Source organism: Cupressus sempervirens, chromosome 3 (assembly GCF_028749045.1).
Source record: "Cupressus sempervirens isolate cs-2001-9-10 chromosome 3, ASM2874904v1, whole genome shotgun sequence".
NCBI classification, from domain to species: domain Eukaryota; kingdom Viridiplantae; phylum Streptophyta; class Pinopsida; order Cupressales; family Cupressaceae; genus Cupressus; species Cupressus sempervirens.
In genome coordinates, this window is record NC_143120.1 from 608,737,750 (window position 1) to 608,881,928 (window position 144,179).

Below are 144,179 nucleotides of genomic sequence, written 5' to 3' on the forward strand. Positions count from 1 at the left end.
ACAAACTATTGAAGGATTAAAGGTGGGAGGGTTGAGGTAGGTTTAATTCCTTTGATTATTCTTTGGTCCACTAGGTTTTGCATTTTCCCACCCAACATTTCAAAAAAAGGATGAATAGCTAGGGGAAGAGAGGGTCTCCCTTCCTCAACCCTTTTCTTGGGGAAAAGAACTCACTCGGGGAGTCATTGATAAGAGTAGAGTAATTGAAAGTTTCAAGTAAAAAATGATCTAGTTGAATTTACCATAAGCCTTAAAATTGTCAAGTTTGAGGTCCATGCCTAGATTTTTTATTTTGTCCATGGAGTGGATGATTTCATGGGTGGAGATGGTCGCATCTAGAATTTTATTTCTCGAGATAACACCCTTTTAGTAATGGCTAATAATCCTGTCCAACAATAGTTTACTCTATTCACCAATACTTTGGATAGAATCTTATAAAACATGTTATAGAGGATGGTATTCCTAAAATCATTCGTAGATGTGGAATTATTATGTTCAGGGACAAGCACAACTAACGTTTTGTTATGTTTTTTAAGAATTGTACTCATCCTTCTTAAATCTCTTGCATCTTTGGTGACATGTTCAAATAATATCCCAAAAATCCTAGAAGAAGATAAAGGGAAATCATTTAGGCCTAGGGATTTGTAGGAACCCATAGAAAATACCACATTTTTTACTTCCTCATCAGAGAATCTAGATAGGAGGTTAAAATTATCAACATTAGTAACCACATTAGGAAGGTGGCTAGTTAGAGGATCCTAGAGATTCAAGTTGCCTTTTCCATTGGAAAAGAAGAGGTTCATGAAAAATTTGATGGCTATGAGGTTTAGGAGGTTTTTATTAGAGATTTTTTCCCCTGCCTCATTAAGTAAGGAGACAATGGTGTTTCTTCTTCAATGGTTTGTTGATGATCTATGAAGGAAGGGGGAATCACAGTTCCACTCCTTGAGCCATTACACCCAATTCTCTTCTTCCAATAGATTTCTTTGTCATCCAAAATTACTTTCCACTTCTTCCTTATTTTTAATGTTAGGGGAAGGATTTCCATTCCCCAATTGATTATGGAGGTTATCCAAAGTAGTAGACATATCTTTCTTCTAGGTGGAAATGTCCCCAAAAGTAGTTTTGCTTCAGCCCTTAACTCCCCCCTGATTGATCTCAAGTTTCATAGAAACTTTGTACATGGATGAGATAGTTATTGGTTTTGAACAACATATTTTAACCATACCATTTAACATGGGGTGGGAGGCTCACATGATCTCATATCTAAAAGGAGGAGAGCATCTCTAGGGAGAGTGTATCCATTTGAAAATCAATGGGTCATGGCCAAATGTCAATCTTAGAAGGCAAATCAGATAAGTGGAGTTTGTAGCATCCTAGGTTGGGGAGCCTAAGAACCTTTCCAACCAAAATTGGATTAGGTGAGTACCCTTCATGTTATTGGACTAAGTGAAGTGGTTTCCAATCAACTTAATATCAACTAGTCTAGAGCAATTAATTAAAGTTGCCAAGTCACCCATGTTGTCTTTATATTCATTTAATCTTCCATACTTATCAAAAGGATAAAGGGGGAGTTGAAGTCACTAGCCATAAGGATATCAACAATAGGATCTTGCATCATACAATTTGTAATTTCCTCCTAGAGGTTTTTCCTTCCAATCCTATTATTTGAGGCATAGATATTGAACATGTGCCTAATTTTTTTTAGAGAAAGATAGGTTGCCACAAACCACATAATGAGGGTTCCAAAGAGTAGTAATCCATTCAGAGACCCTTGAGGCTTTAGAGTAGAGGAAGTGAGCCCTTGACCACAAATTATTCACCATCAAAGAAAAAATTAGAGTATGGCATTTTAATTTCTTGAAGTAACAAGATATTAACTTTGTGTTAAAAAATATATTGTCTAATAACATATTGTTACTTTGGGATATTTAGGCCCCTAATTTTATAGGAGAGGAAGACGATTTCTTACCTTTTTGGTTGACATATAGGGTTAGTTTCCTACTAGTTGCAATCTCTCTTGCAATAACATTCTACGTTTGAATTCTTTCAAGTGGTCTTCATGTTGGTGTCTTCATGCCCACATTAAATTTTTTTTCTTCTGGGTTTTCCATTCCCCATATGTATCATCTAGGTCCTTAACATTAACAGAATGAGCTATCTGAATCTAATGTAGGATAATGGCATATAGTTCAAGGATCCTATTCTCTAGAGGGTTAAGGGTCATGTTGCTTCAAATGTCTTCAATTCTAAAGTAGTCTTTTGTAGAGCCTTCCTTGGGTGAGGGTGGGTTTTTAGTCTCTCTCCAATTGAGGTGGTTATCTTAGAATTATTAGAGTTCCCTATTTTGGGTAGAGAGGAAAACATTAAAGGTAATGTTGCCACCAAAGGCTAAGGAATCTCCCTCTCTTCCAACCTCAAGTTTTGAAGAAGGGGGTAGTATCACTCATGATTGGGGTGGCGTTGGTTTCCTCAATTGGGGTGGGAAAGTTGTCAGAGAATTCACTAGGGATGATATGAACAAGACCTAGGGAGGTGATTTTTTAGTTGTCCTTCAACTCCCTTAAGGGAGGGTTCTTGCAAGTTGTTGCGGTGCACCCTTTAATCTTGCACTTCTGGTAGTAAAAGGTGACATTATCATAAATGAGATCTTGGGTGTACTTGCAAAATTATAACTCTAGTACCACAAAATTAGGTAGAGTCTTCTTGATAGTCACATTGACACAACATCTGGTGAACACTAGTTGTAGTTTGGAGAGAGTTACCAAATCCACCGAGATGTAGTTGCCAAAGGAATCTCTAATCAAGAAAAACATGTGTTCATCACATAACTCAAGGGGAAGACCTAGAAACCTTACCCACATAGGGGCCATATGATTGAGCTTGGTTAATGGGTCAAAACCTAACTTCTATTTAGAAAGGATGAGGAAATGCTTATTGTAAACCCATGAGATAGAAAGGACAAGGGGGAGGTCAAAGAGGAAAAGACATCCTAGCATTGTCAATTTTACAATGTTTCCTTTGAGCTTCCAATGGGATGAAACCCTTTTCTATATCATGTCGATATAGGGCCTAAAATTAAAAAACCTTTCCACCAAAGAAAGCTTCAAATTTGTCATGATCTGATTGAAAAATGAGTCTAGTAGGGCTAGTTATGTTCCCTCCTATATAGATATAACATCTACAAGAAAATATTCAAGTATATTTTGAGGCATCTCCACAAGTGCATATTTCCAGGTAGCCTTAGGAGGAGTTGAAGTTAACAATTTAGAAATATTATCAAACCCTTCTATAGGGATGACCACGATTTGATGGGAAGAACCAAGAGGTTCTAACCTTGGGGGAGTAGGTGGGAGGATGAATCCTTGCCAGGAAGGACCATGAAAATTTTAAAAATTAGAAAGCAGAAAAACCAGGAGTGGGAGTTTTGTATATTTATTGTCAATTCAATAGGTTTGACTCATACTTTTGATTGTAAAAGAAATTTTATTGTTTCCCAATGCATTATTAATACTACTATATTTTAATCTTTGTAAAACAAATTTCATTTCTTTTTACAATTACTTGTATCATTAATTATTATTAAGTTCATCTGAGGTGTAAGGAAGGTAAATAGATTTGACTCATACTTTGAATTTTAGATTTTGTGAGATTTTTTTTATTGCTTTACTAACATTACATTGTTTTTCAAATTGTGTAAATTATGTTGGATAAATTTCTATTTAAAAAGTATTAATATTTTAAAAAGAAATATTATGATTCACATTTAGCTCATTCTAGCTATTACTAATTTTAATTCCAAGTTTTATGATTTCTTGATTTGCATGTGATTTATTCATTAATCTTTCTTTAATCTTGAATATAAATTGTGATTTTGTCTTTTGAAAACTATATTTGTTCTTTTCTAGCATAACAAGCTTGTTAGAACACCATTGTATTGTGTTTTGCAAATATCATGAAAATTTTCACAAGAAAGCAATATTCCATTATGACATCTAACCAATTATTTATTCTCAAGGTGATTGAAACCTTGTTTTTATATGTGTTTTTGTTTATACATGAATATTGAATGAAATGTGTGTTGATCTTTGAATGCCATAATAATTTTATTGTGAATTGTGGCTAAGAATCATGCCTTTGAGGTATTAGATTTATCATGTTTTATTTATTCAAATAAGACCATTATTGTATTATGTTGCTATACCTATTAAAAACATAGAATTTGAAGTTTAAACAATAAAACTTAATTCTATTGACTCATCATTGCAAGTACAAAAGTATACATTTTCTAATTATGTCGATGGTGTTTCCTATCTCAATTAAAGAAACTAAATAGTACTATCCAATGACCACCAATCTTGCTCAAACGAGGACAACTATTGAAAGGATACCAACTCTTCATTGTTTATTGACTTATCATTTCACATTTGCAGTACTTTTTATTTTCCTTTCTTATTTTGCAGCAAATTTATCTTTTCACATTGGCAATGACTTTTGGGTTTCTATCTTGTCACATAATCCCTTCATGTTTCTATCCCTTCTCCATGTAGAGGTTCAAATTATCCTACCTAGTAGTAATCATTTTATTTTTGTTATTTCTTTAAGTGTGAATTGATGTTTTTGGAGGTATTTTAGGATGGAGGATGATTTCACAAATTTCTTTCCATCAAACACACTTTGTCCAAAATTTGAAAAATGAATGCTTAATGTGGTTACCCTACAAGGATGCTAGAAAAGTTTTTCTAATTTATTTTTACACTGACCAATCTTATAATGCCTCTTCACCAAATCCATTCTCAGCATATCCTACATCCTTGTTGTCTCTTTGAGGAAACTTGTTAAATACCTAATGTGCCTTGTCTTTGCTCCACATTCCACTTAGACATTTGCAAGATAAATTACAACCACAACATCAAATATTCCATATTTTTAGTCATTTAATAGATCTAGAAGGTTTCAAAATACTATAAAAAATAAAATCCACAAATCCCTAGATGTCCTACATGCAAATAACCTATTACAAGGAAGTAAGAAAGGTAGAGAGGGAGAGAGAGAGATTTCTCAATAAACAAGAAGATTGTATTTACTCATACAAAATAGAATGAATGAATTTACAACTGATCAATCCTTACAAAAGAGATCAAAAAACTAAAAGGGAAACCATAAGAGGTAAATGACATTTAATAATTAGTAATTAATTATTAAATAGAAATGCAAGTGCATAAAGGGAAATCTTAATAAGGGAGTAAAGGTGATTTAATTTATGAAATTAAATTAAACTTTTACTCTAACACCCCCCCCAGCTACAAACAATATTGTAGAAAAAGCGAGGAAACTATAATGCAAAGCTGAAAGCAAACATGGGTCTTGACAACAGGGCCTGGTGAGGTACCCAATCACAACCAAATCTCTATGAAACAGATAAATAAAGAAAACCCAGTGGGAAAAACCCTACTTCAAAAAGAGATAGAAAAGGATGCACAAAAGAAATATCTCAAGAGACTCTCTCAAGACCATAAGTACAATGAAAGCCCCCATGATAGAATCTTGAGACTCCGTAGCCACCCCAGAATGACAACACACCTATGTTGATGAATATACCAATGTGGCTCCAATCTAAAAGAAACAAAGGTAGTGGACAAGGAGGGTGAAACCCTTGAATGTAAGGTAAAGCTAGAAGTTCTAGTTGATGCTCAAAGGAGAACACATGAGAATCTTGAAATAAAATCTTCAATAGAGGTGGGATAATATGTGTGCTTAATTTGTCATCGAAGAGGATATAGGTGTCCTCTGATACACCCTCAAAAATTGTAGTAGATGGCTCGATGACTAGAGTTGAAATGGTAGGCAGTGCTAAAGAGTAATCCTATGCAATTGATGGAATCTGAATAGGAGGCAAAGGTATAGAAATCACTATACTGATCTCAGGAACAACACACAAGTTCAAGTGACCTGACTTCACCTCAGTAGTCTCTCGTGAAAAAGGAGAGTGAGTCTCTATTAGTGGAGATGGTGGACCAAAATAAGAGGCGTATAGGAAGAAGGAAGATCAAGATTCCCTATACCAATAATATTGCATGTCTCACTATCTCTGATGTGCACTAAATCTTGTGCAAACTCAACTATCTTCCCTGTCCCACTATGTGTAATATGATAAATAAAGAGAAGGTTAGAGGAAAAAGATGGAACAAAAAGGACATCATGAAATGTACCATCATCAATGCCAATAGAACCTTTCCCATATACAGTCATAACAGTGTTGTTCCCCATCAAAATGTGTGGAGTAATAGAATCTTTGAAAGAAGAGAATAAATCCTAAGAAGATGTCATATGGTGTGAAGCATGTGAATCTAGTAGCCATCTAGAGTAGGGTGGAGTAGTAGTGGCACATAGTGCATGACTCTTTCCTATTTTTACCATCTGATTAAAAATGATGATGATAAAGAATATCTATGAGAAGTAGAAGGAATATCAATGTTGCTCTTTTGAAGGAGAGCTATCAAATTTGAAACCTATTTGGCATAGCCATCTAACTTCTTCTCATAGCAACATGACTCATCATGATTGGGCTTATTACAATAAGCACACTTCAGTCTTTCTGACTTTGGTTTATCTCCCTTAGGAGGAGGTGGACCTGATGTGATGTAAGGGATAGAATCAATCTAAGACTCTACAGGATGTGACTTATTTTTCTTCTCCTTCATCCTAGAAGATGGTTGAGATACCAATGCATAAGTTTGTGAGCCTATGAGAGAATCTAGTTGAGAGAGCTTAGCTTTCTCTCGAGTCAAAATATCACAAAAAACCTCAAAGGATGACATAGTAAATCTATTACCCAAAGCATCTTTGGTGGAGTAGAAGGTAGAAGAAAAAATCTAAAAGTTTCCACAATGCTTAGAAAGATTAAGGTAAATGCACTCAGTGTCAATCTTGGTTTTCCCACAACCCTGCAATAAAGATCTCTATTGCTTGAACTTTATCAAGAATTTATCAATGGATGGAAAAAAATCTAGTATAGGAGAGGTAAACTCTACCTCAATCTGAAGTGCCCTGAACTCATTCATTGTACCAAACAATCCATCAAGCTTGATCCACATAGCTAGAGGGGTATTGCATCCATCAAGATAAAACTATAGACTATTGGATACCTATAAAGCAATCAACCCCATTGCCTCATCCATCTTGTTCATGTGTTGCATGACCTCTAAAGGCCTCTGTAAAATTGGTTGCACTACATCTAAAAAAGACCACAACCCTTTTGATTGGAGAAGTTGTGTCATTAGGGACTTCCATGTGTTATAGTTATGAGAGGTTAGAAGTTCTAGATAAGAAGAGTCTTGGAAATATTTTTAGCTCTCCCCTTGGGATTCATGACAAGGAATAAACTATTTCCTATCTACTATAAGTTGAGTGGTTGTATCAAGCATTGATAGATCGATCTTTTGGTGCAACGGTAACCCCACTCTAACAAGTGGTATCAGAGCTTGGTCATAGGTTTGAATCCTCAAACCCTCGGATAATGTTGAGGGGGAGATTGTTGGAGTTTTTTTCAATGTTTCCCTTAGGATTTGTGACAAGGGCTTAATTTTAGGATTAACCTCAGATAGAAATAATAGTTACATTCAAATATAACCAATATCAAAAAATAATAGATCACATAAAAGAGAACACAAGACACCAAGATTTAACGTGGTTCACCCAATCCCTGGGCTACATCCACCAACATCAAGTCTAATATTATTATTACCTAGTGATTACAATTTGCAATCCCTTATAGCTCTATACCGCCACAAGAAGCTACAATATCACCATTACATCATGAAATCCCTAACCCCAAGCCTTTTTATAAAAGCTTTTGTTGCTTACAAAATTATGGCTAGAATAAAAGAAAAATAGTAATCAACGCCTTTTATAATATAAGGGCATTTTTGGCTTTGGGGGTGCTACCCCGCAAAAACCCCCATGGAGGCATTGCCCCTCGACCCCACCGTGTTGCCCCTTGACCCCGTCCCCTGTAGAAATAATGTGGGGAGAAAACTGTGTTGAATAAACCTTTGAATCTAATTAGGCTCCACATCACAACAATCTCCCACTTGGAGACTGATCAGAATTCACAATAATAACCTCCCACTTGGAGACTAATCATAGCACTACTAAACTTGTAGCTCCCACTAGAATATCAAACCACCCTAGACTCTATTGTTTTTTTATTTTGTTCAATCAAGAAGACCAATCGAAGCTGAAGAGGAGTTCAACTTCTCCCTTGTTACTACCTTGGTAAACATATTTGTTGGATCATCATCTGTATCTATCTTCTCTAGCTTTAACTTCCCATCATCCAAAACTAAATGAATGAAATGTTACCACAATTGTATATGTTTTGTCTTTGAATGTAGAGCATAATTCTTCACAAGATGAATGATACTTTGGCTATTTGTGAACAAATAATCATCCTTCTAAGGGTGTCCCAATTCTTCCAAGAAGAATTGAAGCCATATCATTTCCTTGGCTTCCTCTGTAGTAGCAACATACTCTACCTCTATAGTGGATAAAGCATTAACCTTCTGCAATTGAGAAATCCAGCTGACTGTTGCCCCATCAACAGTAAATACATAACCTGTAGTACTTTTCCTAGTATCAATATCTCCTACCAAATCTAAGTACACATAGCCCTGTAAATCAATAGTAGAGTACCCAAAGTATGGAAACTTACTACATGTTCCTCTCAAATATCTGAGAATCCATTTAACTACATTCCAATGCTCAATTCTTGGATGACTCATATACTTGCTAACAACTCCCATTGCATGTGCAATATCTAGCCTGGTACTTACCATAGCATACATCAAGCTTCCTACAACTAAAGCATAAGGTACCTTAGACATCTTATCCTCCTCTTCTTGTGTCTTGGGACACATCTCCTTAGTCAACTTCAAATGACTAGGTAAAGGTGTGCTAATAGCTTTAACATTCTCCATAGAGAAAAATTGCAATAGCTTCACAATATAATTAGCTTGAGATAATTTCAATTTTCTATTTTTCCTATCTCTGTAAATCTTCATACCAAGGATTTGTTTTTCTGCCCCTAAATCTTTCATAGAAAATGCATGTGCTAACTGACATTTCAACCCTTAATATGATCCACATTAGACCCAACTACGAGCATATCATCAACATATAAACATAAAATAATGTACCTATCATCATCCAACCTCTTAAAGTAAACATAATGATCTGAGTGACACCTACTATATCCATGCTCATGCATAAACTTTTCAAATTTCAAATACCATTGTCGAGGTGTTTTCTTTAAGCCATATAAACTTTTCTTCAATATGTACACTGATTTCTCCTTACCTTTGACCTCAAATCCCCGTGATTGTGCCATATATATCTCTTCATCCAAATTACCATGAAGGAAGGTTGTTTTAACATCAAGCTACTCCAAATGAAAATTTTTAGTAGCCACAATACTTAAAACAATGCGAATAGAAGTCATTTTAACAATAGGAGAGAATATCTAATCAAAATCAATGCCTTTTTCTGTGCAAATCATTTTACCATCCTCTTCTTTCAACCTATAAACCCACTTATTCTGTAAAGACTTTTTACCTATAGGCAACTTGCATAAATCTCATGTCTTATTTTCCATCAAAGAGTCCATTTCATCTTTCATTGTAGACTCCCATTGAATCTTAGTATCCACTTGCATAGCTTCATCATAACATTTAGGTTCACTAGCATTAGTAAGTAAAATAGAATAGAAGGAAGGAGAAAATCTTTCTAGAGGTACTTAGCCTTGTTGACCGTCTAACATTCACTAGGGTGTGTGGTATTTGTTATTGTGATTGTTGCAAATCATGAGAAATTTTTGAAACATCAGCTTTTGGAGTATCATCTAGCACTACATAATCATCTTCTTTCTTCTTATGTTGCTGCAATAGATCTTTGTACAACACTTTCTCATTGAATATGACATCCCTTCTTACAATTTTACAATTTTTAAAATCCCAAAAGCCTATAACCAAATTCATTAATGCCATATCCAACAAATACACATTTCTTTGACTTAGCTTCCAGCTTGTTTCTATGTTTAGAATCTATATGAGCAAATGCTTCACAACTGAAAGTTTTGAGAAAAGAATAACTCACCTTCTTACCAATCTATGCATCCTCTAAAATACCACAACCCAAAGGATTAGAGGGACCTCTGTTAATAAAATATACAGTAGTATTGATAGTCTCTACCCACATGTTTAAGGGAGAAAAATCATGCAACCTCATACTCCTTGCACAATCCATTATAGTCTTGTACATGCATTCAGCCACTCTATTTTCCTGTGGAGTCCTTGGAATAGTTTTCTATCAATGAATGATATTAGTGGAGCAATAATATTCAAATTCATGACTATAATACTCATCACCATTATCAAATCTGAGACATTTTAATTTCTTACCAGTCTCATTTTGAACCAAGCATTTCCATTTCTTAAAAGTTTGAAATACATCAAATTTTTGTCTAAGGAAATAAACCCATACTTATCTACTTGCATCATCAATAAATGTAACATAATAATTAGAGCCACCAAGGGAAGATACCTAATATGGTTCCCATACATTTGTATGCACAAGCTCTAATCTCTCACTTTTATTTTCCTTCCCAATCTTCACAAAAGTCACTCTCTTTTATTTTCCATACACACAAATTTCACAAAAATCCATATTAACACATTCCTGAAATAGTAAAACTTTCTTTAAATGAAGTACTTTCATACCTTTCTCACTCATGTGCCCAAGTCTATTGTGCCACAATGCTATATCATAATCTATAATAACTATTTGTTCTCCTTGCTCAATTGCAACAACTGTTCCTGAATATTTATCTTTCTCTGAAACAATCAAAGTAGAAGGAGCAATATGACTTGTACAAAGATATAAGGTGCCTACTTTCACACTTTTTGCTACAAGGGAACCTTTTGAAATCTTCCAATTTTTATCATTAAAAGTAACTACACAACCCTCATCACCGAGTTGCTCTGATGAAAATTAAATTCCTACTCAGTCTTGGAACATGTCTTACCTTATGTAGTAGCCAATAATTCTCATTCTACAACTTAATCTTAAATTTTCCCTTTCCAACAATCTGATAGAGTTCATTATCCCCCAAATAAACAAGTCCAAAATCCCCTTGGACATAATGAATGAAATAACTTCTATGAGGTGTAGCATGAAATGAAGCACCAAAATCTAAAACCCATGAATTATCAACACTTTCTAAAGACAAAAGAAAAGTATCCTCTTTGAATTTGTTACTTACCACATTTTACTCCTTGTTCCCTTCTAGTTTATCTTCTTCATTGTTCTTTTGAGTCTAGCAATCTTTCTTCTTATGCCCTATTTACCACAATACCAACAATCTCTTAGTCCTCTGGATTGAGACCTCTTCCCTTTGACTTTCATCTTGATTTCCCACGATTTCTAAAATTATTTCCTCTCTTAGTCATTCTACCTCTACTTTATGCATTTAAAGCACTTCCTAATGTAGATCAACCTGAGGATTTCCTACAAGTTTCCTCACTCAAAATAACACTGATCACATCATCATATTTTAAGGTAGTAGATCCAAAAAAAAATTAATCACAACCATTACCAAGCCATTCCAGCTTTCAGCAAAGAATACAAAATCAAGAGAGCCCTTATTTCTTCATCAAAATTAATACCCATAGAAGATAAATAACTATTAATAGTATTAAACTCATTTAAATTATTTGTAATAGATCCACCTTCTGCCATCTTTATATTAAATATATTCTTCATGAGAAATACCTTTTTTGAAGTGGAAGGCTTTTCATACAGTTTCGCTAGGGTTTCTATCAACTCTTCTATTTTCTTCGCTTTTATAATATTAAATGCCACTGATGGTGCCAAGCATAATTGAATGCTTCAAAGTTCCTCTATGTCTAGAAAATTCTAGTCATCATTTGTCATAGATCCCTGATTCTTGGTTTTTCCTGCCAAATGACTTCCATAAATGCTTCTGATAAAGATAGTCTTCCATTTGCATCTTCCAAAAATGAAAGTTCTGCCCATTAAAATTGTCAACCCTTAGCTTACCCTTGTCTACCATCACTCCCACTCAACCATGAGACCTTCCTACAGAGGATCACTAAAAAAAATGATGACAGCCTGGCTAAAAATATAAAATGATGACCATTTGGCTTTGATACCATTTGTTAGGATTAACCTCAGACAGATATAACAGTTACATGCAAATATAACCAATATTAAAAAATAATAGATCGCATAAAAGAGAGCATAAGACACCAAGATTTAATGTGGTTCACCTAATCCTCGGGCTACATCCACCAACAACAAGTCCAATATTATTCTTATCTAGTGATTACAATCCACAATCCTTTATAGCTCAATACTACTGCAAGAAGCTACAATATCACCATTATATTATGGAATCCCTAACCCTAAGCCTTTTTATACAAGCTTTTACCACTCACAAAATTAGGGCTAGAATAATAGAAAAATAGTAGTTGATGCCTTTTACAATATAAGGGCATTTTTGGCTTCGGGGCACTGCTCTCAAAAACCCCCATGGGGGCGTTGGCCCTCGACCCCACCTTGTACTACAATAGGGAGCACACCTAGGGTGTTACTCTAAGACCTCATCTTGGGGGCACTGCCCCCAACCCCCATAGAAATAATGTGGGGAGAAAACCATGTCAAATAAATCTCTGAGTATGATTAGGCTCCACATTACAACACTTAATCATCTCTTATGTACTATAAGTTGAGTGGTTGTATCGGACATTGACAGATCAACCTTTTGGTGCAACAAGAACCCCACTCTAACAAAGAGGTCTCGACCATTGTTTTAGAAAATTTTTCATTTTTTTAATTTTTCTTTGGTTTACTGATGTAAATAATAGAAACAATAATACAAAGCACCCCCCACAATACAAAAAACTAAACCCCTGCTGCTAGAAGGAATGTGTAAACAAGAAGAGAGAGAGAAAAAAGGATTCAGTTTGAGAATCACATGTGCCTTTGAGAAATACTGATAAAAATAATAGAGAATCCAGATAAGGCTCAAGAAGAGCTTTTCGACACTTTTTCGGATTGAAAAACGGAGCTATAAGGAGCAAGTTACACCTCCTGAAAGATAGAAGTTGTCATCTAACTTTGAGAAAAAAAAAGGTACCAAATTAGAAAAAATCTAAAAAATATTTGCACCACTGTCTCCATCTCTAAATCAATTTTCTAGCACTTCTTTCAGATTGAAAAAATACCCCCTCGTATGCTCAAGTTAGAGCAAAAAGATCGCTAGGGTCTCTGTATCAAAAAACTATTATTTTAAAAATAAATAAATAAATAACCACTATAGTGGTGGCACTCTGATGGTTCACTGGTGGGGCTCCAACAGTGGTGGTGACATGTTGGTGGCGGGGCTAGAGGTGGGTGGTGTTGTGGCAACATGACTAAGCAGAGGCCACTGCAGTCAGCAGGCTAATTGCTAGCAGTGTTGCTACAGTTTAAGATGACTAAGGTGATGGCTACGGTAGTTAGGTGAGTGCAATAGTGTTAAAACACCACTTTTAATTTTTTATTTTTTTTTTTTTTTTTTGTGACCTCAAATTGTGTGCAAAGGTCATACGACCCTATTATGTAAAAAAAATTTGCCTCCCCAGTCAACGTTGTCCAAAATCGACAATTTTATATGGAAATGGAGGTTTTGATGCCTTCTAAATCCAAATGTGAGGTCTATTTTGCCTCCAAGTGCTCCAAAAAATAGAGACCCCCTATTTTTACTGAAGTTACCCAAAAAACACCAGGTCTATTTTTTCAAACCCTCGTTCTTCTTTTGCTTCAAACAATAATAGGCAGCCATAGGCAAGGCTTTGATACCATGGAGGACTTGATGATGAACAAATCCATAGATCCTTGGATATTCTGCATGCCAATAACTTGTTACAAGGAAGTAAGAAAGGTAGAGAGAGAAGAGTTTGCTTAATAAACAAGAAGATTGTATTTACTTGTGCAAAACATAATGAATGAATTTACAACCGATCAATCCTTATGAAGGAGATCGAAAACCTAAAAGGGAAACCCTAAGAGATGAATAAGATTTAATAATTACTAATTAATTATTAAATGGAAATGCAAGTGCATAAAGGGAAGTCTTAAGAAGGGAGTAAAGATAATTTAATTTATGAAATTAAATTAACCCTTTTCTCTAACAAATACCCATTTAAATTTTGGCAACCTAGTGATCTTATAGCTTGTATAATCCAAAAGAATGTCTAAAAGTCTATACATTCCATGAATTTGAACTCTTTAATCTCTTATTTTATTATGGAACCCAATTACAATGCTATGAGATTATTATCTCCCAAGCTCAAAATGAAACAAAATTTCAAAGATAAATTAGTATCAACTACAAAAATTTGAAGTTTGGTACATATGTCACTCAAATTAGATATTTGTTGAATCTTGCATTTAGTAGACATAAAACAAATCCTTGAAATATCTTGTAGTCTCACTTTGAATGAGTAAAATGGAAGGAATATCCAAAAGGCATATGGTCATTGCCTTTGCCTGAAAAAATGAGTAAAGGCACAAGTGTCCTATCTTGTTAAATACATAGAAAGTGTAATGAAAAGGATTAGACATGCCAAATCTATCATGATTGAAAACATTAGGCACGTTATGATCACAATGCAACTTCCACTTCCCATTGCACTAATCATTTTTAAAGACACTAACATGTTGGTGGAATTCTTGAGTCACAATGTGGGGATTCATACAAAAATTAGTAAAGATGATGTTCATGTTGAAGCATGAGAAGTTAGGGTAGTGGTTAAATAGCCAACTAAAACATAAAAATATAAAAAGGATTGAAAAAAATTAAAGTGTGTATTTCTTTTCGTTGTTCAAACATTGCCAAAAATTAGGGCATATAGGAATTTGGAACTGAGGGATGATTTGGAGTTCATTTTAGTGTGCTAAGGAGAATTTTAATAGAGGGTGCTAAATAGTAGAAATACATAATTTTGTGGAGACAAATTCCACAAGTAATGATAAAGGTAAATTAGTATTTCTAGCTAAATTGCTTATTAAGCTTCCTATGTCTACTATTGTTTATAATAATATAATATAAATATACTAATATTTAATAGATATGCAATTATTTTTGTTCAATCTCTTTAGCATGTAAATAGGACACTTGTAAAAATTAACAAAAAAATGCATTAATGTACTATAAAAAACTATTGGTTGTGATCGCCATGTGCACTATTAAGTCTAGGAACATGATTGAATTCTCATACAAGTACTCTTTAAAAGTGTTTAAAATTGTACATATAGTAGTTATATGATCATGGAATTTAGCTTGCAATATTTTGCTAGCAAACTTCTTTACCCTTGGCTTATAATAAAAATAGTTGAGAAGTTTCCAACTCCTTGCTTTCTTTGTCGTAGCAATTAATTTTTTAATGTATTTATATAAGAAGAAAGTAATGGTGATGTATATGGAAAATGTGGTTTGATAGTTCTTACTTTTTTTAGGTTCAAATGAAATTTATTAAAGAAATAGAAATAGATAATATTGTATACTATTATATTTTCAAGATCCAAAGTTCTCCACTTTCTCATTCTTTCTAGTATTAACTTATTAATTTTTAAGATTAATTATAACATACCATTGTTTTTAATTTGTGTAAAATATTATTTTAGTAAATTAAAACTTTTTATTTATTTAACTTTTATTCATTTTTTTATTGCTAAAAGGCTAAATCCCTATATTGTGTATATACAATTAAATTACAAGAAATCTTATTTCAAACCGGTATTGGTAGGAAATAACGGAGAAGAAAACCTCCAATCTTGCTCCGGACCAAAGTCCTATATTATTACATAAGGAAAAGGGGCATACCCCAGTTTACAATATCTCAGGAAGGGAATTCATTTTTCATTAAATACAAATGAGTTTGAGTAGAACGTGATATTAATTGAAGGTTACACTTTACTTCACTTTGGTAAGAAATTGATCTATGTGAGAATCGTTGTCTCTAATGTGTTTCAATTAATGAAATGAAGGTGAAATCTGGAATGGTTTTTTTTGAACTTCAACTTCCTTTTCCATTCCACAATCTCATATACAAACACTACTTGAGAGCAAATTGTTAGCAAAATTTTAGAGAAAAAATGATCTATTATCAATCCTTTGGATATAGTGTATTCATTAACAATTAAGATAGGACTCTGCTTATGTTATAATAATCAACCATCTAGATTTGATGTAGATTTGGTATATCCTAAAAAACTACATAAAATACATAATCATAAAAAGGTAAAAAGGGATCAACCAAATCTAATAGCAAAATATAAACCATGATATAAAGAATACTGGCCACCTTGAATAAACTAAACATAATACTCCCATTACTCTTCTAATTGTCAGACACTAATAAATTGTCCATTGCTTATTATATTATTTGAGGTTAACCATCCAACATATCAACTTCTCTTTGTTCATGTTGGTGACCTGCTTTAATATTCGTTACTATTGTTGATTATTTTGAAAATAGAAAATTTATCAACATGAATACTATGATTTAGATAAGGGGTTTTGTACCTCAGATGGCTTTTGATGATTCCATCTCACTCCCTCATCATTCTACAATTCTCTTAAATACTCATTTCAATCATGAAGGTAGTATAATGGGTTAAGGGCAAGGATTTAATCCATAGTTTTGCGAGTTATATATGTCCTAGAGGTATGTCTCTGTGATAAACCGTTAATGGAAAAATTCAATCTAAGTGTACTCTACAAGTGACTATTAAGGACAAATCTAGGACTTATTGGAAAAGATTTTACCAACATTTGGAATATAAATATTATATGTATATGACCAAAATGTAGTTTGCATTTGTTATGATTTAAGAATCAGGTCTATATATTTGTTTAATAGCCACATATATATTTCATCCTGAATAATTGTAAAGAATACACAGATATCAAACATTACCAAATCAAAATGAAGGCATTAATCATCGTAATTCCAAATAAGTTGAGAAAACACAATGCTTATATTTTATGAACTGTTTTATACAAATTTACATAGAGCCAAAAGGGTACTGAAAGATTATTCGAACAAACCTAGAAAACTACTAAGAAGCCTACAATCTAAGATAGTCAGATACAAAAAATTCATCTAGAAAATTAAGACAGCTAGATACAAAAACCAACAGAGGAGTGAAAATGAAGCAAGCCCTAGCTAGGACAATCAAGTACAAAAAGAAATTTGTAATGAAATAGATAACCAGATGAAGGGCTGACAAATAGAGCATGAGAGACATGACCAATCCTAACTTAGTAAGCTTGATCAACAGTTTTCTAGAAAACAATGATAAGATCGTCAAGCTCATCGATATCAACTTGTTGTTCTCCAATTGTTAGGATGCCAAATTGTTCAAGTCCAAGAAATCAACCCCTAGTTCAATGTAGGAATCAAAGAGTCTAAGATACTTGAGAAGCCAATCTATGTTTTGATCCTCCATAATGCCTCTTTATCTGAGCAGAAATTCAGTGCTTGCTTTCATCTTTGGCCATACTTTGTGGAAAAGGTTATGGTCTCTAATGTGAAAAATAGGGTGCCTAGGCACAATAACATGGTTGAAACTACCAGGAGGGTGGGATATACAATCTTCAACATAAGGAATTTTAAGTTCCTACCAGTACTAATAACAACTTGCTCCAAACCTTCTAGCTATGTTGGGTCAAATAGGTTGTAGTAGAGTCAAATAATATCCCATTGGGGTATCTAGGCATTATCCAAATAGGAGATGAAGGTGCCTATAATTGATTTGTTAGTGTGCCAAGTAAAGTCATAGTTAAAAGACCTCTCCCCAAGAACCCTAATCATGGCTACCCTAGACATATCGTCGATAGGGTTAAGTAGCCTATTCCAATATTCAAGCTTCACAGAACCTCTAAAAGTCATTGTTCAAACTTCAAAAGAGTGAAACAATGTAATATTAGACTCCATCCTTAACTATTCAAAACCTTATGACACCTACCACTCTTGGAAAAGGGAATTCCAATTGAGAGAAAGGTGTGGCTTACTCATCTTATAATATCACCCTAGAAATTGTTGATATCATCAAGTGGAGATTAGGACTACATTATATATAGTATGATTCTTTAAATCCTCGAGCTCTGTATGTGCAAAGGGTATATTCTTAATGTTAGCTTTGTGTCAATTCTAAATCCTTTAAATCATAAAAGTAGTAATCATGTTTCACTTAGGCTGGAAATATGTATTAAGTGTTAGAAGAGCCTACTAATGTAATGAGAATGACAAGGCATGTCCTTGCCACGTTTGTGATTAGACATGGGTGTAAAATGTGTTATATCTTGAAGGGAATTCAATTAACAAGAAATAGGTAAGGAAATTAGTTATTTAAGAGATGGATTATAGAAAGAGGAATAAGTGTCTAAATTAATGTTAAGGATCAATAGGAGAAAGTAGAACTATCAAAGGCTTCATGTAACTAGAGTAGAATTTGCACCATTCAATCCATTGTTGGCTAATTGGTCAACTTCTCTTTTTCCCTCTTAATAAATATGTTGGAGTCTAATTTATTTGAATGAGTCTAACACAAGCAAGATAGTTTCAAGTTTAGAAATAATATACCGATTTGGGTGTAGATCTCTTTTGTAAAGCATTGATAACAATTTGTGAGTCCCCTTCAATTATGAGCTTCCTTGTATCACATTCTATACTTAGCTTCAACCCTTCTTTAAGAGCTTCTAGTTCTGCCATGTTATTAGAAGATCTACCAATAGGTTTTGATCTTTTTACTATCCATTTTTCATTATCTGAATGTATGATACACCCTATTCCTACTTTTCCCAGATTGCCTTTCGAAGCTCCACCAAAGTTGATTTTTGTCCAACCCATTAGAGGTGGTTCCCACTTATAATCCTTACGTGCTTGGAGGTTTTTCATAGTGTATAAAATAGGGGTGGATCAAATTGGACCAATTTTTCTTCATTTCTGTATCCCAATCCAAAAAAGATCCTTCTTCCTATGCTAATTTTCTTAGATAATTATTCATGACTTCTTGGATAATCACCTCCACTTTATTGAGAAGTGAAGGGATGTCCATATCTACATTATTGAATAGTCTTATGTTTCTCTTTTTCCATATTTCCCATAAAAGAATAGATGAATATATTCTACAATTTACTATACTTTTTAAAAAGGTTATTGGGCCAACTTTTAAGATGTATCTTTAAATTTTCATGAAGGAGAGAAGACCAGTTTAGTTTCTGTCTAAGCCTCTCCCAACGTTGCATAGAGTAAGAGAATTGATATAATATATGTTATAAGTCTTTTAACTAGGCTTTGTATAATAAGCATCTTGAAGGTCCTTGATAACCTAATTTGGTGAATCAATCTATAGTAAGTATCCTTTTCTAGATAGCAACCCACAAGAAAAAACCTACTTTAGGTAGGTAGGTTGAATCCCAACATAGGTTAAGGGGAATATAGGTTTCCTCCTCATAGGTGTTGTTTAGGATCTCATAGCCTTTCCTAACTCTATAGATCCCATCCTTAGAAGGTCCCCAAATTAATCTATCATGTCCACCCTTGTAAGAAGCTAATCTTTGGTTTAGAAAACTTGAGACTCTCTTCTTTTTCTTCCTAAGATAGACTAGTTTCTACTAAGGACATCCATTTACATAAAGTTTCTCCATTCAATACTGAAATACATCTATAGTTAGCTACCTAAGTCCCCTAGAATTGGGATAGAGTGTTTCTATATTGGCAGTTAGATGATAATAATCTGGGGGAGGAAGACCGTCCCAAGAGTCTTCCCAAAATAGGAACTCTTCTCCTCTCCCAATATCCCAAGTAATATTTTTATAGATGAAAGGGTGACATTTTAACATGAAATTCCATGTACTAGAACCACATGGAGAGTTTTTGACTCAGAAAAGAGAGATAGGATCATCGCCTCCTAAATATTTATGGTAAATGATCTTTGCCCACTTACTATCCTTCTCCAGATTCATATGCCAAATGAGATTTTCTCCAAAGGCCTCATTTTGCTCACTTAAATTTTTGAATCTTGAGCTGCCTTTTTCTTTGGGTCTACACATGTTATCCAAATTTATTAAGGCTAATTTCTTATTTTCATCGATACCGCTCTAGAAATAACTTTTTAGTTTACTCTTGAGTTTTTTTATTAATACCTTTAGGAAGAGGGAGGAAAAATATTTGATAAGAGGTATAGCCAAGAGAACTACTTTGATTTTAGTAGCTCTACCTGCTTTGGTTAGCCATTTCCCTTTCTAGTTGGCAATTTGGTGATCTATTTTTTCTAAAGTCTGATCCTTTGCTTTAGGATTCCTAGAATGCGTTTCTAGCTGAATACTAAAGTATTTGCATGGGAATTCACCTTTCTTATATCCCATAATATTGCAAATATCAGTTTCTAATTTAGACCTAGTATTGATGAACCTTTTGCCCTGATGCTTCTGTATAGTCTAAAATCATTTGTTTGAAATTTTGGGCTTCTATTAAGGAGATGTTACCTAGTAAACTAGTATCATTTGCAAATTGTTGATGGTAACTATTAGGGATATTTTTGGTTACCTTTGTACCTTTAGTTAATCCTTCTTCAAGTGATTATTTTATAGATCTTCCAAAAGTTTCTGTTGTGATGATAAATAAGAAGGATGAAATAGGATCCCCTTGTCTTATAACTCTTGAAATATTTATGAAACCTTCGAGAGTGCTATTAATAAGGATATATATCTTGGGGAGGGAGATACAGTTAAAGATGAGGTTTACTCATTGATGTGAAAATTTGAATGCTTCTAAGGATTTACATAAGAATATCCAATCTACCATATCGTATGCTTTTTGGATATCTAATTTCATGAGCATGCATGCTTCTTTATTGCATTATGTTGAATACATAGTTTCTTGAATGGTGATAATATCATCTAGGATTGATCTGCTAGGAACAAAACTTATTTGTTCTTTTGATATGAGTTTGGGAAGAGCTCTTTTAAGTATGAGGGCTAGGGCTTTTGAAAGGATTTTATAAATAGTGTTATATAGAGATATAGGTCTGAAATGGCCAAGCTCATCAAAATCCAATTTTTTGGGGATGAGGATCAAGAAAGTATGATTATTTTTGTTAGTAGCGAACCCATGTTTCTTGTTGCCTCTATTGCTATCCATAGATCTTCTCTAGTTATATCCCAAAATTTCTAGAAAAAGAAAGCCTAAAAGCCATCTAGGCCTAGCGATTTATCTGGACTCAGTTAAATGGGGTTGATTTAGCTTTGTCCATTGATAAAGGTTTTGTTAGCATTTTGTTATCTTCATCCTAGATAATTTTAGGGATAACACAAAACATTTTATTTTGCATTGTCCACTTAGAGTAGTCATGATTATTAAGGATGTTCTTGTAGTAGTCCACCAATATTTTTGCAATTCTTTTTGGTTCTTCTTCAGAGATTTCTTGAGTGTTTCTGATTCTAGTAATTCTATTGATGTTATGATTGTTTAAAGTGTTATTATGGAAGAATTTGGTATTTTGATATGCTAATGATAGCCATGTCTCTCTTGATTTTTGTTTCCAAGATATCTCTTATTTTGCTAGTATGTTCTCTTGTTTTGATTAAGTAAAAGCAAGTTTTAAAGGACCCAAAACCTTTACAACAACAGAGCTTTGGAAACAAACAAAAGAAAAGAACTACAAAGAAAAGAAACCAAGATCAAACATGAAACAAACCTTAGACAACAAAAAGAGGTCACATAGGATAGCGTTGGAAAAAATAGCAAAAGTCCATCAAAGGAAAAGCAACAGATCAGCTAAGGAGTATTGATCAAATTCATAGCCTGGTCCACCAGAGAATGCATGGTTTCAGTAGTAGCTTTGGCCTCGTCTTTCCTACTGGTTTCCTCAATTTTCTTTGAATGGGCCCTGGTAAGCCTACTTGGTCCTTGAGAATTAGCCCCCAAGGGAGAATCCTGGTCTTTACCTGCCTCATTCTTCTTCAAGAAAGTATAAGCATTTTCCACCATCTGCTTAAGTTGTTTGTCCATATTGCCCAGTTTGGATTCAAGTTTTGACACCTTTCCCTGGATACTATTAATATCTTTGTCCATAACCCTCTATTTAGCTTCTATCACAAGAAGCTTATGTATCAAATTTTTAACTTCTTTAGCATTTTCTATGACCTTTGAGAGCTTTTCAATATGTTGTCCTAAGGTTCTTTCCCCTCTGGCTGTTTTGGAAAATTGTTCCATTTCCTTATTTAGCAGAAACATTTTATGCTTTAAGATGCTAATGTCCTTCTTAATTGAGCCCAGGTTGCCAATCATACCTTTAGAAAACCCTAAACCACTATCATCCCCATCCGATTTAGATCCCTGCTCATCATAATCAGCATCAAAATCATGTTTAATTTTCTTAGTATTTTTATTGACCTAACCCCGCACAAGCTTCCTTTTCCTCTCCAGGCATTGAGCCAAAGGCTCATCATCAGAATGCATAAACTTTCTCTCATCTTGACAACCCTTGCCTTTACCTTTACTACCTCCCCTATTTTTGATGTGCTCGCAAACAATTTCTTCAACAAAATCACTTTCCCTCTCCTAGTTAGAAGCCTCCTTCTCAGTGTTCTTCTTCTTTTTCCTGTTGCTACCTCCAGAACAAAATTTAGGGCTAGCCAGACCTCCTTCAGCCTCATCTTGTGTGTCAGAGTCATAGCCTTTTTCTTGAACACTCCCTTCAGTGTCTTGATCTTCCACTTTAAAATTCCTTGGTTTCTGGATTTTTTTAGATTTGAGCACATTCATGATCGAAACCATATGCCTTTCATGGAATACATGTTCCCTAGTTGGGTCACGCTGAGTGGCTTGAGTAGAAATGACAAGAGATTGCAATAGGTAGGAAGGAAAATTCACCCTAATATTATGTCGAAAATGGTTTGCAAGCACAAAGTGATAACCATACAATTTGGTATATCTACCATCCAAAGTTAAATATTCCATGATGACAAAGAAAACAAATTGCCACGGATGAGACATAGAAGTCGGGTTAAAGTAAGAAGTACCTATCTTAACCAGTCAGTTTCTTTCTTGTTCGATCTCAACAAAGTCATCAATTGCCTTGTCCAATATCTTCCTTTCCCTGTAGAAATTCATCCCATCCAAATCCAACCCAGTAGGCTCCACAATGGTCTCAACCATGACCTCCATCCTCTAATTCCCGACCAAAATCGAGCCATCCTTCCAAGATTTTACAAATTGGTGCATGATAGCAGGATTGTTACCTTTAAGTCTCTCCATGTAGCCGGTAAAATTGCCACACCTGAGGCTATCCCAAACCTCTAGTTTATTCTTCCATTCAGCTAGGCCATTTGACTCGTTTTCACTTTCCCCCCATAATCTCTACAATAGACCCCCTAGTTTGTTCTAATTGAGAAGCCCCAAATTCTCTACAAGATGAAGCTCTGGTTTCTTCACACTGAAGAACCCCAATCACCCTACAATCCGTACAACCTAAGCACTGATAGAAGAAATTAACCCATAATTTGTGCAAACTGCCTGCATTTCCAAAAATAATTACCCACTTCACAACAGAGAAGTAAAAATCATAATTCCTTGACAACGTCATTATTAAAAGATGTTTGTTGGGATTTCCATTTGTCAATCTTGACAAAATCGCAACCATCAGCAAGTAAAGTGGCATATGAATCCCATATAATTTTTTGATCATTACAACATGCCACATTGGAGGCCCAATCAGCTAAGCCATTTGCTTCCCTATAATTATGGGAAATAATGCAATTTTGAAAAGAATTAATAATATGCCTAGCCTTAGATATAATGTTACTAATGGTCCATGAGGGTGGATATATCTTCTTTAAGCAATTTATAATATTAAGGGAATCACCTTCAATCCAAATGTTAACCAGACTCAAGTCTTTGGCATACATAGTATGTTCTCTTGTTTTCCTAGTAGTTCTTTTTCTTTTAGATATTTGTCATTATCCATACCAATCCTAATAATTTCTTCATTTAGTTTTTAAAGCTCTTCTTCATTATCTAATTTTCATTGAATATATTGTTAACATGAGTTTTATTCTATTTTAGGATATTCTCTTTAAGCCTTTTTAGTTTTGACACGAAACAAAACATTTTGGAACCTTTGAATGATGATTCATTCCACCATTTTTTATCATATTTTCCATAGATTATCATCTAAAAACCACATCTTTTCACATTTGAAAAGGTTTTTAGAAGGTTTATCTGAGATTAGAAATTCTAACCCTATAGGGTAATGATCTGATCTAGCAAAAGGAAGAACATGGGAATGAAAGGCTAGGTGTACTGTACTAAGATCACCTTTAACTAAAAATCTATTTAGTCTTTTAGCTATGTTACAAAAGCCTACTCTTCTATTGTTCAAAGAAAAAACTTCATTGTTGGTAGGGATATCCATTAGATTATTAGTTTCCAACCATTCCTAAAGTCGATAGTTGCTTGACTAACATTCTTAGATCCCCCAAATTTTTCTTCTAAGCTAATAATTGCATTAAAGTCTCCTAGTAAAAAATTCCCTTCCTGTATACCTTCCATAAATCTTCTAATTTCTTACCATACTTCTTTTTTGTACATGGTGTTTGTAGGACCATACACATTGATGAGTGTTAATTGGATATTGTGTCTAAAACTTTTGATTTTGCCTCCCATCTAGTTCTTGCTTAATGTTAGTTTACTGAATTCAATTTTCCTTGGATTCCAAAGAATCCCAAGTCCTCCTGATGTACCAACTGATTCAATAAAATCTGCTCTCCAATTTCTTAGTTTCTTTTCCAACTTTGTTCCTCCTTTATTTAGTTTGGTCTCTTGAATTAGTATTAATTCAGATTCAAATAAGGTTATATTACACTTTAATATGCGCTTCTTGCTAGGGGTGTTGAGACTCCTAGCATTCTATGAAGTAATTCTCATTTCTTTGTGGGAAGGAATTTCCCCTTCCCTGCATTTATGAGTTTGTTTATCTTTTTCTAATTTTTAGCTTGCCTTGTTGTATTTCTTAGTTCTTTTAAAGACTCTCTACCCCTCTTCATTTTATGTCTACCACAGATTAAGACTTTAAGACCATGTTGGTTCATTGAAATATCCAGTTTATTTATATTCTCGTTAGTATGTTCATTAATTGAAGGGGATATTTCTTCTCCCATCCTTTCTTCTTCATATGCCCATTCTTGATTGATTTGTTCTCCCTCCTTGGTTTCAAAGGCTTTTGATATAATGCCCGATGACTAGTGATCCACAATTTCATTGATATCATCATCTTTTGATTCTTGTCTTGAGGTTTTTAACACTCCAAATTCTTCTCAAATATGGCTATTTTCTAATTCATACTCTTCTTCTAATACTGATGCTTTTATGTTTTCTTGATTTTTTGTTTCCATTGAAATTATCTTGTTTAATGTGGATTCAACTTCTATAGGAATATTAAGATTATCATAATCCCCCTTATAGTCCTTTTCCTGGTTATTGCCCAATTCTAGATATTCAAAAGGGTTTTTGCCATTTTCTAATGTTTTCCAAAATTTGAGTGATCATTTCTTAGCTTTTTTCCAAATGGTGATATTGCTCCATTGCTCTATTGTAGCTGGGAGGATATTTAAAGATGGATGTTTACAATCTTTGCTGCAATTTGGAGATTGGTTTAGTGGCTGGGTCTTATCAAAAGTATCTAGATTCTCAGTTGTAAGATTTTGGCCTTCAACCCAATCCTTGTTAGTTTCTATATTTTCACTTATGTTGTCTTGTCTAAAGTCTACATTTAGTGTAGATTGCATAATATTGTTGTCTATGTTTCTGTTTGAGATAACACACACTTTAAGATATTTTGTGAGTCCATCAAATTGGTTTGAAATGCATAAATCACTTTCCTCCGACATTCTACTGAGTGATGAATTCTGAGTCTTCTTGTTGAAGATTTCTTCCATTGTTGAACCTTGAAGTTGGATGTGATGTGCCACATATTCCTCATTTCCAAGAGATATTTGGTCGTATATGTTATTTTGAATTAAAAGCATATGATAGCTTTTCAAATTGGAGTTGAAGTCGAGGATGAAATGCTTATTGATATGACATAGATAACATTGATTAAAGACATTTACAAAGTTGGTTAATTCCTCTTTATGCTTAATAAGGTCACTTCCTTTCCATATCTCCAAATTCTCAAGGAATGATATATTAATATGAGGAGAATTTTCTACTAGCAGTTTTTTGAGGATGTTTGATACCACTAACTTCCCTATCTCAATGTTTCTATCCTAGTGCTGCTGACTTGCACTATCTGTTCCTTCCCTCCTTGTTTCCTTTATCTTAGACATTTTATCTACTAAACTCAATCTGCATGTCTTCTTTAAGAAATTATTGAAATCAGATATCCTTTTTATGTGATCTGAAGCCCTAATAGGATGGAAGTTCTTAATCTTATTGATTTTATCCTTGTACCTATTGAAAATGAGCCTGTATATGGATCTATTAGTGATGATTTTTTTGATTTTAGGTTCCTTACATCCAAATTTTGTGTTAATGAGGAAACAAATGCAGTTGGATGGGTTGTGATCATTTCCTAAACCTATAAGTTCACCAAGTTCTGAACTAATTTTATACAAAATCTAACTATTGTTTAATTTAGGCGGTATGCTTTTGCATTCATACCAAGAAGGGACTATATTTTTTTTCTAAATTTTGTTTGTTAAAATTGGGTTCCCAAGCTAAAAATTTAACAAAATATCCTTTATAAAGTGAATATGGAACTGCAATTAAATCATTTCTAATTTCTAAATTTTAACAATGCAAATACAATACATTATTGGAATGGATAGAAATACTTACCCGCTCTTCATAGTGGTCCCTTAACTATCTAATAAGATTCTGATAAATGTCTTGAGGACCATTCCAAATTGCAAAGATGACTAAGTCTTGGTATTCCCTCCATCTATCCTTCATATCCTCATTGCTAATGATCAAGATATCTTTAAAGTTGATATGCTTTTGTTTAGAGGGATTATTATTTGAATTTCATTTAGAGTTTGTCAGGGATGAGATAATAACTTTGTGAGAAGTTTGTATATAAGTAGGTTTCCTAAGAGGAGGGATGTAAGCTTAGGTACATATGGATAGAGAGGTAGAGTTGGAGGGCTTGGAAGGTAACATGGAGGGCTTCCTAGGGCCAATAGGGATACTATTAGCTTCAGAAACCTTTGATGGCTTAAATGAGCTCAAATGATCTATTGAGGATAACATTGACTTGTTCAAAATCATGGAAGAGCTATGGTTTTTGGCATATTTGGTTAATGCAAAAATATTAGGTTGTTTTCTAAATCGATGATCATTAGACTTATGAGACAACTTCGTGCGGGTCTTAAGTTTTAGATTTCCTTGATCTTGGTATTTTTGTGACTTCATACTTGAATCCATCCTTCCTTTGATTGTTTAGATCCATAATGCATTATGGCTATCTTTTCAATAGCTTCTTTATCTTTGATGCTATGTGGTTTGACAAAGGAAGCATAGGAAAGATGGTGTTTGCTTTGATTGACGGTCTGACTCTACTTGTTCGACCTAATATCTAATTTTTGCGATGATTTCAGATTCCTTCTTTGTTCTTTGGATGGATTGGCATTCTTCCATTCTGAACTTCTATGTGCATGAGGTTCGAGTAGATTAATCCTAGAGGCCGAATTTGCTGGAGAAGGATTCTTGTCATTTTCTGAATTATGATTGTGAGTGCTATCACATTTTAGGGGATATCTACTGTAGAATATCAAACTTGTTTGTAATAGGCAGTAGGAAAGATCATGCATATCTCATTTTCAAAAAGTGTTGCTCTTGTTTTTTTGCTATTTTTCTCCTTTTCGTGGCAGAAACATTTTTTATTTTGAGGCTTAATACTAAATATATAACTTTTTATTAATTTTTATAAATTAATTGCTAATTTATTTAATTATCATATATTATACATAAAAAAACCATATTTTAGAGAAATGCCTTAGAATAATAATTAATAGTTTTGATTATAAATATCAAAAGATGTTATGCTTTTAAATATTTTATAACATTTATTTTACTAATCTTTAATACTTTTAAAAATGTAATGTCTATGCATTAGTATTTTTAACATTCATAAGGGATGTGTTTAAAAAAAATAAAAAATAGAAATTGAAATCAATGTAATATTTTTTAGCTCTTAGTATTGTGTAGAAGAAAACTAAAAAAATTGAATAAAACTAGTGAAACACATTGTGTTAATGTAAATTATAACTTTTTTAATTGTCATTCTATGTGAAGATTAGCTAGAGCTAAAAATGTACTCTCAACTAGCAACTGGTACTGGAAATTGCATCTTAGTGTATAAATATATTGAAGAGATGATAAGGTGAAACAAAACCTTCGAATCTATATGATAATCAAGCTCCATCACTAACAAGGGACGCAAGCATCACAATTCCTACCTATTGTATAATGCTTTTACTCGTAAGACATGGTGAGTTGAGAAGTTGCTTGGTAGAGAGTGGACAAATTGTGTCATAGTAGTCATTTACAAATAGGCCATTTGTCAAAATTCCTATATGAATTTCTAAGAGACTTTGCAAAAAAATTATTCCTTTTATGACGAAAGTAGAAAATTTTGGCTAATAAACCTAAAATATGAACATATCATATTTTTTTGAATGCATGTAAAGATATGAACAACTTGTGCAATAAAATATATGAATAATTTATTTTCCATCAAATAATAATGCTTTAGCAGTTAACTATGTTGACAACTCCATTACATCCAAATGCTCCTCTTTGCAACACAATACCTAGAATGTATTTAAAATGCTTCCTCTTGAATGGTTTTCATCGATTGGGATAGTAGTTAGAAATGGTGATAAATGTTTTGCAGTAATTTTGACTTCCATTCATTGGGATAGTAGATAGAAATGGTGGCAAATATTTCAAATTAATTTTGAATTTCATAATTCACACCATGAGTTGCCATTTATTTGTTAACTTGTAGTTATATTTTTTCAATTAAGTGTTACTCGTGAAAGAATTCTTTAAAAGAGATAATTTTACTAAATGAAAAAATGATTCATAATTTCACATTTTATGATGTATAATAATATTAAAATTAACTCTTTTACCACATTCATATTATGTTAAGAAAATGTGGGTGTGTATATATATAACAAATAACTATTAATGAAAAATATAATATTATAGTACTAAACTAAATTAAATTACAGAATATAGTTAGTATATTATCAAATTATATAAATGCAATGATATATCTTAATTAAAACTTTAAAGAATAGATAAATAAACATTATAGTATTATGCTAAATTAAAATTAGATGACATCTTAAAGAACATTTGTCATACTAAAGATATTTATCAACTAATTATATACAAGATAAAGATAAAATTATACAATTTTTTTTTCACAAGAGTTAAATTGATTAATTTTAATTAAAATATTTTTATTATTAAATTGTTTGATATATCTTGTTTAAGGGCTAAATTCATCCAACTAATTATATATAAGATATATATGAAATTATATATATATTTTTAACAACAGTTAAATTGATTAATTTTAATTAAAATATTTTTATTATTAAATTGTTTGATTATCTTGTTTTAGTGCTAAATTCATCCAATTTAAGAAGCTTTTCTCAATATTGGTCACATGGACAATATTCTTAATCTTAAATTGCTTATTAATATGTGACTTTGTGTTTTGCGTCCATTTGACATCATCAGGTATTAAGCTTAATATACACCCGTATAATGTTGATGAAGCTCAACGTTATAAAATATCATTATATATAGTTTCAACCATACACACTTCTAATTTACTTGGTATTTTTTGGACTCGATTATAAGCCACATTACCTTTCGGTGCAATTATTAGATGGGCACGTGGAGTACTGGAGGCAATTCCATGCTTTCTGCATAGAATTGTAATGGTCGATGGTTGGCAAAGTCAATTGAAAAATTAGATTTATGCCACTTGCCATGATGAAGCAAATGTTAAACATTGTGTTTTTACACAAAAATGGATAGAAGTAGTGAAAGAAAAGGAGCTTATGTTTCCTATAATGCTCAAGAACGAAATTTGTAGGGATGAAGTTGAAATACATTCTAGCATACTGTGTGCCAAAGATGAGCGACTTGAACATTGGCCCTCATAAATTTGACATAAAATCTGAAACCAGTATGATTATGTATTTACTGGAGTTTTGGATTTGTTTTAGTAGTTGTGTGTGATTTCATCCAATGTATAATTACATGGCATTGAAATTTTTAAAAAAGTTGAGTCTTCAATGTTCAAGAACATGACATTGAATTTTTTTAGTTGGGTTTAATAGAATCAATTCATGCACAAAGTGATAACTTTTAAGTATGAAAATGCACAAAAAGTGATAACTTAACTTCCTTGCCATAGTTGGTCTCTCGATATGTAAAAATCGTATGCGTACCCTTTGAAAGCACAACAAATCTATGCAAAAACACCATCAATTAGCTCCTATGAGGATTGTAACAATCTTTGGCACTAATATTTTTGGAAATTCTAGCATGAATGCAACCCCCTGCCATATCTACTTTAGTATTAAATCTTCTTGTTTTTTGGGCGCATGTTTTCCAAAGAGAAAGTATGTTTCGCCACACCACTAGTATTTTAGGGCCTTTAATTAACCATAGCACACCAATTCAAAGGCACACAGAAATCTTGAACACTTTTAGTGAGTTATGTATTACCATTGATATTTTAATTACCTACTTTTGCAAGGAGAGCAAGATGTTAACAACTGTAGAGATTTTTAGGGAAATATTGTATTGGGATATGATGTCCTTGATTCATCCTATACAAGACTGATAAATGGACTATGTAAGGCAGGAAATGTGGAAGACGCATTGGGTTTATTTAATATGATGATGTAGATTTAGCACAAAAAGCTGAAATACTCTGTTTTGGAACTTACTTATTCCATGAAGTTTGAATCCTTAATGGCTCTCATTCGGGAAGAAAGTTGTAGAGAAACCATAGAAAGAGAAACCTAACTGGAGTTTAAAATCATGGCATTAATTTTTTGAATACAGAAAAAAACTTATAGACTTTTTCTTTTATATAAAAGGATTTCCTAAAATAATATTGCCTATATTACTTTTGCCTAACATAAGTTGGAATATAAGGTCTCAAATCTTTCTGAAAATGTAAAATACAAAACGAAAATAGGTCCAATGTGATTAGAGACAAGAATGATAGAAAACTAGAAATACATTTTATTGGAGGAATTGAAATAACCACAGGCTCATGAAAAATAAAAAACCCACAAAGAAACACTGAGACAAAATATTTAGCGAAGGAAAATGAATTTTAGAAAAAAAATTTGATAGGAGGAATGCAAAATTGAAACCTTAAGACTTTACCCATCTACAATATTCGTACGACAATAGGCAATTGATGCAACAAAACTTGAATGGCTCTAAATTCCTACATCACTCACCTTGAGCTTCATTTCCATCACAATCCTGTGATTTAGTAAAGGAATTGCTAAGGATGCAAAGCATACAATGACATTCAAGCCCTTGCATCCAGGTCAATATATGTGTGTAGGTCATAATTTTTCCTTTCTTATACCCATGCTCCCATGCCTTCCATGATTTCTGATAAAAACATCTCTTCATATTTTAAAGTAAATTTTGTGAAGTTTCTAAAATAAAAGATAGATCTCCCTTCAGTTTAGCAGTTATATTGACTAATAATTGAGTGAGTTGGTTCGTGTTGATCTCTTGCATACAAAAGTATGTTGATATAAGTCATCCAGTGATGAATGTTGACTTCGGTTGGAAAAAGGGCAAAAAAATGTCTGACTTCAATAGGAAAAAGGGCAAAAAAGGGCATGCAAGAAATGAGTTTCAAGTTATACCAGAAATAAAATCAGCCACTACCAATTAAATAAATAGATGCAAACGAAAGAAATCCATGAAAATATTTTTCAATCTAGAAAATAAGAGGGGAAATCTGAAATAGTATTGATGCGTTGATAGCCCACAATCCAGAACAAAACAACAAAAATGTGGAGAATATGTCAAAAAATTTGGTGCCACAACACCTTAGGCAAGGTCCCATGGGGGGCTTGGGCTCCATATTTAAGGAGCTAAAGGTCCCATGATTTTTTTTTTTTTGGAGGGGAGGCGGGGAGATAAAGCTTAATTTTGAATCTTTTCCTATTAACTAGGAGCCCCTTTTTAAAAATTGGGCAGATGAAAATGGGGTGGGACTGGAAATAGCTCCACCAGCTTAGGGAAGAATTTTGCCACTTGGTAAGAACCTACCTTTCATTTTCCCTCTAAAGTGAAATCATCCCATCAAAGTGAAATCATCCCACTAAAAAATCTGAAAAGAACAATTTATATTATCATAAATTTAAAAGATTAAGCTGATTTCATTTTCAATTTCATGGATGCTTCCTTGATTTTAGGAGCTAATTTTTTAAATCAAATTTATATGTAAAATTTGGGACTGCTCCCCTTTAAATGTTCCTTAAAAAACTCAGCAACACCCGCTCTATTTTTAAGCAAGCTTAGAATCCAGATGCAAAATGGAGGAGGAATGAATTTATTTAATAATGACTAAATGGATGCAGTCGAGAAGTTAGTATTTATTTTCATTTAATGGACACATTGAGCACATTAAAGATGCACTATAAGTGTAAAGATACTCTAAATAACCCCTTCGACATATGTAGTTTTAATTTTTCTTTATTTAAACTTTTTAATTTTTGTTTATTTAAACTTTTTAAATGTTAATTTTTTCATTGCCTTTTTAGCTGGCAGCCAATTGGATTGCAGATAAATATTAATATTTGAATTATTAAAATAAGTTTTGATGATGAAATTTTAGCTAATTACCAACAAGCAGTAAAATTCTTAAATTTCATTAGCGGGTTGGAAAAAAGTTTAGAATGAAATAATAATAATAATATTATGTTGGAAGGTAAAGAGGGAAAGCTAGCAATAACCCCTCCGACATATGCAGTTTTAATTTTTCTTTATTTAAACTTTTTAAATGGTAAATTTTTCATTGCCTTTTAGCTGGCAGCCAATTGGATTGCAGATAAATATTAATATTTGAATTATTAAAATAAGTTTTGATGATGAAATTTTAGCTAATTACCAACAAGCAGTAAAATTCTAAAATTTCATTAGCGGGTTGAAAACACAGTTTAGAATGAAATAATAATAATAATATTATGTTGGAAGGGAAAGAGGGAAAGACAGCAGCAAATATATATGAATTTGAAAGAGGGGTCCCAAAAAGGACAAATATTTAGTTTACATTGCACACTAGAATGCAAGCCTTTTATTTTATAATCAATTGAAATAACCAGCCATCATATAAAATTTTGGGTAGCAGTGGCCGTCGCTCATTCCACTTCACAAAAATTTATACTTGGACAGGATTTCTTTTAAAATTTTCTGCAGACTCTGCCGATTTTTCCCGTCGAAAACATTGACAACACGGCATAATTTTACAGACTTCCGAGGTAACTCGCTCTGATTTCAGTGAGTGTTTTCTTTATTCAAATTCGTCGGCATCGGATCTGTGTTTGTTGCATATTAGATAAAGGATCACTGGTTTGCCTGCTACACTGGATTTAATTACTCCCAAGCCACTTGAACTGAATTTTGTGGTTTTAAGATTTAAAATGGGGGTGTTTTCGGCATGATTTATGAATTTTGATTTAATCGTTAACGTTTCATTTTTGTTTCCTTTATTGGCTGCATCCCCAGCAATTCTTTGCCTTTAGGATTAAATGTCGGAGATTGTACAAAATTTAATATCAGATGAAGAGTTCTAACAGAGAATCAAAGTTTTACCTTCACGAGGTTTCGGTGGACACTGCATGGTCCTCCGATGCTAAGTCTTACAAACTGCTTCACGAGATTCCCCAATGTAAAATTGTGTTCTTGATTTCGATGTTTTCATTGTTTAGGATCATGCAGATTCTAATTTTTGAAATACGTACCCTGATTATCTTACAATGTCTTTCAGAGTGTATATTTGTTTTCCCTTGTTTCAGAAGTGTTTGGTCAATGAATATTAAACCAGAGAATGCTGGCTCCCAAACCCTTGTATTGCAAACCAAGCCAAGGGCGTAGATGAATTCCTTTAGATGTAAGTGCGTCGGTGTAACTATTGTGATGTTTCTGTTCATATAGCTAGTACAATTCCTCCAGTAGTACCTTGGTTCTTCTCTTTGAGTAGTAAGCATTCAGTTCCAGAACAACTTTCTGCATGTAAGCTTCATATTTGGGTACTCAAATACGTGCGGGCAAGCAATTCGCCCACTCAATCACCATCTTCAATGTTTTTCTTATCAATACTTCAAACCGGTCCATCTGTAAGCGGCTTTACCCATCCGTTACCGTTGAAAATCCATAATGTGGATTAAAATATTGATCAGTGTGAATCATGAAGCTTATCTTCAGGTTCTGATGACTGCTTAATTAACATGATATAGTTACCTAGATGCATATAGCTGATTGGAATTATGAACACCTAAAAAGCACTTTCACAGGGATTCATCCTGTAAGACCAGCTATACTGACGTCAACTACAGTAATTTTTTTAGTTCAAACAATGCCGATCTTTAATTTGCTTATGTTATTTTATAAGAGACAGCAATATATTGTCTGTGAATTTAGTATTTTGGGTTTGGTCACCGTCTAAGGAAATGGCAATCAGTGGTTGCTTTGATGGAAAGGTTATAGTCTATAGATATGTTTCATAGACTCCTGAATGATTTCTTTTGGGGAATGATTAGTTAGAATGGCATCTTGATACACCTCAAGTTCTGCAACTGGTATCCCAGCAGCAGTAGCATCCTTTGTCCGTCCAGTGAGAAGTAGAACTTTATATTTCCTTACAGCATCAGCAACTTGCTAAGTAGTGATGATTCGAACCTTCTAATAGAATTTGCCACTTAGGGAATACCAAACTAAGCGTTGCCATTTATTGCTATTTTGCACACTCGGCTAATGCCGCAGTTTAAGATTTTCAGTATAAAGTATTATTTCTCGGGCACTGATATGTTTAAAATATTGCTGTCTACAGAAAAGCAGGGGAAGCCTTTCTGACATTTTTTTCTGAGATCAAAGAGGTCTTGATAACTCCATTCTTTCATCCCAGATTAAACTGAGGAGATTAAATGCGATAAGCTGAGAGTGAGCAGTGATCAAGGAACAATAAAGTCCTCCAAATTCTCCCATGAAACTCTCACATTGAAACAGGGAATTGGTCCCTTTGTACTAATAAAGTGCAACAATTTCGAACACTGGTTTTGTTAAGATTGCTTTTTTCTTCATTTCAAACACTATCAGTCAGCTATCGTTATGCACTTGCAGAAATTAAAAATTCTATCCTGTAAATTGTCTAAAATGAAAATTTCTGATACTGAAACAGAAAAAGCAATTATTGTTATTACTAGTATTAAAGCTGTCTGAGATGATCTGCAGTCTAAAATCCAGAGCTCGTGTATTCTTGCATGCATAGGCGGATGTGATAATTTTGTCTTTATTTCATTTCAAGACTGACAGCATTTTTTATTAGGAACTCTATAGGTTCTGTTGATGCGAGTTTTGTTCTACTACAACATACAGAACTGAAGACTTGATATTGCAAGATGAAATAACAAATTTCCAACTCTCTCTCAAATAAGGATGCTTATATCATTATATGTTAACAATGTAGACAAATTGTGTGATCAATTGAGACAACTCAAGGTTCCTTCTGTTGGAAATTGAGATCTTTGTTGGCACTTGGATCAGTAGTTTATGTGTTCTTTTAATGACAGGTTTTGTCATTGATGACTGTTAAAGTGCAGCTTCAGTAGATGTGAAGTACACATTATATTAAGTATATGTACTCATGATTCTACATATACATTTGTTTTATATGTCTTATATTCTTGATAAGAGTTTTATATGTATATATTTAAACATAAATAATATTCCTTAACTAATTGGGTTCTTACCATAAGATGAGTCGATCTGAATATGTTTATCATATAATAATGATTCACTGAATGCTTATCAGGTTTTATCAAAGGTTATGTCCATGTAGGGACATGACCCTACGTGGCCATTGGCCACATAGAGTCATGTCTCTACCGGGACATGCCTTGTTTATTTAATAAGGAGAACATTGATATAGACTGATATCAATCACACGGTAATACTCAGTCTCACTGTGATCTCTTCTACCAGCAATCAAAGACATCGATCAATCTCAAGTTGTCCATTCTCCATTCTACTGTTCTGTTACGAAGATCTGCAAAGTACATACAATCGGACTTATTACATCAGACATCAATTGGTAAGTAATTCTGAGTCAATATTATTCCAGTCTGTCATAGCATTTCTTATCTCTATCAGAGATCCTGTTCATTTACATGGTATCAGAGCCATCCTAATAGAGAATCCTATTCTCAGAGTTAAAAATTAAAATCTCAGAATTCTCAATATTAGATTTTTGTCCTAAATTCAAAATGGTTAATCATGTAAGATTAGAGAATTGACTCAAGGGAGCATCAAAATTTTCATCATGGAAAATTTTCATCATGATTGTACCAAGAGAGATGGAGTTAGAAGAGTACATAGAATCAAATAAATCAATACCTGAAAATGATCCAGATAAAACGGCATGGAAGAGGCACAACAACAAAGCCATGAAAATTATTATAGACTTGGTAAAGTATCATATTCTTCCTTCTATATCCAGTCTTAAAACTGCTTTTGAGATCTTCTCTACTATTAAGAACACTTTTGAAATCACAACACTTGTAGACTACTAACATTAAAGCAAGATCTCCTATATATAAAAATGAACAATGGGGAGTCAATTACATACTATTTCCCAAGAATCTCTAAGTTAAAAGATCAACTTGCAACAATTTGAAGTCAAGTTGATGACAAAGAACTTAGCATCATAGCATTAAAATGACTTCCACTATCTTGGGAAACCTTTATTCATGGTCTAAGCTCTCAACTTGACCTTCTTAAATTTGAATTACTCAAAAATAAATGCAGTCAAGAAGAATCAAGATTAGTTTCCAGAGGAATCAACATAAATCAAGAGGGAGACATTCAAGCTCTTCATGCTAATACAAACAATAAAGAAAACAAAGGCAAATTCAAACGTAATAGGAAAGAATTCAACAAATCATATAAGAAATGAGATTGGTCAAAAGTACAATGTTTCAAATGTGACAAATTTGGTCACACTCACAACTTTTGCCCTGAACGAAAGAAAATTCAAGCAGCTCTAGCAGAAATCAAAGAAGAGAGAGAGGAAAAAGAAGAAAACCTTGCATTTTATTTAGCACTCTCAAGTGAATTAAACTCAAACAAAAACACTTGGATTATAGACAGTGGAGCATCACGTCATATTATAGGTTTTAGAGACAAATTTGAAAGCTTCGAAGAATACTCCTTTGAAGAAGTAACCATTGGAGACAATTCTACACATCCGGTTAAAGGTATCGGATCATGTTCAATTCAACTAAATTCAGGTATTACTCTCCAATTAAAAAATGTTTTATTCGTACCTGGTATAAAAGGGAATTTGGTTTCTATCTCCGGTCTTGCTGATCAAGGATACAGAATCACCTTCCAAGAGGATAGAGTTCTATCTTGGCCAAAGAATTCTAACATCAAGAAAGCTATATCTATTGGATTTAGAGATGGAAGTTTATATAAACTTTGTAACTAGCAAAATTTAGCCCTAAATCATGAAACATCAAACTCAACTGAAATTTGGCGTAGAAGATTAGGTCACCTTCATTTCCGTGCATTGTCATCAATAGGAAAAATTGTAAAAGGATTACCTAGTCTCAAAACTGATCACTTAGGCATTTGCAAAGGATGTGCCCTAGGCAAGAACACAAAGAAATCCTTTCCTATAAGTATACACAAATCAAAATCTGTACTTGAACTTATTCACACTGATCTATGTGGTCCTATGACTATACCTTCCCTAAATGGATGCCTCTATTATGTGATTTTTATTGATGACTATTCTAAAAGAACTTGGATCTACTTCCTCAAACAAAATGGATCAATTGAAGTATTATCTAAATTTAAAGAACTCAAAGCACTAGTTGAAAACCAGTGTGGATAGAAAATCAAAACACTAAGATCAGATAGTGGAGGTGAATACGTCTTTGAAGTTTTCAAAGATTTTTACATTACTGTTGGGATTAAGAGGGAGTTTTCTGTATCATATAATCCTCAACAGAATGGAGTTCTAGAAGAAAAAATAGATAAATTATTGAATCAGCCAGAGCAATGATGCATGACCAAAATCTTCATACCTCCTTTTGGGCTGAAGCTTCTGCAGCTTATATTCAAAATAGATGTCCTCACTCAATATTAGAAAACACCACTCCTAAAGAAGTATTTTCAGGTATCAAGTCACCTAAGAATATTTGGGTGTCCTCTTTATATTCATATTCTTAAAGAGAAGAGAACAAAATTAGGACCATCTGGAAAGAAGGAAATACTCATTGGATACAGTGAAACAACCAAAGGTTACAAGATCTATGTTCCGGGTCAAAAAACAATTGAGATCAGTAGAGATGTAAAATTTGAAGAAGACATTGCCTTTAATCTTTCTAAGAACATTGATGAATCATATGCAAAACCTACTACTGAACTAGATGAAGATCATTCAGTAGAAAATGAGAGGGAGAATGATACTGAACGTTCTTCACCTACTATCTCAAATCTAGAGAATACTGAAAATTCCAATAACAAAAAGAGACCACTTTAGGCTAGGAAAATGATAGAAGAGAATCATGTTGAACCTGATGAAGTAATCAGAGAAATCAAGAGAACAAGAAATCATTCATGTTATGTGGCACTACTAACTGGACTTATCAAAACAAAACCTTCAAATGTTGAAGAAGCCTTATCAAGCAAACCTTGGAAAGATGCAATGATTGAAGAATATCAATCAATACTAAAAAATGATGCGTGGGATGTTGTACCCAGACCAAAGAACAAATTAGTTGTCTCTTCTAAGTGGCTATACAAAATCAAGCATGCACCTGATGGCAGCATTGAAAAATACAAAGCTAGATTTGTGTCACGCGGGTTCTCACAGAAGGAAGGAATCGATTATGAATAAACTTTTGCTCTTGTTGCTAGGTACACATCTATTAGGACTATCTTAGCAATTGCAGAATCCAAAGGATGGAAAATCCATCAAATGGATGTTAAAACAACATTCTTAAATGGTGAAATTGAAGAAGTTTATATTGAGCAACTAGAAGAGTTCATCACTCATGACCAAAATTCGCATATGTGTAAATTAAAGAAAGCACTATATGGCCTTAAACAAGCACCCAGGGCATGGTATGAAAGAATAGACAGCTACCTAACAAAATTAGGGTTTTCTAAGAATGAAGCTGATCCAAACATATACTTCAAAATAAATGGTGATGATATGATTATTCTTGTATTATATGTTGACGATTTGTTAATAATAGGTGAAGAACATCTTATAAACAAGTGCAAACAGGAACTAACAACAGAATTTGATATGAAAAACCTAGGCCTTCTTCACTACTTTCTAGGTCTAGAAGTTTGGCAAAAGGGGAACTACATTTTCTTAAATCAAGGAAAATACACTATTGATATTTTGACGAAATTTGGAATGATGGATTGTAAACTAGTTACTACTCCTATGGAAGTCAACTTACATAAATTGAAGGATGATACGATCGAATTTGAACCTACTGATCCTACTTATCATAGGCAGATCATTGGATCATTAATGTATTTGGTGAACACTCGTCTTGATATATGTTATGCTACTAATACTTTAAGTCAATTCATGTGTGAACTAAAGAAGATACATCTAATGACAGCCAAGCATATCTTAAGATATCTAATAGGTATAGTTGGTATGGGAATTAGATATGATCAAGTCGAAATCAATCTTCATGGATATTCAGATTTTGATTGGGCAGGCAGCTCTACTGAATGTAAAAGTACTACAGGATGTTGCTTCAGTCTCGGATTTGGGATGATTTCTTGATTCAACTGAAAACAATCTTCAGTTGCATTAAGCTCCATTGAAGCATAATATATTGCCTCCTCCATGGGAGCCAGAGAAGCAATATGGTTACAAAAATTGCTAGTTGGGTTGTTTAAGAAACCCTTGAAGCCAACTATCATTCACTGCGATAATCAGAGTTGTATCAAGTTTTCAACTACTCCAGTTTTTCACAATCGATCTAAGCATATTGAAATACCATATCATTACATTAGGGATATGGTAGATCGAGATGTTATCAAACTAGATTACATAAGTACAAATGAACAAACTGCAGATGTTTTTACCAAACCTCTTGCCAAAGTAAAATTGGAATACTTCAAAGGAAAACTTGGTATGATTAAATTGTGATTTTGAACATTGAACTTAAGTTTCAATTTTATGTGTTTATGCTTCTAAATTTGTCTAGTTGCATTAGATATGTAATGAAAGATGATGATCTTTCATGGACATATATATTCAGAAGGTAATCTTTGTAAGGTGACGATTTTACAAATGATAGGCCTGTTATTATGACAGTTTTTCGTTCCGGATATGTCGAAAGTTATTGGTAACGAAAGTATTATGATTACTCTAGATATTGTTTTGGACAATTAGAGATCATAATACATGTTATGATATTGTTCGTAACATTGTGATTATAGTTATTTGACAAGTCACTATTTCAGAGTATTAAAGTTAGATAAAGTGTTGTGCATAGATATCATGGATATTGATATCATGTAGGATTTTTATCACTTCTCCCTTGCTAAGAGGGAGTGTTAAAGTGTAGCTTCCGCAGAAGTGAAGTATACATTATATTAAGTATATGTACTCATGATTCTACATATACATTTGTTTTATATGTCTTATATTCTTGATAAGAGTTACATATATATACATATATATACATACATATATGTTTATATATATATTTATACATAAACAATATTCCTTAACTAATTGGGCTGTTACCATAACATGAGTTGATTTGAATATGTTTATCATATAATAATGATTCACCAAATGGTTATTAGGGTTGTATCAAAGGTTATGTCCATGTAGGGACATGACCCTACGTGGCCATTGGCCACGTAGAGTCATGTCTCTATGGGGACATGATGCCTTGTGTATTTAATAAGGAGAACGTCAATATATACTGATATCAATCACACGATAATACTTAGTCTTACTGCGATTTCTCCTACCAGCAATCAAAGACATCGATCAATCTAAAGTTGTCCATTCTCCATTCTATTTGTCTGTTACGAAGATCTGCAAAGCACATAAAATCAGACTATTTACATTAGACATCAATTGGTAAGTAATTCAGAAACAATTCTGAGTCAATATTATTCCAGTCTGTCATAACATTTCTTATCTCTATCAAAGATCCTGTTCATTTACAATGACAACATATGTTTGTTGTTCATGACAAACAGATTCTGTATATTGTAGGATGATTGTTAGCATGACGAAGTTGGTACATGACAGGTTAAGATACACAAGCTTAGATTTTTGTAGAAGAATGAGTATAGACATCATGTCTTTGTTTGTTGGGTTTTATGTTCAGTTTTGGATGAGTTATAATTCATTTGGCGAAGACTAGTAGCATACCAATGTATAGGGATTATTGGTAGAGACAGTTGATCGTATATTTGTTGTATCTTATTGGCGAGGTAGGATTAATCATGAATGTCAATGAGCTTGGTATGTGGTAGAAAATTTGTTCGTGCACAAATATTCATTATAGAAAGACATTTGGATTATTCTGGAAAGGTCGTTGTTGTCTAACGCCTAGTGTCTTTTTTTGACAACCGACTATGGTAAGGAAGCGTATTGTTTATCATTTTAAAATGTAATATGTGTATTGTAACATGTGGAAACTATATTGTAATATTTGTAATGATGCTTACGAAGGCATATATGCCTTAGCATGGACCTATGTTATTAATTGTACATTGGAGAGGCCTTAACAAGCCGACCTAATCAATTAATTGTGAGGGGCCTAAAGGAAGGATGTTTTCCTTAGTGGGAAATCATAAATTGTCATGTATGTGAGCAATGGATGTGAACTTTGATGTTGGATGTTCAGAGCAGAGAAGTGATTGAGTTGAACTTCAAAGGAACTGTTTTGGCAAGTAAGTTGCAAATTAGTTTATTATTTTGGATATGTTATTACTGAAGAATTGTTCTTGCTCTTGTTAAAGCATGTAGGCGGTGGGTCTATTTGTTTCATATCAGCCTTTAACAGGGTTGGAACCTTCTTACAAGAGTTTAAGGTCTCCTAATAGGGATTCGTCCTCTAATAGGGGCTGCTGTACTAAATGCATTGTAATTGACTTCTAATAGGGTGACATCCTTTCACAAGAAACTTATATATTAGTATACTATCTTTTGGGTACCATCCCCACCATGGGTTTCCCTCTAATCAAGAGTTTCCTTGGTCAACAAAATCATTTTGTTATGGTGTATGATTTCTTATTGTTGTGCATCATTGTTTTAATTGTTGGAATTTTATCTATAAATTTGGATTTAAAAGTATATTAGAACAACTGATTCACTCCTCCCTCTCAATTCTGTGTGGACTTTACTTCTTAACAATTGGTATTAGAGCATCAGGTTCTCTTTGAGAAGGGAGCTTAGCAGCTTTAGGAGATCTATGACTTATAGGAAGGAAAGTTCTAAATTCGATGATGATAACTATGACAATTGGAAGGATAAGATGCAAACACACTTGATCTACATGGGTATTGATTTTTGGTTAATTACAAAGACTAAAATACATGTTAAAACAAAGGATGAGCTATCTTCGAGCATATATTATGAGGAAAAGATATTCTAGTGTAATATGATTGCAAGGGAGGCATTGATAAATGCCCTATCAGAGTCGAAATGCATTGAGGTAAAAGGACTTGACCTAGCACATGATATTTGGGTTATATTAGAAAAGTTAAAGCTAAGTTGCAGAATTGGAAACTAAGCTTGAAAATGTTAGAATGCAAGAAGTTGAAACTGCTAGAGCATATGTGCAGAGGATCACTGAGATTACTACAAGTATAAAAAGTTTAGGAGGAACCATAACAAAAGATGAAGTTTGTTAGAAGATTCTTAGATCTTTGACACCAACTTATGAGAACAAGTAAATGCAATTGAAGAAGTTATCCTTCTTATTCAAGATTTTAATAGAGAAATGCTAATTGGAAAATTTCAAGCTTTTGAAATTGGTAGATTAAAAGATGCTTTTCCTAGAGTTGAGATTTCTTTTAGAGCTATTGCACACATGTTAGCCGACTGGATGGTTCTGGCGGCGTTTCTGTATTCTGTAGCCGACGGTCCGGCAGTGTTTCTGTATTCTGTAGCCGACGTCGTCTGTAAATAGTTTGTAGCAGATAGAATATTTGTGGCTGACGGACTCCTTCGGGAAGGTTCGGCGGTAGTATTTATATCCCGTCTGGGATCATTGTAAAGCATCATTCATCTACTATTGCGAATATAATTCTGCTGTTCGTGTTCATTGTCTATATGCGTTCATTTTCTTTACCTGTACGGAAAACATTTGGCGCTGTTGCCTTATGAATTTGGAAGGTGGGAGGAATGAAGATTAATGCCAAATCAGCTTAACAAGGATCGGAATAAGGCGAAGGGAAAAGATGGAATCCGTACTGTGCAAGAGAATTTAATTCTGGCACAGCAAGCCGAACGCCGACGAAGATTTCAGAAGATTGCTGACGAACACCAGAGCGCGGAAGAATTGTTGGAGGAGACTCGGCAGCGGGTGGAATTGGTGGAAGAAGCATGGGAGGAGTTCTTGAACTTGTGTTCGCCAAGGGAGGAAAACTCTGACGGAAGAGCATCAACTTGCACGGCTCGCAATGCCGACGGAGCACGAGCGTGAAGTGATCTCTTCGTCTAGGATAGACTTCCGTGGGAAACAATTTCAGAGGATCCTTCTTCTTCACCAGGGTTCGCAGTTGTCGACACCTCCGGTGCGGAAGTGCAGACCGCCGGTGCGGGAGTGCAGATCACCGGTGCGGGAGTTCAGATTGTCGGTGTGGGAGTGCCGATCGCCGGTGTGGGAGTGCCGACCACCGGTGTGGGAGTTCAGACTGCCGGTGTGGGAGTGCCGACCGCCAGTGTGGGAGTGCCGATTGCCGGTGTAGGAGTGCAGACCTTCGGTGTGACAGTGCAGACCTCTAGTGTTGTGATGGTGGGACCCAAAGAGAAGCTGCCGAAATTTGAAGGCGATGGTACGACCGATCCCATTAGACATTGCAAAACATGTGAAACGATCTGGAGGGCAAATGGCATAACTGATGAAGACGACTGGATGAGACAATTTTCGGCAACCCTACGGGGCGTGGCAATTGATTGGTTTTCGGATACAGATCCACAAAAGCTGGATACTTGGGATAACATTAAAAAGGAGTTCTTGGCGGAATTTAAACTCTTACGGGACGATAATGAAATCGTAGCAGAGATTTTCAATACGAAACAGGGGAGGCACGAAACTATCCGCGTCTACGCAAGGAGATTAAAAGACTTAATAAACAAAATGGAAAGCAAGCCGGCGGACGGATTGCAGAAAAGGTGGTTTGTGGACGGCCTACGCTCGCAGTTGCGGAAGAAAATGAAAATTGTGCCATCGTCGTCATATGTGGATGCTTATAACAGAGCACTGGACCTTGAAAGTGCGAACAAGACAAAGAAGAAGAAAACTAGCTCCTCTGACTCTGATGACAATGAATCTGCTGGAGATGATAGCAGCGACGACGAAGGTAGTAGCAAAAAGGTTCGTGCCTTACAGAAGGATATGGTTCGAATGATGAAGGAGTTTAAAAATATGCAGAACGAGCCAAAAGGTAGTGAACTGTGGTGCACGGAATGTAAGACCGACGGTCATACTAAGAGATCGTGTCTGAAGAACCAATTCTGTGACATCTGTCAGATCATGGGCCATTCGACAAAGGACTGTCCCTTTAACATGAAGACAAGAGGATCTCTGCAGGTGCTTCTTACGCAACAGGCTTCTCCGTCGAGCAGTAACGGAAATGCAAACATTGATGGTGCCACATCCGGAGGGTATAGGAATAATAGCAGAGGGCAAAATAACAACAATGCAAACAATAACAATAATAATGGAAGCTGAAGTCGAACCCAGTATGATGCAAACGAACGACCGATTGTTCAATGCCGAGCATGTGATTTGTGGGGTCATTTTGCTTGGGATTGTACAGCGGCAAACACACCGAAATTATTATGCAGATGGTGTGGACCTGGCGATCACGAAGATTCCAAGTGTCCAAAGGCTGGAGTAAACTTGATCACTGTTGGCATGGATGTAGAGGAGGTTTTGGCAATTGCACGGAGGCAAGCAGAGGAAAAGAGAAAAGTGGGGGAAGCGCAGGCGGACATTGCAAAGGCATCGTCGGCGGGGACATCTCAGTTGAAGGATATCACCGACACCTTGGCAAGGAACTTCGCAGAACAAAACATTGTACGACAGATCTTACAAACACAGATACCGGTCAAGATAAGTGACCTCCTTCTCACAATGCCCCAGTTACAGACGGCCATTCTAAATTATACACCGTTTTCGAAAGCACCGGAGGACACAGGAAGGGATAGTAGGGAAGTGATGACAACAGACTCAATGCTGCTGGCACTCACATTCGGACGGCATCCGGCGGTCGTCGAGATGGGGATTTTGGGAAATGTTTTGACAGATTCAATTGTCGACGGAGGGTCCGGCGTGAATTTGTTGTCGGAGGATACTTGGAAGAAGTTGGGAAAGCCGACATTGTGGCCACCTGCATTTCAGTTGCTCACTGTAGACCAGCACGGGATCAAACCGTTAAGAACCTTGAGGGCACAACCGGTAACCATTCGTATGCAACCATTTTTATTGGATTTCGTAGTCATTCCATTGAAAAGAAAAGGATATGATGCTATTCTGGGACGAGATTGGTTGGTGCAAGCAAAAGTAAAACATGATTGGAAATGCAATACCCTATCAATGGAGCGTGGAGGCAAAAGATTCATAATTGATCTGCACACGCATTTGGTTGGCGAGGAGGCAACATTGTCAGATTCTGACAGTGAAGGCGAGAGTGATGACGAAGGAAAGAGGTGAATGGAACCGGATGAAGGAGTATTGAGACTTGACGGAGGATCGAATGACAACGACCTGGACTCGTTGAATGGCCTTTACCACTGGCAGATAGAAGACTACGAACTCTTTCCGAGTTGCAATATGCTAAGGGTCGACGAAGATGAGAAAAAGGAGGAAAACGAATGTTCGGAGGAATGCAGGGAAGCGGAAGAAGGAAAACTTGCCATGGTTGAAACTGAGGGGAAGAACATACAGTTTGAACACAGAAAAACGAAAGATCCCACTGTCCGGTACATGGCGAATGGACCGCGTGGAAAGAAAAGGTTACACCGCAGCATAAAATTAGTGGAAGGGCACCGACAGCAAGGAAATAATCTAGTTGCACGACGACCGCAGGCACAGTGGGCGACGGAGGTGGCACAGAACAGACATAAGGCATACGACGGTCGGAATGAAATCAAAGTGGAAAAGTTTAAGGCCAGATGGGTTGGACCATATCAGATTCAGAACGTCGGCGACAATAGAGCAATCAGATTATCAACTTTGGATGGGCAGAAGGTACCTCCGACAGTCAATGGATTTAAATTGCAACTATACGGTGCTAGGAAGACTCCATCGCTGTCACAAAATGGCCAGCTGGCTCCGTCGTCGTTGCAGAATGGCGATGCCTGGAGGCAAAATGGAGGTACCTCTGTTATTTGATTTCTTTTTTAAAAAAAAAAATTTGAAAAAAAAAAAAAACAAAAAAAATTGAGAAAAAAAAAAAAAGAAGCGGGCCCCGCGGACAGAAAGGCCCGCGGACTAAAAAGTCCTGCAGGCAACTGCCTGTCCGCGGGCACAATTTTTTTTTTTTAAGTCCTTTGCCAAGCAAGCCCCGTGGGCTTAAAACATACTTTATAAAATGTTGGAAATCTCTTCCGCGGGCAGTCTTCGCCAGTAAATAGGAAGGCCGCGGACTTAAAAGAAAGCATTCTCGCCAGATGACTCCGCGGGTAAAAGGAAGAGGACCGTGGGCATAGAACTTAGAAAACTCCTCTGGCCAGCAGACTTCTCCGCGGGAATACAAGATTTCGATGCGCTTTCTTGGGTTTTCTCTGTGCTTCAGTTGAACAATGTAACTGGCGTTGGCATACGGGGGAAGGCTGTTCTCATTTTTCAGGCAGTTGGCCATCATTCTTTTGCCGTTGGCAGTTCTCAATTTGTGTGCTCGGCAGTTTCCATCTAGAGGATTAGGATTTCCGCCAAGAGTTTCGAGAGGCACACTAATTTCGTCAGGAAGGAGAAATTCCCAAAGGAAACAAAAAAAAAAAAACAACGACAGATTCAAGTTGTTCAGAATGAGTTACATCTAATGCCAAAGGAAAGGGGACGCATCTGTAGTTGCCAGAAAGAGTGCAAAATTGACAGAAAATGACAGAAATGGTGGGTTCCGTGCATTTCTGTGTGGGTTGCGAAGTGCTAATTTGGTCTTGGCGGCGAGGGGCGCTGCCCCACGACCCCACCGGACCCCCAATCGTGGCGGATATCAGTTGTGGGAGTCTGACCAGTGGAGAAGAGTTGAAGTTGCTGCAGGCATGGACTTTTTGTGTACCAGAGGCACTTGGAGTAGGTGTTGGTTGGGAGGCTGTCTTGGTGGATGCGTAGAGAGCTTGGGAGGAGCTAATCATCTAGTTGGAGGCAGTGCAACGACACTTGGCTCAGGGTACAGTGGAATTGAAAACAGAGAAAGCAACACAGGTGGCGATTAAGGTCAGCTTGAGGAGACAGTATTGTGTTAGCAGAGGCTACAGATGTAACGGGATGAATGTGGAAGTGATGTGACAGAAGCAGATTTTTCTTGTTGTAGTCACTTTGATGATATATTTTGTTTGTTAATTTGTCTCAGATATATTGTAATTGTCGTCCGGAGACGACTTTTCTTTTGGGGGGGATGGTGTCAGCCGATTGGATGGTTCCGACGGTGTTTCTGTAGCCGACGGAATGATGTCCGACAGTGTTTCTGTATTCTGTAGCCGATTGGATGGTTCCGGAGGTGTTTCTATAGCCGACGGAATGATGTCCGATGGTGTTTCTATATTCTGTAGCCGACGGGGTGATGTCCGGCGGTGTTTTTGTATTCTGTAGCCGATGTCGTCAGTAAATAGTTTGTAGCGGATAGAATATTTGTGGCCGACGGACTCCTTCGGGAAGGTTCGGCGGTAGTATTTATATCCCGTCTGGGATCATTGTAAATCATGAATCATCTACTATTGCGAATATTATGAAGCCTAATGTATGTTCTGGCATATGCGAATATAATTCTGCTGTTCATTTTCATTGTTCTGTATGCGTTCATTTTCTTTACCTGTATGGTAAACAACACAAAGATAAGAAAGTACTAACAAAAAATACAAGTACCAGTGGAATCCTTGGAGATTATGCTAGTGATTGAGCAAATGCTCAAGAAGAAGAAAGAAAGATAGATGAATTTGTATCCCTGATAGCAAGAAGCGAACCTAAAGGTAAGGGTATTTTAAAAAACAAAGCGCCTTTTGTTTGTTGGCATTGTATGAAGATTTGTCATTTTTCTGCTAGAAGTCCTACAAGAGAATCTAAGGTAAAACCTAGACCTTACAAATCAAAGATTCATAAAGATTGTATGTATGTTAGTGATGAAGAAATCAAAATTAAGGAAATCAATTTTCTAGATAGCGATGATGAAGATGAAATCGAATTTATTGCTATTAAAGAAGAGAGTCCTATTAAAGAAGAAAAAACACTTATTTCACATGTTGAGAAAAATAAATCTAATTGGATTATAGATAGTGGATGTTCACATCACATGATAGGTGACAAAGATAAGTTTGTTGAACTTAAGAGCTATGATGGAGGTGCTGTTAGAGTTGGTAACAATGCACCTTGTCTTATAAAGGGAAAATGATCTATTACTCTTGGTGGTAAGACTAACATTGAAGATGTATGCTTTGTTGATGGATTGAAACATAATTTCTCGAGTGTTGGACAACTTTGTTGACAAGGGATATGATTTACAATTCTCTGATAAGAAATGTTCAATCAAGGATAAGCATGGAAATGGGATTGCCATAGGAACAAGAACTAGACGTAATGTATTTTAGTTGAAATCTATTGAGATTAGTTGTCTTGTTGAAAAAGTTGATGATAGTTGGCTATGACATAGAAGATTTTATCATATAGACTTTGATAATATAGTAAAGGTGAGTAATTCTAATGTTGTCAGAGATCTACCTAAGATTGTGAAACTTACTAACATGATATGTGAGGAATGTGGGATGGCTAAACAAAACAAAAGTACATTTCCAAGAAAAACATTTAGTACTTAAGAAAAGTTGGAAATTGTTCATACACATTTGCGTGGACCTACAAAGTCGAGAACATTTTACGGTGAAAGGTATTTGATTCTTTCCATTGATGATCAAGTTGCCTTTTTGAGAGAAAAATCAGAAGCTTTTGATAAGTTCAAAATATTTAAAGCAAAATTTGAGAATGAATAAGGAGTGAGGATAAAATATTTGAGGTGATAGAGTTGAAGTGTTTACTTCTAATCACTTCAATGCATTTTGTGAGGATAATGGTATTTGCAGACAAGTTTTAGCACCTAAGACACCACAAAAGAATGGTATAGCACAGAGAAGAAACAAAATAGCGAGTGAAGCAGCTAGAGCAATGTTACTTGAAGGTAAGGTATCACATGTTCATTGGAGAGAATCAATTAATATTGAAGTATACACCATGAACAAAGTTTAGATCAAGCAAGGAACAGGTAAAACACCTTATGAACTTTGGTTTGGTCATACACAAGTATTGTTAAATATTTGAGAACTTTTGGAAGCAAATGTTACATCAAAAGACAAGATGGAATATGGAAGTTTAAACCTATAAATGATGAAGGCATATTTCTTGGATACTCAACTAAGAGTAAGGCTTAAAAATGTTATAATCTGAGACTAAAGAAGGTTGTTGAAAGTGCAAATGTCAAAATTTATGAAGGATTTCAAGTAGAAGAGAGAACCTTTGAGTATAATTCTAATGATGATTCAAATAAGCTATACAAGTCATATACCAATACAAAATCAAAATACAAAACAAGACTTAGTCTTTGAAATTGATGATGGAATTCAGGTACAAATTGAAGAACCTAGAGAAGAACAGAGAGCACTTGAGTATGTTGCAAGGAACCATCGTGATGATCAGATCATTGGTGATGCAAGTAGAGGAATATTGACAAGAAGAAAGGTAAGAAATGGAATTTGTTTGATTTCTTGTATTGAACCTAAGAGTATTGATGAAGCATGTAAGGATGAATATTAGATAGATGCTATACAAGCTTGAGCATATTGAAAAGAGCAATACATGGGAATTAGTCCTCAGACCTCAAGGCAAAAATGTTATCGGAACAAAATGGGGTTTCAGAAATAAAATGGACGAGCAAGAAGTAAGGAATTAAGCCAGATTGGTATGTAAGGGTTATTCACAATAGGAAGGTATAGACTTTGAAAAAACCTTTGCCCCTGTAGCAACATTAGAGGTTGGAAGATTGTTTTTGGCTTATGCATCTAACAAAATTTCAAAGTATATCAAATGGATTTTAAGTCACCTTTCTTGAATGTCAAACTTGAGAGAACTCTACATTGAACAACTTGATGGATTTCCACTAACAAAGCAAGAATATATTTAAAAGGAACATTGGAATTCAGCTTATGGTATGATTGAGATAATGATTAAATTGTATGCATATGTTGATGCTGATTGGGTGGGAAATGTAGATGATGGGAAAATCACAAGTGGAGGAGCATTTTTCCTTGGAGGAAGGTTAGTATCTTGGTTGAGCAAGAAGCAAAATTGTATTTCTCAGTGTACAACAGAAGCAGAGTATGTAGCAACTACTAACAATTGTAATAAGATAATGTGGATGAAACAAATGCTAAAGGACACTGGTATTACATTTTCAGAACCTACTATTATGCATTGTGACAATACAAGTAAAATTAATATGTCTAAGAATCCTATTTTACATTCTAAGACTAAGCATAATAAGTATCATTTCTTGAGAGAGAAAGTTAGTGAGAAGGAAACTAGATTGGAATATGCACGAGTACAAAAGAACAAATAGCAGATATTCGCTAAACCATTGGCAAAAGGCACCTTTGAGTATCTTAGAGGTATGCTTGGGGTGATGGCCCCACCTAGTGCAGAATAATTGATATAGATTTGCATTAGTCAAGTATATTTAGAGCATATTTCATTCATTTGGATGTGATGTTTGGTAATTCTCCTTAGGCGGAGTGGTCACAGTGAACAAATTTATTTCTAGAGCTCTTATGTAATGTTTTTGGCATAAAAGTGTTTGTTGGTAGTTGACATGTTTTTTTGTTGTAGATTGGCTAGATCCAATACAAATATTTTGATGGAGATGTTCATCAAAGGGGGAGCATTTCAGAAGAACAAATGTTTGGCATTTTGACGCCTTTACCATTGATGTCAAGGGGAAGAGAACAAGTAAAAAATCAGTTCAGTGAAAAGGGAGTAGTAGTAGTAAAGGAGAGCTGTATATGTTGACGATATTCAGAAAAATTTGTATTAAGTGTTCAACAAGTTGCAAATTATGTTTGGATTGATGGTTTTTCACCATATGTTGCCATCAATGGCAAAGGGGAATGTTGATGTTTAGTAGCTTCAGTTGGATAAACTATGAGACTAAAGTGCAAATATATAAATATATTTTTGATATACGTGTAAGATATAATTTATATATGCATATATTAATTAAATAATATATTATTATGTGAGATATTTTTTTTATTTTATATATTAATATCTAATTATCAAATAGACATATCCCATGAAGGGACATGTCTCTTCATAGTCTTTTCTCATTATAAATTAGAGGTTGCTGCCATTTGGAACACACATACCTATCTGATAGTGCTTAGTACATTTGCAGTGATCCTCCTCTAAAATCAACATGGTATGAGAAAAAGGTTCCCTTGAAGAGAGTGTTACTGCTTAAAAGGAAGATCCTAAAGACCTCAATGCTATAAGGACAAGATTGCAGACTGAATATTGGTGATTCCAGATTGGGTGCATAAGGAAATTTGTATTACATTTGTACAATGCTAAGAAAGGAAGACTTCAATTTTATCTTCTATTATTAGCAGCAATTGCACAGGAAAGGAAATATGAAGTCTCTAGAATTTGGAATTCGTAGGAGCAAAGGAATTAGTGAAGTAGCAAGCATAGACGAATTATTGTTATGCAAGAATCCGAGGGAAGATGTTGTAGAACAATTCTAGAGTCATGCGTGACAACTTAGCGGGTCCCATGGTAGAAGTTTGTTCTCTAGATATGTATTTTGAAAGGATCGTATCTGCTACTGCAAACCAACATTGACCATCAGAATTGAACACTCACTAGAACTTGATAGGAATAGAGGAAACGATGAAACACAAGGAGAAGCAATATGGTTGGAGTTTTGGCGGCAATCATATATGGCAACTTGTATTTTCAGTGAGATCAAATAATAGAGGATTATATAGATTCAAAACTAACAAATGATTCTCAGTTGGCATATAATCACAATAAATGATGAAGAAATGAAAATTGATCGTAGGTGATTTTAATGAAATTGGCTCGACCCGATAGTCTATGGCATGAAAACAAGGTGGAGTGCATACTTAAAATAAAATCTAAGGTGCAATCCATATTGGTCCCACCCTTTGGTACATGTAACCAAAGTAAGATGAATGCATATTCAACTTTATCCATTAGAGATTAATCAATCTACCTACCAATAGGGACATATAGATAAATGCCATCAAGCGGTAATACCATCTGATTCGGGGTATCTACGAACCCGTCACCCCAAATGACAAACATCATTTATATATTGATGTAATCACATACCTACCGAGCCTCGACAAAGTCAAAGGAATGGACATAATAAGAAATTGACATCCAATGTGGAAGGAAGTAGATTGGATTCTCTAAGCAAGTTGACATTACCATATAACCCATTGAATAAAGTCTATAAGGAGGAGCAAATAGTAAACCATTGGTAAAGAAGACCATATACTTATTCATTTGTGAAGTGGCCCACCATGTAGAGGGAAGGAGTTTTATGATCCTTACGTGCTGACCCACTATTAACACCAATAACACGTACTTCCATTCCATGAAAAAGGGAGGACTATGCAAGTCAAATTCACCATTGATTTTGTATCACCCATAAGGAGTTAAGACCTCAGACACGTACATATTAAACTTAACTACAAGAAGTATATTATTTAAAGGTTCTCTTTTCACATTTGAAATATATTACTTAATTTTTCTTATATAGATACATGGTAAGTATATATGTGAATTCATAAGGAATGCATGAAGATATAAAAAGAAATAAGAATTGTGAGGAGAATGTGTGTGCAAAATATAAGAGATATATAGAGTTTAGATTTAGAATTTTAGAGGGAGTATTGATCAAGAAATATAAAAGATTACATCAAATATGATATGTAGATAAGTATCTTCCTTGAGTATTACATTAATTGCAGTCTCTCTCTTATTTGTATTTTCAATATGTACTATAAGAGCTATTTTCTCTGAATGGGCCTACCTCCTATGTACATCATGAGGAAGTGACGACTTCCAAATGATTATCACTTGTGTTTGCAGAAGTTATTGAAGGTGACGATCTTACAATAACTTAAGTCGTGATATACATTTTATGTAATAGTTGAAACAAATCACGATGAATTGTATCTTGTAAATCAACAACTAAGTGTTAGATGTCATTCACTTGATAGTCTATGAGTTGTTTGTATAGATATATAACAGGTATTTGGTGAATATCATATGTTGATATTCTGCAAGCCATTACCTTATTGAGTGCTTGGTGATATCATGTGTTGATATTCTAGAGACTAATACTCGTGATATTAGATGTGATATAAAACCTTATTGAGTACTTGGTGAATATCACATGTTGAAATTCTGGAGACCAATACTCATGATATCAAACCTATTGAGTAATTGGTGAATATCATATGTTGATGTTTTGCTGGCCATTATTTAGAGTATTTGGTGAATATCATATGTTAATGTTCTGCAGGCCATTACTCAAAGTAGTTGGTGAATATCATACGTTGATATTCTGGAGGCCAATACTCATGATATCAAATGTGAAAATAGTGGATATCTTTTGATCAACGATATCCTTAAAATTTACCATTCCTAATATTGCCAATAGTATAATATCTGTCTCGTGTTTATCCTTCCTAGCTAAGAGGGAGTGTTGATGTTTGGTAGCTTCAGTTGGATAAACTATGAGATTAAAGTGCAAATATATAAATATATATTATATATATGTGTGAGATATAATATCTCTATATATTAATTAGATAATATATTATTATGTGAGATATTATTTATTATTATATTAATGTCTAACTATCGAATGTTCATGACCCATGAAGGGACATGTCTCTTTATAGCCTTTTCTCATTATGAACTAGAGGTTGTTGCCATTTGGAACACACATACCAATCTGGCATTGCTTAGTACATTTGCAATGATCCTCCTTTAAAATCAACATGGGATATTGCTGGAAATCGGGATCTTGTTGGCACTTGGATCAATAGTTTATGTGTTCTATTGATGACAAGTTTTGTCATTGATAACAACACATGTTTGTATGTTCATAACAAACAAAGATTCTATATATTGCAAGGTGGTTGTTAGCACAACGAAGTTGGTACATGACATGTTAAGATATGTGAGCTTAGATTTGTGTGGAAGAATGAGTATAGACATCATGTCTATGTTCGCTAGGTTTTATGTTTAGTTCTGGATGAGTTACAATTCATTTGGTGAAGACTAGTAATAGACCAGTATATAGGGAATATTGGCAAAGGCAATTGATCATATATTTACTGTATCTTATTGACGAGGTAGAACCAATGTCAGTGAGCTTGGATTGTGGTAGAAGACTTGTTCGTGCATCTATGCGCGTGATAGCAAGGCATTTGGATTACTCTCGAAAGGTCATTGTTGTGTAACATGCAATGGATTTTATTGACAACCAACTATATAAAGGAAATGTATTGTTTATCATAGTAAAATATAATGTCTGTATTGTAATGTGTGGGAGCTACATTGTAATATTTGTAATGATGCTCATGAAGGTGTGTATGCCTTAGCATGGGCCTATGTAATTGATTGTACATTGGGGAAGCCTTAAGAAGCTGACCTAATTAATTAATTGTGAGGGGTATAAAAGAAGGATGTTTTCCTCAATTGGAAATCATCAATCATCATGTATGTGAGCAGTGGATGCAAACTTTGATGTTGGATAATCAAAGAAGATAAGTGATTGAGTTGAGCTTCAAAGGAATTGTTTTGGCAAGCAAGTTGTAAATCAGTCAATTGAATGTTTTGGATATGTTTTCCTAAAGAATTGATCTTTACTCTTGCTGAAGCATTTAGGCAATGGATCTATATGTTTCCTATTGTCCTTTAATAGGGTTGGAATATTCTAACAAGGGTTTAAGGTCTCCTAACAAAGATCTACCCTCTAATAGAGATTGTTGGACAAAATGCATTTGTAATTGACCCTCAACAAGGTCACATCCTTTCACAAAATCTTTGGGTACCATTCTCACTGGGGTTTTCCCTTTGATCAAAGGTTTCCCTAGTCAACAAAATCATTATGTTATGCTGTATGGTTTCTTATTGTTGTGCATCATTGTTTTGATTGTTGGATTAAAAAGTATATTGGAGCAACTAATTAACCCCCCATCCCTCTCCTCTTAGTTGTGTGTGGACTTTACTTCTTAACACCTTCTTATTGTGGACTTTCACTCAGTTATTTTGATGTGATATGTTGGTTAAAACAAACAGACTTGCACTATTCATTCAATGGATATCAACTAAGTTAACATTTTCTAACCAAACAAATTACAAAGGGATAAGGGTTTAGAGAATCTAATCTAACTCTAAAAATACAAGACAACGTTAATGATGGGGTGAGCCTTTAACCAATCCTTGCTTCGTTGTGCCAAATAAGCATAGGAGGGTGGTATCTTCTAAGGATGTGAGAATAGTTTTCACACTGTCAATACTCATTCAAATACCTTATGAAGGCACAATCTAAATGAACATTTCCAATAGAAGTTAAACACTTGTAATCTAGGCCTAGAACCTTATACTGTTACTTACAATCAACAAGTACCAAAAGGCATGGACAATAGCTCCACCGCTAATCATCATTCAACAATATCTTCCATTGAACTACTTCTACTTCTTTTCAACATGAAATAAAATCCCTATCCCAATTGAGGAAATAAAGAAACCATGCAATACTCTAAAGCCACACAAGTAATCCACCATGAGAACTAACTATGAATTAGAAATTACTTTGATAGCCTTATAGAAACAATTTCAATAAGTCTCCCCCTTACAAATGATAGGAGCGAGGTTTATATAGAAGCTCCAAATACAATGAATGGGCATGATCGATTTGAAACCAATGACCCTTAATTTGTGACAAACCCTATTCAGGGTTGCTACAGTTGTTAAATACATGGCCAATGATAATGAGGCACCATCCTTTGGCCGAATGAGAAATTAAAATGTTATATCCCCTTGAATATGAACCAATGAGAAAATTATATGGTCCACATCCATTTGTGAATGATTTGATTGGATGGTCTTGGAGATGTTCACTTGGAGCTATCTGATTGGTTGAATGATGACTATATGCCACCTTATCTTTTGCTCATCTTTGATCCTTGTTTCAATTGTTCATTCTCTTTCTATAAGAAACTCTCTTAGTGAACTTGTACTTGAAATTGCCCTTAATATCTCACTTTATTGAAGTGATGGGTTTCCCTCTATTGATCATGGACTTGTAAGTCTTCATGCCCTTGAACCCTCGCTGATGGCTAATTTTCTCATTTGTAGACCTTTCTTCCTTGCTTGATTTGATCATCCTTGTGGGGTGAAGTCTTCTTCTTTCTTTGGGACATCCTTGATAACTTTATCCACTACTCCTTTGGTTTGGAATCCTCTATCTGTGATTGCTCATAGGAAAAAAATGGAGTCCATAATAACTTGTCCTTGAATTGAATCTTTATTGATACTTATGGAAAATTGATGTGAATAGGAATAAGCAGATTTTTCTATAAGATAGTCCATATTCTTTAAGCATTTAATCAAGTTTAAAGTTGCTTTGCATAGGGACACATGAATGTTCTTGAATTTGAATTTGAACTTGTCCATGAATACTTTGTTTTAAATCCAGACTCATGCTTGATGAAGACATGCTTTTGAATCCTTTAAGTCTCCTTCTTGAATGTTTAAGCTCCCTTTGCCTCATGGAATGATTTAAATTGTAATTGCATTGTTGAATCTTTCCTCTTTCCTCGTCCGCTTCCTTGCATGTAGTTACGTATGGTGGAAATTTGCTTGTTATAGGGATTAATTGATTTCACACTACTTGTTCAATCTTTGCTTTGATTTTTGCTCATCCCCTTGGTGGAAAAATGACTTGGTTTTGTCACTCTACTCTCTGAATGGAAGATCAACTTGAATATGGATTTTGTGATTTACTCAAGATTGTTCCATCTTTGTACTCCTTGCTTATCAATGTCTCACACAATCACTCGTGCAAAAGAGAAGAAGACATGATATTAATGAACCTGTAAGGAAATTAACTTCAGACCCTTACTTCCTTGATTTTACCACTAATTTGGAGCTTTATGACTTAGAAACAATCACCTCGAAAGCTACAAATGAAACTTGGAACCAAATATGGGAGATTACAAATTTTAAAGTCTGAAGACAAGTTTGAAAGTCTGAGGACTTGTCTGAAGACAAACCAATTTAGGAACAAAAAAGTAGATTTTTGCTGCTATGGATCTGGAAAAAATCAGACTTTTAGTAGTCATGTATTTTGGAACTTGTTGGAAGACACGTCTGAGGATATGGTCTGCAATAAGTCATAATCAGATGGATAAGGCATTATTAAATCAGGACTAAATTGACCCATTTAGACTTCCACATGTAAAGACCAGACCTTTCCATTAATGTATGATTTCTGATTTTTCTATGAAAATCAAACTTTCTGGAGGTTTTCAGATTTGAGTCTGTAGATTCATGCATTCTCAGCCTCTTGGCATCCCCAAATTGATCTTGTAATTCAGATTTCTGCCCTCCAATGAACCTGCAATGAGACTTGAGATGATTTGGTGGGTGAAAAAATTTCTAATAATTTCTTGCAGAATCGAACCTTATAGGAAAACTTCAAATTTAGATCTGAAAATATTCATGTCTTCCATTAACTTATTGCTTGGATGCTTACCATGATCTTGGAAAACTCTGATTTCCTCCCCTTTACACTTTTTTTTTTGCAATCTGATTTTTTATCCTCATCTGATTTTTGCTTTCTTGCTGGGTTCAAATTCCAGCTCTTTTCTACCTTGGATGACTTTCCAGTGGGCTCTTTGGCTCTAGCTTTGACCAGTTATTGAATATGAAGTCAATCAACCATTCACTTTTGTATTTTTTGGTTGCTGCTGGAGTTCTTATAAAGTTTTGGATTGAACTATCACACAGCTAATGTGGGATTAGAAAACACCACCTTGAAACATGTTTAGGAGGTAATCAATTTATTTAATTTCCATTAATAATTATATTTTATTTCACCAAAGGAAAATTAACCAGCTTAGGGACTCCACAATCCTTCAAATTTGCCTTGTTCTCCTTTAAATAATCTTCCTTGTCCATAGACGAGAGAATTGACCATTAGAGGAACTAATATAATACCAAATCTTGACATTTCCGCTTAGAAAAAAGTCCTCAAAGGGAAAAACGACCCTCATTTGAACTTGGGGAGATTTTATGTTCATCTAGATTTTCCTGACTTAGGAGCTTGAAGATTTTCAAAGTGTTGGAGGGGAAAAGTCATCTTCATTTGGACAAAGCGGAAAATCCATACCCATCTGGATAATGTAGTTGCCTAAAAAATTTACTAAGTCCAAGGGGAAAACCACTCTGCATTTGGACTCTTCACTTTTTTCCATGTCCTTAGGATTTTGATAGGGAAGTTCGACCTCCCTCTGGACAAACTAGTCCACCACTTAGTTTTTAATCACAAATGTCTCTTTAAAGTGGGGAAATTCACGCCTCATATAAATTTTCATCATTTTAAGTTCGAAAATTCATGCCTTACCCGATTTTTCATCATTCAATTTGAGAAATTCATGGCTCATTCAGATTTAATGCATTTTAAGCGGGGTAATTTTATTTCCATCTGGGTCTTCATAATTTTAAGTGGAGAAATTCTAGTTCCATTCAGATTTTATGCATTTTACTTAATAAGATTTGATTTTTATTAGTGTTTTCACATTTTAAGTATGAAAAATCAATTTTGATAAGGATTCTAAGACACTTATAGACTGTTTGACTAGCCAAAATTTTAACGTACTTAGAATTTTTAGCCCAACCCATTACAACTTGTTCGACATAACCCCAATTTGAACGTCTCAATCTGCATTCACAACTTGACAGCTTGATTTTCAACCACTCAATCTTTTAAAGCTCTAAATTGCCACTTTAATTACCAAAACCTAACAACTATGAGCGAAAAGAGGGGGTCCCCACTTGCAAGGGGGTGATGGTGTGAAAACCTTACATCATCTAACACCCACACAAAGAAATGATGTCAAACATTTTCGAGAATAAAACTTGTTTGGAACCAAGAATTTTTTAATTAATCCTTTATGCATTCAAAATGGAATAATCCATGAATCGAGCCAAGAACCTTAATTTTTAGTTACCCACGTGTGTGCAACTGCATTCATTTCCCCTTCAACAAGAACATGAAAAGCCTCTAAGATCCATTTTAATTAGCTATTTGACATCCATACTTCAATAGCATCTTGGATAGAGCTTGACTGCCATTTAGGCATCCATAGCCCTGATCAGGTTATCATTGTGATTTCACCACGAACATTTCTCTACTTTCAATAGATATGCATTTAATTGTACCACTAGGGACATTCACACACCCAAAGCCATAATGCCTTCAACTTTTATTTCTTTTCTCTCATTTTTAGATCTAGGTTGGAGAGCCGAAATTTGGGATCAATGGGGAGCATATCCACTGCCTAAACCAACTCACTTGCCTACCATTAACACCTATCTGATATTGCTTGATTATCAAACTTCATTTTGGTTTATAAGTAGTGAAGTTTATAATGGGTTTGGAGAAATCACTATGGTGCTGAAGTAGGTGTAGGATCTTTCACTAATTCCAACTTCTACTTGAAGACTCCCAATGATCTTGAGTAATCAAGTGTGAGTAAAATGTTGTAAGTAAAAGACTTAGGCACTCAAATAAAAACAAATGACTCCATTCCAAATTTAGTTTAAATCCTCTTAGCATGATGATGTTACTAGGAACAATCTCCAATTCAAGAGATCCTCATAGAGAGATATCTAGGAAATAATGTGAACAAAAGCTATAGGGAGAACACAAGAATGTGCTTTGTATAATACATCGCCTTTCTCACAAATTGGGATCCCTCTAAACTTAGCAAAGGAGGAACACCTAAACAAAGGAATGAAACAACTAAGCGACCAAACTACTTGGGTCAAATGACTCGAGTAAAACCTACAAATGGACTCTCTAAAGAAAATAAACTAAAGGCTTATACTACTAAAATAAGAGCCACTAAAGATCTTAAGTCAAATGTCTTAAGAAAAACTAATCCCTTAGCTCCTAAGACAGCTATACTAACTGACAAATATGAAACCTATTCTAACCCTCTTGAACCAAAAGGTCCAAGACAAACCTACTCTTATTATGTATAAGACTCTAAAGCAATAATACTCTAAAAAATGATATATACACATGATGTAACATGGTTTGTCAAAATGTTTAAGAGCAACAAGGGTTGGGTCATGATTCTTAGTCTTACAAACTCATCCTTGTGCTCGAAGAAAAAAATTACTAGTCCATTTTCAAACTCAGGAAAATTACAATATAAAATCAATAGTTGAGGCAATTCATATGGCCCATGATCAATCCATGAACAAGCTATCCTTCCTAAATTTCCATAATTAAATTAAAAATCATCATATCTTTCGATAGTAAAAGCAAGGAAAGATACATCTTGGTGTTTTCCAAATGGAAGTTCCTATTCAAGTCTTTGTTGATTGTTGCCAACTTTAGGAGGCTGAAGTTGGTGATGAATCCTTCCACTGACATCAATTTCATACTCATGAGAAATCAAGGTAGAATCTATTGCAAAGTCAGGTCCATGGAATATTGCTCCCAGTAGCTTGTCCTTTTGTAACACAAACTACACATACTTGTGAATCTCTTTGGGCATATCCTCAAAAATCAAGGATTCCTTGATGAAATAATCTTTAAATATCTCTCCAAGTTCAAATGCAATATCAAATTGTAGCACCCCCTCAAATTGTCCTTCATCATCTTGCTCCATGGTAGCACTTCATTCATCATTTGCATATTTTTCACATTCTCATCAAGGGTACATGAAACTCCATTATCTAACATGAGATTACCCATTGATTCTTCTTTAGGAACATCTTGCAATTCCTCTCTTGGATCTGCATCAAGTATGGTGTCCTTAAAAACTAAGGTTTCATAGATAGGTGGATCTTCAAATGTCTTCATGAGTTGATCATCGAATGGCATCTCAAGTTGCAATATATCTCAAGGTTGAAGTTGATGGCGGACCATTCCTCTTGCAGAATTTTTTTTCGTCTTGAAACATCAATTGCAATGACTCTTGCACTTATTCCATGCTATCTTGTAGCACCCCACCCCCCCTCCCCAAAAAAAATGTAGAAGAGATGATGTCTTGTAATGTCTTGTGAAATTGTTCTTAATATTTGGATCCAATTAGGATATCTTGAAGTTCATTATTCAACTTTTCCTCTTGATTATCTTCATCTCCAAGAATAATTCAAACCTTTTGCAGTTCACTCTTAAGAACTTTTTGTATCATGAATGAAAGTTCACCAAGGAGTTTCTCTTCAAATTGGTGATGATTTTTTTTAGTTTTTTACCCTCGAGAGTTTTTGAATGTTTATCTTCACTTGCTATCATTTCTCTTCCTTGAATGTATTCTATTGCTTCCCTGATTTCCTTGTCAACGCCTTCCTCTTATGGAGTAATGTGTTAAGGTTAATCTTTCACTTGATTGTCTTGGTCATTAAGTCCGACCATGCCATCTTCTTGCAAGTTATTTTCTTCTTCGTCAAATGAAGATGCCATATGCTCATCTTTTGGTTTCCAACTTGAGTGATGAATGTTATCCTCATTGTCTTTCTTTGATGCCAAACTCATTTGTTCAAGGTGCGACTCCAAGTCCTTTTTGTATTTGGTAGTTCAAGATTAAACCATCTCATTTCACGTTTGGCTTACTTTATGATATCATGGCATTGTTGACTAGTATATTCTGCATGTGCCACATTGTGCAGTCTGCGCCAAAAAGAGAGCAATATATCTTCCACATATAGTTCCTCCTCACTTAATTGTATCTTGATCATTTCCTTAGAATTATTTGCAAACATATTGACTCAATCATGAGATGCAACAAATGGGACTAGCTTGAAGATATCCCCAAAAAACATCTTCCTATGTAATACCAACTCCACTCTTGACAAAAATATCAAACAACTAAGCTCACTATGCATGGTCGTCCCTTGAATTTTGCACTCGCAAGGTGATGTTGATTCAGACAAATTATGTGGATATAATTGTCATCCAAAGCCCTCTCAAAATCAAGAAATATCAATTGGATGAATACCTTGACCATGGAATTGTTACTCATCCATTGAGAAGCCTTTTCCCCCTTTTTGTTTTGAATTTTCTGAATTTTCATTTTTTTTGGATTTTTTGAACTTTTGAAGAGATCTCTCATATCTCAAATATAACTTGAAAGCTCATTCTTGTTGATAGTTCTGTGAATAAACTTTGTTAATGCTCTCCTCCTAGCACCAATTTTGTTGATGTGAGTCTTGTTCCACTACAACATACAAATCTGAAGACATAATATTCCAAGATGAAATACCAAATTTCTAGCTCTCTTTTGAATAAGGGTGTTCGCATGTTAAACAATGTAGATGAATTGTTTGATCAAATGAGACAACCTCAAGGTTCCTTCTTATTGTGGACTTTTAGTTAGTTATTTTGATGTGATATGTTGATTATCACATAGGGACTTACATTATTCATTCAATGGATATAAACTACTTCAACTTCTTCTAACCAAACAAATTATAAAGGGATACGGGTTTAGAGAATCTAATCTAACTTTGAGAATGTAACTCAATGTTGATGATGGAGTAGCCTCTAACCATTCCTTGCTTGGCCATGCCAGTTAAAAATAGGGGGGTGCTATCTTCTAAGGATGCGAGAATAGTTTTCACAATGTCAATACTCATTCAAATACCCTATTAAGGCGCAATCTAAATAAATATTTCCAATAGAAGTTGAACACATGCAATTTAAGCCCATACTAACCTTATACTGTTACTTACCATCAACAAGTAGAAAATGGTATGGACACTAGCTCTATCATTTATCATCATTCAAGAATATCTTTCATTTAACTACTTCTACTTCTATTCAACATGAAATAAAATCCCTATCCTAAAGGAGGAAATGAAGAAATCATGCAATACTCCAAAGAAACACAAGTAATCCATCATGAAGACCAACGATGAATTACCAATTACCTTGATAGCATTATAGAAACAATTCCAAATGTCTCCTCTTACAAATGATAGGATTGAGGTTTATATAGGAACTCTATATACAATGAATGACCAAGATTGATTTGAAACAAATGGCCTAGATTGATCCTTGACAAACCCTAATTAGGGTTGCTATAATTACTAAATACATAGCCAATGATAATTGGGCATCATCATTTGGGCCAATGAGAAAATTACTTGCCATATCCCTTTGAGCACGAACCAATGAGAAAATAATATGTTCCACTTCCACATGTCCATTTGTGAATGATTTTGAATGGATGATCTTGGAGCTCTCTGATTGGTTGAATGATGACTGGAGGCCACCTCAACTTGCTCACCTTTGATCCTTGTTTCAATTCTTCTTCTTTCTTTAGGAAATTCTCTCATTAAACTTGTTCTTGAAATTGCTCTTGATATCTCAATTTTCTTGAAGTGATGGGTTTCTATATATTGATCATAGACTTGTAAGTTTTGATTTTCATGTCCTTGAACCCTTGATGATGGCTATCTTTGTCGATTGTAGATCTTTCTTCCTTGCATAATTTGATCATCCTTGTGTGGTGAAGTCTTATTCTTTCATTGAAAAGCCCCCATTAAAATCTTGTATAGTGTGCATGCTTGTAGATTTTTTTTAATAGTTTGTGCCCCTTTTTAATTTGAAGAATGGTTCTATGATACATTTTGTTTTGGTTTTGGTTGATAGCTATGCTCCATGTGGACGCATCCTTGGGGTTTTTTGACCCACTTCCATTCTTGGTGTTGGTTCCCAAAACAACACATTGGAAATCCTATGAGCTTGCCTAACTCAGTGTTTAGATTTTACAATTGATTTGGCCAATGAATGGAAATGATCGATTACGATCCTCTTCCCATGCTCTTTAGGCTCTTCAGGACTAAGGCCGGTGTACCTATACTTTAACACTATCTCCTTGTTAAAGCTTTTTATAGTAGATTTATGACTGTGTTTTAAACTTTTTAGTTGATCTCTCAAGATGGCAAGAGGGGTTTGAGGGAGATTGAATTGTTGGCTTTACAATTTATAAATTACGAAACTTGTGTTATGAGTATTCTGAATGCTTCTTTGATTTTGATTGCGTGTTTATAGTGAATGCTGGTTATTGCTTCCTGTTTGTAATTTTCTTAGACAAAGACTTCAATTTAAGATGATAGACCAATGCCTTTTTTTCTATTGGGCAATAGAGTCAGTTCCTTCCTTAATGCTATGTATGAGTAACTGAGACAAAGAACACATGAATGCTCCTATCAACTGCTCCTCTTTGTTGTCTTTGATTGTTTTATCACACCACAATCAGTCTTATTGAATTTAACCCAAGCTTAATGAGATCAATAAGATAGAATTACTAATGCCTTATTCTAATGATCAAATTGCAGAAAAAGGGGAATAATTTCCAAACACAGAGATTTAAAGCAGCTTTATCTTCTGGAGATAAAATCACAAAGGGCTGATCAATCTGGAAGGATGAAATCCACAACTCTAAATTAGAGAAATACTAATTTATATTAATGCTTCAAAAAGTCTTCTGTAGAATAAATCACTTGTAGAAAGTGCAGTAGAAGTTTTTGATATGATTTACATTGTGATATCATTGATTAAAATCTGATTTCGTCTCTCATTACATTTTACACCACAAATAAAAATGTGGTTGAATAGTTTTCACACCCTTTTAGGGTGAAAAGATACCACTCTATTAAAAACCTTTTTGAAAAACTAATCAACTAATTAAATAATAACTACACATCTTCTGGATTTGGGTTTGGTTGGCAACCCAAAACACCTCGCACAAGCCTAAGATTGGATTGTAAGCTTGAAAATTTGATTTTTTGAACTGGGCCTTTTTTAGATTTTCAATTTTCGATCATTATCATCCTCCGTTGATACCATTTTTGCGACAGGTCGAAATTCCAGCACCTCTGAAACCTTCACCCACAAAATTCTGATTGTTCATGTCACAAAGCTTCTTTCCTTAATCCTTCAGATTTGAATTGAAAATAATATAGTGTTGTATCCCATGTAATGTGATTTATCATCCCATCAATTATTGTGCATGGAGTTTAGGAGGCCATTTTTAGGGTTTAAACATTATATGGAACTCCAAATTTTGCCAGAAATATAGAGCTCCAATGCTTGGTACAGTACAGGGACGTGGGACGTCATTTTCCCATCCCCCCACCTTTATACCCTTTTCTGCAAAATTCAGAAATGTTCCCTGAAATGGCTTTGAGAGTGGTTAGGGATGTAGGGAACGATGAGAAGTTCCCTATGGCCTAGGCCATTTTTGGATAGCTGATTTTAAAAAATTAACACGTTTTTAAATTTGAAAAAAATGGTGTCAGGCCACGAGGACACCCAAACCACATTTAACAATACCAAAATCTAATCTAAGCATAAAAGAACCAAAAAGAAGAAAAATAAGTATATTTTCACATTCTCAAAGGAGACTAGCAGCAAGAGGAGCAGCTGGTCAAGGAGTGAACAACAGTTGAAAGAGGATGTTGGGGCATCAAATCTATTTGATTTAGACTCTTAGACCTACCATCTACTGATTATTGACAGTTATATATTATTATGGTCTTCTATGTTTACTATTTAGTAATTTAATTATAGTATCTACATTGTAATATTTTATGTCATTTCATGCTCGAAACTTGGAACCTTTGGGGATTCTTTGTTATATGTATCCCATATATTGATACTAAAAGCGTTTGGATTTTGTTAATTTGATAATCGATACATATGTGAAATCTCAATTCAAGTTTAATGCTATGTATTAAGCTTCTAATATGTCTATGATGAATGCTTTATCAATGTTATGATATGCATATTTGAAATTTCTCTCTTTATATAAAAATATCCTTATTTTTTCTAATAGCCATCCACTACCGTCCACTAAATATTGGCCGTAAAGAGTACCCGAACAGGAGACATGTCCCACCGTCCCCTGCCATCACTATCTGTGAAACTCCATGGAGCATATGTTGTCATGCAAAGGATGGATTTAAAAAATAACAGAGTTAAGAATCTCAAGTGTTGGGATTGAATAATTCATGTGGTTCTGCATAGTCAGAGGTCCTTAGCCATCGTAAACTCAAGAATATGACATTCTTTGGCGGAATGTTCCATACACTTGTGATGAGCACAATACTTTTTCCATTATCAAGTGAAGAAGCTGAACTCTTAGTTCAGCCATTCTATGAATGCCTTCTATTATTTGATTATGAGATGGCTGAGACAGAGGATGTAGCAGGGGTAGAAGATGCATTCCTTGTCTGGGATTCAAAAGAATGGTTTTTTACTTTTTAGGCTCCTTTTGTTGCATGGTCTCCATATAAGTGCAGTCTATGCACATTGAAAATTTGTCACTCTAGTCATTTGCTGATTCAGGCTTTTAATTACACTGGCATGAAATTTCTGACTCAGTGAGGAAGGACATTTTTAGCATAATACCCTGGTGTACATATGATGTTTTATAATTACAATGCTATTATATATATAATTTAAGGCTGTAATTTTTTTCGAAAAGGGCAATTATGGTGTTGTAGTAGCCAAATTTGGAGCTTAAAAGTTACATCAATCATCATCATCTATTAAAAAACTTGGACAAAGAAAATGGCCCATATATTTGATGTAATTTCAGAAAGACAGTTGCAAGTAGTATCCATATGTAAATCAGAGTTATTTTTTATTATAATCCTTTGGAGGCTGTCTCATTTATTATGAAGTGTCTCACCAGTTGTTTTACATCGTAATCTCTTATAACCCATAGTTAACAAACAAGTATTTATTATTAAAGCTTTCAGATTTGTCTATATAAATTGTCATGTTACCAGTAAGATAAGGATTTCTTTTTAGAGGTGGCATTTCATTTATTTGTGATACATAAACTTTTGCAGATTTCCATAAAGAGAATAGTTATAATACTATTAGTTTTTGATACACTTATCTTTGTTGTCTTACCAAGGAAACTAAGTTATGCATTTTAGTGCAGGTGCATGTAATGATATTTTGACACTCAGAAGCTTGCTTGCTGATTTTTTAAATATAGTTTAGCATATTGATTAATACATTTCCTATCAACTGAATCAAGGTATGCTTAGTTTCATATTTCTTGTAAATTTTATGCTTATTTTTTTGTATGTAAAGGCAAATCCAAACTAATATTAATGCATAGATCAATATATCATACTTAGTGCTTAAGGTACCTGTGGTTAAGGAACCCAGATCCAAGCAGCAGAAAATCCAAATTTTTTTTGAAATAACTAAGGTGCACAAAACATCACAGGAGGCTTAATTTGACTCTTTTAACAAGTGAATTCTTGCTTTCGCTTTCTTTATAATGATTTGCCAGTTTGGGTTGGGGTTCAAAGTCCAGGAAGTCAATACAACTGTTTTGTTTTTACTGGCATTGGTTATGGGTTTGTGTTTTTCTATATTTATGATTGCCCCTAACACCCCCCCCCAAAAAAAAAAAAAAACCAAACTTTGTTAAAATGTGAAAAAAGAAAATACTTAGAAAATTGTTAATTCATTGATCTGTCAAATGTCAATACAAAATGAAAATTGCAATAAAAAATCTTCATTTTTCTCTTCATTAAGAGCATGGAAGTCAATGTTGGGTGTCAAGATATCGATCAGCGTTGATGCACAAATTCAGTAATGAATATTTATAATATGGAGAATGCCAGTAAGGTCTTAAAAAGAGATTAAATGATGATAAACTAAAATTAACTTGAAGTTTAGTCGTAGTTAAAGTCATAGGGCATATGAAGGGTTACGATTATTGGAGAAAAAGGTATGTAATGAATCCAAAAAGTTGAAGGAAGGTTCATCATTAAATACATTTTATTACTACTTATTACTCCACATGGACTCTGAACTGTGATCCAGCAATCTGAGGATGAACCTCTCAAGGAAACTAGAGAACAAATAACCCCTAATTTCCATTGCTAAGTTAGTGGATAATTATTAATCTTCCATTTTGATGAAAGAGATGACAGCAATTATTTTATCAACACTTTTTATTGTTAATTATCCCCTAATTGGCAACGCTTTTTATTTGGCACAATTCTTTTGGATAGAGGTGTAAACGCAGAGAGGAAAGAACTAGATACCTAGATATAACTGTATACAAAATATATTTAATGGATTACTTTTACATTGCAGTGCAATGGCTTTTTACAGCCTTGTAGAAACTGCCTATGGGAATAACATCCCACATATTAACATTCAACTAACATATTATTTATTAATTAAAACTACTAACTTAAATGCAAATTAATGCAATAATCCAACATGAGGATGAATCATTCTTTTTCTCTCACTTAAAATGTCGAAAATACTCTTGTTTGTTGATATTGTTCCTTTGCCAACCCTTTTTTACTAGGTTGTCGATTTAGGCATGACTGCGAGTATGGGACATAGAATCAAGTACAACAGTAAGGTGATTTTTTCCATTGGATAATGACATGCACTCCATATTGGAAAACATAAGAACAATAACAAAGGTCAAGGAACTGAGGAGTGAAGATATGATTGTTAGAGTTAGTGAGCCACTCATGTCCAAAATCTTTCTGGTCCTAAGATGGAGGTTGTAGTGAACGAAGACAAGATTATTCAACCTTTCCAAAGACAATCTATTATGCCTCTCCAAGATGTGCTCGAATATGGACCAACTGTGCTCACATCTAGAAGCGCTGCATGGCTGACTCAAAATACAGATGGCAGGTTTTTGAAGGTTTGGGGCTGTAGGGCCAAACATTTCCCATCATCTATCTGAAATAAGGAAAAGAGAAAAAACCAATCTCATTGCCAACTTTAAAGATGGATTATAAAATGAAAATGCATAAACCATAGACTTAAAGAATCTTAACATATATTTGTACTTGGTTCCAATGTTGTTTGAGTGTCTCTGCACATCTTGCTTTCGAAAATCACCCCTTGTTCATCATTATATGCATCTATTTCTTGCATTGTAGATGTGCCTTCGCTAGACCTCTTTTGTAGCATTGTATATAGGCCACAAAGATCCTCCTCATCCGCCTAGAAGTAATCAAGGAAACAAAATGACAGATTGAGGAAATAAGTTGCTGCATGGATGGGCTTGTGAAGCTGGTTTTTCCATCTCCTATCGATGATCTCTCAAACGGGGCCATACTTATCCTCAACTTCTTCATACATGGATCTAATGGCCTCCTTGACCCTATCCATGCCCTCATATATATAGCCCATAAAGGTCTTCTCCCATTAACAATTCCTAGTAGAACTACAAAGGGCTTAGTGACCCACATAAAATGTTGACAAAAAACAGTCAAGTCACAAGTGTGCATTAAAAATTAAAAATAAGAAAAATCACAAAGTTGCAAACAAAATAAAAATATACTTGCATGGTCTTTGCACAAGGGGTCCAGAAACCCAACTCATAAAAAATACAATCTGTCACATCCATCCTTGTAGTGGTTGTAGCATAGGATGAGGCAATGCAGTCCTCACCAACAAATATGCATCTCAAAGCTGCCTTTGATTTCAACAAGGATTTTAGTTTGAGGAAACTCGAGGCCAATCTTGTGATACCATGATGAGTCAACTCCTTTTTCCCTGTGTATTGCCTCATCATGCTAAGGACCAACACATGTATGCAGATGAACTTGTAGATGTTTTTAGCCTTATCAACACATGATCCGACCCATTCAAGCTTGTTAGTATCCTCTAACATGAGGTCAAAGTAACAAGTCACACATGGAGGCCAATTTTTTTTCAGGTGTCCCTCCATCAAAAGTTTACGTACAACAATTTTTAATTCATTAGAAATATGTGTTAAGAAAATTCTAAATAGATTCATAGATGTCTCTCCATCAGAATTTAAAAAATAAAAAAATTACCTATGGCAACATAACTTGCTTTTGAGGTGGGTTCCCTTTCTATTGAGGTGGAAGGGAGTTAGGGTGGGAGATTGGATGTGGAGAAGTTCTCTTCCTTAAATATTCAGCTGGTGCTAAGAATATGTACTTTAAGATGGCCGAGTATGTTGTGCTTAAAGATTTCTGCTATTTTTTGGGGTTGGGAGGCTGCCCCTCCTTTTTCTCTATGATCTAGTGGATCTTGTTGGGTCTTGATTTGCCATTTTGGGCATATGTTTGCAGCCCATGCTTTATTCTTTCTATCTTCTTGCAGCTGTCCTTCTGGTGGCCCTTGGCTGGATTTTTACTGCTGATCTATTGTTGAATATGTATCTGCAGCATTTCAGTTATGTCGGGTTTCAAATCCCTTATAAAATCTAGTTGTATGGGTTTTAGTGCCCCATCAAAACCTATTTTACTTAATAAAAAAAAAACTTGTTGCATTATCCGTCACCACCTACACCACATTTTCTTCCCCCATCTGTTGTATGACTTCCTCAATAGCCTCACATAAGTATGTGACATTCTTCACATAACAGGAACTATCAATGGACTTCAAGAACATAGTGAATCTTGAAAATAAAGGAAAATAATTATCAATATCATGGATCAATCAACAAATCAAATATAAATTATTCAATGCATTTAGGGAACTAGAATGATCAATCACCTCCGCAGGAAAGAAGAAAATTTAGGAGTGTTCTATTCCTCCAATCCGTCCAACCATCTATCGTGATGGTGCAACCCTTTTGGCTCTAAGAGTGGCTGTGGTCCTCTGGCTCAACTTTCATATCATTAACTAATTCTAACAAGAGGGGACCACTTAACATTACTAGGGGCTTTGAAACTCACTCCACAAATGGTTATGGAATCTAGCTTGCCTTGCCAATAAGGAGACTTGTCACAAATAGATTATGATTAGTCATTAGACAAAGTAGAGTTCAATTTTAAACTATAAATTTTAAAATTAATTTTAAACTTAAAACTATCAAATAAAAAATAATTATTTGGCTGCAACAAATGGAATGTTGCAAATGTACCACTTGCAAATATGTTTCCATGCAACATCATGGACCTCCTTTTTCCAACCATAGTTACACCACCTTGGGGGATGACAAAATGGGGGGACAAAGGGGCCTTAATTTGGGGATAGTAGGGGGATAGGGTAGCGGGGGATGGGGGGGGGGTTGTATATACTATACATATGGTACTTAAAATGCTAGTTATAAAAAGATACATTGCAATATAAGATATAAAGATGTAAAAGAGTAAAAACTCGAATATTGCATTGAATTGGAACATTGAATATTGAACATAAATAGTCAAATCAGCAAATAGTCAACATCCAGATGTCCCCCACAACCTCGGTGGAGGTGGGAGGTGGCGGAATCTGGTGGTGTTGTTGGGGATAGGGGGATAGAGTCTCCAAGTCCGTGGTGCATCCTCGTCTTCGAGACGTGGGGCAAAATGGGGGGGGGGGAGGGGGGGGCATTTCCATGTTACTATGGTTCCAACCCATGATCTCAAGCAAAAGGTGTGCACAAAATTGAAAATAATTGTCCAACTTCAATTTGCGGACTTTAGGGCTCTAGATGGAACACCAGTAGAAGCACTAGCACTAGGAGGAATGGAAGGCATGGAAAACCTTATTCAACTAAGTCACAAGGTTTGTCAAATTTTTGGCTTCAGGTTTGAAATTCAGTGAACCCATAAAAAATGAAAAAAACTTGCTTGAATTTGGCCAAAATTCGTATACCAGTAGTGTAGTTGTCATTTTCTAGTTTTGGTCATGTTCGTTGGGGCCAAATCTATATGGCCTATGGATCATGCATTGTGGTGTAGCCAAATCTAAACAGTGTGTGCTGGTTTAGCCTGTCATCCACCTAGGCTGGACTCTACTCTCAGTACACCAATGTGGGTGATGGGAAGTTCTGTGTTGCCAAGGGTGCCACAGCAATGGTGAACATGCAGGTTGCAAGGTCCCGACAATCTCCCAGCAATAGCAACGATGATCAACAAACCTCGAGGGAGATTTTTCAGAATTTTCATTTTACTTTTAGTTTCAGTGGTTTATAACGTTATTATAATGTATGTAATTTTAATTACTTTATCACCGTTAAAACACTTTTTAATATTATCTAATTAGAAAATATTAATATTTTATGTATATTTTATTTATGCTTTTTATTAGTAAAACATTAATGTTTTGAATGTTTATCTATTATTATTAATTAATTTATTATTACTTTACTTGTTTATTAATTAATTTATTATTATATTACTTATATATATTTGAAAATCATATAAGGCGAATTTATTGTCGTTTTTAATTTTTTTTTGAGACCTTGCCAAACTTTTTCTGAACTTCATGGTTGTTGAATTTGAACTCGAACTCGAACCTTGTGACTTAGCTCTCTAACATAGCCTGCAAATGTGGATGTGGATGCAGATGTAGATGCAGTTGTGGTTGTAGATGAATGGTAGCCAATAGCATTTAACTCTTCCCATTGCCTCTTCTTAGTTTTCTTTTCTTTTGCATGTGTTTCTTGTTGGACATGATGAAACAATCTGCCTTGGTAGTTGCCAATAAACATGGGTCAACATTGTTGGCAGGTATGCCGACAATATGGTATTTAAACCTATTGATACCACCATGATAAATTTATTTACAAAACTTGCATTTTGGTTGATTTTTTGTCTACTCGAAAGGTCTTTAGTATATTTCCAAGATTCACACTTTTGAGGCATTGGGAAAAATTAATGTTTTTAAAGCTTGAAGGCTGTTGCAATAAGACAAAATTGCGAATAAAAATTACAAATTAACATTTTGTGCATAGTATTTTAGAAAAATTAGCAAATTGTACATTTTTTTGGAGAAAATTGTTTAGTTGCTAGATTCATTCTAGACATGCCGGATCCGGATTCGGATTCGTGCTTGGATCCTCTAGGATCTAGGCTACAGCCTGAGGATCCACAGGCAGAATCAAGGATCTTGCCTGGATCCTCAAGGATCCAAGCCACAACCGGATGATCCTTAAGGATTGTAATTACATTTTGTAATTCAGTAATTCAATGTGAATGTGTTGATTTTCTTTATAATCGTGAAAATCAATCAATTATCAAGTATACTAGATTCGTAGATCCATACTAGAATCATAGATTCATACTATGAAATGATTTAGTTTTAGAATTATGTAGATTTCTCTTATTTTTTAGTATAGATATATATATATATATATATATATATATATATATATATATATATATATATATATATATATATATATATATATATATATATATATACGCACGAATCCTCCACGAATCATAATTGGGAAAAAAAAAACCCGAATCCACGGATCCGATTCATGCGCCTGAATCAGATTCGCTTCACGAAAAGGAAATTTGTAAATGTATTTTTTATTTTTTTCTTAAAAAGGTCAGAAGTTTGCTATTTTTTATCGTTCTCTCATTGAAGCATGCAATTTTTATTTTAATAAAAAACATTCAAGATTTGCAAGGTTCAAAAATTTAAACAAAAAAATGGAAAATCTGTAAACATACAAAAATAGACCAACAAAATCTGCAAAATTTAACACTTACCTTTTTCAAATGAGTTGAGAAGTCTTGGAACATTTGCTATGTACTCCTTGATGCTCTTAGTACAAACCTATGCCTCCCCAATGTGGTTTTGTGGACTGCTTGATGCTCTTCTTCTGTGCTGGTTGCAAATCTATGACCTCTTGTTTTTCTTCCTCTCTCACTTTTCCTCTCTTTTCATAACAAACAAATAGAATGCCTTTTAGGGCAAAATAGAAAACATATGTTAAAAAAAGGCAAACATTTTTTGTTTTTGTTTTTCTATAGATTAAAAATGGACTTGTTGTAGCAAGGGTTTATGCTTGTCGGACATAATGGGTCATAGTGTGACCTGCTAGTTTTGCAAGCCATGGGGTCATGCTAACGTGTCATGAAAACCTGCTAACCACTCCACGGCCCATGAACTGCAATAATTTGCACTACTTGTGGCGAGTTCAGGATCACTACTTAATAGTATGAGCTTCTATGCTCTATGTTGCAATAGTTACACCACCAAAGGAAAATCCCAACACTAGACATTTGTATCATGCTAAAGTAGCAAAGCTGCATCACATTCTAAAATGACTCTTCATTTTGGTCATGGATAACAACTAAACTAACTTTGAGTTCCAAGTTCCAACTATTATGCATGAATAATGAACCTAAAATGGACAAAATTGTGGACTTTTTAAAAAAGAAATTGACATTATAACCTCTTATTATGCATTAAAAGTTTTAATAAATATTCAAATCTTAAAAAAAATAAAAATAAAAAGCTTGAAATACCAGCTTGGAGAAAAAAAATGATGACAATACAAGTTTTAGCTGAATAAATGAGGTAGGCAAATCTTTGCTTTTTTTATCATTTTTATTTGAGGGGCCCTTTTTTGGATGCCCACAGCACCAATTATGCCCCAAGTTCCTGTTGGGCAACCGAGGTGGAACCCGGGGCTAAACTGGTACCAAACTCAGACCAAGTTCGTACTTGAACTCTAATTCTAACCTCCCATGGATGAAGCCGGCAATGTAACATTTTTATTTGGCCTTAGAAAAACTCTTATTGCTAAGTGCATCATAGCTCATAGACCAGTTTATATACTAATTCTTCTAAAGGAATTTAAGATCTCTGATAGAGTAACAGAATGAGGCTCTAATGAAGGTTAACTGAAAGTCTGATATGAATGACTGTAAGTTTGAATATGATATAGACTGTGATAGTTTTGGAACTAATTCAAAATAAACAAAACTGATATATATAACACTTCTGATATAATATTAGTGCAAGGTAATAATTCTGATTGATGACTGCAGATGATATTAGAAGACTGCTGCTGAAGGTAATTCACAGTGCTGTTGATTGTTGTGTTTCCCAACAGCAGCAACAATATATAAATAAGGAGTCAAAAGTCATGCTGACGTAGAGACATGACTCTACGTGGCTATTGTCCCTACATGGGCATGACTGTCCATACACTTCTAAATTAAGTGCCGATTAAAACACCCGATGTTTCTTAATGGTGCCCGATTACTTTGGATATATTATTGGGTGAAATCTGAATTATATAGAAGAGAAGAGACCGGTCTGCTTAGTAATAGTAAATCAAATCATATTATATATTAGTATATGTATACCATTTGATTTACTATATGCTTCAATTCGACTGAAGCTACAGCTTTAACACTCCCTCTTGGTGAGGGAGAAATGAATCATTGACATTCTCTCATTGTAGTACTATTCTCTTGATATGTGCATTGACATCAACCTCGTTGATGCTTATCAATAGAATAGGTTATTTGCTTTCCAGAACTCCAAGACAACAACTTAATGTAGTCTATTAGATAACAAGTAATCAAAATGTCATGATCTCTATCATGACAAGTATCACGATCTCTGACACCCCGGGACAACAATTTAATGTAGTCTACCATGATACATTTGTTATCATGACTTTTGGCACTCGGGGACAACAACTTAATGAGTCTGTCTTGATAACAGGTCAAGCTATTATTAAGATCATCACCTTTCAATAGCAACCTTATAAATATATCAATGAAATATCGTCACCTTTCATGACATAATCCACATATGAATATATATACACATATATATATATATATATATACATATATATATATATATACATATATATATATATATATATATATATATATAAGATTCATTCTCAGGATTTACAATCACATTTTAATCATACCAAGTTTACCTCTAAAATGCTCCACTTTTGGTTGAGAGAGAGGATTAGTGAATATATCGACAGTTTGCTCATTAGTGCCCATGAATACCAATTTGATGATGTTTTTGTCCACCATGTCTTTGATGTAGTGATAGGGTATCTCGATGTGCTTTGATTGGTTGTGGAAAATTGGATTTAATGACAACTTTATACAACTTTGATTGTCACAATACATAATTGTAGGGTTCAGAGACGTTCCAAATAATCCAACTAGTAACTTCCTTAACCATATGGCTTCTCTGGCTCCCATAAAGGCTGCTATATATTTGGCTTCAGTGGAACTTTGAGAAATTGTTGACTGCTTTCTAAAACCAAGATATCATAGCAGATCCAAGGCTAAAACAACACCCTATAGTACTTTTACGGTCGATGGAACCATCGACATAGTCAAAATTTGAATACCTTTGTAGTTCAATCTCAACATGGTCATATTTTAGACCAAGTCCAATGGTACCGCACAAGTATCTCAAGATGTGCTTGGCTGTCATGAGATGACTCTTCTTAGGTTCACACATAAATTGACTTAAAGTATTCATTGCATTCAGGACGAGTATTCACCAAGTACATTAGAGATTTGATTATTTGTTTGTAACTTTGTAGTATGTTAGATCTATAGGTTCAGATTCAATTGCATCACTTTTAAGCTTATGAAGATTTGTTTCCATCGGTGTGGGTAAAGGCTTACATTCCATCATTCCAAATTTGGTCAATATATCAATAGTGTACTTTCCTTGATTTAGGAAAATGTAGTTGTCCTTTTGCCATACTTCTAGACCTAGAAAATAGTGTAGAAGTCCAAGATCTGTCATGTCCCCACTCTAGCTCAGTCTAACAGAGACATGTGAGTCAGCTTATTATGGGGTCTTGTAGGCTGACAGGGTTGGATAGAGACCCAGTATGGTTATTCAGTGTTGGGGACTTGGTTTTTTGGTGGGTATTGATTAGTTGGGTGACGTTCCTTGTTTTTAGGAGGCAGTTCCTACATTTATGGGGTTCATTCCTACTTTTTAGGAGGTATGATCATGCCCAGGGCTGGGTTTCCATGAGATGACCCTTTGGGTTCAGTTTCAGAGAGATAGGGCTTGTTTCCTAAATTTTAGGAGCATCCCTAGATTTTAGGGATGAGACTGCCAGTGGATCCTTGATTTCCGACTTTAGTCACAGACAGGTGACAGGATGATTTTATGGTTTGTGATGTCAGTTGGGCAGTTTGTGGCTATTTGGGTTATATTTTTAATATTTCCTAAGTAAGCGTTTAATATTTAAATAAGGCTAAGTTAATAGCCATTTTGGAGTAAAAAGGGAATTTTGGCCTCATCTGGATGTGTATCCCATGTTATGATAGCTCGTTGGAAAGGTCTTGAAATTCTCTAAATCTTCCTCTTTGGTCTCAGGGCAATTCGGTGAATGGATTTATTACTATGGTGGAAAAGGTCATTTTCTAGTGACATGGTCACTTCAAAATAAGATTTAATTCATTTTTTTATAGCCAACGCCAATTGGGGGTCACTTTAGGGTTCGAATTGCTTTGCAAGGGGTTATAAGGAAATGGGCGCCATTTCTCATGATTATGCATATTTTTCAAACACTTCTTTTCAAATTTGCTCTGCTTGAGCGATTTGCATTCTGGGACGCAAACCCCAGGGTAATTGCTGGCTGGGACGTAACCCTCAGCAGCATTGGGTATTGGTTTGTCAGTAGTTTCAACAGTATTCAGGAGGAAGGTAGACGCCACTTCAGCTTGGGCCTACAGTTTGTTTTGTTGGGCATGTTCTTTGGCGTATGGGAGGTGAATTCTAGCAGCCGTACACTGCCATTTCTTGCAGCCGTACTCTGTCATTTGCAGCACTTGGATACATAGAAAAATCGGTTACTCAACAACAGATTCTTGCATCTTATCAGTCCGTTTTCATCAGCCAGTTGTGGCGTCATTGTTAGAGGAAATGTACTGGATCTTTTATTTGGCTCTATAATTCAGAGATCTGCCTGGTACGATTTGTATCAACTCTGACTTTACTGCATATTGTTATTTATTTTCAGACTCTTTTCTTGCCATTTGCTACTTCTCATTTCTATGTGGAATAATCATCAAAAACACAAAAACAAACAAACTCTTTTGCATTTCCGTCTAGTTCTACAAGAAAACATTAATAAACAGGAAAAAAACAAAAAAACAAAATAAATCTACAGCAGATTTGCAGCAGAGATCCATCAGGGATCTTTCAGTGGTATCAGAGCTTACATCCTGCCAGCCTGTAGGGTTTGTGAGAAATTGTCACAACAAAATTTGGCATCTGGGTATTGGATAAAAGTTTTTGATAAATCATTTCAGCATCTGGGTAGTCACTAGTTCGTGGATTGAATACAAATCTATGCATCTTGGTGGAGAAATACATAGATTCTACGAGCGCAGGAGAAACTAGTGGCAAGCAGAGGCCGCCAGAGACGCACAGATACCAGCTATGGGTGAGGCACAGGGTGCTGCTGGCGACGGCATGCCTACAGAGGCAGAAGAAAGAGAGATGGTGCGGACCCTATTCACTACTCAGCCCAGGATCGCTCAGGCTCTAGACAGGTTACAGGATACCTTGGAGCGTTTGGAGATGGGTGGACACAGAGGCAGGCAAAGTAGATCAGTTTTAGTGGCTGGTAGTCAGCGCAGCCATCAGTCCCATTCTTCAGTTGGGAGCTCCCTTCATTCCAGTAGGAGGCATCACCATTGTACACCTACTATGAATAGGCCATTGCTTCCCCAATTCATACTAGGTGAACGGCCAGCGCAGGTGGAACCACCAGAAGTGGGGTTTCAGGAGTCAGTTTTGGCGGCCACAGCTGAGTGGAGAGCCCTACCTCCTAAGGTTAGGGACGTCTTCCCTCTTCCCCAGTATTGTGCACAACGTAGAGATACAACCAGGTTCAGGGGAGATCGTGGTAATAGACTACCACAACAGCAGCAGAATTATGACCTCAATAGAGCTACTGGGAAGATTACATTGGCCCCATATAATGGCTCAGGAGACACTAGTGCACGAGCTTGGGTCCACAAGCTGGACATATACCTTTCATTGAGGCCCATGCCTGAGCGTGAGGCTATTCAGTTTGCTGTGTTGCATTTAGAGGGGATTGCCTATGATTGGTGGCACCATGGATTGGTCACCCAGGATCACGCCTTAGTTCACTCCTATGCTGAGTTCACCGAGCGACTTATTGCACGATTTGACCGTAAGGATACAAAACTTTATTACAGGGAGTTGGCTCACCTTAAACAAACTGGTCATGTAGAAGCCTATATTAATGAGTTCCAGCATATTGCAGTTATGGTACCGGATATGCCCCAGAAACGTAGTGTGATGTTGTTCATTGAGGGTTTGTAGGATAGACTAAAAGGATTGGTACGTGCTTTCCAACCAGCTACTCTTAAGGAGGCTATTGATGTGACATTGAGATTGGATACTGTTCCCACTTCTTATCAGGCAGATAAGAAACCATTTAGAGATTCACGGCCTGCACAGAAGGCCAATACGACACAAAACAAAGGAGGGACCTCATCTAAAACTCCTTGGATGAATCAGGAGGCGAGGAATGAATTGAGGAGGAAAAAGTTGTGTTTTTCCTGCAAAGAACCATGGGAACCAGGACACCGTTGCATGGGTAAAGGAAAGGTTCATTTGATTGAGGTGACTTCTGAGTTAGGGGATGAGGAGGTCCCTGATACTGATATTGAGGATAATACAGAGGATGTTGAGCAGTTTCCGACACAGTTGGAGTTAGACACCGCTGAGCCTGTAGCATCAGCTAAAGTAGCTATGGCTACCCTCTCCAGTTATCCTAAGTTTCATCCTTTCGGTTGAAAGGTAAACTTAAGGGTAAGCGGATCACCAGTTTGGTAGACACAGGTGCTACGCATAACTTTATTGATCAAAAATTAGTTGAGAGGCGTGGCTTACAGTACGAGGAGTTTGGTGGTTTTGGAGTGAAGGTGGCTGATGGTGCCATTTTGGGTTGTACCAAGCGGATTCCACAGCTTAGTATTCAGATGGGAGATTATACTTTGACTGATGACTTCTATGTGCTTCCCATAGAAGATTATGATGTGGTTTTGGGCATGCAGTGGTTACAGGGTATTGGGCGTTACATTATTGATCACCACCGTATGCAGTTAGAGTTTCTTTCTGGTGGGCAGAAGGTGATTTTGAGGGCAGCGTCAGATGGTGGACCCAGGGAGGTGACTTCTCGCAAGATGGAGACCATCCTTAGGCATAGTGATGTGCTTTGGGCTACACACTGTTTGGTTAAATCCAAAACACCCATATCTCAGGATGGCCGTGTATTTCATGTGGACATTCAGTCAGTGATGGATCGTCACAGTAGAGTGTTTGGTGATATACCTCCTGGAGTGCAACTAGATAGAGGGTTTGAGCATGGTATAGAGTTGGAGGATGGAGCGAAGCCAGTGATTACTACCCCATACCGTCATCCTAGAGCCTATAAGGATGAAATTGAGAAGACTATTCATGAGCTATTGGACATGGGTTTCATTCGACCTAGTTCCAGCCCCTTTGCTTCTTCTATAGTGCTTGTGAAGAAGAAGGATGGGACTCTATGAATGTGTGTAGACTACAGAGCTTTGAACAAGAAGACAATAAAAAACAGATATCCCATTCCACGCATTGATGAGTTGTTAAATGAGTTACATGGGGCTGTCTACTTCTCTAAGATTGATCTTCGTTCAGGTTATCATCAAATAAGTGTACGAGCAGAGGATGTACACATGACCGCCTTCCGTTGTCACTATGGGCACTATGAGTTTCTGGTAATGCCTTTTGGCCTTACCAATGCACCAGCTACTTTCCAGTCTTGTATGAATCATATATTCAACAAGTAGTTGAGGAAATCGGTTCTAGTGTTTTTTGATGACATATTGATTTACAACAGTACTTGGGAGGACCATCTCAGACATCTCGAGGAGGTACTTAGCATAATGGAGAGTCAGTCTCTATTTGCTATGCTTTCCAAATGTGAGTTTGGATTGGGGGATGTGATCAGTGCTAAGGGGGTGAAGGTGCATGAAGAGAAGATTCAGACAATTCAGAATTGGCCTGTTCCTCGGAACATTACTGAGTTACGAGGGTTCCTTGGATTGTGTGCTTATTATAGAAGATTTGTGAAGGGTTTCTCACAGCTGGCAGCACCTTTGACAGATCTCACAAAGAAAGGATCGTTCAGATGGACAGAACAAGCACAGGGGGTCTTTGATAGACTCAAGGAGGTTATGAGTACTTGCCCCGTTTTGGCACTACCTGATTTCTCGCAGCCATTTGTCCTGGAGTGTGATGTGTCGGGCTTGGGTATAGGAGCGGTGTTGATGCAGAATAGACACCCCATTGCCTATGAGAGCAGGAAGTTGCAAAACAATGAAAAGTTGTACTCTACCTATGATAAGGAAATGTTGGCTATTATGCATGCGTTAGCCAAGTTCAGACAGTATCTTGTTGGCAGTAAATTTGTGGTGAGAACAGACCATAACAATCTGAAGTATTTCCCAAATCAAATAGAGCTTAATGATCGACAACAAAAATGGGTTAGCAAAATTCAGGCTTATGACTTTGATATCGAATTCATAAAGGGGAAGAATAATATTGTGGCTGATGCACTCTCTAGGAAACCTTCATTGGCTGCCCTATGTTCATTGAGCGAGATTTCAGCAGATTGGAAGGCTCAACTTTTAGTTGAATACTCCAAAGATCAGCATGCTTGTGAGATTATGGAGGGATTGATAGTGGATGACAGATATAGTGTGGTAGATGATATTATCTACTATAAAGACAAGGTTTACCTTGTTCCGGGTTCTTAATTGAAGGAACAAATTTTGCATGCTCTCCATGATATTCCTACAGCCGGACACCCAGGATATGGTAAGACTTACAGGGCGGTACGTGAGAGATTCTCTTGGAAGGGTCTCAAAGACGATGTTTTACGCCATGTCCGTGAGTGTATGACTTGTTAGCAGAACAAGTCGGAGCATACCTACCCAGCGGGATTATTGCAACCCTTGCCTATACCGGAACAGAAGTGGACAGGGATCTCCATGGATTTCATTACAGGTCTTCCTCGGGTTCAGGGGGAAGATTGCATCTATGTTGTTGTGGATAGGCTAACGAAGTATGCCCACTTCTTTCCCATTGCATTAGATTTTACAGCATCGCAGGTGGTTGAGTTGTTCTTCAGGGAGGTGTTTAGATTTCATGGTTTTCCCAAGACCATTGTGAGTGATAGGGACAATAGATTCATGAGTTCCTTCTGGCAGGAACTTTTTACACTAGCTGGTACTTTGTTAACACCTAGTACTAGTTACCACCCTCAAACGGATGGGCAGACAGAAATAGTTAACAAATGGGTTGAGGGATATTTGCGTAACTATGTGTCAGGGCAGCAAAAAGCATGGGTGCGTTGGCTGCATTTGGGCGAGTATTGTTATAATACTACGCATCATATGTCCATTGGCATGACGCCTTTCAGAGCTCTCTATGGATATGAGGCATTATTTTTCACTGATTTGGCATTTGGTGACAGTAGAGTTCCCTTGGCTCAGGATTGGTTACAAGAGAACTAGGATGTCATGAGATCTCTTAGGGAGAATTTGCAGTAGGCCCAAAATCAGCAAAAGATGTACGTTGATAGGCATAGGATTGAGAGGGCATTTGAGGTGGATGATATGGTTTTTCTGCGTTTACAACCATATCGGCAGAGCACCCTAAAAAGGGGGGGGAGCTGAGAAGCTCAAACCACGTTTTTATGGTCCATACAGGATACTCAGGCGAGTGGGAGAGGTTGCATATGAGGTTGAGTTACCACATGGCAGCAAAGTTCATAATGTATTTCATGTATCTTGCCTGAAAAAGGCCCTTGGACAACATATTATAGTTTCACCCGAATTACCTCCTATGGATGAGGAAGGTAAATTGATTTTGGTCCCTGATGAGATTCTTGAGGTGAGGAAACGACGGCTGAGAAGCCGAGTGATTCGAGAGTATTTGGTTCGATGGACAGATCTTCCCATAGAGGATGCCACTTGGGAGGGTGAGAGCATTTTACAGCATCCTGCATTACAGTTGCTTGTGGGCAAGCATCTCCAAGAGGGGAGGACTGTCATGTCCCCACTCTAGCTTAGTCTAACAGAGACATGTGAGTCAGCTTATTATGGGGTCTTGTAGGCTGACAGGGTTGGATAGAGACCCAGTATGGTTATTCAGTGTTGGGGACTTGGTTTTCTGGTGGGTATTGATCAGTTGGGTGACATTCCTTGTTTTTAGGAGGCAATTCCTACATTTATGGGGTTCATTCCTACTTTTTAGGAGGTATGATCATGCCCAAGGCTGGGTTTCCATGAGATGACCCTTTGGGTTCAGTTCCAGAGGGATAGGGCTTGTTTCCTAAATTTTAGGAGCATCCCTAGATTTTAGGGATGAGACTGCCAGTGGATCCTTGATTTTCGACTTCAGTCACAGACAGGTGACAGGATGATTTTATGGTTTGTGATGTCAGTTGGGCAGTTTGTGGCTATTTGGGTTATATTTTTAATATTTCCTAAGTTAGCGTTTAATATTTAAATAAGGCTAAGTTAATAGCCATTTTGGAGTAATAAGGGAATTTTGACCTCATCTGGAGGCGTATCCCATGTTATGACAGCTCGTTGGAAAGGTCTTGAAATTCTCTAAATCTTCCTCTTTGGTCTCAGGGCAATTCGGTGAATGGATTTATTACTATGGTGGAAAAGGTCATTTTCTAGTGACATGGTCACTTTAAAATAAGATTTAATTCATTTTTTTATAGCCAACGCCAATTGGGGGTCACTTTAGGGTTCGAATTGCTTTCAAGGGGTTATAAGGAGATGGGCCCCATTTCTCATGATTATGCATATTTTTCAAACACTTCTTTTCAGATTTGCTTTGCTTGAGCGATTTGCATTTTGGGACGCAAACCCCACGGTAATTGCTGGCTGGGACGTAACCCTCAGCAGCACTAGGTATTGGTTTGTCAGTAGTTTCAACAGTATTTAGGAGGAAGGTAGACGCCACTTCAGCTTGGGCCTACAGTTTGTTTTGTTGGGCATGTTCTTTGGCGTATGGGAGGTGAATTCTAGCAGCCGTACACTGCCATTTCTTGCAGCCGTACACTGTCATTTGCAGCACTTGGATACATAGAAAAATCGGTTACTCAACAGCAGATTCTTGCATCTTATCCGCCCGTTTTCATCAGCCAGTTGTGGCGTCATTGTTAGAGGAAATGTACTGGATCTTTTATTTGGCTCTATAATTCAGAGATCTGCCTGGTACGATTTGTATCAACTCTGACTTTACTGCATATTGTTATTTATTTTCAGACTCTTTTCTTGCCATTTGCTACTTCTCATTTCTATGTGGAATAATCATCAAAAACACAAAAACAAACAAACTCTTCTGCATTTCCGTCTAGTTCTACAAGAAAACATTAATAAACAGGAAAAAAACAAAAAAATAAAATAAATCTACAGCAGATTTGCAGCAGAGATCCATCAAGGATCTTTCAAGATCTTTCATATCAAACTCAAACGGAAGATCCTGTTTGTATTTTACAATAAGATGATCTTCCCTTGTTATTAGTAAGCCATCAACATATAGAATAAGAATTATCACATCACCATCTGATATTTTGAAATATATATTAGGATCAGTTTCATTTTTGAAGTATCCTAGTTTGGTAAGATAATTGTCTATCCTTTCATACCATGCCCTCGTGGCTTGTTTAAGGCCGTAGAGGGCCTTCTTTAATTTACACACATAGGAGTTCTTATCATGAGTGACAAAGCCTTCTGGTTGTTCTAGATGTACTTCTTCATCAATAACACCATTCAAAAAGGCAGTCTTGACATCCATTTGATGAATTTTCCATCCTTTCGATGTTGCAACAGCAATAATAGTTCTAACCAAGGTGTATCGAGCAACCGGAGAAAATGTCTCTTCATAATCAAATCCAACCTTTTGAGAAAATCCCTTGGCAAAGAATTTGGCTTTGTGTTTTTCAATATTACCATTTGGTGCATGTTTGATTTTGAATAACCATTTAGAGGAGACAATTGATTTGTCCTTAGGTCTACATACGATATCCTAGACATCATTTTTTAATAGAGATTGATATTCTCCAATCATTGCATCTTTCCAAGCTTGACATGATAAGGTCTCTTCAACACTTGATAGTTCAAATTTGAAGAGTTCAAATATGAGGGTAACATAGCATGAATGGCTTCTAGTTTTCTTAATTTCTCTAAAGATTTCATTAGGTTCTATATTGTTTTCTTTAATCATCTTTCTTGCCCATAGTGGCCTCTTTTTGCTGTTAGGGATTTCAACATTTCTAGTATTCGAGGATAAAGGTTTATGATCTTCTAAACAATTCTCCCTCTGATTTTCAACTACAGGGTTTTCATCTAATTTTGTAGTTGATTCTTCGTTTGATTCTTCAATGTTTTTAGAGATGTTATATGCGGTGTCTTCATCAAATTTAACATCTTTGCTGATTTCAATAGTTCTTTGACTTGGTATATAAACTTTGTAACCTTTGGAGGATTCACTATATCCAACAAATATTCCTTTCTTCACGAAGGGTTCTAGTTTAGATCTCTTTTCTTTAGGGACATGAATATATATAGGACAATCAAAGGTTCCCAAGTGACTTAAATCTGGTTTGTTCCCTGTAAAGGCTTCTTTAGGAGTTATATTTTCTAAGATTGAATAAGGACATCTATTTTGGATGTATACTATTGTATTTGAGGCTTCAGGCTAGATGAGATGTGAAAATTTTGATCATGCATCATGGCTTTAGTAGATTCAATGATAGTTCTGTTTTTCCTTTCTTCTACTCCATTCTGTTATAGATTATAAGGTATTGTATACTCCCTCTTAATCCCAACAGAAGTGCAAAATTCTTTAAAGTTCTCTGAAATGTGTTCACCTCCATTATCAGATCTTAGAGTCTTGATTTTCTTCCCAATTTGATTTTTGACGAAAGTTTTAAACTCTTTGAATTTTGATAATACTTCATTTGATTCCTTAAGTTTTAGGAAATAAATCCAAGTTTTCGTGGTGAAGTCATTGATAAAAATTACATAATACAAGAAGCCTCCTAGAGAAGGTATTGATATAGGACCACACAAATCAGTGCGAATAAGTTCAAGCACAATTTTTGATTTATGTTTGCTATGAGGGAAAGATCCTTTGGTATTTTTTCCTAGAGCACATCCTTTGCAAGTTCCAACATGATTAGATTTTAGACTAGGTAGACCGGTTACAATTTTTCCTACAAAGGGTAGAGCACGAAAATGAAGGTGAAGTAGTCTTCTATGCCAAATTTCATTTGAGTTTGAAGCTTTATGGTTTAAGGCTAGGTTTTGAGAGTTACAGAGTTTATGTTTTGAAGCCTATGGTGATTGTGTTCTTAATATTGGAATTCTTAGGCCAAGTTCGAACTTTATCTTCTTGAAAGGTGACACAATACCCTTGATCCGCTAGGCCTGATATGGAGACCAAATTCCTCTTGATGCCAGGTAAAAATAGTACATCTTTTAGTAGCAGGATGACTTTGGTTTTCAATTGTATTGAATAGGTCCCGATTCCTTTCACTGGATAGGTGGAGTTATCTCCTATCGTAACTTCTTCTATAGAGTGACCTTCAAAGGTTTCAAATTGATCTTTGAATCCAATTATGTATTGAGATGCTCCATTATATATTATCCAAGTGTCCTTGTTAGTGTTTAGCTTACTTGATTATGCTAAAAAGAATAGTGAGTTTTTTTCCTTGACTTCAGCTAGGGAAGCTTGAATTTTCTTTCTTTCCGGCAGTATTTGCGAGTATGACCAAATTTATCACATTTGTAGCATTGAACTTTAGACATGTCTCTTTTCTTGTATGTTTGATTACTCTTTCCTCTTTTTTGTTTGAAATGTATTTTCTTTCCTTTATTATTTGTGTTAGTTTGAAGGGCTTGAATTTCTCCCTCTTGATTTAGATTGATTCCTCTTGTAATCAGCAAGGTTGCATGGCTACTCGTACCCACACCTCTGGTACTTGTACCCAAGTAGCCAAGTACTGGGTACATGTATCCCAAGTACCGGGTACTTAGTGGAGAGCATCATAGCTAAGGACCTTGATTAAGATTTCTGATTTTTTTTTTTCGGTTTTTTGTATGTGTGTCAGCTTGTTGTTTACCAAACTTAATTCAATACCTGATCAGTTTGAAACTTTGATACAATATTGATTAACAATAAGCTTTATCACTGTTCAAGTTGGAAGTTTATCATTTGCAATATGTCATTGTCATATGATTTATGATCTTCTTGTTCATGTTTAAAGTCTGCCTTCTTTGTTATGCATCTGAACATTTATCATATATTATTATTACAAAAATATAGCAAATCTGAAGCTGAAAACAATACATTACATCTGCAAACTTTATCACTGTTCTTGTTTTGAAAAACCATTGTCATGATTCATAATTTAAGATTTTATATAAATATAAAAGTATTATTAAAAATAAAGTTTGACATACCCAAGTAATCTCATCCCCTATTATGTAAAATAGCTGTACCCATTCTTGTACTAGTACCCTAAGTACCCCAAGTACCCCCATCCCCGTGCAACCTTGGTAATCAGTCTTGATTCCTCTTGTGTAAAATCATTCTTAAGTTGGTCAAAATTTGGCAATTTAGGTTGAGCACTAATTCCTCGGATAAATGATTCCCTAGACATAGGTAACCCTTTAAGAGCTACTAGCGATAATTCTTTGTCATCTACCTTATTTCCAATGGTTGAAAGTTGATCTTTTAACTGTGCAATTCTCATGAAATAAGATGTAATAGTCTCTCCTTTATTCATCTTGATGTATAGTAGTTGTTGCTTCAAGGCGAGCAGTTTGCTGGTATTATTGATTTCAAATGTGTTTTGAATGGTCATGAACATCTCATAGGGGGTTTTTAGATTTGATATGGATGGAAGTATGTGATCTCTAACAGAATCTATGATAATTTTCATTGCTTTATTATTATTATGTGTTTTCCAAATTGTTTTATCTAGTTCATTTTCAGGCATTGTTTTGTTTTCTTCCACATATCCTTCTAATTCAAGTTCTCGAAGGATGATCCTTATTTGAACTTTCCATGACACGAAGTTTGTAGCACCTTCTAATCTATCCTCAAGCCTTACATGGTTCACCATGATTGTAGCTTAAAATTTATTTAAATAGGTTTGAGATTTGAGTGGAAGACAAATATTTTAACTCTATCAGTTAGGCTCTGATTCTATGTAAAGGAATTTAAGATCTCTGATGAAGTAACAGAATGAGGCTCTAATAAAGGTTAACTGAAAGTCTGATATGAATGACTGTAAGTTTGAATCTCATATAGCCTGTGATAGTTTTGGAACTAATTCAAAATAAACAAAACTGATATATATATATATATATATATAACTTCTGATATAATATTAGTGCAAGGTAATAATATCTGATCGATGACTGCAGATGATATTAGAAGACTACTGCTGAAGGTACTACACAGTGCTGTTGATTGTTGTGTTTCCCAACAGCTGTGACGGTATATAAATAGGGAGTCAAAAGACATGCTCACGTAGAGACATGATTCTATGTATCTGATCGATGACTGCAGATGATATTAGAAGACTGCTGCTGAAGGTACTTCACAGTGCCGTTGATTGTTGTGTTTCCCAACAGCAGCGACGATAGATAAATAGAGAGTCAGAAGTCATGCTCACGTAGAGACATGACTCTACGTGGCTATTGCCACGTAGGTCGTGTTCCTACGTGGGCATGACTGTCATACACTTCTAATTAAGTGCCGATTAAAACACCTGATGTCTCTTAATGGTGCTCGATTAATTTGGATATATTATCAGGTGAAATCTGAATTATCAAGAAGAGAAGCGACCGGTCTGTTTAGTATTAGTAAATCAAATCATATATATATATATATATAGATAGGTATATGCAGTTATATATATACACACACACACACACACAATGCAAACATACATATATTAGTATATATATACCATTAGATTTACTATATGCTTCAATTCAACTGAAGCTACAACTTTAACAATTCTTACATTGGTTATTGTAATATCCCCTAAGGATTTCTTTCCAGAATTTTCCAAATGTTCCATGAGAATTTAAATGACTTACATGCAAATTGCCTCTATTTTTCTAACAGATTATACTGAAAACAGAAAATCATATGATATCAAATTGAAATAGAGATCTGAAATTAAAATACGAAGATAAATCATTACAACCTTATTTTCCAAACAAATATGAAATATCTCTATTACTGGAAGTTTGTCTTTAGATGAAGACTTCTTAAATTTTCTCAGCTGTGAACTTTGCCGCGAATTAGCCAAAGAAATGAATTAGGTTTCTGTTTAATCCACCAAGAAACCCTGCACCCTTTTGTCCTTAGATTTCAGAACTAAAAGCTAGAAGCTTCCAAACTCTTCAAGAGAAAATAATAAACCAAGCATGTTTTGAAGAATCATCTCCTATTACATTTATATCATTCTCCAAAAATCTTTTGGCACTCCATCAGCTTGTCTCTTGGCATTCCATTTCTTTTTCCCTTTATTATTCCACCCTTCAAATTTGATATTAGGGAAATAATAATAAAATGGTTAAATTAATTTGTCATCAAATTTTTATTTTTTGACAACTTAACATTTAATTATTTAAGTAATTATCAATATTGGTAAAAGGGATATTATAGTCCTCCCTCCCTAGAGATTGCTTATCCTCAAGCAATTTGCACCTATATGCTGAAATCAAATTCCTGGATCCCATATCAACCTTAGGAATGTTGCTCCACCAACCTGCTGTGTTACTCTGATATAAACATCACCATGTCTAGTGTTTTGAAGCAACTCATCAAATCCTCACTAAATTAATGCATCAAACATGCCAATGTCAGGATCCCAAATGAGCATACAGTTACATTTGTAAAATATGAGCTAGAAGTTTCTCAAGGAGCTATCAAACATTGAACAACCCTTCAACTCCAAATGATCCTCAATGGAAGTGCAAAACACCCATCATTGGCACTCAAAAAAATGACCATCCTAAGCTACTGGTGTAGGCTAGAACAACTCTCACAGGTTTGGAGGGCCGAAATCAATGCAATATAATATATCTCTCTAGGGTAATCAAGAAAGACCATACTAGGAAACTCTCTGCCAATCTCAATCCAAGTATGAGCTCTATGGTCACGATTGAAAACATGACATTGATATATAGCCTCCAATTTCTAGTGTAGGAGAATCGAGTATTCCAACTAACCCAACTCATTGCAAACAAGCCATCATCATTTGAAAGCACGCATACTAATGTTCACAGTAACCCAAATTCTCCCGAGTGGAAGTGAAGAATAATTGAGTTTTTCCCAAAGAATGTCCCACAACTAGCTGCACTGAGGTCTGTAAGTGCACAAAATCAAGCTGCCCCATGACTGAGGTCAACACCAATAGTGTGGGGGAACTAGTACAATAGTAAGCAATCTGAAATACCATTGAATACATAAGAATCATGACTAAATAAATTTGAAAATCCATAACCACATCTACCATCAATCGTCAACCAAGAACTACTTAATTGCTGAACCAAAGAATCCATCCAACTCGTTTGCAGATTAGAATCTAAGATCATGTATAAGATGATCAGAAAGTGGGCAGCAATAATAATTCTAGAATTTGATCCACCACTCCAATCTTGTGACCAAACCTCATCACTAGAAACTGCACCTCTGATCCAAATGCTGCAATCAATATCATTTTCACCACTGGAGTCAAAAAGAACTTACTCATCCAAATCAAAGACTGGATTATCAAATGTCTTATCAGCATCTACCTCAAATAAGGAATCGTTAACCAATTGAATATTATTTTTTACTTCCAACTTCTCAAGTTCTTTAATCAGTTCCTCGATAAACTCAGTTATTCCCTTTTTCTCTTACTCATTGAAATGATTAGTGGCAACAATCTGTTTTTTTGCTTCTTGAAGAGCCATCTGTTTATTCTCCAACATCTCCTCAGTATTGGTAAGCTCCACAATGACCTTATGGACCTCATCCTCCTTTTCCTTTAATTTATCACCATATACTTCAGCAGTCTTTAAGATACGATCCTTGTCTGAAAATAAATACAAATATAAGATTTCATTGATTTAAGAGCTACCCTGTGTTAAATTTTTAACCAAAATAGCATAAAATATATAATAGATATCTTAAAATACAAAGAACAGATTGACACGAGGATTTATCCTGGAAAACCCTCCACTTGAGGGTGAAAAAACCAGCCACACCAAAAGAATACTTTATTGAATAATAATAACATATTCTACACCAGAGATCACAACCTCTTAACTTTGCACACTTCATCAAAACTCTCTTTACAATTAAATGAATCTACAACAGATAGAACTATGCACATGAAAAATCCTACATACAATGTCAATGAAAAATGACACTCCCTCTATCTCTTGGATACAAAAGCTAATCACACGACAAAAGAATTATCTCAGAGAATGACGCTTCAACAGAAAATTGATAATCTCTCTACTTTCAGCTACATCAAAGAACCACACGCCCTTTTTCTTTGTCTGTCATTCTCCAAGAATACAAGACACGGAGGACCAAAAGTCCAACACTACAAAGAGATACGACAGTTAAGCTGATAATGCTACATGGAGTCATGTCAGATACTGAGTGTTGACTCTACATAGTCTTCAGTCTCAACAGTCTTGTGGAACAACTTCAGTTACATGATGGTAGCTTACCGATGACCAGAGACACTTAGAATTCCAACGACAAAGCAGCAATGAATCTCTTCAATATTGAAGCTAATATGAATTAAAGGAAAACACTAGGAAGCATGATCACTGTGTCACACAATTTGACAATTACAAATACTGCAACCTTTCAGATTCTGAAAGACGTGGCAATGCAAGAACAAAAGTGACTCTACAAATGATGCCGATGAAGATTCTTCGAATTCTTTGATGATTGTCACCAAGGGCATGATACTTCATAAGAATAGCCGATCAATAAGGGAAACTCTTTGCAGTCCCAAGTCACATCATAACACATTTACACAACCTGTATGAGATGTTGTCATTGCAGGTATAAAAAGTATCTCCAGTAGCTACATTAACACTTTGACCACTTGCAAGTCAGCAAAAATAAGAATCACCTTTCATGCTATTTTGTCTCCTTTCCATTTGAGCTTTCTAGTAGAGGTCTTCAATGATCTTGTGAGTGTTCTCATAATGTATCATGGCTGCAACAATTATATCATCAGTAACCTTCAGCTGATTCTTCAAATTATGTTTCTCATCACCATCATTTTGAAATGCATTTCCTGATTGGTCCTCCAAATCAGCTCTTTGAGTGTCATCTTCTTGGTAATCTTTAAGGGCCCATTTGGTTGCTGGAATATGATTTAGGAATGGGAATCTGAAACCCTTGATTTGGGATTCTCGAACTTGAAATCTAGATTACAGTTTCCAGATTTATGTTGGGACTGTTTGGTTCAAGTTAAGAATTTTGAGTTAGTGTGCTTTCCTTACTGTATGTTTTGTGACTGGAGAGTGAACTGGTATGGAAAAATTATATGATGAATGCCTTAATTTGGAGTGTCCTTAACTTTTCCCGTTTGGCATTACTGTTCTGCAACATTGGGAGACTGTATTTAGCATCTGGCATTACTAATTTGGGATCAGGGGTTACAGTTATATGTGTGGGAACTCATCTCAGCTAATCATGATCAGAGAGAAGCAGCGAATGAAAGAGTCAGGGTGGTATCTGTGGTACGCTTGGTGTAGGAAATGGAAAGCATTCCCAAACTTGAGAAGATGGACTCTCTTTCGTCTGGCGTGCTAGATGAATTGTGGTCCAACCACGTGTCTTACATTGCAAATGATCAACTTTTCAATTACCGTGGTTACATCAGCTTGTTTCTGCTAGAGAAGAATCTACAATGCGGAACCAAAGTCTCTGTGAACTTTGCCAACAAGCAGAAGATGTGTTTTCTTCCCCGCGGTGTGGTAGACGGGATTCCCTTCTCCTCCGACAAACTCTCCCTGGCATTGAAGGAGCTCAACATAGCTCCTGATTCACTCACTGTTCTGGCCATGAAGAGGACGTTACACAAGCCTGCAAAAGACCTATTGTGACGGGAGAAACGAAGTACTGCGCAACATCATTGGATTCCATGGTTGATTTCACCACATCGAAGCTGGGGAGCAACCGTTTAACTGTTCTAGCGACAAATGTTCCGAAAAAAAAGGGATTTAAAATGGGAATCCCAAATAACAAGTATTTTGGAGGAATACAAAATTCTTGTTTTGGGGGTCGAATGGGGATACCAAATCCACATTTTCCCAAATTTCAATTCTCGTTTTGCGACTCAAACAATGGATTAATTTTTTGTAAGTATTTAGAATTCTAATTCCTGCTCAAATCCACGATCCAAATGGGCCCTAAACTCACAAGTTAAGGCTGCCCTTTGTTCAATAGACAATTCGCTTCCTGCTGCAACAAATTCAAATTCACAGGGTAGACCTAACAACATGTTGATCTTTTTCATTTCAAAATTTTCCAAATGGCCATCCTCAATGTTGATTTTTTTGGATCTTCTGCAAATGTAATAGTATTGCCATTGTATTTGGTATGTAGTTTCCAAATGGCAGCCATCTCTCTAATATAGGGTGAGGTATGGATAGACATGTCTCTTCATGAGATTATGTCTATTCAATTAGAATGTAATTAATATAAATATATATCTCATATATTTAATATTTTAATATATATGTTATATCTTACCCTTATATATATAATATATATTTGCACTATAGTTTATCCAACTAAAGCTACCAATTATTAACAATCCCTTTTAGCTTAGAGAGGATAAACAAGATTCATACACAATATGAATAACATATTACCTCAATGTAAATGATGGTTTCTAGAATGTCAACTCATATGACATTTGATCAATGCTACAAACATCAACTCTCCCTCTTAGCTAGGGAAGATAAATGGTATAATCGTATTACATATCTTGTGATCACGTAACACTGATATGAAGTATCATCTAACATATAATACCTAGTTTTACATATCACCTAACATGTGATATGAGGAATCACTTAACACGTGATACCTAGTTTTACATATCACCTAACATGTGATATGAGGAATTACCTAACATGTGATACCTAGTTTTACATATCACCTAATATGTGATATGAGGAATCACCTAACACATGATACCTAGTTTTACATATCACTTAACTTGTGATATGAAGGAATCACCTAACACATGATACATAGTTTTACATATCACCTAACACATGATATGAGGAATCACCTAACATGTGATACCTAGTTTTACATATCACCTAACATGTGATATGAGGAATCACCTGACACGTGATACCTAGTTTTACATATTACTTAACTCGTGATATGAAGGAATCACCTAAGACATGATACCTAGTTTTAGATATCATCTCAATATGATATTAGAGATATGGTTTGATCAAGAATACCAAGTCTCATGATATTCATCATAACTCAAAATTGTTCAAAGGTAATGTGTACTTGCCATAGGAACATTCATAATTTAATGCGATTGGTTTCAACCATCACACGATATCTATCACAATCTAGAAGGTCATGGTCTGTTTAAGGATCTAAATCCACCATGCTAGAAATCATCTATCCTGATTTGTTCTAGCCATCACATGATGTCTCATAAGTGTTTCACCTTCAATAGTGAAACTCCCTCTCAATCACTATGATCAAGATTGACACAAGTTGACTAAATCCATCTGCTCCCTCTGAAGCTCGAGTTCATTGACATTTTGACCTCTTTGAAGATGCTAGACTCTCTTTGAATCTGAATTCCATATGCTTTTGTCCTTGAGTTTCAAATATTTCCTTTCATAAGGTGACCCCGTATAGGAAATATAACTAATGGATCAATTTTCACCCTTCATGAATATTTAATCACCCCTCTTTGTACCTTGAACCTAAGTCACAAGGTTTGTCAAACTTCAAAGATGAAGTTTGAAATTCGTCGAATATTCAAGGGTTCAAAAAAGTTCAATAAAATTCGTGTTAAAACAACTGTGTTTGGTTTGCTTAAAATTTTCTCATAGTTGGCTGCTTTGTCTAGCATGTGAACAGGAAAGATCGAGGGTTTTAGCCGACGCACAGACAAGAAAGAGGGTGGTTTCACAGTTTTCCTCCCCAACCTGCTGTTGACTGTGATTACTCTTCCATCTTATTTTGAATTCAACGAATATTTTTTTGCAGGTTCTCGATGATCTTTAGCGGCGATGAATAAGCCCCGACCGTCATTTCCAAAAAATTCATTTCATTTGATGTTTTGGTTGTCTATAAATTATAATAATGTCGTTTATATTGCTATTATAATGTGGTTTATATGGTTATTATAATGTATATATTTTTTATTTCTTTATCAACTGTAATTTTTTTTATATTAGAAAAACAATAATATTTAATATATATATTTTTAATGTATTTTTTTAGTAAAATATTATAATTTTTTATGTTTAGCTATTATTATTCATTAATTTACTATAATTACTTATTATATATATTTGAAAATTATATAAGGCGAATTTTATGTCGAATTTTTTTGATTTTTTTGACCTTGCGAACTTCATCCAAACTTCATGGTTGTCGCATTCGAACTCGAACTCAAACCTTGTGAATTAGCCTCGAACATATACGAAAGAGGAAAATATTGAAAGGTGACTTTGTACAGCCACAACTTCAGAGTATCACAAATGAAATATCGTTATGAGTCTCAACTTGCCACATTACTTTTGTTCATCACTTCCAACGTTCTCAGGTGCCTTTTCCCAATTGTTTAAATGACTAATTGTATTTCCCAATCCTTCACTATCTATAGTCTTGTCATTAAATGATGACATGGAACATAGTCTCAATTCTATATGCTGTGTACAATCATAGACTTTATTTTGGAAATGAATTATTTTGTCTTTTTAGTGGATTATCATACCATGTACATGGACTCATTCCCTTTGTGTTTCATATCTTGTCACTATGATCCACAATATCATCAATTCATCTTTGTCTATAATTTCGTTCTGATTTTCTGAATTTTGACGTTTAATTTCTTTTCAAATTGCAAAAGCTTGCACACAGACCCTACCTTCAATCTCCATGCAAGGATGCTCATTGTAGTGGACTTCAAACCCCCTCACAAAGGCTTAATAGATCATCACATGGTGAAAGAAAATCAACAATCTTAAGAACCTGACCAAATCATCTCTATTTTCTCTGATTATTATTGTTGAGATATTCGACAAAGTCGACTTTTGGACCCTGACGCCAATTATCTCCCCCTCAACAATGTGGGTTGGATAGGTCATTGTTCTCGTGAAACGTAGATTTCTTGGCAGTCTTTACAGACTGGGTGCACAAAGTTTGTGAATGAAGATGATTTTCTTTTAGATTACATCTCACTATGGAATCAACAAGACACATCTTGATATAGAAATGCCCACACTAAATTTTGGAACTCCAAAATGATCAAGTGCAACACAACAACTTCTAAAGTCGTTTTTTTTTAATCGCAAGAAAAATGAGACCAAAGACAACAATCTGTATTGTAAATATGACAACTAGGGGCTTCAGTTGTTTACTTCATCTCTGTATCTAGCCGGTCTTGTAGCGACATTCTTTGCGTCATATTCAACCAGAGTATGGGGGTGGAGGCTTACCATGTTTATTGCCGGAATGCTTTTCCTGCTTGGAGTTGTGCTGAATGCTGCTGCTCAAGATCTCCCCATTCTTATCATTGGCAAAATTTTGCTTGGTTGTGGAGTTGGATTTGCTAACCAGGCCGTTCCTCTTTTCCTCTCAAAGATTGCTCCCACCAAAATAGGTCTTAACATTCTTTTCCAATTGAATATTACCTTAGGAATTTTGTTTGCGAACTTGGTCAATTATGGAACAACTAGAATCAAGCCTTGGGGATGGAGGCTTTCACTTGGTTTAGCAAGAATTCAAAAACCGACTCTAGTCGAGAAATACTATTGCCCTCTATTTTTATCTCCACAACCTCTAACTCGAGGAATGGTTCTTTCAATGAGCTATCACAACTCCTCTAGGTCCTTTCCTTATTTTGCTATGTTTTGCCTCCATGTATTATCTGCAAGTGACAATTATGGTTTCTTCTATGCAATTTTGCAACCTAGATGTCTTCCTTCTGACACAATGTCTCCTCTCTCAAATCCATGTTTCACTTATTCAAATAAACATCTATCCCGATGAATTTAATCATAGGAAATGATGTAGCATGAAGATTGTTTTGGAAACAATGTATTTGCAGACTTCGAATACAAGTTCCTCAGATGCTAGTGGAGTGGGATTCTATTCTTAGCAATATGAATCACTTTCTTACATTTACAACCTGGCACTGATACCATGTTGAGTTTTCCAGATCTGCTGCAAATGTAATAGTACTTCATTGTATTTGATATGTACTTTCCAAATGGCAGCCATCTCTCTAATATAGGATGAGGTATGGATAGACATGTCTATTCAATTAGACTGTAATTAATATAAATAAATATCTCATATATATATATATATATCTTACACACACACACACACACACACACATATTTGCACTATAGTTTATCCAACCAAAGCTACCAATTATTAACACTTAATGACAAATATACCCTCTTACCAAATTTGGGACCTTTATTATTTGTTTTGTCATCCAAAATACTATCATGCATAAGTGAACAGCTGCTACAAAGAAACACACGATTCATCATACCTTTCAAGGGTGTCATCAATGTCCTCACAGGCCTCCAAATCTACATGCAAAGTCAAGGCTGCTGCTATGTCATCCTTTCAAGCAATTTATTACCATATAAAGATTCATGCACTTGATTGAAAACATCTGACATGCTCTCTCGAGTAAGACTATCCTCATCAAAATGTTTGTCAATCACAACCTCCAAGTCACCAATGTAGAGATTCGTGTATCCCTTACCTATAACAACTGAATCCATCTTCTCGCAAACATTTGTGTTACTATGTTGGAACAAGACTGTGGAACTCCCATCTTTTTCATCATTGGTCCAAATTTCTTTGGCTGACTTATCTTCCATATTAACCCCACTATTGAGATTAGGTGTCCAAGTCTCCTAACATGTGCAACAAATCTGCTCCCTTCTCATTTGCATCTTACCTTTTTTGGGAGACCCTGCAACCTCCATCTGTTTCTTGAATCTTTCAATCTTCTGCTCAATCAACCCTTATGAAATCTCATAAGCCAGAGTTGAGATATTATGCTTCTTTCTCCAAAAGGCCAACAGGTTTGATTGCAACTGCTTGCAGATGTAATTGTCCTCATCTAAGATTAAGGACATAAGAATTTCTATACAAGCCCCCACATTGTCTGGATGATACTTCTTGATTTTAGTTAAGAAGCATTGAAATGATCAATTTATCACAATTGAGATCCACCATAATGACAAATGATCTGTTTCTTGCCATTTCTAGAATCTTAGCACTCTTACCAAAAGTAGGGATTTTGACATCATGCAACCCATGTAGGCTTTCCACAATCAACTGTAGAACCTTCTTCAGTATGTCATCATTATAGGGTGCTGCAAGAGTTGTTATTCTTATGATCTCACTATAACAAGAAGCAACTGCGAGTCTCACCTCTTCATAAGGATGTCCTATAAATTTGAGCTGGACCATAGTGAGCATTAAGGGCTGCAAAGCCCAATTTAGAAGCTTTCAATCTGATTTGTCTACTTTGGATTAATATGAATTACACTCTTTCAACTTAAAGAATACAACATGAAGAAATTTCATGGACTCCAATTATAATCCAATTACATACAGCCAATTTCCTACTTTTTCTTTCTGCGAGTCCCATAGCTGATCACCATTAAATGTATTATTGAATTCTTTTGAGGAAAAAAACACTTTTCTAGTCTTCTCTTGGCTTCATTTTGTTTTTTCCATACTGAATTCCACCAACTCTGATGCACACTTCCACAGGTTGCAAGATGCTACCTTTGTTTGATACCACTGAAATGGGCAACCGTGTCTGGTATAGTAGTTTCTAAACAAAACTTCATCTCTGAGATATTATTCCGCTAAAATGCGCACAGTGAATAATTATAACCATTTGAAAAGAAGTTGCTGAGAAATCTGAACACCAGTGTAGGAACACCCCCTTCTTTTCTAAATTTTTTCTTCTAGATTTAAGGTATCCAAATCATGACTGTAGTTCACTGATTTTGTTTGCAAGAATACTACTATCTAGAAATAAATTGTATTTCTCAATCGATTGTTTTTAATAACTCACGAGCATACAAGGAAAACATTACAGGAAAGAAAGGACCAAATAGTATTTCCTTCTATTTAACTTTTATGCAAATTTACAAAGATATAGAATTCAATGCCTGTGCAGTAGGTTAAGTATAATGAAAGCTTCACAATCACAATTCACATCAATCACCTGGTGTTGGTTTGACTGGGAATGGGTATGTTTACCATGCAGTCCTCAATCGCTGTAAGGTAATTTTGTCCAGCTATGCCCAGTGCTCCTTAGGATGGACTGCTACCTTTTCAAAATCCCAAGATGATATTCTCAAATCTCTTTGAAATATAGATTTGATGATTCAGAAATGCCTCTGCGTTGCCACATATGCACAGCTTACCTGACTCACAGCAGGACCATAATCTCCACTGAGACTGCAATGAAGTCTTATAGTTATAACAGGCAGAGGTATTATGAGCATATGTTAGCTCTCAAAACTCTAAACTCCCACGACCTTGGCTTTGCTTCCCATGATTGTTTCCTAGTTTAAATCTTTCCATCAGTCACCACAAGGTATTGATACACCAATAAGATTTCCCATACATGTAGAGTTGCTAGGCATTAATCTGACCTTGTAGGCACAACGCCAATAAAGATGTGGCAAAGATCGAACACATACATATAAGCTTATCCCCTTTCTTTGCAGATACCTTGTCGCAGCTGGAAATATACTGCTCCTCTGCTCTGGTGTCTTCTCTGATGTATAAACAGCCCAATCAACCACCATGTAAAAAAAGGAAGCTAGCAGCTAGCATGTTCACTAGACAACGTCATTTGAGTCAACTTCTTTATCAGTTTCTTTGCACCAGTGTCCAAGCAATCTGTGACTTACTTCCTCAGCAGTTGGCTCTTGTAAATTTTTAATATCCTAAACGCATACAAGAGTTTAGGTTTCACACATGACAAACCATGTTCCTGAGAAATAAAGCAACTGGAGTTGAATATTAATGGCACCAAAAATCAGGAAACAGACTCATTCCATCATTCACAACAATGTCTGAATAATTGTTTTTTGCTAAATCCTGAATTATTTCCAAAATATAATCCCGAAATCAAATCAAATAATTGATTGAATAAAATATTTTAGCCCACTAAATAATTTGCCGCTGAGTAGTAATATTTCATATGTCATCTCAGATAGATGTTTTTGATATAAAGCAGCCAAAACTAGGGGGCTGGCCCTTCTACAAAACAGTGACAGTCCAAACAGCAGACTACCAGCAATTTAAGCACATTACCACACCACCCTTAAACCTTAATAACAAAAAAAATTAACCCCCGAAAATCCCCCAGCATAGGTATGTTCATAACAATAATTCTACCGGCATCCATAATACAGTAATTAAAAAAACCACAGTTGTGGTAGTAACTATACCAAATTAGCTTACTCAACCTATAAAGTCTTAAAGAGGTTTTGTTAGGATCTTTTTTAGGAGATTCTGCTGTCATGTCAACATTAGCCCAAGGGACAGGATACTTGTGTCTAGGTGATGTAGGGCTATGCCTGTTCATTTTATATTTTTATTAAAAACAAAAAATATCCCCATCTTTAAAAAATACGCCTTGCCATCTAGAGATTTCCTATTTAGAGCACCACTTTTTCATTTCCATACATGCTACTTAAATTTTAAAAAATTGCGGCTTACGATTGAATTGATGAAGATATGCACTGAAATGTATCTAAGAGATAACTTATATGCCAGCTATGATATTCAGTTGCTTTCGTTTCTTACATATTGTGGCTGAAAAATATTGTTCATGGGTTTTCTTTTCTAGTTCGCTCAACTTCTTTGCTCTGATTTTGATGTAGAAGATGGGTCTTTGGACATTAGTTGAAGGATGTTTACTGATAGCGAATGCTCTAGCCATACTAAATGAAGATCGATTTTTGGCTCCTCGTGGGTGGAGCTTTTCTGAATTTTCAGGAGACCGAGGAAGATCTTTTAAAGAACGAGCAGTCGGGCTAATTTATGCTACACAATATTTAAGGATGCTTTTGATAGCTTTAAATGCCAGCACAATACTGATCATGCTTGTTTCGGGCTAGATATGTTGTCAATTCCACACCCAAAAGATGATTTGTCTTGTATTTTAGTGTAGATAAACTTCAATTTGTTTAGTGCAATGTGATCATAGGCAAATCTTGAATAGCCTGTTGGTTAGAGGGCTCCAATTTCTGGGTCCATGATGCTTTGATTGGATTTAATGTTTTGCTTACTAAACATATTTGGCAAATTGCCAGTCGTCTACCAGGTTTTTGGTTGATGGTGTTCAGATTTTATGTATGTAATTCAATAACTCTTCATTGTTTGCTATGCTATTTTTGACACTTTAATTAAGGGCAATCCCGTGTCACAACCCATTTTTTATGAGCGAATAAATCGATCATTTTGTTAGTTCCTGCCATGGGCAGGAATACTTATGCATTCATGTTAGTGCTAATATGACATCTGGATTTTAGTCGAATCCATTTTCTTTTAATAAAAATTGACAAGTAAAAAACAAAATAAAATAAAATTTGGCATATATAATCGATGAAATAAATAACCGTTACAAATCTAATATACTATAGATTGAGTGTAAAAATGGAAGCCTAACTTTAGAATTGCTATTTGACAAAAACTTAATCTGCATGCATGTTGGGATTTTTTTTATTGAGTCTGAATGAACGGAGAGGGAACACAGGAAAAATTGGGCGGAGGATTTTGGGAAAAAAATTTGGGCGAGGGACTTTTAAGTTGAGAACTTGGAAAGCACAGAGAGGGAGATCTGGAATCACTCTAAGCAGAGAGAGGAGGAACGAGAGGGATTTTGGGGAGGAGAAGATCAACCCTCAAGATAAAATTCAATAGAGTTTGCTGGAAAAACCAGGTTCTTCTATATTATTCATTTATTTCCTGAGAAGTTTCTTGCATGCATTCTCACTTCCTCTGCTGTCATGAATGAATAATGAGATTTCCATTTGTATTAGCATTTGCTTTTTTTATTTGCCGTTCATACTTTAATCTGTATTTAGCCATGCTCTCTTAACCGTTAACATTTCTGTATGAGCAAACCCATTTTATTTCTTCTTCATTATTCCATATCAATCTATCTTCTCTGAGCATTTTTGTTTGGATTGTTTTTTAGTGTGCAATCTCCATGTTCTTTGCTGATATTAAATTCATCATATAATGGGTGTGTGCGTAGGCTTTAATGCTAGAAGAACTAGTTAGAATCTACCCCTTTCTTTCTCAAATTTACTTCCATAAACATGACTGAGATTTCTGAATGCTAGTGCGGGTATATGTTGTGCCAAGTGGCCATATTGAACTGTCACAGAACGCTGGAGTCCGGTAGGCCTAATATTTGGTTGTGTAGAAAACATTTAAGAGAATATTTATTGAAAGCAATTTAGGTCTTTAGATGCTATTTAAATTCTTTAATAGTTGGCATATAAGATTGTAGACAAGGATGCATTCATAACATTAGCACTTGAATATATTCAATGTTACTCCAGTATTGGGGTACATTGGGACGGTGGAACGAGCTCCTAGGACGATGGAGGGACGGTTAGGGGATGGTGGCAAGGGGAGGATAGGGCAGGGAGGAGTGTTGTATAGTATACATATAGAACTTGAAATGCTTGTTATGAAATGATGTTTCGATATAACATATCAAATTAAAATACCTGAACATAGCCAAACTGTAACATGAACTAGAACCATTGAACATTCAACATAGTAACATATTACATACCCAATAGTAACATTCAAAAAATGAAAGTCAAATAGAAATCGAAGTTCCCATACTAGTGGTAGCATGGTTGCTAAATGGCAAAGGTAGGGGTACTTGGGTACGTGAGCACCTAGTGCAGAGACGTCTTGGGGATGGGTACTCCGAGGTTTGGGAGGGGGGTGCGAGTCCCCGTGTAACACTGAATATATTTCAAACGTGAAAGGTTATTTTGGCTCAGATGTTTCTTGTTCTTATTCTCTCCTCTTCTGCTCTAGCCTTGGGCATCTTATTTTCGTATCTTTGATGCCATGCCACTTGTGGCATCACATCAAAGACGGGAAAAATGTAGACACCTAAAATCCTTTAGAAAATAAAATATTTTTATTTTCTGAAAAGAATTTCTGATGACATCATCATTTATTTATTAATTAATTATTTAATTAATTAATTTATTTTTATGCCATTAAATCCCTTTATCTTAATTAAAAATATTTAATTAAGGAATCCCTCCCAAAAATGTTTAAATCTTATTGAAACATTATTTTCTTATTTATTAATTATTTAATTAATAAATCGACCAAAAAACCCAAAATAAATAAAAAATTTATTTTTTGCCCAAAACTTGGCCAATTTCCTTAAGACCACTAACCTCTTCCAAAATCTCCTAATCCTTCTTTAATGTTGATTAAAGATTAATCTCATCATTTCCTCCCCCTAATCCCAACTCAAAATATTTAATTAAGATTAAATATTAATCCTCATGTTTATTAAAAAAGTTTTAATAAATATCTCCTCAAACCAAACCCTTGAAATAAATAAAACATTATTTATTTTCTAAAAATCTAATTTATCCACATCTTAAGAAGTTGTAGACTCTTCTAGAAAGTCTTCATCCTCATCTTAAGAAGTTCTAGACTATTCTAGAAAGTCTTTATCCTCATCCAAAGTCTAGACTCTTCTAGAAGATGTCTTTAAACCTAATCCTAATCCCCTCCTAACCTTGTCACATTCCCTAAACATGGGTTAAGACTTACTAACTCAAGCCAAATTTAACAAATATCTCCTCCTTCACCCACCCTCATTAAATGCCATCCATTTGCCTATCCCTAAGCTAATCTTAAACCATCCTAATCCATCCTCTAATCATTTGCAGAATCCTAAGCAAACTTAAAACCTTCATAATCAAGCCCAAGTCGAAATTCCTCTCATATCCCTCAAAATATCCCAACTATAAAACTTTATGAAGCCCACTAGGCCATAAATGACTCTTCCAAAGCCCTTTCATTGCTCTTACAAGCCATTATGAGGGTCTTTATGAAGATTTTATCCCTTGAGCCTCCTTTGTTGCCTCATCCTTTCCCTTTCCTCCATCTTCTCACCCTGTGACATGTGTCACTCCTTGATTGGCTATAAGGAAGCACAACCCATGTGCTCTCCTCTCATGCAATCTGAGCCCTCCATCAGCTTTTCTCCATCCTTGCATCTTAGCCCTCAATCCCTCAAGCCTCTTGCCTATAAATTGGATTCTTCCCCTTTGCAAAATAACACAATCCATGAAGTAAAGTCATAATGCCATTTTAAGAAGCCATTTTACATCAAAACCATACACTCACACCCAAATTCCAACTCCATTTGAAGCCCTTTTTTGAAGCATAAGCTTGAGCATACATCCTATCTATTTAGACAAAGCCACTCAACAAGAGAGCTTCTCATTGAGAGAGCCCATTAATGACTCATATTCTCAATTGAGAGTTCATCTTAGTCTATCTTGAAGTTTATGAATTTTGTTTAGTTTGTAGAAGCTTTATTTAAATTTGGTTTCTATTAGCATACTAACATTGCTCATATACACATGTAATGGTGACTTATATCGCACAACTCTTAGATTTGTATTGTACAATACAAGATGTCATCATGCATAGTTCAAAGTTTTACCTTATGGGTATTGCATAGCTTCTTTCTATATTATCACATGAGTTCTGGAGTTCTATCGTGCCATGTTGATAAACAAAAATTGTACCTCAAAGAGTGGGTATTTGTTGACTTTTTATGAAGATACAACCTAGTGTTTTGAGTACCCTTTAGGGAGTTCTTTCTTCCCACTTTGGTATAGATTGTCTTCATGGTGTTTCTAAATTAGTTTAGGATGTTTTCTTGTTCCTTTGTATTTTAATCTAAAAAATGAACTTGTATGGATTAATCACTTAGGAACTTGTGTTTGGACTTTAAAATGAATATCGTATCACATGTAAGTATGATTAATGGAGTGAACTTTGTATAATGTTAGTACATTTTCACTAATTTTTCAACCTAGATTTTCAACCAAAGGCCAAATTAGCCTATGAAATCTTTTTTTTTAATGCTACCCAATTTGGTCAAAATTTCAACCAAATCAAGTTTAATAGAAAAAAGAAAGAAAAAGGCATAACATTTTCTTTTTCATAGGAGGAGTTGGTTTGATGAGCTCTATGTGCATAGGAGCCATTTGAGGTAAGAAGCAACCATTTTCCATCAATAAATCCCCTTAAAGTTGTTTATTGCATTTTGATTTGCCATTGGAGATTTTATTGTTTATAGTTGCATTTCTCGTATGTTTTGCAGGTTGATCGAGTTGCCATTGCATACGTTTGACAGGTTTGAGTTGCCATTGTAGACATTTGACAAGTTTCGAATTGCCATTGCAGATGTTTGACAGGTTTCAAGTTGCCATCACTAAGTGGAAGAAATTTGCAATTTTTCTTATCGCATTATGTATTTGGTAAGGGTTTCATCAAATTGACAAGTAATTTGTTTTTTAAAATGTGTATTTGGAAAGGGTTTCATCAAAATGACATTATGCCATTTATAATTGGTTGGCTTGTTAATAATTGCACAATAATCTTCTCTAGTTTATTGCCCTCCCATTTTTAGAAATATGCCTACAAAATCCAACTAAGTGTAACGTATGAAGCCCCTACCATATCACTATCCACTCACTTCAAAGATATTCAAGTTACGCATTGTTGGATGCTCTTTCATCGATAGTAATATAGTTAGATAAAATAATTTAGACGATAAGTGAACCTTAATATGAATAGTTAATAGGTTATTTAATTTGTTACATTGACATCCTAATAATAATAAACATAATCAATAATCTTCTCTTCAAGCTAAAACAACCTAAATTCCAAGCTATTTTACTAAAGCCACCCTTGTGATAATGCAGGTTTCCTTGTTGAATATGGTGGCTACCTCCCAACCTTCAATATCTCAGCCATTCCACTCTTTGGAAATTTTTGTTAACACCCCAAGGATGTATGCCAACTTCCAAACATCTATACAAACAATAACCACCTCTGTCACGGGTTTCTAGACTATTTTCTCACGGTTATTACATGTAACAGTAGATTATTTTGTTGATTCGTGGTCAACTTTGTGGTAAGGAGTAGGATCTACTGGAGACCAATATAATGGCACTTTAAAATGTCATGGGAAGCCCTTTCATCCTTCCTAATTTCATACAATGGAATATGCAACCAAAAAGATAATAATGCACTTTGACACAGTTCAGAATTTACTATCTAAATAATGAATTAAGAAGATCTTGGTGATAACCCCATGATACTAGACAAAACATTCAATATCAACCTTCATTTCCATGTATATAGGAAGTACAATGAATACCACAACCACAAGATATGAAGAAGAAATAATGACTGTCATTCAAATATTATTGCCTAATCGTGAGCAATGAGCTCTTCTTTTCAATCACCAAATGATGCTATATCCATTTATAATATTAACCATAGTTCTAGATCTTCTTTTCTCTATATAAGAAACTTAATAACCACCATAACCACAAATTAAAGGAGAAGATAGAAGGACTATATTATAAATACCAGTATATCAATAATATTACACAAAAAATTGATTTTTATTTCAAAAACCATACACAAAACCTTTCATTTACCTTCTCCATATCTCCCCTCCATATCAATAACATGAGATTACATTGCTTTATAGCATAACATGTCTTTTCACCTCCCTAATGGCTCAAACAAGATGATTGATTGTTCACCTTCTAAACTTTGTCAATTTTTGCAAAGAATTGATGACAACATTTCTTGGCCATTTTTACACTTTTTTTCCACATTTTGCATTTTAAGTTCTAATATACTTTCCTAGGCACCCTAAATAGGTTCAACATCACATTATGACATCTCAACTCTATAATATATTTCATTTATGCCCTTGCATGGCATTTTCCCACTCTTGACTCACTTTGACCCATAATACTTAAAATAAGAAAGTGGTCAACGTGACCTTAATTTGAACACCTAATAACCTGATATGAAACAACTAATATCCTAATCTAACATGACTCAAAACATGCTAATTATAACTCAAATTTCATGGGAGATGGTCAGGGTGCCCTGCACCACTACCTCAAATGGTGTGATATTACAATGGAGTTCAACACCCCTACACCAAATCTAACCATCATCCTGCTTGCATTGCTAAGATTCCTTGTTAGAGAATATTGTAAGGCAACCTAAAATATAGCAATAGTTTGCATCTTGATCATGTACTTAAGGGTCAAATGTGTGGCAAAATGTGTGAGGCCCTTCTACAAGGAGCTAATTCCCTCCATTTTAGTAATGGTTGTGCTACAGTGAGAAACCAATTTGTATTATTCTACCCTGTTATGTTGAGCCCTTTCTTGTTGTAATAATAAATCAATGTTTTAATGAACAAAGTCCTTAACTAGTTTGAAACACAATTGAATTATTTTGTTAACACTCACATTGGTAGTAGCAACTAGAGAAGAGGATCCACAAAGCATAGAAACAACTCTAAGAAAAAATATTAATAGAAACAATACCAAGACTTATGATATATTATGATAATTATGTTGCTTGTGTAGCTTATGAACAAGGGCTAGCTCTAGAACCTTACCCTAGAAATATTTATTTATTTCAAGTGTTCCAATTCTACCTTATGCTCCCTCTGCACCTATACCTACTTTGACAAGAACAAGATTCACTTGTTCTTCCCCATCACCTTCGATAAGATCTTCACTTGCAAGTGAGTTTTCCTTAGCACCTGAACCTTCTTCTGAGAAAGTACTTTCAACTACAAAGCTTCCTAAAGAATCTAGGTCAAACAATATTAAATCATGTTGTGTGAGGATGAATTTATAAATTTCAATACCATACAAGTCTTTTTACACCGTTGGATGTCTATAGATGGAACTCATAAGTCATGCATATAGACTAATTTTCATTATGATTTTTAGATCACATATGCTGAGCACATGGTTGATTTAATCTATGGCATCATTTTTCCCCAACTGTATTATGTATTATGCAGGAATATTCATACTCTTTTTTCTTTATCCAAGTATTTATCATTTGGGATGTAGTCCATTTTCAATATCCTTGTCGTTTATGCCCTATAAACAACTGTAAAAAAAATCTCATCCATTTTGTTTGTAATAACCGCCACCAAATTCTATTAAACATTTTTCGTATGCAGATGGATAAAAGACTTGATCTATCTATTTTGGTTAATTTTAAAGAGATTGGTAATGACATCTGAGGTTACTAGTTAGTGAGGTTACTATTCAAGGGGGCATTACCAATAGATATGGTAGTAGGATTGAAATTTTATAATACTAACTTGATAAATTTTATCGCTGACAACTTGATTTAGTTTATATCTTTTTCTAGTAGAGTAGAAATTACAATTCATATCAAGAGAAGTCACGTTATCAATTGGAAGGAGAGCATCTCACGAGAAGTAGTCCTTCCTTAGACATTTCTGCAGGTTTTCAGGATTATAGCAAAGTTTGGGCAAAAAAGTTTGACTACACTATTTTTTGAAACTCATCATACACGCCCATGACAGTCGATCTTTTCTCTTTTTAAGGAAGTGTGACCTCTTTCTTTTGCATTGGTTGGATGGTATTCTTGGGGATTAATTGTAAATATTTGTAGGAAGAGGGCTTGGTAGAGACACTAGAGGATCAAATTAGTAGGCTCTTTAAGCATGTTATTGATCAAGAGAGGTTAACCATTATAGAGCTATTGGGTGTGAATTATTGGATGGGAGGTCATGTGCATGATGAGAAGTTGATTTTTGATCTCTTTCATCCTATTATCCAAGTGTTTGGACATCTAGTGCTTGCAAATGGCATGATTCATAGAATGATGGCAGAAGAAATTTATATGGAGGTACCTATTGTCATGGATCTCATGAAACATGAGTCATCGAGTTTGACTCAAAATCACACAGTTAAATCCTGATATTCACATCACAATTTGACTTGCTATGGAAATTATCTCCTACTTATCAGGTGGAGGTATTCTAAGTTTATTCCATATGGAAGCACTAGGTAAGAAAATGTTGATGAAAAAGGCTTGGAAGCTATTCCAGACTTGAGTGGTGCAGGAGTTTGATATGAGCAAGCTTGAAGCCTTTTGTCTTTCGAATGATAACCTTTTCCCAGCATAAGTGTTAGTCTCAGAATGGTTTTGACATTTGAGTGCCAACACACTTAACCACTTTCTACATTGAAGCTGAGTACAGTATGTATGCCGAGTCATAATTCCAATAGGTGTCGAGTGATCTTCAAGTGCCGAGCAATCTTTAGGTGTCGAGTCATAGATGATGCCGAGCAGGATAGAATCACTACAAGAGCTGAGTGAGCTAGTTTCTTATATGTGTCGAGCATCAGGAATTGGAAAGTGTTGAGTAATACAAAATGTGCATATGAGTTTGAAAAGGTACAAACTCAAATGTAAACTATTTTTATGGCCGACATATGATGAATCTCGAAGGATCTAAGTGATAAGATCGAATCTTTTGTATTTCCTATGCAATCTACATGTAGCCAATAAGAAAAATGGATAAGGCATGCAACCAATAATAAAAGTACAAGGAATGAGTGGGAAATAAAGATTCAATATGGATCGTAGATCCATACCTAACATTAAGTCTTCGAAAGTCTTTATAAGGAAGACGAAATCTCATTTTGAAGGAAGAAGATGAAAAAGAAATATATGGGGAAGCTATAGTGAAATTCAGAGTGAAGAGTGAAAAGACTTAGAGGAAAAGAACAACAATTAGGTATTCTGTTGATCTGAACAAAGCAAGAGATATGAACATATATCAAATCTTAGAGAATCAAGATCAGAGAGAGCAGATCAAGTGCTTGAATTCAACAATCAAGGATTGTAAACTATGAGGTTTATTATACCTAATACTATCTAGCAATTGTATTAGAAAGGAAATCCTATGTTGATAGGTTAGCTTAACAGCTAGGTTGTAGATCCTTTGAAGAGGTGATTAAATCCTTTAACAGGGTGACACTTAATGAAAAGTGTTTGTAAATCCTTTAACCAGGTCACTATTAATACAATGTAAAGCCTTTAACAGGGCAAGCCTTTCACAGGGCTTGCCATCAGAAGTGGTCAAAACAATTATTGTTGCAGTGATTTTGTGGGTATCATCCCCAACCCAGTTTTACCTTCTTATTCCTAAAGGGTTTCTAGGTTACCAAAATCTAGTGTTATGTGTTGTTGATGCATGTGTTTACTTCATGTTTATTTCATATGTTTATATGCATGCAATCTACTTTCAGTTAAAAGTTTTAATGGATAAAGGATAAAGTGTAATACTTCCGATTCACCGCCCCCCCCCCCCCCCCCCCCCCCCCCATTAGAAACATTCTTCCCATTTGAATATTCCAACAATTGGTATAAGAGCCTAGGTTCTCACAAGGAGAACCCTAATAGCTTGGAGAAAAAGGATAGAAGATGGAGGTCTTCAAACTTGGAAAGATAATAGAAAATCAAGTGATTGATGTTCAACTCGCTCTACACAAATTGGAGGAAGCCAAAGAAGAATTACAAAAATCTTTGAAAAGAAGGAATGATATAGCCATAGCTGAAAATGATATAAACTACAAGGAGATTGATACCAAAAAAGTGTTTTCCAATGGTGATACTAAAGAGTTTGATGCAGCAATAGAAAAATTGATGGAAAAGAATAGATCTCAAGCATAAGAAATCATAACATTGAAGATTGAACAAGAATCACAAGCCATAATGCTTTGTGAAGTGACTAAATAAAAGAAAGGGGCTATTGAAGAAAAAGCCATGATAGAAGATGACAAGAGAAATCTTACAAATAGATTGGAGGAAAAGACAATTGAGTTTGAAAGAATCTCAAACATGCAGCTAGAAACCTTAAGCCAGATGATGAATGCACATCATGAGCTGAATATGAAGGATATTGAGATCTCTACACTGAAGATGCAAAATGAACAATTGTAGAATGACTTGAGAAGAGAAAAGGAAATTTCAGAGAGTTTCAACAAACCCAATGAAGCCATCAAGTACTTTGAGCAGTTACTAAAATTCCCAAGGTCCAACAATGACACTCAAGGATTAGGATATACTAGCACTGAAGAAGGAGAGTCATCCAAGATTGCAGAAGAAAGGAACAACAAAGGTAAGAACACCAAACCTACCTATCATTTCTGTGGTAAGAAAGGACACACTTCTAATGTGTGTAGGAGCAATAATTCCCATCAGCATGATAACTCTAAGAGTGCAAACTATTGTCATAAGTGCAAGAAGCAAGGACATCAAGCACATGAATGCAGAACTAGGATTATCAAGACACCAAGATTTGAAGGTCACTGCTACAATTGCAAGAAGTATGGACATAGAGCCTTTGAATGCAGATCAAAGCCCATGTGGACATCAAATCAACCAACAAATACTAAAGGCAATGGAAATCACTACTATTGGGATTACAACACTAGGTATAGCTATCATTACTGTCAGGAATATGGACATGTTCCTGAAAATTGCATAAGGACACATTTTAGAGGAAACTACAGCAGATGGTTCAATCAAACCACATGTTTCAGTTGCTTGAAGACTGGTCATTCAGTAGGAATTGCACAACAAGGTCTAAGGCACCAAGTTCTGAGTTCAACAAAGGGAAGGCAAAGGTAGGTGTTGAACACATCAGAGGAGAGATGAATAAGACATGGAAGAAGAAAAATGAGTGCAACACATCAAGTGAAGGGATCACTTCACCCAATGGGTCAAGTGATCACACTTCATCAAACTAAGCATGAATAAGATGTATGAGACTGATATACAAATTTATATCATACATCAGTCCCAAGACAAAGAAGTATTGCAAAGAAGAAATCAACATAAGCAAAGATGCCAAGTCAAAATTTGAAGTTCTTGCAAATATTGTTGAGTCGTCCTCAGATGCTGAGTAAAGCCCCAATGCATGCTGAGTTTCTAATAGCGATCGAGTTGATGGTTGATGCCGAGTTGAGAAATGTCAATTGAAGCCAAGTCATGTTAATGCTATGTTTTGAAGGGTATAAGGTCAATTTTTGATCATTTATCGCCATTCAAACAAAGAGCAAAGATGAGAAGAGCGCATGAGAGATCAAAGAATTGCATCGAAGCCATGTGCACAAATTTCAATAGCAATTCAGCATAAATTTCGTTGATCAAAGGTATTTATCAAGTGTCGAGCTATGTAGTGTTTAAGTTTTAATCTTTTAAAACCCTAGATCAGTATAATGGCTTCTAGTTCTAAGAACCCCAAGGGAAAAGAAGGTCATGAGGTTCAGCTGGTCAGTAATGAGGTTAAACAACCCGAATTTAGGCCAATTCCAAAAGTCGCCTATAGAAATGACCCTGCTAGCACATTATCCATTATTCCATCCAAAGTAGTCATTGTGCAGGATGTACGGAAGTGTTATAAATGCAAAAATTGGCGCCATAGGTGATCTTGAAATATTCCAAACCTATGACAAACTATGCGAGAACAAGATTGTGAAGGATGAATTCTAGATAGTCGAGAGAAAGGGTTTGACCAATGCCCTAGTTTACCCTATAGGATTCAAAATTGAATGGATACGAATTGTTTTAAGTAGAATTCACGATGGATGTTTTTGGCTGGAAAAAGGTCCAACAAAGATTACAAAAAGGATAGTGCATAAGGTTACGAGTTTCCCAACCCTAGATCGGACTAAGACCCTGTGCAGTGATTCCAAAGAGATCATTGAAAAGAATATAGGTGCAAAATGGAATACGAGAGGTATGACTATTGATACTATCACTGGTCCTCTTCTAGATTTTTCTGTGAGAATAATATCCCACAAATTCTACCAATCAAGTAGATTGAACAACGTACCATGCATAGCTGTTGATGTAACCTACAAACTAGTAAAGAGAGATCACACATATGATATGTCAGAACTTTTGTTGCAACAGATAAATGAAAACCTAGGAGCAATAAGGAGAACAAAAGGTGCTCAATGCAAATTCGATTAAGTTCTTATGTGTATATTCTTTTATATTATGGAAGAGTTTCCTTCTATAGGAAAGGTAAATTGGAATCCTAACAAAACTATAATTACACAAATTAATGAGTTTATTGATCAGATGGGTGACAACTTTGAAGCCCATATGACAAGCTATTTTGAGGATTTCAAGAAATCCATGAAGCAAAGGGTAAGAATACCAGTTTCCTTAGTGGAAAGACATATCAATGACATGTGCTTTTTGGCACATATGATGTTGTTAAATCCAAAGTTGTAATAGGGTTAAAGGCTGCCTTCATAATGAAGAAGAAAGATAAATTGGTGAAGAAAATAAAGAAGAAATTTGGTGAAGGAATTGAGGTTGAAGAAGAAGAAGAAGAAGAAGATGATGATGATGATGTTGAGGATGAACAAGGGCAAGGCCCAATGGAATTGACTCTAGGCCTAGGAGAAGATAAGGAGGAAGGTGTCAAGGAAGAAGAATTCGAGGAAGCACCAACCCAAGTTGAGCCAAAGAAAAGAAAGGCAACAATACAACCTCCAACCCAACCCAAAGAAAAGAAGGGTGCTAAGCCAACTCAAGCCAAGCCACAGATACAAGTCACAAGGCCTACCACAAGGGCATCTTCACAAAAGGCCAAGGAACAAATCAAAGAGAAGAAGAAGGCCACTGAACAAACTGGTGAAGAGTAGAGGAAAAGAAGAAAATATGTAGCACAACTAGATTCTGATGAGGAGGAGAGAACAAAGTCAGAAGATATCAGCCAATTTAAAGTGGTAAGTCATCCTCCCAAATCAGCCATAGATAGATTTTGTGAAAATATTAAGAATGTAGATTTTACTGATTTGAAAAGCATTGATTTCAACGAGCTAAGTAAAGAAGAGCAAAACAAAATAGAGGAATTAGTATATGCCATAATGGTTGAATTCAAGTATATGCCTCTAAAGCTAGACAATACCATGCCTAGAGAATTATATGAGATAATTGAAAACAAATGGCATTATTGTTTGAAAATTGAAAAGTAGATAAGAGAATCTACCTTAGCACAGGTGATGCCTGACCTAACAAGAGGTCAAATAACAAAGGCTAATAAGAAATATAGTGGCAATTTCACACCAAAGTATAGAGCCTTTAGTATCTTACAAAACAAGATTGAAGATGTTGTCAGTACGTCAACAAAAATATGGAAGTTGATATATGGTTTGACTACTGTCAAGGATGGAGAAGAAGATCCCCTTGAGGGACATAACACTGATCAAGAAGATAAGGTAGAGCCTAGTGAAAAAGAGAAGATAGAAGAAAAGGTTACAAAAAAGGGAGAAGAAGAGAAGAAGGAAGAAGAAAAGAAAGATGAAGAGGAGAAAAAAAAAGGTGAGGAGGAGGAGACACAAAAACAAGATGAAACGACAATAGTTGAGTAGGAACAGTAACAAGACCAGAGTGTGCAAGACACACAATTGCCACCTTCTAGCCCTCCTCATGTAACCATCACACCTGCAAACACTATAACTGTAAAGGATATTCCTGATACTTCTGCTTAGAACATCAATCCTTTAACTTCAGAGGATCTCAAAAGAATCCTTGACCAATCCACATTACAAGGAAAATAATGTAAAGATCCAATATTGGTCAATGTGAATGAATTACAAAAGGTAGTAGCAGACATAGTTAGAGATAAGGTGAATCCACAAGAACCACCTTCCATCATCTCTACAGCTACTACTGGTCAACTTCAAATGTAAATAGTTGTTTCCTTAGGAATAGTTGACACCATAGTGCATAAGTCAAGTGCAATAGGAGACAAAGAAATGGAACAAACAGGACAGACTGTTACATCTGATCCTACAACACAAACACAAGGTGCACTTCCTCACATGTCTATAATTGAACAAGGTAGTAAATAGAAGGAGAAGGAAGCATAAAAAACCCCTAAAGAGCAGGAGGCAATACAAACATTGATAAATTTGCCTACCTCGGGAACTCCTTCAAAACAACCAAGCAATGATGTAATGCCATTGCAAATGTCAACACCAGGATCAAGTACTACAAAAGTTGCAAGGGTGCTTCACTATGGAGACTCTGAATTAGATGAGGAGATAGTCATACCTAGTTATTACTCCAAAACAATAAGCATTGATCAAATCACTAAGGTGCAGGAAGCATTAAATAGATGAAAGAAGCAAGAGATACTCAGGAAGGAATATAAACAAAAGCAAACATTACATGAGATTAAGGACATCTTTATGGATGCCTTCAGTTTGTAGTCACCAGATGAGACAAAGCATATAATGGAACAATTGTCAGATATTATTGACCATGTGACAAATGAAGACCAAGAAATTAATGTAAAACTTATGGAATAGTCTGAAAGGAAATTCCAAGGGAAAGTACAGGAGAAAATATCTAGTGAAATTGCACGTTCCCAGGTTGAATTGGCAAAGATGATTGACAAAGTGAGAAAGGTACTTGACAATATATTCTCATTGTACAAAAAGTTGTGTGACTTTTCATACTTCACACAAGAGACAAGCCAAAGAATAATGAGCCTGGAGAGATATCTGAAGATTTCAAGCATGCAACTACCAAAAGATCCAGCTCAAAGTGAGAAGCACTTTAATCAAACACTTCACACCCAGAAAGAAGTAGTTGTGTTGATAGTAAAAGAGGCCACCATCAAGGCCAAACTGATACAACTCCAATCTTCCATTACCCCACATTTGGAAGTACTCCATAAAGAACAGGGCTATGCTGAAACTGTTCTCAAGAAACATCCTAATCTTTCTACTTTAGGTGGACTTTTTCACCTTGTTGCAAAGAATTCCATCTAGCACAAGTCATTGAAAATTGCTTTGCATAATTGGGATGTAGCTCTCAAGATGATTATGGAGGTAAATAGTGCATTTTTGGCAAAATATGGTCTTAACCCTTAGTACCCTTTGACATTTGTGTCAAAAAGGGGGAGATAAATTAAAAAGGGGGATATATAATAAGAAGAAATATAATAAGGGAGATATAACAAAGGGGGAGATACATTGTATAACACAGGTATAGAGTACAGAAATAGGGCACAACTAAAGAGTATCAGATTTATTAGAATTTTGGTTACAGGAATGAATGGCACAATCAGCTCAAGTGGAGTTACAAGAATCTTAAGGTTAGATAAATAATGCTTAGTTAAGTGTTTTTGACACTCATGTCAAAGGGGGATATTATTAGTCTCAGAATGGTTTTGACATTTGAATGCCAACACACTTAACCACTTTCTACATTGAAGCTGAGTACACTATGTATGCCGAGTCAAAATTCCAACAGGTGCCGAGTGATCTTCAGGTGCTGAGCAATCTTTAGGTGCCAAGTGAAGATCAAGTGCCGAGTGACTTCAGGTTCCGAGCATGATACAAGTGCCGAGTAATATTTGGGTGCCGAGTAATATTTGGGTGCCGAGTCATAGATGATGTCGAGTAGGATAGAATCACTACAAGAGCCAAGTGAGCTAGTTTCTTATATGTGCCGAGCATCAGGAATTAGAAAGTGCCGAGTAATACAAAATGCACATACGAGTTTGAAAAGGCACAAACCTAGATGTAAACCATTTTTATGGCTGACATATGATGAATCGTGAAGGATCTAAGTGGTAAGATCGAATCTTTTGTATTTCCTATGCAATCTACATGCAACCAATAAGAAAAATGGAGAAGGCATGCAACCAATAATAAAAGTGCAAGGAATGAGCGGGAAATAAAGATTCAATATGGATCGTAGATCCATACCTAACCTTAAGTCTTCGAAAGTCTTTATAAGGAAGACGAAATCTCATTTTGAAGGAAGAAGATGAAAAAGAAATATATGGGGAAGCTATAGTGAAATTCAGAGTGAAGAGTGAAAAGACTTAGAGGAAAAGAAAAACAATTAGATATTCTGTTGATCAGAACAAAGCAAGAGATACAAACATATATCAGATCTCAAAGAATCAAGATCAGAGAGAGTAGATCAAGTGCTTGAATTCAACAATCAAGGATTGTAAGCTATCAGGTTTATTATACCTAATACTCTCTAGCAATTGTATTAGAAAGGAAATCTTATGTTGATAGGTTAGCTTAATAGCTAGGTTATAGATCCTTTGAAGAGGTGATTAAATCCTTTAACAAGGTGACACTTAATAAAAAGTGTTTGTAAATCCTTTAACTAGGTCACTATTGATACAGTGTAAAGCCTTTAACAGGGCAGACCATCAGAAGTGGTCAAAACAATTATTGTTGCAGTGATTTGTTAGGTATCATCCCCACCCCAGTTCTACCTTCTTATTCTTGGAGGGTTTTTGGGTTACCAAAATCTAGTGTTATGTGGTGTTGATGCATGTGTTTACTTCATGTTTATTTCATATGTTTACATGCATGCAATTTACTTTCAGTTAAAAGTTTTAATGGATAAAGTGTAATACTTTTGATTCACCCCCCCCCCCGCCCCCTCAAAAACATTCTTCCCATTTGAATATTCCAACAATAAGTGTTAGCAAGAATGATATCTATTGGTCAAGGGATAGGTCATCTTTTTCATTGATGTAGTTGGCTGAGTTTGTTTGTAGTTGGTTTTGTAATAGAAAGTGAGCTCCTTCACTTTATGTAATCATTTTCTCAATAATATTAAGGGTACTATCCTCTAGACAGAGATTACCAATTTTTTTGTAAAAAATTACAATTCATTTTTTCATATCAATTTTTTGTGTTCTATTTATTCAATTCCCAATTTTATGGATACCAACACCCTTTCTATTGGTTTTTAATCTATACCAAATGATGGGCCTCTAAAAGGCCATCATTTTGAGATCCTTTTTATCTTTGTTTTTAGACAATTATCTTGCAAAAATATTTATGACTCTATGGTTTTAAGCAAATCAACTTATGTTTTTATGAATATGTTATATGCATGTTAAGACGTGAATTTGAAGAATAGATAGTTTAGATATGCTATGTTTGCTTGAATCTACGAGCTTCTGTGGTATAATGAAGGGAAGTTACATGCTAATAAATGTTTCATCATCCATGCTATGTTTGGATAGATTCCTTCCTGTAGCCATAAGATTTGCAAAGAGTGATAGTTTGAACATTACACCTTTTTCTAAAATTGACAATGAAATGAAAATATGTATGTGGAAGTTGTATGCATTCAATGCTTTCTAGGTACTCGTCGTGTGTATTCAAAGTCAACACCTTAGTGCTAAGTCAAAATCGACTAGATTGTTGAACCACCATGAACGAGCAAGATATTGAATGTTTCTATTATGATAGTGCACAAATATAGCTCCCTCAACCTGCTATATTCTTGGAGGATTTAATCATGGTTATTGATATTTATGTTGCAAACTTTATGAATCTATAGTTGATCCCCATTGATGGAGTGATCATAGAGTTAGGAAGTAATTGTAGTTTCCTTTTTAAATAATGCCCGATATAGCTTTGAAAGAAGTTTTCCAAAGGAGAAAGATAGACTATATTGATTTTCATAAAAACAACATATGATCTTGTTTTTAATCAGATGTAATCTCTTACCATGAATGAATAGAATACAAAGTTCTTGAGTTTACATCTTCTGTCTTGTCTTTTCTGTTCACTCATCCAAGGGGGCCCACTTGGTAAGTGAACTACTCTATTAGAATATATTTTATTTCCTTGTTAGTTTCTTTGCAAGGTAGAATCTTGTTGTTCTTTCAACCAGTGATAACAGAATCAGTGAACTGTTCTTGCAACATAGGTGCATAGATAGATTTATTGTTTGCAACATTACTCTAAGCTCTAAATTAAGATGTTTCAGTTTCTAGCTTAAGTCTCCTTCAACATTCCCTTTATTTTAGTTGTAACAAATTAAAGAGGAATTAGAGCATATACTTTGCAGCCACCCTCTCAAGCTTATGCTCCCGAGTTGACAAAATAAAATGAAGTCAGTATGTTATTTTTAGGAAAACACATGATTATGTCTAATCATGGAGTCACTGTGAAAGGATGACCAAGGTATTAAGTTGAATGATCACCAAATACATTTAGAGAACTAGCTAAGGTTGCCAAAAAAAAAAAGTGTAGTTTTAAGCTTGCTTACACACTTCCAACATCACCTAGAACTTATCACATTTAGATGTTAGTAGATCTTACAACCTCTTTGGAAATCAGTGAAAATTATGATATTATAATCCTTATCTAATTGATCCAAAAACTTATGGAGACCTGACCTTTGTAACACATGCAAAGGCACATCCTTTCCCACATCCTTTCCTAAGAACATTCTTCTAGGTTGCAATCATTTCAATAAACCAACACCTAAGTTGTAGATTTCTCATCATTTTCCTCTTATTTCTTTGATTTTTTTGAGGACACATCTTATAAGAATAATGGATAATATGTGTAACCTTATTTTTGTAGGAAGTTGGACAAGGTGGGGGTGTACTAACTCTAGACTTATTTGTTGATCACTTCTTCATCAACCTATAGTCACTGTATTCCAGGTTTTTATTATTATTTTCCTTGTTCTGAAAATGAAATATTTTATTTAAGATTCCTTATAAGTTTAAGATAGAGCAACATATTCTAGAATTCAATTTCCCCTATTTCACTTGCCTCTGAAAACTAGTCCTCAAGTCCCTGTATCATTTTTGGTTGGGTAGTATGTAGTAGTGAGTAGATATTTGACATGCATATGAACAAGAGTAAAATAATAGTAAATAATTTTATTTTATTTTTTCATATAATTTATGTCTCTGTGTTAACAAATCAAATAGGGGATGACACAACTAGATTAGGTAAAAGGTGCTTAATGATGGATTTTGAATTGGATATGGAAGTTATAGCCATAGGAGGACTTTTTTAGGTTTGAAAATCCATGAACCCTCAAACTACTATTGTTTGAGTATCTTCAAGTTCAAACATTTGAAATTGGAATAGTTAATCTACGAAACAACTAAAACTCGATCTCCATTTTCTCCTTGAAGTGAGAAACACCATTAGATCGATAAAAAATAAGGTGTCTTCTGGTATCAATTCTGACAAGGAAAATTTAGATAATGAAGAAATCACAGAAGTTTGAACAAAATCAATTACAAAATGTGGTCTATGACATTGTGCTAAAATGGAAAAAGAATCTTTCCATCATAAGATTTAAACAAAAAGAGAGATTTCTAGCAAACAAGTAGGTGTCAAGCATCTTGCTAAACTAATGAGAACTATCATGTGTAACTGTTTAAGGATTCAAGAGATGTTGAAGATAAGACTCACAATCATTATCAACTATTATCTAGTTGTTTATTGTCCCAAAATTACCACCACAACATTTATGCATTCCATGATAGATCTAAAACATGGGGAAAAACACCTAATTTGTCCATATTTTATGTAAAACTTAATACCGCCACATTTATCAATAGAATAGTAATATGTTTGTGTTAATATTTAACTACGGGTGCTTGAACACAAAGCTATACACGCACACAAGGAAAGCCAAACAATTGCTAGAATGAATCATACCGAACTACTGAAATAAATAGTCACAACTCTAATATATGTATACTCTACACTGAATACAAACTTGCCCTATTAAACGACCTCAACTCATGACAAACAAGGAGTAATGGAAAGGCTCAATGAAAGTTATTAAATTTATGTCAATGAAAGTTGTTGATATTATAATATGGGTGAATTTGAGCGAGGTGACCAAATTTTTCTTTCAAGACCATATGTGCAGATATAACCATTAAGTACAACATGTCCAATATTTTTGTAGATATACACATTAATTATACCAAATTTTTGACTAACTTAAGATAAATGATTTACATATGTAGGCTATTCAACACCTTTGACCAGGATCTTGCATAGTCACATGGATAGACAGGTATAAGTCAATAGACCCTATAGATACAATTTTTTATTTGCATATCTTCTCTTTACCATCAACATCAACTTTAGTCATAGTATGTCTCTCATTTTATGGATTGCAGGTATCACTAGATAGGTATTTGTCTAATCTATCTTCCTCGAGTGAAGAAAATGCGGGAATAAAAAATAAAAGTGAGATATCTAGTAAGTCTAAAACATGGAAATTAACTATAGGTCAAAAGAATAGAAGAAAATTCATTTTTTTCATGTCGAGGAGAGAGGGGGGGGGGGGGGGGGGGTGGTGGGGTCATGTTCTTATGATAATGAGAGAAAAGGTGATAGGAAGGTTTCCTTAAGGTACACACATCTTTTGAAAGAATGGTTACCCAAGGAACTACCTCTAATTAACACTAATTTTTCTGTTAATGAAAGGATATATCCCATAGATCCATCTTCGTTACATGGTTTGGTTCTATTTTCCATGGATGGCATAAAGGTTTGTTACAATAAAGTTGTTGAATCTATGGAGTATGTATGACCTTGTTACAATTACAACAATTGGATGAGGATTGTGCAATAAAAAAAAAGTATGTGTAGGTATGCATTGTCACCAAATTATATACAATGCAAAGAAAATGATCAAAGTAAAAGGTTCACTATGTATATTGATGGAAGGCCAAAAGCAATAGGGAATATTGTAGGATTTATAAATAGTTCTTGACATGTGTCAACTAATAAGTGGCCAAATTGTAAATTCGAGGCATACAAGGGAAATAATGTTTTTTTATGTTCGATAAAATCAATAAGTGTAGAGGAAGAGCTTCTAATAGATTACAGTTTGAATCATGTAGATACAAAAAAATTCCCTATCATGGGACTGGTAAGTATAACATTTAAACCAATTGCCTCCAATTAATATTGACTCCAATATACAATCTATTGTTTTATTAATATTTTTTTTGGTAAGTCTATTACTTTAATTTTGTTGCTGATTGCTAAGAATTACTAATCTTTTTCATAGGGCGACATGGATAGACCACCAACCATAGGTGGGGATGCACCATCTAGTACACCTTCTTCAGTGAAGGTAAACCTTAATTATTGTAATTGGTCAAATTATATAGAAACAAATGTCGTATTATTATATTCTTTTCTTTATGGCTTTGGAGATATTTTGATGGAATTTTACTTATATTGATGTCACAACTTGATACTTATTGATAGGGAAAAGCTAAAATGACAGCAGATCAAACGTGATCTGAAACACAAGCGTCATTTCTAGATGACATCTCCCATAGTGTTGATTGTGACACCTGTGAGACTGCATAGTGAACATGGTGAGGATTGTAGTGCACAACCTTCATGTAAGTAACACTTTCTCTTTACAACATTATTGAAAATTATAGTATTATTACACTATTGAGTTTATTTAAGGCAGATTCAGTTATGACTAAGTTTTATTCCATACTTGGGTCTTTGTTTGAACTAGTTTAGGATGTGCTTGACTATGAAAGGTGAGAGTGTTATGACCATAGAGTTCCACTAAGAACTTATTTACTATTAACAGATCCATGTAACAACAAGACTACACTAGTTAAATCAATGGTAATCTACTAAATTTGACATAGGGTTTCTAGACATTGTAATATGCCTTGCACATTCTAGTTCCTCGGCAAAGTTTTGTATTTAATTAGACATTCATGGCTATTGATTCTAGCTAGTCAAATAGTTACCCATTTAATCTTTATCTAATTTTATCTCAAGACAATTATTGACTGCAAGTCAAATAGTGTCTTGGATCTCTGGCAAGAAATGCATTGTCATTGGGTAAGTCAAATCTAAGCCATTTGAAACATTTTATGATGTTATGGATATGGTTTTTGCTTCTACAGGACTCTTATAAGTTATAGCAACCTTACAATTAACGCCACAACCAATCATATTTTGGAAATAAAACTTTTGTTCACCAAAACATTGCTGAGATGCATAGCATAAAAGCGCATAATCAAAGACCCAATCATTACCTCAACATGTGAGAAGTCATTTTCAGCCCCTTGGATTGTCCCAATGAATCCAAAATGAAGTAGACATGGGATCATAAAACAACAAGATTAATTGCATATCATTCTAGGAAGCCCAAGAATAAACAATTTATTTTGTAGGAATGTGATGAACTCCCTAGAATCATCCTTCGATATATGCTTGTCATTGTTCAAACTTCCATTTAAAATATTGGTGGCAAAAGCAACATCAATAAATAATTACATGTTGGAAATACCATATCTACTATGGAAGGTAAGAAGACACCAAGAAGCAAAAATTATGAAAAAGTCATCTATCAACTTCACTTGTAATGTCCATCAATATGGTTGATCTCTCCAAAAGTACCAAACCCAAAACTAGCTCATTTAATCCAACCAATAACCTAGATATATCTAATATGAACCATAGGATATTTGAATTGTTTCAAAGCACAACTAATATTTAAGTCCTCAACGTAACTTGTGAATCCATCTTTTGACATTTAAAATTAATTGACTCAAACTCCTTGGATTCCAATATTTGCACTGAAATCTACACCATTCCTTTTCTTAAAACTCCATGCTATAAAAAAAAGCACCAGGGAATCTAGAGAATTTTGCAAACAACATGAGAGGATTATCTTAGCAATAGCCTTCCACACTTAATTTTCATCTTTAGATGCTTTTGGCCAGTATCCCATTTGATCTTTATCCATTGCAAATGAATTTGCTAACAATATTGTATTCTTTAGCTCGTAATGAAGTGTAGATTCCTCCTTCGGTTATCGCTTTAATATGGTCGAGTGCATTGTTGGCAACAAGGACCATGCAAACATCCTCGACTATGCCAAGTACAACTGGTAAAACCTTATTTTTCTATATTTTGTAATGTGCTAATCATGCATTATTTTTTTTGTTGGGTGGATTTTATACTTATGTACCTATTTTCTACACTAATAGATAGACCTTCAATTGATAGAGCAATAGAGACTAGTACTAGTAAAGCTAATCTATTTCCTAGAGCAGTCTGTGTGACTAGTACTGGTTCATTTGCAGGGACATTGTTGTTGAACAAGAAAACTATGTTTCCATTAAAATTATGAAAGCTTCCAGGTGCTTCAAAATTGTTATTATTTATAGTGTAATTATAGTTTACTTATAAATAACTCATTTTGGATTGATAATCCCATGATGTTTTTGTAGGAAAAAATGTTTTCTCTGATCATCTTTTTGATATGACATTGAGGCTATTTGGACCCACCTACTTAAAAGGTACGTAGTCTCATATCATTGCTACAATATTTTTCTTTTCTTCCATTTATTGTAGTCTATTAAAGTTATTGATCTAACAATTTTTTTATTTTTTTTAAGGTGGAATGAGCAAGGTCCCGAATTAAAAAATCAGCTCATTGCATCTTTTGAGGACACTTTTGGAAAAAACATTTTTGACATTGCCCTACTTATCAAAAGAGCATCAAAACATATAAAGAATGTGAGGGACCAATATAGAAGGGGTCTAAAGGAGAACCCAAAGTACGACCATCGTCGTATGATTCCACCGATGGAGTGAAATGAAATAATAGAAGATGCAAAAGAGAAAAGGCTACATGATAATAAAGGAAATGAACCAGAACATGGCAAAAGAAGGTATGTCATGATAGTATTAAGTAGAATGTAATCATGCACTAGTTAGTGATCTTTGTAAATATATAATCTAACATGTTTCAAACTATTCATAGACTACAAGACACATCAGTGGCTATAACAGCAAGACTAGAAAAGGTTGACCAACACAAACTTGGCTCTAGTGGCTATATGAATGTTCAGTCTCGACTTGTAAGTAGCAACAATGAAATTTCACATATTTTTTTTAATATAATGTTGTAAACAATTTTGTTTAATCAAATCATACATGCAAAATTGATGATATCAAGGAAAAAATACAGGGCACAAAATTCAATGTAGAGCTCATGGATGAAGATAAAAAAATTGCCTTGAAGGATGACTATAATGTCATGGATGCACACCTACACCAAGAATCTGGTGCACCAAATGAGACACAGGTAAATTGGCCAAATGAAAAGTAAATCAAATTGAATAGTTCAGAAATTTCTATTTTGGTGTTAGTTTTGAACATAAATTTACTACATAACAATGCGTATAACATTTTAGTCTATCCTCCATATCCTATCATAGAACCTGCAAGTGATGAAGGCCATGATGTGCATCATAGTGGTGGAGGTATTAATTTGGTATTAGAAATCAATTATGCAATTATGAATACAATTTAACATCTTCAATTGCAATTTGATGTGTAACCTTTTTTTGAATATTTTAGAGCATGTTGAACATCATGGTGAAGGATTGGAGCATGTTCCAAGTGTTTAGCATGTTGATGTGGTGACAGATCAAAATGATAATGTACATGATGTGGCATTGTCAGGTAAGAAAGATGCATGTTATGTTGTACTAGTCAATTAAATACTCGTAATAGTTAAAAAAAGAAAAAGAGTATGCCAATTTAACCCATTTTCTTGTTCTTGCAATAGCGCCCCCTTTAGTGCAATAGCCTCTTGCTCCTCAAAATAGGATGAGGCATCATAATTTGACATTACGTATGCCACAAGAGGAGGAGAATGAGGCAGATATTGATGCTCCTATCAATCTTTACCTTAAGAGAGCTAACAAAAAGAAGAAATGATTTTTTTTTAAAAATGCTCTTTGATAAACTTTGTTGAATAATGAAAGAACGTTGTTTTAAGTAATTATCTATGAATGTTGCATATTAATATTGTTTTTTATTTCATGTTAATGAATATTGTTATGTGTTAATGAAGTCTTGATTAGTATTGTGTATTAATGAATTTTATATCATATTAATGAATGTTAGGTGATTGTATTAATTGAATGTTATAGTTCATCAATGGATGAATGAATGAATGAATGGAGTATGTAATTAGATGATAATGAGGAATTCAGATTGATGTTAGGGGGAGGGGGGGTGAGGCTAGATGAGCTTCCACCTTCACATGGTTGGCCTTGTTAAGTAGAGAAATTAAAGTATCCTCAAAATCAAGTGAAGCTCAAATTAACATATCAAGGATATCTTCCTAACCAACTAATAGTTTCTTTTCTTTGAGATAGAGTTCCATGTCCATTCCTTTATCAATCACTACCATTTTAGGCTCCTTAATTTCCTACTCTATTCTTTCATTTTCTTCAAAACCATTACCAAAGTAGGAATTTATTCTTGATCATCTTTAGCTTAGTTACCAAGAAATATAATTTTGATCCCGATACCTTTGTTTCCTTCAACTACTGTCTATTGTATTCATTAGGTTTTCATCCCTCACCCACATTTTTTCAAACTTGAAAGGACATCATTTTGGGAGTGAATCCTCAGTGATATTCAACTGAACTGCAGAGTGGTTTGAACTAGAATGAGGAAGGATATGGGTCGAGACAATGTAAGAACCTAATGGAGATAACACTATGATTCTTTCACAGAATAACTATCCTTTGAACCTGAATATGGACAATGATCATGTGCTATACTTCAAAAGGTGTTGTAGCAATAAAAATGGCCTACTACATTTTTACAATGAAGAATAACAATTTCAAAATCTTCTTTTCATCTGCATGTAGTTACCTCTCCACTTTTACCCTGTCTAATCTTAATTCTTAAGGCCAAGATCATCAGATTAGTCTCCTAAAAAGAAACTCAAAGTCCAAGTAACTCTTTCATTTACCCCCTAAAATTCAATTTTTGTTTCTATCAAATATTCTTGAATGGATTAATCTAGTTACACAATTTTTTAAAAAAAATTAGTGCTCATTCATCATGATTTCTGTTACCTATCATAAACACACCATTGACATGATTTTAAAATTTCCAAGGGTATCAAGACAACTAACCTAGGTTGTGCTTGTATCCAAGATAGTAGATCCTTGAAACACAAATAATTAAGAAGATTACAAGAGTTGGTAGTACAAATAGTAGAAGTTTGAGGGATTATATTGGCAATAGGAGAACATGACACAATGTTTTCAATGAAAAGCACATTAGTGCCACCTTTTTCTTAGTTTTGTAATTCATTTCATGTTCACAAAATATATTTTGGATTCTATATGAGCAAAACATATTGCATCATTGGCACCAAAAACTATTTTGGTTGTTTACATTTACTAAAGTCTTCAATGGTACTGAATTATGACACAAATATGTCAAAAATTCATATATGTAGAGAGATATTTTTTCTATTATTCTTTGACATATAAACTAATATTTCAATTTCTACCATTGGTAGACCATAGTATATAATTCTTTCCATTATGGTCTCACTTATAGGTTGTAGTAGCTGCAAGAATTCTCTTTTTATATTTAGAAGTGCTAAAATATTGTGGCATTCTTACATATGACAAGAGAAGCATCATTGAGAACATAAATAACCAACTTAAAATCATAATATTACACTGGGACAATCAGTTATCAGAATAATAAGTTATCACAGAATTTGTCTTTCCAATTGCATTCAAAAAATGACCTTTCGAAGGTTGGTCTGTGAAGAAAAGGGCTATTATCTTTTGACCCATTTAGTTGGAATGTTGAATGAAATTACAATTTTTCATTATGGTTAGATTATGTACGTGGTTGTGAATGCAACAATTATTCATCCAAAATACTATGTGACTAGTTAATATGTATGTTATTTTCTGATTAGATTGTGTTGCTCTCTTTTCATGAATGTGCCAGATCCTTTCCCTACTAATCTGAATGAGTGTTTTTATGTATTTAATTTTAGATCATTTTCTTATTAACTTGTATGTTGTTTTTGAAATTTGGATTAGATTGTGTAAGTATTCTTGTATCAATATTTTTAGATGACCCCTCTTATGTTAATATGCTTAAGGCTTGTAAATAAGATTGTGGAAGTATTTTTCTATCAACATTTCATATCACTCCCCTACATTAATCTGTATGTTGTTTCTAGATTAGATTGTGTGAGTGTTTTTTCATTTTTTGTGTCAATATTTTGAATCACTCTTCCCATATTAATTTGTATATTGCTTATAAGTACCTAAATATTTTTATATCAACATTTCATAATAGTCTCTTATACTAATATCTATACTACGTATGACATCATTATTTTACGTTTAACATGTCAAATCATTCTCCCAAACATTCAATTTTACAAAAAATGAAGAGGAAACAATGTCAAGACATCCATGTGACCATAGATGTGTTTAACTTTAGCCACACAATACATCAATTAATAGGATTGCAAAAGTAGATTAAGAAGAATCAAAAGCAACCAACAGCTAATAGGTTCGACATCTCAAGGATGATTAATTTTTTTTTTTTAAAAATTACAATTTGTACTTGTTTTAATATGACACTGTTTATTGTAATCATCTTTATGATATTTTGATATAATAGAAATATTTCATTTGTCAATTCAATAATTTGTATTGAATATTATAAATTCTACTAATTTAACATTTGTAATGTTGCTATTTTAGTTCTTAATAGTTTTATACATCTTTGATAGCTAACATATTTGAAGTACATATGTTTAGTATATAATATATTCAACAACTAACATTTTAAATACATATGTTTAGTATATAGTAAATTCAACAACCCATAAACTTATTCATTCTGTTCGCAAAATGTAAATTTTGTTTTATTTCTAAGGGATTTTTATTTTTATTAAACTTCATTATTAGAATGTAATGATCTGGGGATAAAAATGAGTGAAAATTGAAATGTCCCCAATGCTCTAAGAATCAACGTCATTACAAAGTGTTCATAATTTTGACTCCAACATAACGTGAATAGGCAAAATTGGAGTTCAGATGCCAAGGTTATGACCGATCAAAGTTTCATCAAACTAGAAACAAAGGTCATAAAAAGGTGAAAACATAATCGCCTCAAAAGTGGTCAACAATTGATTTCAAATAAAAGAGCTCACCAAAAGCTTTTCAACGGTGTTTGTTTCATTGAAAACGAAGATTAGATGTGAAAGTTATGACAATTTGAAGTTCAGGTAAAAGTGTGGATTCTGATGACATCATCATGACATCTTAAAATCTTAAAGAGGGGGAAAAAATTCAAAATCAAATTAAAGAAATTAGATAATGGGAGTTGAACTCCCAACCATTGCCCTCCTAAAAGTAAGGCCAAACAATGGGCTATTTATAACATACTCAATATTAGAGGAAGAGTTGTTATGTATCCATAACAAATCCACCCAACCTTATTTAAATAAGGGTATTTGTTAAAAAAAAATCCTTAATTTTGGTGTGAGATCATAATAAGAAAATGGTAAAGGGGTAAATTCAAATATATGTAATCAAAATGGGGGATTATGTTGGGTAATTGTTTTAGCCCATTTTTGGCTAAATTTAATGTATAAAAGGAGGCATTAGTCCTTTGAAAAACCATCCAGGTGATGAGAAGGAGATTATGAACTTGAAGGTTTGTTGATTATTCCTGCACATTGGAGAATAATGTTTCGATTGTACCTGAAGGGAAAATCTTGTAAACACTTGTAATTGATTTGTTTGGAGCTAATCGGATCGGTCCCTCTATTGGAGCAGGACCTAGAGACATAGTCTGACTCGTAGACAAACTCCGTTATCACTTGTATTTTGTCTTCTATCTCTCTTCTCTCTTTCTTTTAGTCATTACCTTATTAAGCTTTGTTCATTTAAGCATTTAATTTATGTTAATTCACTAAATAAAGCTTTGAATTAACTTTATGTAATTGTCTTAAGCATTCCTCTGCAATCATCTTAGATCTTAATCTGATCAAATTTGGTATCAGAGCTCTTGTATGACTAGTATTGTAGATTTGAATGCTAACAAGATTCGAGATCGAGAAAGGTGAAGGAAAGATCAAGGAATACAATCCTAAGACCTGAAAACAAAGGACTAAACCATCATCACAAATGTTAGACGAAGGTGGTGGACAATTTTTTCAAGATATGAGTATCCAAAAGACTCTTCAAAATTTGCAAACAATGGTAGAAGTTTTGGTATAGGAAAGAGAAGAAAAGATGTGAAGATGTGCAACTCAGAAGGACAAAGGAAAAAGGAAAGGAGATGATCATGATCCTCCAAACACACCTCCCTCTCCTCCTTCTTCTCCCTCTTCTCCTTCTTCCCCCTCTTCTCCTTTTTCTACCCATTCTGAGTCTTCTAATATTTTTAAGGGTGGACATGAGCCTCAAATCAAGTTGGATGTAAAGTTTGACTTGCCAAAGTATTGTGGAGAGTTAAATGTCGAGAAATTAGATGATTGGATTAAACAAGTAGAAGTCTATTGTAGAGTTCAAAACCTTGTAGATGATGTTGATAGAATTCAATTAACCACTCTTCGATTAGGTGGTGTAGCTCTAACCTGGTGGGAGAGTAGGATTTGGGATGAAACTTCACAACATGGTAGGTTCAAATTGTCTTGGTCAATTTTTTTTAGTGTTTTAAAGAAGCAATTCTACCCCCTAGGCCATATGCAATAGTTAATGATGAACTGACAACATTTTAGGCAAGGGAAAGGTCAAACTATCTAGGAGTACACCCATGAATTTCGTAAAAAGGCTATTTCATTAAATGTTCCATTGTACACCTAGGATACTTTACTTAAGTACATAGGTAGTCTTCATTCTTACCTTAGACATTCTATTTTGGTTTTGAATCCATGTAACTTGGATGAAGTAAGTGTACAAGCAACACACTTAGAGTCAAGAGGTAAGGGTATTTTCATTGATAAGGTTGAAAAGAAGCCATCTAAGTTTGAAGGTAAATTGAAAGACTAAGGGAAGGGAAAAAATAACTACAGTAAAGAAAGAGGATGAAAAACCCACATGCTCACATTGAAAGAAAGAAGGGCATGATGATTCTAAGTGTTAGACGCTACACCCAACAAAAAGGCCAAAGTGGTATGGTGGAGACAAAGGAAAACAAAAGACTGTTGTTGTAATTTAACAAGATCTTGGATCTGACTCCGAAGATGAGACAAAGATTGTTGCTATTTGAATCCAAGGTAAAGGAAATGGTATATCTCTTTCTCCAGCTACAAGTTCTTCAAATATAAGTGCAAGTAAAAGTAAAGAATCTTCTCCTAAGAATGATAAGCAAAGGAATGAATTATTTCATATTTAGGTTGTTATCAAACATACTAAGGTTGATACTTTGTTTGATATGGGTTCTCAAGTTAATTTGATATATGAAGAAGTTAAAAAGCTTAACTTGACTACAACACCTCATCCAAAACCATATCCTCTTGAATGGGTTTGCAATGATGGACATTTACAAGTAACTAAGCAATGTAAATTAAGATTTTCTATCACTGCAAACTTTGTAGATGAGGTAGAAGTTGATGTAGTCCCTTTAGATATCTATGATCTTGTGCTTGGGAGTCCATACCTATGTGATTGACAAGCTATCTTTTACATGGGGGAGAACAAATATCATCTTTTCAAAGATAAGGTTGAATACATTATACGAGCACATAAGATAAAGACTAATCTTGCATTAGTTAATGCTAGTCAGATGAAAAGGTTAGTCAATTATAGTAAGAACTTTGTATTAATGCTTGTAAAAGCCAAAGAAGATGAAACATCTGAGGCATTCAAGGGGTGTGATCCTAATCATAAATTTGAAATGGTCAAGATTATTTCTGCTTATGATGACTTGTTTCAAGAATCGAAAGGGTTACCTCCTAAGAGAGAGATTCCACATGAAATTCAGTTACAACAAGATGTGCCACTTCCTAGTATCAACATGTATCATTTATCAATTTTGTAGATTGAAGAAATTAAAAAGTAGGTTTAGGAGTTGGTTGAGAAAGGAGTTATTCATCCAAGTACTTCTCCTTATGGTTCTCCTATTGTGTTGGTTCCAAAGAAAGATGGGACTTGGAGAATGTGCATCGACTACAGGGCTCTGAACAAGATAACAATAAAGAACATGTATCCTCTTCCTAGAATAGATGATTTACTTGATCAATTGAAACACACAATTTATTTCACTAAGTTAGACTCGCATAGTGGATATCATCAAATTCAAATTGCAGATAATGATATCTAGAAAATTGCTTTCAAGACAAAATAGGGGCTATTTAAGTGGTTGGTCATGCCTTTTGGGCTTTGTAATGCACCAACTACATTTATAAGAGTCATGAATGGTGTCTTTCATCCCTTTATTGATGATTTTGTCATAGTCTATTTAGATGATATCCTTGTATTCACTAAGTCTTGGGATGATCATGTAACTCATGTAAAAAGAGTCTTGGATGTATTGAGAAAAGAAAAACATGCAAAGATGTCTAAATGGGAATTTGCTAAGACATCATTAGTGTACTTAGGCTATGTCATAGGGGATGGTCTATTGAAAGTAGATCTTGTGAAGGTTGAATGTATTGTAAAGTGGCCTAAGCCAAGTACAATTACAAAAGTTAGGAGCTTCTTAGGTGCAGTTAAATACTGGAGGAAGTTTATTGCAAACTTCCCTTACATTGCATCATCATTGCATGCATTAACCAATATGAAGGAAACTTTTTAGTGCGAGGTCTGCAACAAAAGGCTTTCGACATTTTGAAGGAAAAGTTGAGCACTACACTAGTTTTGGATCTACTTGATTTACACCAACCATTCGAAATTGAGACAGATGCAAGCAAGTTTGTCATGGGAGTTGTACTAATGCAAGGAGGTAAACCAATCTGCTACCACTTTGAAACTTTTTCAAGATTAGTATGTAACTATCCCACTTATGATAAGGAACCTTATGCTTTGGTTCAAAGTATTAAATAATGGAAGCACTAGTTAATGGGGAAAGAAACTATAATCTACACTGATCACCAGCCACTTCAATATTTGCACTCACAATCTAAGTTGTGAAAAAGTAGGCACTTCAGGTGGATGGTTTTTCTACAACAGTTTCATTTGGTTATTAAGTATAAGAAGGGTTTCCATAACAAAGTAGCATATATGCTTTCTAGGCCTCCTATTAAGAATGCTTTGATAATCCTTTAGAATAGTTCTATGGTTCATGAAAATTTTCAGGAATAATATGCTAATGATGAGAACTTTAAGGATATCTATGCAGCTTTAATCTAGGGTAAACATGTAGAAGAGAAAGATTACTATGTGCAGGATAATTTATTATTCCACTTGGGAAAACTATGCATTCCTAAAGATGAACAGGCACATGTAATTTGTGAAGCACATACCTCTTTGATCGTAGGTCATTTCAGGGTAAGTAAAATACTGGCTCAATTACAAAAGTATTGTTACTAGCCTCGTATGCAAGAAACTATCACCAAGTATATAAAAAGGATGTGTAATGTGTGCAACTAGCAAACCAAGTAGTAGGAAATTGGGTTTGTACACACCATTACCTGTACCATCTCGTCCACAGGAAAGTGTGTCTATGAAAATTTTGGGGGGTTTACCTATGTCTAGGAAGGGAAATGATTATTTGTATGTAGTAGTTGATTGGTTCAGCAAAATGCGTATTTTAATGCCTTGTAAAAATAGGTCACTACTGAACTGACAACTCATTTGTACTTTCAATTTGTATGGGTTCATTTTGGGTTACCTACTTCTATTGTATCAAATCGAGATTCTCAATTCTTGGGGGAATTTTAGTCATCTTTGTGGGGACTCATGGACACCAAGCTGAAGAAGAGTACAACCTTCAATCTGTAGATCGATGAATGGACAGAGGCAGTTAACATGATAGTTGTTCATTTGCTTAGAGGTTACTGCAGTAAGCATCCTAAGTTGTGGGATGAAAGATTTTATTATGTACAACATGCTTACAACCATGCAACACACTTTTTTATAAAGAGATCTCCTTTTGAGACTTGCTTCGGGTACTTGCCAAAGACACCAATGGATTTTGCTTTTGGGAAGGATGATGTTGTAGATGGACACCATGATGTAGATAAGGCTTTAAAGTTCATCTAGAAAGTCCAAGCAATCCATCAGACAATAGAAGCACAGTTGGAGCAGAGCCAAGCAAAATACAAGGCTTGCCATGATAAGCATCACACCAATCACCATTTCCAAGTTGGTGATAGAGTTTGGTTACATATCAGCAAGGAAAGAATGCAAGGTGAAGGAAGGAAGCTCAAGCCTATCTGGTATGGTCCTTTTGAGATCTTAGAAAAGATCGATACCAATGCCTTCCACCTTAATCTTCCTCCATACATGCAAATTTACTTAGTTGTCAATGTTGAGAATCTGAAGTTGTATGAGCCTCCAATGATCTTGGATGAAGACACAGACATTTAGGTTCCATCTGTTGATGATCTTTCACTAGAGTACATGTCAAAATTTGCCAAAAGATGCCATCCTTGATAGGAATGTTAGGACATCACAAAGAGGACCAGTTGAATATGTCCAAGTGGGATTGAAGGGAATGCATACAAGCAAGGCAAGATGGATGGAGATTGGTAAAGTGAGGGAACTTTACCCTCACCTACTTTCTGAGTAATCAAACTTATGGAGGTCCAAAAGCTCTTCAGTGGGGAAGCTTGATTTGGGGATAAAAATCACTGAAAATTGAAATGTCCCTAATGCTCCAAGAATCAACATCATTACAAAGTGTTCACATTTTTTACTCCAACACAACTTGAACAGGCAAAATTGGAGTTCAAATGCCAAGGTTATGACCAATCAAAGTTTGGTCAAACTAGAAATAGAGACCATAAAAAGGTGAAAAAATAATCATCTCAAAAGTGGTCAAAAATGGATTTCAAATAAAAGAGCTTCTCGAAAGCTTTCCAATGACATTCATTTCATAAAAAATGGAGATTGGATGTGAAAGTTATGACAATTTGAAGTTTAGGTAAAAATGTGGATTTTGATGATGTCATCATGTCATCCTAAAATCTTAGGGCTCATTTGGCCGCGGGAATAGGAATAGCTATTCTAGAATACTTATTCTAGAATAGAAAATGGGGGTACATATTCTTATTCTCTATTTGGGCAGACCCAAAAATTTATGTTTTCTAAAATAAATAAAACTGGAATAGGAATACGTATTCTAATTCTACCTATTTGGGTGGAATTGCAAAACATCATTTTTGAGCCAAAATTGGAATACGTATTCCTATTTTATTTTGTATTCCAATTTTGATTTGGTGCATCCAAACTATGAATTCAAAATTTTAAGAATTTACATATGCCTATTCCACTTGTATTCCCATTGCCAAACGGGCCCTTAAAGAGAGGGAAAAAAAATCAAAATCAAATTAAAGAAATTAGGTAATGGGAGTTGAACTCCCAACCATTGCCCTTCTAAAATTAAGACCACCCAATGGGCTATTTATGGCATATTTAAGATTGGAGGAAGAGTTGTTATCTATCCACAACAAATCCACCCAACCTTATTTAGATAAGGGTATTTGTTAAAAACAAACCCTTAATTTTGGTGTGAGATCATAACAAGAAAATGGTAAAGGGGTAAATTTGAATATATGTAATCAAAATGGGAGATTATGTAGGTAAATTGTTTTAGCCCATTTTTGGCTAAATTTTATGTATAAAAGGAGGCATTAGTCCTTTGAAAAATCATCTAGGGGATTAGAAGGAGATTATGAACTTGAAGGCATGTTGATTATTCCTACACATTGGAGAATAATTTTTCCATTGTATTTGAAGGGAAAATATTGTAAATACATGTAATTGATTTGTTTGGAGCTAATCAGATTGGTCCCTCTATTGGAGTGTAAGGAAACTCAAGTGTGAAAATAGCTTCCTACGCTAATCTCTTAAGAGAAGTATGGTGCAAAACCTATTTAAAATCTTTTATACTTACAGATTCAATATCATGTAAACAACAATATTTCAGCCAACCAAGCATAAAGAAAATAGATAGAGAATGAAACACATAACACAAAGATTTGCCAGTGGGGAAAAACCTTTCGGTAAAACAACCCCACCCCTCCAGAACTTGCACAATGTATTATCTTCAACACAAGGTTACAATACACTTGCAATGCAAGTTCAACAACGACAACAAAAGACTCCAATAGCAACTCACAGTCTCAACAATACACTTTTTTGCATACACCTCTTTGCAACGCTAAAAACGCTTATAACATGCACTTCACTTTTTAGGGCTACTCCCAAAGGTAACCATATTAGGGTTTTACCATTCTCCAAGAAAATAGGAACCCCAAAGAACCCCACTATTGGGGTAGAGTGTACAATACTCAAATTTATTAGTTGCCACATGTCTTCACCTATCATTGAATCTTCCTAACATAACTCTTACATGTCATAGGAATCCGTCATAATCGTTTTAGCTATGATCTCCTTATACACAATTCAAGATGCTGACACATCAACATTATTTGCAAGAAATACATTTTACAAAACAAATAATAAGAATAGGAATTATCCAAGGTTGAGACACCTTATTCCTTACATGGGGTAGGACCTAGAGATGTAGTCTGACCCACGAACGAACTCTGTTATCAATTGTGTTTTGTCTTCTATCTCTCTTCTCTCTTTCTTTCAGTCATTACCTTATTATGCTTTGTTCATTTAAGCATTTAATTAATGTTAATTTATAATTTGGTAAATAAAGCTTTAAATTAACTTTATGTAATTATGTTAAGCATTCCTCTGTAATCATCCTAGATCCTAATCCGATCATGTAAGCATAGTTCTTATATGTTGATGTAGTCACAGGTAGTCATAAAGATGTCTACAGAAATGAAGCTCTTGATCAATCGCCGTTGGATATCCCCATGACTACAATAGTAGGATAGTCAAAGTCTGCTACTTCTAGGAAGCATGGAAACATGAACAACTCATCCCCTAGGAGACAAAGACAAAGTTTAGATAAAGTACCTCCATTGGGTGTATCAGATACTGGTGGTGTGGTGGGGCCAGGCAATAGTCATGACAATGTAGGCTCAGATGATCCTACCCTGGATGACAACTTCAATAGCTCACTTCAAGAGAAACATAGTTAGCTTCAAGAGAAACATATATCTTTGTTGTCAGAGAATTTGGCTACATGTGAAGTAGATAATAAGTGCTTAAAGTTTTAGAATGTTGAATTGGAGATGAAAAACAAAGAGCTTGATAGGTTTCTTATAGAGGTTAAGAAGAAAAATATGGAGTACTGTCTTCAACTGCATGAACAACAACTGATCAATAAGAATATGGAGGAATCACTTGCTGCGAACAAGAAGATGTTCTCCGAGTCAACCCGTATGTACAATAACATGTTAGATGTCTTGAGAGGTCATAGTGAAGGGTGAAAGGTGAAGAACAATGAGGTGACTAGTTTGCTTTCTGATAGAGGGAAACAACCAACTTTCACCCTATTTTCAACGTGCATATGTGAAAGTACATCAAAACGTGGTTAGATGCACATATGTAATTGAATATTTTGAGCTTCAAGTGGTTTTAGTTCATTTCAACAACAAATCCCAGTTGTAGCAAACAATGTCATATGAACCTAACATTCAAATATATAAACTGATGTCTTCTGAAAAATAAGAGACCATTGGCACTTACATTTGACAATTTGGTGCTTTGATAATTGATATTTGAAATATATTTTGTACACTATTAATATTTATAAATCATTATGGATCCACTTTATTCGTAATTGTATTATTGGAATGCCATTGTTATATACATATTGTTGCTCTTATTTTGCAAGGACTAAATGTAATAAATGTCATGGATGGGTTGAAGTTTTTTCTTATTAAGTAAATATTTCATATCAGATGACTTTCAATTGTAATGTCATATGATCTGCAATTTATTAAACTGAGGTGCATTGTTGCTCGTTTCATTTGATACAATACATAATGCAAAAATCTGATGAATGGATGTTTCAACTCTGCTATATTTTTTTTAACAAATTAGCTTGGTCAAAATTTTGACCAATCTTGGTCGACATTTCCACCAAGAATTGGTCAAAATTTTGACCAATTCTTTGGTCATGAGTATGGCATTCTAGTTGTTTAGAGACTAGAATTGGTTGACATTTCGACCAAGACTTGGTCTACATTTTGACTAATATTGGTCTCCATTTAAACTAAGTTTGGTTGAAATTTTGACCAATGGCCAACAATAATGCTCATATCATAAGCAGTCTATTTTGACCAAGTATTTGGTCAAAATTTTGACCAATTGGAGGATTTTTAAAATTTTGATGACAAAAATTGTGACGCACCTCTTGGTCACAAATTCAACCAACATGTGTTAAAATTTTGATCAATATCGTCAAAAATGGGTCAAATTTTACTAGTGTAATTAATTTACTTAGATAGAAATATATGCATTGGTGAGTAGTAAATGCTTGGGAATCTTAGGTTGGTCAGCTAATGCCTTCAGTTATGACCTTTTGAATGATGAATGCACGTTGTTATGTAGTTCTTATCAAAATAAATGTTAGCCTATGTTTATGCTTGTTTCTAATAATTTCTAGGTGGGGCACTACATTTGTCATCAAAGCCTATGTTTTAACATTGGGATTTTTCCATTTTTCTCCCACTACGATATTTGGATATTGATTTCATTATATATTGGTGCTTTCTATTAAATGGTTTGTGATTATAATATAGTCTTGTATGCTTTTGTGAGATTCTAACTCATATGTTATTGTTATTTAAAGGATGTCTCCTACATGGGGGTATGGTAGACGTTGTGGCTAGAAGAATACCCACTAAAATGACCATGAGGAAGAGAAACATAAGGAATTGTTGAGCGATCGGTTGGAATGCTGCTAACAACAAAAATTCTTACAAATCTCTCTCTTGAAAAGTTGATCAATGACCAACTCCAAGGTTTTGGATGGCTATTTTCCAACCTATTGGATAGCTCAATAGAAGATAAATGTGAATGTTCACAAGGAGGCCTTTGCTAGTATCTAACAATTCTGCACAACTTTGTTCAAATGTAGCCACAAAATCAATATTTTTTTTAATTTTTTATGTTTTATGATGAATACAATTTCTTATCAATGTAACTATGTGAATTCATATTTTAACCACGTGCCTTAAAAAGAAAATAATGAGGATAGAGTAACAAGATATTAAAACAAATTATTGAAAGGGGAATTCCTAATGGACATAAGCCAAAGCAACAACACATTTTTGAATTATATTATCAAAAGGACCTGGTAGGAAACCAATGAAATTAGGAACTTTAGTGAAAATTGAAAGATGTTTCATGATTCATCAAATTGTGCAACGATAGAAAGTGCACTCACACAAGACAAAATTCTATATAAGAGCAATAATGATCATTTCTCCAATTCTTCATAACAACAAAATTTGTTAACATAAGAAAAACACCATAACTAAAAGATCACACAATTATCACAACACAATAAAACCATTATCTCCATTATTATTCTTGAACACAAACTCACAAAAATAAATACACTCTAGCAAGATTTACTACACTCAAAATGAGAGCACCAATATCATTTATTATTGCATCAAAATATCGGCCTGAAGTACATATTTCATTCATGTATTTATAAGAAATACTCTCCTCTTTTTGTGTTAGGAGTGAGATTTTCTAATGCAAATGCTATGCAAAATAATAATAAAATAAAGTTAATTATATACAAACTAACTCTCTAAATGGTGTGAAGTAGGTCTCCACCCTTGTTTATATCCATTAATGGGTGCATGAGCCTTTACATGACTTAAAATAATAAAATAAGAAGAAGATAAGAAGATAGAAGCCATTAGATGATCTGAGAATCACTAGAGCTTCAAAAAATGCAAGCTCAATTTTCTCTGGGCATTTCTGAGAGTTGAACTACCATCAAAATGTGTTTGTGGTGCATGAAATACTCAAAAATAGCAACTAGCAGTTAATTGTCGACGCACATCTTGATTTGGCCCAACTTGTGAAAAATGCACCTTTGTAATAAGTGTACCGTCTTAATAGCCCACCTCTAGGTGATAGGACAAAAATTGATAGAAATTGTTCTATGTCCACAATTTTCCATTGTGACAAATTTTCAAGAGTGAGAATTTTTCTAACTCCACAAGTTTCCAAAGCTAAGAATTTTTCTAACTCCACAAATTTCCAATGTGGGAATTTTTCTAACTCCATAATTTTCCAAAGTGAGAACTTTTCTAACTCCACAATTTTCCATGAGTGATAATTTTTCTAACTCCAAATTTTTCAAGGTGAGAATTTTTATAACTCCATAATTTTTCAAGAGTGAGAATTTTTCTAACTCCATAAATTTCCAAATTGAGAATTTTTCGAACTCCACAATTTTTAGTTTCCAACATCTAGGTCTTGTTGACCTTCAATCAAAATAATGTGTGGATGTTCTCATTTAAACTTTTAGATGGTGGAGGTTATTTTTTAAGCATCTAAAAAATCTAAAGCTTCTTACTTTTCCCTCACTTCACTATGGAAATTATTAAGTGTGACTTCTTGGGCACTCCTTGGAACTTGAAAGTCATGGGTTTGAATGTGACCTTAATTGTTGCATGAGACGAGGAAGCCATGGTAATCTTGGGGACCTTAGGGGCCTCTAGATATTTTGAATATGCACACATGCACACCTTTAGAGACAATTTCTTCATCAAACCTTCAAATTGTGCATGTGCACACCCTTGGAGATATGTGTAAGGTGCTCAAGTCCCAAAAATTCAAATTTCCCAGATTTGTAAATGATTTATGGGTTTTTCTCAAGTGGTGTCTTAAAACACTTTCGTGTACTTATTTCTAATATTTCCAATGATTTAGGTCCATTTGAGCACCTTGTGCACCTATGCACTTATGCATCTTCAAAACTTTGTAAAATTGTGTACTTGTGCACCTTAGCATCTTTGGGACCTCAAGCATCTCCAAGACATTAGAATTATGCACCTATGCACCTTAGCATCTTTGGTACTTTGTGAATCTCCAAGACTTTAGAATTGTGCACTTGGGCACCTTCAAGGAAGTGTGCAAGGTGCTCAATTCACCCAAAAAATTAAAGTTCCTAGTTTTGAAAATAGTTTTTGGGTTTTTCTCAAATGGGGTCTGGGAGCACTCTTGAGTATGTCTTTGTGATATTTTTGATGATTTATGCCCTCTTTATAGTCCAAGATTATCATGACTTGAACTCCTTATTCTTCTTCTATCTAAAATCCCAAAGCGCCTGTGTTGAATATGCACATGCAATATCATGGTAATTTTTTATGCTATGGATAATGAGGATGCCATGATGAATTGCATAAAAGATAAACATCAATATATTGCTACTAGGGGTTTAAAATGATGTTAACTAACCAAGCTCCTAAACATGAACATCAAGATTTTCACTCCCCAAGGCATATTGGAAGATACCCTATTATGAGGAACGAGTTTTTGTGAGCCAAGAAAGGGGGGTCCCCATTTCTGAAGTAAAAAATGAGGCATGTGTTGTGGAACCACAACAAGAATGTTGTGAGGAAGAGTGTCAAAAAGAAGGGGAGAGACAATGAGAGAATTTGAGTGGATTTGAGGCATCAATACCTTTTCTTCAAGAGTTCATAACTCGATTAGGACCTCAAATTGAGGTTTGTCAATATGGTGGTTCACAGCTAGAGGGATCAAGGGTGGAGACTCCCCCATGTCTAATCATAAGGTGAGAGGAGAAAGTGAGAATGCTAGGAGGGCACATAGGAAAGGTAGAGTTGGGGATGATGAGGACACCATCCGATTGGACATGATGAGAGAACTTTAGTAGTCTTAACCACCTTTAGTTAATGGAAAGGGAGGTGGAAGTAAGGTTAAGAATTGGTTATTGGATCGAGGTAATTTATTTCTATACATTATTATACAAGCAATGTGACAACCCATTGTGCAATGACACACTTGCATGATCATGCATCCACTTGGTGGAAGATAAAGGAGTAGAAGCTCAAATAAATTTGAAAAAATCTCACGTAGGAAATATCTGGGGAGAAGTTTAGCGAGAATTTTATATCTTCTTAGTAAAGAGAGACTTGGATGGATGCATTCCATACAATTAAACAAGAGAACATGATAGTGGAATAATATGAGATGAGGTTCTTCGACATGAGATAGTACTTGAGATACAACCATGATGAGGTACTCCTTACTTGTCACTTTACTCATATCCTTAAGGACTCTATCATTGGGGATGTCCATATGCATCAATCCAAGACACTTGCATTTGTCATCGATAAGGAATTTTTTATCGATATTAATTTTGCTAGAGGCTACACTAGTAGAGTGGGTATGTAGAGTCACAGTGCACAACCTATAGGGTCAATTGTACCTACTTTATTTACAAACACAACCTGCAGGATAGGGTCATACCCATTTCATACCCTTAAAGGGTGGTTGTCATCAGTTTGATGGATGACACCACCCACATAACCAATAGTTTGGTTAGAATTCAGGCACTATGGGTGATAAGGGGCATAAGTATTACCAAGGAAGACAATCACAACAAAGTTGCCCAGCCCATACTAGTCAGCAAGATTCTATCTGAGGGAGCTTCTAATAGTCTAGTGCTCCTCACAAAGGATGTGGTTATGGTGTTGGGGCACGCTTCTCTTGTGGTCATCTTGATCATAAGTCAACATGATGTCCTCATAAGTTATCAACAGGGTTAAGCATGGATGCAGTTATGTTAGAACCTATCATAGGAGATGCAAGTAGATCCCATTGAGTGTTTTTTATGGTTGAAAACTGTTAGGATGAGCATAAGAGTACTGTAGTTGAGACTAAAAGTATGTTACATGACATTTCTACCACTAAATTATTGGATTTTGATGCTTTAAATTCTTCTATTTAACCGTCCCTTGCTCAACAACATGGGCTAGTGGAAACACGACAGGTAGATAGGT

General features: G+C 35.0%; 1 protein-coding gene and 1 long non-coding RNA gene across 8 annotated transcripts; both read left to right on the plus strand.

Moving 5' to 3' along the window:
- The first annotated feature begins 33,455 nt into the window (after window positions 1-33,455).
- LOC149568150 (uncharacterized) lies at window positions 33,456-102,752 on the plus strand. Of its 7 annotated transcripts, none has more exons than XM_089821152.1 (3): window positions 33,456-33,673; window positions 68,174-68,244; window positions 102,197-102,752. In XM_089821152.1, the coding sequence occupies exon 3, from the start codon at window positions 102,197-102,199 to the stop codon at window positions 102,428-102,430; it is 234 nt and encodes a 77-aa protein (XP_089677278.1). In that variant the 5' UTR covers window positions 33,456-33,673; window positions 68,174-68,244; the 3' UTR covers window positions 102,431-102,752. The 7 variants fall into 7 exon arrangements, with proteins under 7 accessions (XP_089677278.1, XP_089677273.1, XP_089677276.1 ...); XM_089821147.1 differs by having other exon boundaries at window positions 33,457-33,673; window positions 68,146-68,244; XM_089821150.1 differs by having other exon boundaries at window positions 33,458-33,673; window positions 102,194-102,752.
- Window positions 102,753-122,795: 20,043 nt separating this feature from the next.
- LOC149568151 (uncharacterized) lies at window positions 122,796-127,096 on the plus strand. Its single transcript, XR_016361658.1, has 10 exons — window positions 122,796-123,392; window positions 123,530-125,186; window positions 125,383-125,439; window positions 125,530-125,598; window positions 125,698-125,973; window positions 126,066-126,162; window positions 126,273-126,389; window positions 126,523-126,567; window positions 126,665-126,769; window positions 126,876-127,096. It is a non-coding gene; the product is annotated as an uncharacterized LOC149568151 (long non-coding RNA).
- Window positions 127,097-144,179: the final 17,083 nt, after the last annotated feature.

What these genes read in the sequence shown, in the direction of transcription:
- LOC149568150 (XM_089821152.1), top strand. Translation starts at nt 102,197, where the DNA reads ATGGGTCTTTGGACATTAGTTGAAGGATGTTTACTGATAGCGAATGCT.